The following is a 144,179-nucleotide window of genomic DNA, read 5'->3' as shown; positions in this document are numbered from 1 at the left end:
TCACCGCCAACCCCACCACCTGGAGCCAGAAACTTGTGTTAGTGGAATACACCTGCAACACCCTTCACTGGTCTCTCGCCCTTTGAGTGTTCCCTGGGCTATCAGACCACGCTCTCCCTGAGCAAGAGGAAGAATTCAGCAGACCCTCTGTCCAAATGTTTGTCCACTGCTGTCGCCGTACTTGGAAGGGAGCCCGGATCCCTCTTCTCAAGACCACCTCCAGATGTTTGCAAAAGGAGGACCACCAACGGACCCCGGCTCCCCGCTATAATCTAGGACAGAAGGTATGGCTTTCCTCTCCTCTGCCCCTCCGGGTGGAGTCCCGTAGACTTTCCTCCTGTTTTGTCGGCCCTTTCCCCATCTCTAAAATCCTAAAGTCCTTAGCCCCTCTGCTGTTTATCTTCTATTGCCCCGAATACACCGTATACATCCCACAGTTCATGTGTCTAGGATTAAACCTCTGCCTCATAAACCTTTGTCTAACAGTGAAATGCTTACTTATGGGCCCTTCCCAACAATCCAGAGAGAAATAAAATAGAGAAATAATGGAAAAGTGATATATGTAATAATACAAGTAATAAATAAATAATGAATAACAATAACTAGGCTATATACACATATACACATACCGAGTCGATGTGCAGGGATACAAGGTAATTGAGGTAGATACAGTGTCTTCAGAAAGTATTCACACCCCTTGACTTTTTTTCACATTTTTTGTGTTACAGCCTGAATTTAAATGGGATTCAATTGTGATTTGACTTCCTAATTTCTGTACCGACACATACAATTATATGTAAGGTCCCACAGTAGAGCAGTGAATTTCAAACCATTCAACCACTATGACCAGGGAGGTTTTTCAATGCCTCGCAAAGAAGAGCACCTAGTGGTAGATGGGTAGAGAAACAAAACACGTACATTGAATATCCCTTTGAGCATGATGAAGTTATTAATTACACTTTGGGTGGTGTATCAATACACCCAGTCACTACAAAGATACAAGCGTCCATCCTAACTCAGTTGCGGAAAGCAAGGAATCCGCTCAGGGATTTCACCATGAGGCCACTGGTGACTTTAAACAGTTAAATGGTTGAATGGCTGTGAAAGGAGAAAACTGAGGATGGATCAACATTGTAGTTACTCCTGTTACAGGTTTTGTTTTTTCCATTTATGTTTTGAGGTTGGATTTTAGCAAGTAGGGCGCACCGATTGGTGTCACCTCGTTAGTCAGTATGTGTTACACCTTTGCTGGCTTGTGCATCTGGTAAGTGGGAAAGTGTTTAACCTATGCTGGCCCAGTGCTGCAGTTGACTTGATAGATGTGGAGGTTGAACACCTTTAGATGTCTTGAGAGAGGTGGAGGGTTAACACCTTTGGTTTGTTCCACCTTTTTGGTTTGCTTCCTGTCTTTAAGTTTGGTGTGGGTTTTTCTTTTGTTTACCTCTTCTTGGTTAAATTTAGTGGCTGCTCATAGTGGGTGTCTTTTAGGTCCCAGTTGTTGTTTTAGGTCCACTTGCAGTGGACACCCCCATTAGTGTCTTTCAGAACCCCTCCTAAAACCCCACCTATTTCATTTTGGTTGTTGTCCGTGACTCTTTGTTAGTTCCCCCTTCTGTTTGAGTTACACATTTTGGTTTTCTTGCTGGGGAACACAACACTTCGCAATACTAACCTAATTGACAAAGTGAAAAGAAGAAAGCCTGTACAGAAGAATATTCCAAAACATGCATCTTGTTTATAACAAGGCACTAAAGGAATATGTGGCACATTTCTTTTTTACTTTTGGTGCCCATTACAAAGTGTTATGTTTAGTCCAAATCCAACACATTACTTTGTACCACTGACCATATTTTCAAGCATTGTGGTGGCTGCATCATGTTATGGGTATACTTGTAATTGTTAAGAACTGTGGAGTTTTTCAGGATGAAAAAAATTACGTGGCTTCCCGAGTGGCGCAGTGTCATTACAGTCTGGTTCGATCCCAGGCTGTGTCATAACAGGCCGTGACCAGGAGTCCCATAGAGTGGCACACAACTGGCCCAACATCGTCCAGGTTATGGAAGGGTTTGATCGGTGGGGCTTTACTTGACTCTTCGTGCTCTATCGACTCTTTGTGGTGGGCAGGGCACCTGCAGGCTGACTTCGGTCATCAGTTGAATGGTGTTTCCTCCGACACATTGGTGCAGCTGACTTCTGGGTTTAACGAGCAGGTGTTAAGAAGCACAGATTGGCAGGTCATGTATTGGAGGACACATGACTCAACCTTCGCATCTCCCGAGCCCTTTGAGCGATGAAACAAGATCGCAATCAAACTTTTGGGAGAAAAAGGGAGCAAAATGTAAATAATAAAGAAACGGAATGGAGTGCAGGGGCAGGACGGGGAGCAGGTAGCTGACTAGTGGTGGCTATTCAGCAATCATAGTGCATTCTGGGTAGAAAACATAGTCAGCAGAATACAAGCAGAGTCCTCCTGACAAAGCAGATACTGACTGTGCAGTTGTCCAGAGCCAAGAGTCGGTGTGGATAGTTCAGATGAAATATCTTAAGGAAAGGCAAACTGGTTATGAGGATTCTAACCTCTGGTTAGAGTGGATTCAATATACGGCCAGATCAATAGCTAAAGAAGAATGCTATGTTTTGTGCCACAGCAAACCTCAGTTGACAACCATCCCTTTTTGTCACGCCCTGGCCTTAGTATTTTGTGTTTTCTTTATTATTTTGGTCAGGCCAGTGTGTGACATGGGTGATTTATGTGTCCTGTCTTGTCTAGGGGTTTATTAGATTTATGGGGTTGTGTTTAGTAGAGTTGTCTAGGAAAGTCTATGGTTGCCTAGAGTGGTTCTCAATCAGAGGCAGGTGTTTATCATGGTCTCTGATTGGGAACCATATTTAGGCAGCCATATTATTTGGGTATTTCGTGGGTGATTGTTCCTGTCTCTGTGTTTTGCACAAGTTAGGACTGTTTTCGGGTTTTCCACATTTTCTTGTTTTGTATAAGTATATTGTTCACGTTATCATCTTTATTAAAGATGTTTATAAATAACCACGCTGCGTTTTGGTCCATCTCTCCTTCACCAGAAAACCATAACACTTTTCCATTAAATGGAATGAATTCACCTAAGGGAATGGCCTGTATGGTAAAGCTATTCATGGAAGCAGGAAAGCCAGATAATAACAGTTGTATGGATTTGCACTATTTATATCCACATGTTCCTCTGAAATCTAAGCCTCCTCCTTTCACAGTGGCAAGGGGAGACTGTTTACTGTTTGATTCAGTATAGTACTTCTGGGAAATATGTGGGGGAAATCAGTACCTGCAATAGGACAGATAATGTTACTTCTGATGCGACAAATGAGTGATTTGGCAGGCTGGTTGAGATCTGGGGATTTCGGTAAGATAAGGAGGCCCAGGGCTCACATCTGGTGGTGGTTGTGTGGGGGAAGGATGTTATGGCCGAGTATTACTGGCTAATTGGACAGGGGTATGTGTACTGGTTCTTTTGAGAATGCCTTTCATACTCATTCAACACCATGACATGATGTTGACTAAACGGGAGAAAAGAAGTACTCCGACTGGGTCTTTTGATGATGGGGTTTGTATTAATAACATTGTGGTTCCACGGGGGCAGATGAGATCAAAGCTATAAATTAGATCCTGGCAGGATTAGAGTCAAGTATTATTTTGGTGGTCCACTCTCAATGAGAATGTGGATTGGATCTATTATATCGATTAAAAATCCACAGCGCTTCACCATTTATATCAGAGATGTTATGAATGGCGTGGCAGAATAGAATAGTCTTGGATATATTTGCTGGCTGAAAAGGGTGGGAGTGTATGGAGGTAGTTTGGACACCGATGACACAGCATGGATCAGTGACCAAGGCCTTGGCTGGTTTACACACCCTAGCTCACGAGTTGGCAGTGAACTCAGGGGGGAATACTTCTCTGACTAATTGGGTTGACAGTGTGTTTGGAAGATGGAAAAATGTTATGATTACTGTGTTATGGGCTACCTTCACCTGTGTGACTGTGGTAGTTTTGTGCAGATGTGTTTTGATTGTGTGTATGAAAGTTATCATTTCCAAGACTCTGGAGAAATCGATGACACTTCAGATGGTGATATATGGACCAATCCTAAGCTCTGACCAGTGGAATACAAAATACATGGCTCCGGACGTAATAGAAGAATCCGGATCCTTTCACTTGCGAGGAGACCATATTTGATGTTTCGGGAATTTAGATGTTTTCTTGTTTCAATGTATAGACTGTTTTTTTCATGAAGATTGCCACAGAAAATCCTGATAAGTACAGTTAAGATTCTGATGTAGGTTAGAACAGTCATTGAAGTTGATTGTGTGTACATACATGTATTGGGTTGTCTTATTCTTAGTATATAATTGAAGTTTCCTTTTAGTGTTTAATGATGGTATGAATTGTTTAGTCATTTTTAGGGTGGATTGCTAGAATTATTATGAATAAATGAATAAACAATATCCCCATTTCAAATAGAACTGTAACTAAGTAAACTTATACTCTGTTTTATTATATCTGATTAACAATATGAGTTCATAAGAAGGGATTGTGTGACAGGGACAAGGAGTAATGAACACCATTCCAACTAGGAAGAAAGAAATGGTTTGTGGATTAAGTAAACAGATAAGGTAGTTAACCTATGGTTGAACCAACAAAACTGAGCTCTGGGGTGTTTTAGATAAGGCAGTGAGTGCATTCTTAGGTTTTCTGTTAATTAGAACTGTCAGCTAAGTGGTGATCGATAATGTTGAGGGGTCAAAAGTTAATTCATTTATGTTGTGTGACCTGGGAGTGTGTTAGTAAGTTAGAATGAACTTTTAACCTCACTTTGTCCCGGTCGAGAGGAGGGGATTCTGTTAAGCAATAAAATGACGTCATGTTATTGTATATAAACTGTTGCTCGTGGTAATGTGGTAGCGCGCTCCGAGAATAAATTATGTTACCTATCATTGAAATGGCTGGTCTCCGTCTATTTTATGCAAACAAAAATCTTACAAATTCTCATAAAATAGATTAAGGGTTTTCAATTATTGAAAACACATTGGCATAATTAAATTACAGTAACAGATGAGGTCAATATCCTTCCAGGATACCTGGGACAGGTCAATTAGAAAGGCCTGCTCGCAGAAGTGTTTTAGGGAGTGTTTGACAGTGATGAGGGGTGGTCATTTGACCGCAGACCCATAGCGGATGCAGGCAATGAGGCAGTGATCACTGAGATCCTGATTGAAAACAGAAGAGGTGTATTTGGAGGGCAAGTTGGTCAGGATAATATCTATGAGGGTGCCCATGTTTACAGATTTAAAGTTGTACCTGGTGGTTTCCTTGATAATTTGTGTGAGATTGAGGGCATCTATTTGTAAGTCGCTCTGGATAAGAGCGTCTGCTAAATGACTTAAATGTAATGTAAATGTAATCTATCTTAGATTGTAGGACTGCTGGGGTGTTAAGCATATCCCTGTTTAGGTCACCTAATAGAACAAACTCTGAAGATAGATGGGGAGCAATCAATTCACATATGGTGTCCAGGGCGCAGCTGGGATCTGGGGGGTGGGGTCTATAACAGGCGGCAACAGTGAGAGACTTATTTCTGGAGAGATTCGTTTTTTTAATTAGACGCTCGAACTGTTTGGGCATAGACCTGGAAAGTATGACAGAACTTTGCAAGCTATCTCTGTAGTAGATTGCAACTCCCCCCCCTTTGGCAGTTCTATCTTGACGGAAAATGTTGTAGTTGGTTATGGAAATCTCTGAATTTTTGGTGGCCTACCTAAGCCAGGATTCAGACACGGCAAGGACATCAGGATTAGCGGAGTGTGCTAAAGCAGTGAGTAAATCAAGGGAGGAGGCTTCTGATGTTAACATGCATGAAACCAAGGCTTTTTGATTACAGAAGTCAACCAATGAAAGTGCCTGGGGACACACAGGGCCTGGGTTAGCCTCCACATCACCCGAGGAACAGAGAAGTAGTAGGATGAGGGTATAGCTAAAGGCTAGCAAAACTGGTCGTCTAGTGCATTGGGAACAGAGAAAAAAATGGAGCAGATTTCTGGTATAGTAGAATAGATTCAGGGCATAATGTACAGGGGTATGGTGGGGTGTGGGTACAGTGGAGGTAAGCCTAGGCACTGAGTGATGATAAGAGAGGTTGCAGACAACACTGCTACTCCTACTGCTCTCTCTTCGTCCGCCCACGTGTTCTCGCACACCCCGAGAGCGTCTGGTCAGCGGGGTGGTGGCACCGGGATCCTCATCTCTCCCAAGTGGTCATTCTCTCTTTCTCCCCTTACCCATCTGTCTATCGCCTCCTTTGAATTCCATGCTGTCACAGTTACTAGCCCTTTCAAGCTTAACATCCTTATCATTTATCGCCCTCCAGGTTCCCTCGGAGAGTTCATCAATGAGCTTGATGCCTTGATAAGCTCCTTTCCTGAGGACGGCTCACCTCTCACAGTTCTGGGCGACTTTAACCTCCCCACGTCTACCTTTGACTCTTTCCTCTCTGCCTCCTTCTTTCCACTCCTCTCCTCTTTTGACCTCACCCTCTCACCTTCCCCCTACTCACAAGGCAGGCAATACGCTCGACCTCATCTTTACTAGATGCTGTTCTTCCACTAACCTCACTGCAACTCCCCTCCAAGTCTCCGACCACTGCCTTGTATCCTTTTCCCTCTCGCTCTCATCCAACACCTCCCACACTGCCCCTACTCGGATGGTATCGCGCCGTCCCAACCTTCGCTCTCTCTCCCCCGCTACTCTCTCCTCTTCCATCCTATCATCTCTTCCCTCCGCTCAAACCTTCTCCCACCTATCTCCTGATTCTGCCTCCTCAACCCTCCTCTCCTCCCTCTCTGCATCCCTTGACTCTCTATGTCCCCTATCCTCCAGGCCGGCTCGGTCCTCCCCTCCCGCTCCGTGGCTCGATGACTCATTGCGAGCTCACAGAACAGGGCTCCGGGCAGCCGAGCGGAAATGGAGGAAAACTCGCCTCCCTGCGGACCTGGCATCCTTTCACTCCCTCCTCTCTACATTTTCCTCCTCTGTCTCTGCTGCTAAAGCCACTTTCTACCACGCTAAATTCCAAGCATCTGCCTCTAACCCTAGGAAGCTCTTTGCCACCTTCTCCTCCCTCCTGAATCCTCCGCCCCCTCCCCCCCCCTCCTCCCTCTCTGCAGATGACTTCGTCAACCATTTTGAAAAGAAGGTCGACGACATCCGATCCTCGTTTGCTAAGTCAAACGACACCGCTGGTTCTGCTCACACTGCCCTACCCTGTGCTCTGACCTCTTTCTCCCCTCTCTCTCCAGATGAAATCTCGCGTCTTGTGACGGCCGGCCGCCCAACAACCTGCCCGCTTGACCCTATCCCCTCCTCTCTTCTCCAGACCATTTCCGGAGACCTTCTCCCTTACCTCACCTCGCTCATCAACTCATCCCTGACCGTTGGCTACGTCCCTTCCGTCTTCAAGAGAGCGAGAGTTGCACCCCTTCTGAAAAAACCTACACTCGATCCCTCCGATGTCAACAATTACAGACCAGTATCCCTTCTTTCTTTTCTCTCCAAAACTCTTGAACGTGCCGTCCTTGGCCAGCTCTCCCGCTATCTCTCTCTGAATGACCTTCTTGATCCAAATCAGTCAGGTTTCAAGTAAGTCGCTCTGGATAAGAGCGTCTGCTAAATGACTTAAATGTAAATGTAAATGTAGTCATTCAACTGAGACTGCTCTCCTCTGTATCACGGAGGCGCTCCGCACTGCTAAAGCTAACTCTCTCTCCTCTGCTCTCATCCTTCTAGATCTATCGGCTGCCTTCGATACTGTGAACCATCAGATCCTCCTCTCCACCCTCTCCGAGTTGGGCATCTCCGGCGCGGCCCACGCTTGGATTGCGTCCTACCTGACAGGTCGCTCCTACCAGGTGGCGTGGCGAGAATCTGTCTCCTCACCACGCGCTCTCACCACTGGTGTCCCCCAGGGCTCTGTTCTTGGCCCTCTCCTATTCTCGCTATACACCAAGTCACTTGGCTCTGTCATAACCTCACATGGTCTCTCTTATCATTGCTATGCAGACGACACACAATTAATCTTCTCCTTTCCCCCTTCTGATGACCAGGTGGCGAATCGCATCTCTGCATGTCTGGCAGACATATCAGTGTGGATGACGGATCACCACCTCAAGCTGAACCTCGGCAAGACGGAGCTGCTCTTCCTCCCGGGGAAGGACTGCCCGTTCCATGATCTCGCCATCACGGTCGACAACTCCATTGTGTCCTCCTCCCAGAGCGCCAAGAACCTTGGCGTGATCCTGGACAACACCCTGTCGTTCTCAACTAACATCAAGGCGGTGGCCCGTTCCTGTAGGTTCATGCTCTACAACATCCGCAGAGTACGACCCTGCCTCACACAGGAAGCGGCGCAGGTCCTAATCCAGGCACTTGTCATCTCCCGTCTGGATTACTGCAACTCGCTGTTGGCTGGGCTCCCTGCCTGTGCCATTAAACCCCTTCAACTCATCCAGAACGCCGCAGCCCGTCTGGTGTTCAACCTTCCCAAGTTCTCTCACGTCACCCCGCTCCTCCGTTCTCTCCACTGGCTTCCAGTTGAAGCTCGCATCCGCTACAAGACCATGGTGCTTGCCTACGGAGCTGTGAGGGGAACGGCACCTCAGTACCTCCAGGCTCTGATCAGGCCCTACACCCAAACAAGGGCACTGCGTTCATCCACCTCTGGCCTGCTCGCCTCCCTACCACTGAGGAAGTACAGCTCCCGCTCAGCCCAGTCAAAACTGTTCGCTGCCCTGGCCCCCCAATGGTGGAACAAACTCCCTCACGACGCCAGGACAGCGGAGTCAATCACCACCTTCCGGAGACACCTGAAACCCCACCTCTTTAAGGAATACCTAGGATAGGTTAAGTAATCCCTCTCACCCCACCCCCCCTAAGTTTTAGATGCACTATTGTTAAGTGACTGTCCCACTGGATGTCATAAGGTGAATGCACCAATTTGTAAGTCGCTCTGGATAAGAGCGTCTGCTAAATGACTTAAATGTAAATGTAAATGTAAATGCATCTCTGGACACACTGATTATACTGGGTGAGGTCACCGCATGTGTGGGAGGTGGGACAAAGGAGGTATCTACGGCATGTACAGTGGGACTAGGGGCTCCGCGGTAAACTAAAACAATGATAACTATCCAAAACAACAGTATACAAGGCATGTTAACATTTGAGAGAGACATAAAGTGAGGTATTAAGATATCACAGGTGTTGATTGGGAGAGCTAGCTAAGTCAACAAGCCTTGATGACAGCTTTGCACACTCTTTGCATTCTCTCAACCAGCTTCATGAGGTAGTCACCTGGAATGCATTTCAATTAACCTGTTACTCCTACCCCCTACTTTTTCGAACATTTTGTTTAAAAATCGTGCAACATTTCAGCGCCCTGCTACTCATGCCAGGAATATAGTATATGCATATGATTATTATGTGTGGATAGAAAACGCTCAGACGTTTATAAAACTGGTTAAATCACGGCTGTGTCTATAACAGAACGTGCGTTTCATCGAAAAGTGCAGGAAAATCTGATCACTGAAAATTGGAAAATATATCAATGCGCCACTTGCATGTATTGTCTATGGGAAAGCAAATTACCTGGAGCCGAGATTGCAATTCCTACAGCTTCCACACAATGTCAACACTCTTGTCATTTGCCTAGGCTTTGTTTCTTGGTCAAACGAAGAAGAGACAGCCAATTTCTTCAGGTCTCGAACCGGATATTTTGGTTGAGATTTACCCGGACATTATTTCCAGACGTACCCCTATAGAATATACATCGCCTTGTGATCAATTTGGTCGCTTATTAACGTTTACTAATACCTAAAGTTGCATTACAAAAGTATTTCGAAGTGTTGTGTGAAAGTTTATTGTCAAATTTTTTAATTTAAAAAAATGACGTTACGTTATAAGACGCTATTTTTTTCAGTTTATCACACAGTCTTCATAGATCGATATCTAGGCTATATATGGACCGATTTAATCGAAAAAAAGACCCAATAGTGATTATGGGACATCTAGGAGTGCCAACAAAGAAGATGGTCAAAGGTAATGAATGTTTTATATTTTATTTGTGCGGTTTGTGTAGCGCCGACTATGCTAATTATTTTGTTTACGTCCCCTGCGGGTCTTTTGGGGTGTTACATGCTATCAGATAATAGCTTCTCATGCTTTCGCCGAAAAGCATTTTAAAAATCTGACTTGTTGCCTGGATTCACAACGAGTGTAGCTTTAATTCAATACCCTGCATGTGTATTTTACTGAACGTTTGAGTTTTAACTAGTACTATTAGCATTTAGCGTAGCGCATTTGCATTTCCAGATGTCTAGATGGGACGCCTGCGTGTCAGGTAGGAGCAAGAGGTTAAAAGGTGTGCCTTGTTAAAAGTCTTTCCTTCTTAAAGCGCTTGAGCCAATCAGTTGTGTTGTGACAAGGAAGGGGTGGTATACAGAAGATAGCCCTATTTGGTAAAAGAATAAGTACATATAATGGCAAGAACAGCTCAAATAAGCAAAGAGAAATGACAGTCCATCACGCTACCATCCCATTTCGACAATTTCGGTTGAAATTGCAGAGCACCAAATTCAAATTAAATTACTCATGTCATATCATGACATCACAAGTGCAATACATCAAAATAAAGCTTAACCAGTTGAAGCTAGGGGGGCGCTATTTCATTATTGGATAAAAAACGTGCCCGTTTTAAGCGCAATATTTTGTCACAAAAAGATGCTCGACTATGCATATAATTGCCAGCTGTGGAAAGAAAACACTCTGACGTTTTCAAAACTGCAAAGATATTATCTGTGGGTGCCCCAGAACTGATCTTACAGGCGAAACCAAGATGCAACCTCAAACAGGAAATGAGCAGGATTTTTGAGGCTCTGTTTTCCATTGTCTCCTTATATGGCTGTTTTTTGTGAAAATGTTGCCTGCTAATGCTAACGCTAAATGCTAAATGCTAACGCTAAATGCTAAATGCTGGTTTGCTATGGTTGAGAAGCATATTTTTGAAAATCTGAGATGACAGTGTTGTTAACAAAAGGCTAAGCTTGAGAGCTAGCATATTGATTTCATTTCATTTGCGGTTTTCATGAATAGTTAACGTTACGTTATGGTAATGGGCTTGAGGCTGTAGTCATGATCCCGGATCCGGGTTGGCTCGACGCAAGAAGTTCCAGCAGCCGTGTCAGATTTCAAAAAGGCTTTACGGTGGAAGCAAACCATGCGATTATCTGAGGACAACGCCCTGCACACGAATGCATAACAAATCATTTTCAACCATAAACTTATCCAAACAAGTCAATCAACATTTATAATCAAACAATAGGTACCCTAATACATAAATAAATGCTAAAATTTAAGACGGAGAATCGTTATTGTCTTTACCGGAGAAAAATACCAAAGAACACGATCTCATTCACATGCTTGGAAACACTTCAGCCAAAATGGGAGCCACCTAGAAAAACTACCATTTCTGGCAAGTTTTTCCAAAAACCAGCCTAAAACTCTTTCTAAAGACTGTTGACATCTAGTGGAAGCCCTAGGAACTGCAATGGGGCATGATGTCGCCATATTATAAAAGTGCCAGCCATTGAAATCAGTGGTCGGATGATTTTTTTTTGGGGGGGGTGGTTTGTCCTCAGGGTTTTGCCTGCCATTTCAGTTCTGTTATACTCACAGACATTATGTTAACAGTTTTAGAAACATTAGAGGGTGTTCTATCCATATCTATCAATTAAATGCATATCCTAGCTTCTGGGCCTGAGTAGCAGGCAGTTTACTTTGGGCATGCTTTTCATCCGGACGTCAAAATACCGCCTCCTATCACAAATCATTTAAAACATGAAGGTCTTCAAGTGCAGTCGCAAAAACCATCAAGCACTATGATGAAACTGGATCGCATGAGAACTGCCACAGGACAGGAAGACTCAGATTTACCTCTGCTGCAGAGGATAAGTTCATTAGAGTTACCAGCCTCAGAAATTGCAGCTCAATAAATGCTTCACAGAGTTTGTTACAGACAAATCTCAACATCAAGTGTTTAGAGGAGACTGTGTGAATCAGGCAATTCACTGTCGAATTACGAAGAAACCACTACTAATTGACACCAATAATAAGAAGAGACTTGCTTAGGCAAAGAAACACAAGCAATGGGTATTAGACCAGTGGAAATCTGTCCTTTTGTCTGATGAGACCAAATTTGAGATTTTTGGTTCCAACTGCGGTGTCTTTGTGAGACGCAGCGTAGGTGAACGGATGACTTCCGCATGTGTGGTTCCCACGGTGAAGTATGGAGGAGGTGGATGGTGTGGGGTGCTTTGCTGGTGACACTGTCTGTAATTTATTTACAATTCAAGGCACACTTAACCAGCATGGCTACCAGAGCAAATCAAATCAAATTTTATTTGTCACATACACATGGTTAGCCGATGTTAATGCCAGTGTAACGAAATGCTTGTATTTTGCAACCAAATGACATCCTATCTGGTTTACTCTAAGTGGGGGTATCATTTGTTTTTCAACAGAACAATGACCCAACACACCTTCAGGCTGTGTAAGGGCTATTTAACCAAGAAGGAGTGTAATGGAATGCTGCATCAGATGACCTGAACTGCACAATCACCTGACCTCAACCCAATTGAGCTGCTTTGGGATGAGTTGGACTGCAAAGTGAAGGAAAAGCAGCCAACAAGTGCTCAGCATATGTGGGAACTCCTTCAAGACTGTTGGAAAGCATTTCAGGTGAAGCTGGTTGAGAGAATGCCAAGAATCTAAAATAAAAAATGTTTTGATGTGTTTAACACTTTTTTTGGTTAATACATGATTCCAAATGTGTTATTTCATGGTTTTATTTCTTCACTATTATTCTACAATGTAGAAAATAGTTTTTTTTAAATAAGAAAAACCCTTGAATGAGTAGGTGTCCAAACGTTTTACTGTGACTGTATACTGTATATTTAGTTAAATATTTAGCTTGTGTGTGTGTGTGTGTGTGTGTGTGTGTGTGTGTGTGTGTGTGTGTGTGTGTGTGTGTGTGTGTGTGTGTGTGTGTGTGTGTGTGTGTGTGTGTGTGTGTGTGTGTGTGTGTGTGCTTGTGTGTGTGTGTGTGTGTGCTTGTGTGTGTGTGCTTGTGTGTGTTTGCTTGTGTGTGTTTGCTTGTGTGTGTGTGTGTGTGTGTGTGTGTGTGTGTGTGTGTGTGTGTGTGTGTGTGTGTGTGTGTGTGTGTGTGTGTGTGTGTGTGTGTGTGTGTGTGTGTGTGTGTGTGTGTGTGTGTGTGTGTGTGTGTGTGTGTGTGTGTGTGTGTGTGTGTAGCAGTCTTGTACTGCACCAACAGGAATGGGGTGTTGGAAAGGTGAATTGTGAAAGGCAGGGGTCATTCCCCCATGCCCTCCTCCTCTCATCCTCCTCTTCTCATCCCCCTCTCCCCTATGCCCTACTCTTCTCCTCTTCACACCCCCTCTCCCCATTGTCCTCCTCTTCTCCTCTTCACACCCCCTCTCCCCTATGTCCTCCTCTTCTCCTCTTCACACCCCCTCTCCCCTATGTCCTCCTCTTCTCACCCCCTCTCCCCTATGTCCTCCTCTTCTCCTCTGCACACCCCCTCTCCGCTATGTCCTCCTCTTCTCCTCTTCTCACCCCCTCTCCCCTGTCCTCCTCTTCTCCTCTGCACACCCCCTCTCCCGTATGTTCTCCTCTGCACACCCCCTCTCCCCTATGTCCACCTCTTCTCCTCTTCTCACCCCCTCTCCCCTATGCCCTCCTCTTCTCCTCTTCTCACCCCCTCTCCCATATGTCCTCCTCTTCTCCCCTTCACACCCCCTCTCCCCTATGTCCTCCTCTTCTCCTCTTCACGCCCCCTCTCCCCTATGTCCTCCTCTTCTCCACTTCTCAACCCCTCTCCCCTATGTCCACCTCTTCTCCCCTTCACACCCCCTCTCCCCATTGTCCTCCTCTTCTCCTCTTCACACCCCCTCTCCCCTATGTCCTCCTCTTCTCCTCATCACACCCCCTCTCCCCTATGTCCTCCTCTTCTCACCCCCTCTCCCCTATGTCCTCCTCTTCTCCTCTGCACACCCCCTCTCCACTATGTCCTCCTCTTCTCCTCTTCTCACCCCCTCTCCCCTGTCCTCCTCTTCTCCTCTGCACACCCCCTCTCCCCTATGTCCTCCTCTTCTCCTCTGCACACCCCCTCTCCCCTATGTCCACCTATTCTCTTCTCACCCCCTCTCCCCTATGCCCTCCTCTTCTCCTCCTCTCACCCCCTCTCCCCTATGTCCTCCTCTTCTCCTCTTCACACCCCTCTCCCCTATGTCCTCCTCTTCTCACCCCCTCTCCCTTATGTCCTCCTCTTCTCCTCTGCACACCCCCTCTCACGTATGTCCTCCTCTTCTCCTCTGCACACCCCCTCTCCCCTATGTCCTCCTCTTCTCCTCTGCACACCCCCTCTCCCCTATGTCCTCCTCTTATCCTCTGCACACCCCCTCTCCCCTATGTCCTCCTCTTCTCCTCTGCACAACCCCTCTCCCCTATGTCCTCCTCTTCTCCTCTTCTCACCCCCTCTCCCCTATCTCCTCCTCTTCTCCTCTTCACACCCCCTCTCCCCTATGCCCTCCCCTTCACACCCCCTCTCCCCTATGTCCTCCTCTTCTCACCCCCTCTCCCCTATGTCCTCCTCTTCTCCTCTTCACACACACTCTCCCCTATGTCCTCCTCTTCTCCTCTTCTCACCCCCTCTCCTCTATGTCCTCCTCTTTTCACCCCCTCTCCCCTATGTCCTCCTCTTCTCCTCTTCACACCCACCCCTCTCCCCTATGTCCTCCTCTTCACACCCCTCTCCCCTATGTCCTCCTCTTCTCCTCTTCTCATCCCCCTCTACCCTATGTCCTCCTCTCTTCTCCTCTTCACACCCACCCCCTCTCCCCTATGTCCTCCTCTTCTCCTCTTCACACCCACCCCCTCTCCCCTATTTCCTCCTCTTCTCCTCTGCACACCCCCTCTCCCCTATGTCCTCCTCTTCTCCTCTTCTCATCCCCCTCTCCCCTATACCCTCATCTTCTACAGACTGTGTATGACTGGCTTTACTGCCTCTGTGCTCTCCCAGTCTGACAAGTGGTAGACTGGAGGGATGGATAGAGAAATAAAGTGTGATGGTATTCAACCTAATATAACCTGTCAATAGTCATAAAGTTGTAAAGTCACTCGAGGAGCTTGTATTGCACATCTTGTGAAGTTCATTTCCATGATAGTTAATGATCTCCATGTTCCTCTTCACCTGCCTTACTGCTTGTCAGTGGCCTCACTGGGGCTAGGGTTGGAGCTCCACGCCTCTCTGGGTACAGAGAGGGGGAGTGCACCCCAGCTGGAGGTGCTGCTCCTGGGGGAGATCTGAAGAGGAGACCTGGGTCTTTCACAGCTGGGACCAGGCCCACAGAGAAATGGTTGTTATGGAAACAGCTATCCTCCCTTTAGATTTCCCAAAACGTGGGGTCTCTATGTTTTGATGTGACCCCTGATACACTCAGACACACACTCTAAGTTCTGGCTTTCTGCCATGCATTTTCTTGCCATTTCACATGGTCTCCCACTGTAGGCCCTCATGTGTGTTGGTGTGTGATGTAATCGTTTGTGTCTTTTTCTGGAGATAGTATTCTCTAGAGGCGTAAGGACCTTTTGAGTTTAGAAAATGAGGCCAATGGGGACGTGTGTGTACTCTCCATGTGTCAATCTGTGTGTGTTTTCTGTCTGAGTGTGTGAATGAGTTTCATTTAATTTTAAAAGCTGTTTCCGGGGGGGACTGAGAGTGTGTTCACCCCCCCTGTTCAGTCCATAGCTGCCTAGGCAGATGTAAACATCAAGTCACCACTGCTCTTATACAGTCGGATCCAAGGTGACCAGAAGATCAGTGAAGAGGAACCATGGAGCCAAGAGGTAAGAAACCTCTTCAATACTCTCTCTTCAAAACTGTGTAGTGAGTGAATGAGCGAGTAAATTAGTGATTTCTTTGGCTCTGATAAATACTTGTATGCTTACCAAGCATCTGTATGCAAGAGGCTCCCGAGTGGCGCAGCAGTCTAAGATGCTGAATCTCAGTGCTAGAGGCGTCACTACAGACACTGGTTTGTTTCCAGGCTGTATTATAATCAGCTGTGATTGGGAGTCCCATAGGGCAGCAGACAATTGGCCCAGCATCGCTTGGGTTAGGGTTTGGCCAGGGTAGGTCATCATTGTAAATAAGAATTTGTTCTTGACTAGTTAAATAGCATAATAAAAATACATTTACTAAAGGCTGATCTTTATGAGAAATATGCATGATTATCGTTCGGTCATTCCAAACACTTTCACAAATCAGAATAAGTCATTCATCCATGTTTACCGAACGTCAAATTCAAAGCTATTTTATAACGTCACATTTTAAAGAGTTTCAGTTTAAGTTTAAGTTTAGGCATTCACTCCAAAATCTAGAATGAACTCTGAATGGTTAAAGGTAAAAGATTAAATGTTGGGGATAGGCTTAAAACCATTCAAACAAAACAAATGCTTACACCCATCCACCATCCCCATCCACAACACTTTAGCAAATCTGAAAACTATTTGAAAGTCACAGCGCTCACTGTTGCCCCTAGTGGTCGGTTTCCACCTCATCTCCCAACGTCCTCAGACATGGATGGATGTCGAACACTGACTTGTATCACGGGTGACTTGGCTGCATATTCCACAGGCATTTAGCAACTTTGAGGATTTGTGGGATGTGTTTTAGCATGGTTTAACCCTCTAGGGTCAATCTAAGTAACATCATTTTTAAAAAATCCCCTTTAAAAAATCTGTCAGTTTAAGATAGAGATATCAGTTTTTGCATCGGATGAATCTTAATCCACCGCATCTGGCGATGTTGAACTTCTGCATCTGAGGTGAAAGGTTGCAGAGCTAGAGCAGTGAGACATCTGAGGTGAAAGGTTGCAGAGCTAGAGCAGTGAGACATGAGACATCTGAGGTGAAAGGTTGCAGAGCTAGAACAGTGAGACATCTGAGGTGAAAGGTTGCAGAGCTAGAACAGTGAGACATCTGCAGTGAAAGGTTGCAGAGCTAGAACAGTGAGACATGAGACATCTGAGGTGAAAGGTTGCAGAGCTAGAGCAGTGAGACATGAGACATCTGAGGTGAAAGGTTGCAGAGCTAGAGCAGTGAGACATGAGACATCTGAGGTGAAAGGTTGCAGAGCTAGAGCAGTGAGACATGAGACATCTGCAGTGAAAGGTTGCAGAGCCAGAGCAGTGAGACATGAGACATCTGACGTGAAAGGTGGCAGAGCCAGAGCAGTGAGACATCTGAGATAAAAGGTGGCAGAGCCAGAGCAGTGAGACATCTGAGGTGAAAGGTGGCAGAGCCAGAGCAGTGAGACATCTGAGGTGAAAGGTGGCAGAGCCAGAGCAGTGAGACATCTGAGATAAAAGGTGGCAGAGCCAGAGCAGTGAGACATCTGAGGTGAAAGGTGGCAGAGCCAGAGCAGTGAGACATCTGCGGTGAAAGGTGGCAGAGCCAGAGCAGTGAGACATCTGAGATAAAAGGTGGCAGAGCCAGAGCAGTGAGACATCTGCGATGTTTGTCAGATGAGGAGACATCCAGAATATCGGTCTTCTCACGAAAATGTCTGTAGCGTTCAAACAGTTTGACCTAAAAAACTCTTATGACCACTGTATGGAAAGGGGAGACTCTCATTTTGCTCTATGACCCCCACAATTGTCACATGACTTGTCTAAAGGTAACCGGTACTGATTTTAAAAACTGAATGGAAGTATGAAAGTAGTTTTGTGCCTACCCAAAAAAAGGTTGAATATGTGTAAAAAAAATGTTTTAAATATATTTCCTGAGCTTTCTTATTGTCACGCCCTGATCTGTTTCACCTGTCCTCGTTATTGTCTCCACCCCCTCCAGGTGTTGCTTGTTTTCCCCAGTGTATTTATCCCTGTGTTTCCTGTCTCACTGCACCAGTGTATTTATCCCTGTGTTTCCTGTCTCACTGCACCAGTGTATTTATCCCTGTGTTTCCTGTCTCTCTGCACCAGTGTATTTATCCCTGTGTTTCCTGTCTCTCTGCGCCAGTGTATTTATCCCTGTGTTTCCTGTCTCTCTGCACCAGTGTATTTATCCCTGTGTTTCCTGTCTCTCTCTGCCAGTGTATTTATCCCTGTGTTTCCTGTCTCCCTGTACCAGTGTATTTATCCCTGTGTTTCCTGTCTCACTGCACCAGTGTATTTATCCCTGTGTTTCCTGTCTCTCTGCGCCAGTGTATTTATCCCTGTGTTTCCTGTCTCTCTCTGCCAGTGTATTTATCCCTGTGTTTCCTGTCTCTCTCTGCCAGTGTATTTATCCCTGTGTTTCCTGTCTCTCTGCGCCAGTGTATTTATCCCTGTGTTTCCTGTCTCTCTGTACCAGTGTATTTATCCCTGTGTTTCCTGTCTCTCTCTGCCAGTGTATTTATCCCTGTGTTTCCTGTCTCTGCACCAGTGTATTTATCCCTGTGTTTCCTGTCTCTCTGCGCCAGTGTATTTATCCCTGTGTTTCCCGTCTCTGCACCAGTGTATTTATCCCTGTGTTTCCTGTCTCTCTCTGCCAGTGTATTTATCCCTGTGTTTCCTGTCTCTCTGTACCAGTGTATTTATCCCTGTGTTTCCTGTCTCTCTCTGCCAGTGTATTTATCCCTGTGTTTCCTGTCTCTCTGCGCCAGTGTATTTATCCCTGTGTTTCCTGTCTCTCTGCACCAGTGTATTTATCCCTGTGTTTCCTGTCTCTCTGCACCAGTGTATTTATCCCTGTGTTTCCTGTCTCTCTGCACCAGTGTATTTATCCCTGTGTTTCCTGTCTCTCTCTGCCAGTGTATTGATCCCTGTGTTTCCTGTCTCCCTGTACCAGTGTATTTATCCCTGTGTTTCCAGTCTCTCTGGGCCAGTTTCTCCTGCTTTTTGCATTCTCCTTTTTCTAGTCCTCCTGGTTTTGACCCTTGCCTGGTTCCGGACTTTGTACCCGCCTGCCTGACCATTCTGACTGCCTTGACCACTAGCCTGTCTGCCACTCTGTACCCACCTGCCTGACCATTTTGCCTGCCTTGACCACTAATCTGTCTGCCACTCTGTACCCACCTGCCTGACCATTCTGCCTGCCTTGACCACTAGCCTGTCTGCCACTCTGTACCCACCTGCCTGACCATTTTGCCTGCCTTGACCACGAGCCTGTCTGCCACTCTGTACCCGCCGGCCTGACCATTTTGCCTGCCTTGACCACCAGCCTGTCTGCCACTCTGTACCCACCTGCCTGACCATTTTGCCTGCCTTGACCACGAGCCTGTCTGCCACTCTGTACCCGCCGGCCTGACCATTCTGCCTGCCTTGACCACGAGCCTGTCTGCCACTCTGTACCCGCCGGCCTGACCATTCTGCCTGCCTTGACCACTAGCCTGTCTGCCACTCTGTACCCACCTGCCTGACCATTCTGCCTGCCTTGACCACGAGCCTGTCTGCCACTCTGTACCCACCTGCCTGACCATTCTGCCTGCCTTGACCACTAGCCTGTCTGCCACTCTGTACCCACCTGCCTGACCATTTTGCCTGCCTTGACCACGAGCCTGTCTGCCACTCTGTACCCACCTGCCTGACCATTCTGCCTGCCTTGACCACGAGCCTGTCTGCCACTCTGTACCCGCCTGCCTGACCATTCTGCCTGCCTTGACCACGAGCCTGTCTGCCACTCTGTACCCACCTGCCTGACCATTCTGCCTGCCTTGACCACGAGCCTGTCTGCCACTCTGTACCCACCTGCCTGACCATTCTGCCTGCCTTGACCACTAGCCTGTCTGCCACTCTGTACCCACCTGCCTGACCATTTTGCCTGCCTTGCCTTGCCACTCTGTACCTGCCACCTGCCTGCCTTGACCACAAGCCTGTCTGCCACTCTGTACCCACCTGCCTGACCATTCTGCCTGCCTTGACCACGAGCCTGTCTGCCACTCTGTACCCACCTGCCTGACCATTCTGCCTGCCTTGACCACGAGCCTGTCTGCCACTCTGTACCCGCCTGCCTGACCATTCTGCCTGCCTTGACCACCAGCCTGTCTGCCACTTTGTACCTCCAGGACTCTGATCTGGTTTTGACCTTTTTGCCTGTCCACAACCATTCTCTTGTCTACCCCTTTGGAATAATAATGGTCAGACTCCAACCATCTGCTTCATGTGTCTGCATCAGGGTCTCACCTTGTGTCATGATACTTATATCTCCTAGATATAGAACACTTCAAAACCTTGTTTGTAATTATTTTTTTGCCATTTATGGATGTGTTATTCAATGCGTTTCTCTGGATTATAGTGGTGAAGGCCAAAATAAATCATTTTTGTATATACTTTTTTTTACACCTAAAGGGTTCTTCAAATTCCAAATCAAACAGCTAAATGATCCGCACTAGGACCGTCTTAAAACGATTCAATATGTTAGTTTACAACCCCCTCACAACGTCTAAGACTTAACAATGAATTGTGTTTAGGGAGGACCGTGTGTGTGTGTGATGTGTTCTGATGTGTTATATCATGCAGCCTCAGGTCAGGTGGTGTCGTCCTGCAGGCTGTTTCCTGCTCTACTGATGGCGGCATGGATCGTTGGCTGCATGGTGGTAGTCTATTTTGTCTTCGCCTAGGTACGGTGTGTTTGTGTGTGAGAACACATTTTACAGTATGGATATAATGAAGTTGAGTATGAACACCTGCCCTCTCTCCCAACAGAAGAGACGTCTAGTCCTTGTGCTTCATGTTGGAACTCACCTCCTGACGAGAGGAAGCTGAACAGAAGAAAGCAAAGCACCAAGAAAACTGTGTTTTTCTGTCTTAGCAATTATGTACGTTGTGCATGTCTGTAAATAATAGGCAGAATCTACCGGCACGCCCAAATGACTCTTAGGCCTAGATTCAATCAGATCACGCGTTTGATCATGTTTGATCATGTTTTGTGCGTTGGAGTTGTCAAAACGGTGAGCGGCTGCTCTTGTGATCATTGTCATGAAGCCACACCCGCCCCACTCACGGTGGAAGTTCAGAACAAGACTGTGTAGGTTATATAGAACTAATGAAGCTCGAATAGAAAACCATGATTTCTATCAGCATAATGGAGGTGCAGATTACATCACACATTCCAGTGTTCCAATTTGTTAATTTGGCTTATCAACGCAACTCCTTGCAGCCAATGGCATGGTCCCTCTTCAGGTACAATGATGGGAGTCGCTCAGGGATTTGACAGCTCTAACACAGTTCCACATCAGACACCGCCGGCTAGCGTGGATCTGATATAATCTAGTCTTTATGTCAGTGTCAATGTGTGATCTTATACTGCCTTCCTATCTGTGACTCATACATGACATTTCATAAAGGATTTGTCTGTACTCAATCTGTACATAGAGATGGATGTTTATCTACTATAACAAACTGACCAAACCACAAAAAATAAATAAATGTGCACATACATGCTATTCAATCATTGCATCCACACTGCTCTCGCACGTCAATGAGCATCTGCGTAACCAGGCACTAACATGGAACTTGGTTCTATTTGTGATGCTTGACGCGCTGCAAATCCCACCTCTCCCATCTCCTCATTGGTTTTTAGGAGCATATACAGTTGAAGTCAGAAGTTTACATACACTGAGGTTGGAGTCATTGAACCTCGTTTTTCAACCCCTCCACGAAATTCATGTTAACAAACTATAGTTTTGGCTAGTCGGTTAGGCCATCTATTTTGTGCATGACACAAGTAATTTGTTCAACAATCAGATTATTTCACATAATTCACTGTATCACAATTCCAGTGGGTCAGAAGTTTACATACACTAAGTTGACTGAGGCTTGGAAACAGCTTGGAACATTCCAGAAAACGATGTCATGGCTTTAGAAGCTTCTGATAGGCTATTTGACATCATTTGAGTCAATTGGAGGTGTACCTGTGGATGTATTTTTAAGGCTCACCTTCAAACTCAGTGTAGCTTCGCTTGACATTGTGGGAAAATCGAAAGAAATCAGCCAAGACCTCAGAAAAAAATTGTAGACCACCACAAATCTGTTTCATCCTTGGGAGCAATTTCCAAACATCTGAAGATACCATAAACAATCCCAGAACAACAGCAAAGGACCTTGTGAAGATGCTGGAGGAAACAGGTACAAAGTATCTATATCCACAGTAAAACGAGTCTTATATCAACATAACCTGAAAGGCCACTCAGCAAGGAAGAAGCCACTGCTCCAAAACTGCCATAAAAAAGCCAGACTAAGGTTTGCAACTGCACATGGGGACAAAGATCAAACTTTTTGGACAAATGTCCTCTGGTCTGATCAAACAAAAATACAACTATTTGGCCATAATGACCATCATTATGGTTGGAGGAAAAAGGACAATGACCCCAAGCATACTTCCAAAGTTGTGTCAAAATGGCTTAAGGACAACAAAATCATGGTATTGGAGTGGCCATCACAAAGCCCTGACCTCAATCCCATAGACAATTTGTGGGTAGAACTGAAAAAGCATGTGCGAGCAAGGAGGTCTACAATCCTGACTCAGTTACACCAGCTCTGTCAGGAGGAATTGGCCAAAATTCACCCAACTTATTGTGGGACGCTTGTGGAAGGCTACAAGAAACGTTTGACCCAAGTAAAACAATTTAAAGGCAATGCTGCCAAATGCTAATTGAGTGTATGTAAACTTCTGACCCACTGGGGATGTGTTGAAAGAAAAGCTGAAATAAATCATTTTCTCTACTATTATTCTGACATTTCACATTCTTAAAATAAAGTGGTGATCCTAATTGACCTAAGACAGGGAATTTTTACTAGGATTAAATATCAGGAACTGTGAATCTGAGTGTAAATGTATTTGGATAAGGTACAGTGGGGAGAACAAGTATTTGATACACTGCTGATTTTCCTACTTACAAAGCATGTAGAGGTCTGTAATGTGTGGACAGGTGTCTTTTACACAGGTAACGAGTTCAAACAGGTGCAGTTAATACAGGTAATGAGTGGAGAACAGGAGGGCTTCTTAAAGAAAAACTAACAGGTCTGTGAGAGCCGGAATTCTTACTGGTTGGTAGGTGATCAAATACTTATGTCATGTAATAACATGAAAATTAATTACTTAAAAATCATACAATGTGATTTTCTGAATTTTTGTTTTAAATTCCGTCTCTCACAGTTGAAGTGTACCTATGATAACAATTACAGACCTCTACAGGCTTTGTAAGTAGGAAAACCTGCAAAATCTGCAGTGTATCAAATACTTGTTCTCCCCACTGTATTTGTACTGTAAACTTCCAACTTCAACTGTACCCACGTGGGTGATTGAAAGATTGACTGAGGTTCACACTCCAGTCCAGTTGATAGCAGTAATGCACCTTAAATTTAGTTGTCAACTGCCATGTAAAGTCCAAAGAAGAAAATGCCTGAAGGAGGAGAGATTAATTGAAATGTACTCGGTTTACCCATTTATCTGTGGATTAATTGTCGAAGTAGAGGACCTTGTGCATTTAAGGTAAAATAACAACCCAATGTTTATATCCCAGGACAAATTAGCTAGCAACAGCAAGCTAACTAGCTTAATTGACATAAATGTTTCATGCTTTTTGACCTGTCCCCAATTTAGTATAGTTGGTTCCGAGTTCGTTTTGATATTTCAATTGTGTCTGTTGTGGGAGGAGCCATGACGCACACTGACGCATGGACACACCCGGTCTAGTCTGCATGTAAGGCTGTGATGCCATACAGGAAAACAACCCTTCTGGACCAGATGCCTGTGACCCTAAATGACCTACTGTCTTGTGAAATGCTCAGTGTGAGCAGCTGTGGTGATGTAATGTCCTTGAGTGTTGATGAACTCACCCTGGTTCAGCTGTGGTGATGTACTGTCCTTGAGTATTGATGAACTCACCCTGGTTCAGCTGTGGTGATGTACTGTCCTTGAGTGTTGATGAACTCACCCTGGTTCAGCTGTGGTGATGTACTGTGCTTGAGTGTTGATGAACTCACCCTGGTTCCGCTGTGGTGATGTACTGTGCTTGAGTGTTGATGAACTCACCCTGGTTCAGCTGTGGTGATGTACTGTCCTTGAGTGGAGATGAACCTTCAGCTATCCATTATCAGTCTCTCTTGTTACATGATGTGCTAAAAGTATCGGTTCTGTAACTGTGTGTGTGTGTGTCTGTGTGTGTGTGTCACACAGTAATACCTATCAAAAACATCAGATGTGATGATGTGGTTGCCATGGTTACCTCCCCCCCCCCCATAAGTGAGAGTGCGAACACTTCTCATGAAGGAGGTTGAGGAGGAAGAGGGAAGAGAAGAATGAACGTTGATGTCTGGCCTTTAAAAGCACCAGCAAAAAATATTGTAATCAGATTACAGATACTTTGGGAAAAAAATAGATGATTACTTATTGGATTACTTTTAAATTCAGAAAGGATGTTTGTGGGAAAAAAACTAATGTGACACCTTTCTGTTATCCCATTAATGAATCATAACCAATGGGTCAGGTCAGGGCCCCTGGGCACGTGCCCTTTGTGCCTGGTCGGTAATTTGGCCATGATTACTACAAGTTTACATAGCTGGCCATTACACTATTTTACCAACAAACAAAAAACATTTGCAGACATGGGTTAATTGAGTGTCTGTGAGTGACTGACATAACAAGAGGAAAACTACCGAGGGACAACCACATTGACAACCACATTGACAACCACATTTGAAACTAAACCTTGTGAATTATGTTATTCTAACTCTCAACAGTAAGTTGAAATCCTGACTGAGTTCCTAAATTTGAATACATTTGGCCGTGGTTCTAAGTGAGCGCTTATGTCACTTGTGCCTCGGGTCGGCCCTGAGTACACCAAATGTTATGGTGTAATAAAATGACTTCCAGGTGCAGGGCATTAGGGCTCAACACCCACAATGAATTTCATCTGTTCATTCATGTGTTTTTTTTACCTTGGATTCTAATTTGTTTTGTTTTTTACACACAGGAATGCGCGCGTCGTTGGGAAAATAGGTGTGTATAAATGCCTCGGGCCAAAGCTGTTCCTTCCAAACACAATGTACGTGTGGTCATAAACACCGTGTTGGTGTTAGGCACCTCGATAGAGGTTAAGTGTACTGTTCCTCCCTGTAACCAGGGTGGAAAGTACCCCGGAGTGCTGATCAAGAATCAGATGAGATCATCACTTAAAGTAATGTTAACTACACTGACTCAAGAACATAAACTGATGCCAGGTCTGCCGGGTGTTCTACGGTCTGTTTCCATAAAGAATCTTGGCTGGATCTTTCGTCCCCCATTAATAGGTATTACCAACTCACTTCTCAAACAGTCGTGAGATAACACTGCGTTTGAATCAGCATAGATTTGAAACCCTCGGGGGAATTTAGGAAGTGGCAACAGTCTTCAGATGTGTTATGACTGTAAGTCGCTTTGGATAAAAGCGTCTGCTAAATGGCATATATTATTAGAATAAGAGGGACTATGAAACGCAGTGTTGCTTACAGTGATATTCTGCAAAAACAATCTGCAGAGGCAAAATGAGGGTTAAAACAAGAAAAAAGCTTTAACAAGTTAATTCCTGATCCAATGGTTAGAAGGCATTGTGGATCTTGGATAGGCTTACTAGTTGCACTAAAACTCAATTCTCTCACATACTGTTCATTTAAACTTTACTCTGCATGCAGTAATATAACTAGCCACATGGCGTCACTGTTTTGCCTAGTTAGACCAAGAGCAAAGCTTTTTGTTCTGTGTTAGGCAACAGGCCAGGATTCAATAAAAGGCTCGTTATAGAGCAGGCTACTATATTAGGCTTTTAAAATGAATTTATACTTTAGCTGACGGTAGTGTTTACCGTGGATGCGATCTCTGCAAACATCAGAGAAAATGTCTTTAAAAGGCGTATTGTAGGCTGTCTAGTGCACTGCTCTACAATGTGTCTTGGACTGAATCCATGTCAGTAATTTAACATGGGGTTTGTAATAATTCCCGGGGGGATATGTCACCATGGTGGAGTGTCTGTGACCTGCAGTATTCTACTGTCTGTTGTCATGGTTACCATAGCGTCAACGACACAGCACCCAGCCATATTGGCCACAGATGTCCGTTTTCAGTCACATACATAATAATAATATAATATATGCCATTTAGCAGACGCTTTTATCCAAAGCGACTTACAGTCATGTGTGCATACATTCTACTAATGGGTGGTCCCGGGAATCGAACCCACTACCCTGGCGTTACAAGCGCCATGCTCTACCAACTGAGCTACAGAAGGACCACATACATTGTCAATGATCTGTGTCTACAGTAAGAAACATGACATCGTTACGTGACGAATGACACAAATGTGCCGAGAGATTGTCCCCCAGTTAATTTCTTACTTTGATCAATGCTGGAAATCATCATAACAGTCGGATGGCTCCTCCTGGCTACAATCCCTCCTCGTCTGATTCCAAAGTGCTGTGCGTCTGTCAGTGTGATCACAGTGTTTACCTCACAGTAATGGTTGAGATCATGGCCCTCTCCACCTCTTCTGACATCTGTTCCTACAGCCTGTCTGTCTGTCTGTCAGTGTGATCACAGTGTTTACCTCACAGTAATGGTTGAGATCATGGCCCTCTCCACAGTCTCTCCACCTCTTCTGACATCTGTTCCTACAGCCTGTCTGTCTGTCTGTCAGTGTGATCACAGTGTTTACCACACAGTAATGGTTGAGATCATGGCCCTCTCCACAGTCTCTCTCCCTCTTCTGACATCTGTTCCTACAGCCTGTCTGTCTGTCAGTCAGTGTGATCACAGTGTTTACCACACAGTAATGGTTGAGATCATGGCCCTCTCCACAGTCTCTCCACCTCTTCTGACATCTGTTCCTACAGCCTGTCTGTCTGTGCTGCAAACGGCACCTTTCTCTCATTAGTCATTTGAACCCTTCTGGTCCACTATAAATGAGAGGACGTCCCCCCCCCCCACTTCCTGTGAAGACAGCATCCCCAGCTGAAAGACAGACTGCCCAGTGAGAGGCCCAGTGTCCTGCTGCGAGACCTTAATTTAGACCAAGGTTACGCTAGGTGATTATGCTTGGCCTTACATAATACTTAGTGCACTTCAACGTAGGAATGCACACTTCAACGTAAGTAGGTTCTCCACAACAAGTGTAGAGTAAAGTGTCTCTTTCCAAGCAAATTGGTACTCCAAAATAAGTGTACACTTCACTGTGGGCTCTACTCCAAAGAGTAAATATTCCTGCTGAAGTTAACACAAACTTCACACCCAACAGTAAATGTTCACCACCTCCCACGCAGTAAAAACATGTCAGTGTGTGCCTGGGCCAGTATGCGCGTGTGTGTGCGTGCGTGCGTGCGTGCGTGCGTGTGTGCGTGTGTGTGTGTGTGTGTGTGTGTGTGTGTGTGTGTGTGTGTGTGTGTGTGTGTGTGTGTGTGTGTGTGTGTGTGTGTGTGTGTGTGTGTGTGTGTGTGTGTGTGTGTGTGTGCCTGCATCAGTTCCCTCTCCCATCCCAGTGTGATGTCTAAAACACCAGGAGCTGTCACATGACGTCTGCCAGGGCATTCCAAACATTCTGTGAGCAAACACCAACACACAGACCACAGTACCACTCTGAGGGCTATCAGAGGCTACAGCATCAACACACAGACCACAGTACCACTCTGAGGGCCATCTAGAGGCTACAGCATCAACACACAGACCACAGTACCACTCTGAGGGGCATCTAGAGGCTACAGGGGAAACACACAGACCACAGCACCACTCTGAGGAGCATCTAGAGGCTACAGGGGAAACACACAGACCACAGCACCACTCTGAGGGGCATCTAGAGGCTACAGGGGAAACACACAGACCACAGCACCACTCTGAGGGGCATCTAGAGGCTACAGGGGAAACACACAGACCACAGCACCACTCTGAGGGGCATCTAGAGGCTACAGGGGAAACACACAGACCACAGCACCACTCTGAGGGGCATCTAGAGGCTACAGGGGAAACACACAGACCACAGCACCACTCTGAGGGGCATCTAGAGGCTACAGGGGAAACACACAGACCACAGCACCACTCTGAGGGGCATCTAGAGGCTACAGGGGAAACACACAGACCACAGCACCACTCTGAGGGGCATCTAGAGGCTACAGGACCAACACACAGACCACAGCACCACTCTGAGGGGCATCTAGAGGCTACAGGGGAAACACACAGACCACAGCACCACTCTGAGGGGCATCTAGAGGCTACAGGGGAAACACACAGACCACAGCACCACACTGAGGGGCATCTAGAGGCTACAGGGGAAACACACAGACCACAGCACCACTCTGAGGGGCATCTAGAGGCTACAGGGGAAACACACAGACCACAGCACCACTCTGAGGGCCATCTAGAGGCTACAGGACCAACACACAGACCACAGTACCCACTGAGGGCCATCTAGAGGCTACAGGGGAAACACACAGACCACAGTACCACTCTGAGGGGCATCTAGAGGCTACAGGACCAACACACAGACCACAGTACCCACTGAGGGCCATCTAGAGGCTACAGGACCAACACACAGACCACAGCACCACTCTGAGGGGCATCTAGAGGCTACAGGGGAAACACACAGACCACAGCACCACTCTGAGGGCCATCTAGAGGCTACAGGACCAACACACAGACCACAGCACCACTCTGAGGGGCATCTAGAGGCTACAGGGGAAACACACAGACCACAGCACCACTCTGAGGGGCATCTAGAGGCTACAGGACCAACACACAGACCACAGTACCCACTGAGGGCCATCTAGAGGCTACAGGACCAACACACAGACCACAGTACCCACTGAGGGCCATCTAGAGGCTACAGGACCAACACACAGACCACAGTACCCACTGAGGGCCATCTAGAGGCTACAGGACCAACACACAGACCACAGTACCCACTGAGGGCCATCTAGAGGCTACAGGACCAACACACAGACCACAGTACCCACTGAGGGCCATCTAGAGGCTACAGGGGAAAGACATCAAAACAACCACCACTGGTGAGGAACACACATTGGCTGGAATGATGAGGAGAAGAGGGAGGGTATGGGCAAGGGGGCATAGAAACATGAGGTAGGTCACCTCCCAACTCTGCCCTTTGGAAGAATTTGGAAGAAGGTGGAGGCAGGGGAGATATGGACATTGTGACATTGTATCAGTGACTGGAAAGTTACCAACCTTCATGGTTGAACCTGCTGCTTGACCACCTGTCTTCCTCTCGTCCCCTAAACTGGACATTACACTGGTCATCTATTTCATTGACTACAGTGCTGACCACAGGGCTGACCACAGGGCTGACCACAGGGCTGACTACAGGGCTGACCACAAGGCTGACCACATGGCTGACCACATGGCTGACCACAGGGCTGACCACAGGGCTGACTACAGGGCTGACCACAGGGCTGACCACAGGGCTGACTACAGGGCTGACTACAGGGCTGACCACAGGGCTGACCACAGGGCTGACCACAGGGCTGACCACAGTGCTGACCACATGGCTGACTACAGTGCTGACCACATGGCTGACTACAGTGCTGACTACAGGGCTGACTACAGTGCTGACCACAGGGCTGACTACAGGGCTAAACAAATGGCTGACCACAGGGCTGACCACAGGGCTGACCAAATGGCTGACCACACAGAGCTGACTACAGTGCTGACCACAGGGCTGACCACAGTGCTGACCACATGGCTAACCACAGGGCTGACCACAGAGCTGACTACAGTGCTGACCACAGGGCTGACCACAGGGCTGACCACATGGCTAACCACAGGGCTGACTACAGTGCTGACTACAGTGCTGACCACAGGGCTGACCACAGGGCTGACCACAGGGCTGACTACAGTGCTGACCACAGGGCTGACTACAGTGCTGACCACAGGGCTGACTACAGTGCTGACTACAGTGCTGACCACAGGGCTGACCACAGGGCTGACCACAGGGCTGACTACAGTGCTGACTACAGTGCTGACCACAGGGCTGACTACAGTGCAGTACATGTTAGACACTGTGATGGCACCTCTCTCACTCCCTCTGTTCAGTCCAGTGTAAAATCCCTTGAATACTACCTCTGAATACTACCTCTGAATACTACCCCTGAATACTACCCCTGAATACTACCCCTGAATACTACCCCTGAATACTACCCTGAATACTACCCCTGAATACTACCTCTGAATACTACCTCTGAATACTACCCCTGAATACTACCTCTGAATACTACCTCTGAATACTATCTCTGAATACTACCCCTGAATACTACCTCTGAATACTACCTCTGAATACTACCTCTGAATACTACCCCTGAATACTACCCCTGAATACTACCACTGAATACTACCACTGAATACTACCCCTGAATACTACCACTGAATGGGCCTATTATTATCAAGTTGTACAGGTCTTGGTGCCTTGAAATTGTCAAACTCAACACTGAGATGCAACCATGAAAAGGGACTGTGACTATGTCTACCAGCCCCCACCAAACTACTCTGACTTGGTCACAGTGACCCAGCAAGCCAAATGGCAGGCAGGTTACCGGGAACATGCTGAGGTGTTGTAATGCTAGCTGTGACGCTAGGTAGCGTAGCCACTAATAGCACTGAAGGTGTGAGTGGGAATGGTGTGGAAACACTGCTGCTGCTACCATAGGGTAGTGGGTGGTGTTAACCTACAGCAAGCTGTCAAGCAGTGAGAGAGAGAGAGAGAGAGAGAGAGAGAGAGAGAGAGAGAGAGAGAGAGAGAGAGAGAGAGAGAGAGAGAGAGCTACACACACATATATACATACATACACACACACAAAAGAGAGAGAGAGACAGAAATAAAGAGTGAGAGATACAGAAAGGGACGTGGAGATGGCAGGCATAACAAGGCATTTATTGGCACAGTTTTGACAGCCAGCAGAAAGAGAATGAAATATGAACCTCCAGCCTTCCTTCACACCCAGGTCAGCAATCAGTGAAATTCAGCATATCTCTACATGTCTCGACCTCAGTCCCTGCATCACTCCCTCCCTCTCTTTACGCTACTATATTTTTCTCTTTGCATTTCTCCCTTTATCTACCTCTTTTCATGCATCTCTCTCCCTCCCTCCTCTCAGTAAGCCTCTCTCTCCCTCCTTTCAGTAAGCCTCTCTCTCCCTCCTCTCAGTAAGCCTCTCTCTCCCCCTCTCCTCTCAGTTAGCCTCTCTCTCTCCCTCCCTCCTCTCAGTAAACCTCGCTCTCCCCTTCTCCTCTCAGTAAGCCTCGCTCTCCCCCTCTCCTCTCAGTAAGCCTCGCTCTCCCCCCTCCTCTCAGTAAGCCTCTTCTCTCTCCCTCCTCTCAGTAAGCCTCTTCTCTCTCCCTCCTCTCAGTAAGCCTCTTCTCTCTCCCTCCTCTCAGTAAGCCTCTCTCTCTCCCTTTCAGTAAGCCTCTCTCTCTCTCTTTCAGTAAGACTCTCTCTCACCCTCCCAGTAAGACTCTTTCTCTCCCTCTCAGTAAGCCTCTCTCTCTCCCTCTCAGTAAGCCTCTCTCTCTCCCTTTCAGTAAGCCTCTCTCTCTCCCTCTCTGTAAGCATCTCTCTCTCCCTCTCAGTAAGCCTCTCTCTCTCCCTCTCAGTAAGCCTCGCTCTCCCCCTCTCAGTAAGCCTCGCTCTCCCCCTCTCCTCTCAGTAAGCCTCGCTCTCCCCCTCTCCTCTCAGTAAGCCTCGCTCTACCCCTCTCCTCTCAGTAAGCCTCGCTCTCCCCCTCTCCTCTCAGTAAGCCTCGATCTCCTCTCCCCTCTCCTCTCAGTAAGCCTCGCTCTCCCCCTCTCCTCTCAGTAAGCCTCGCTCTCCCCCTCTCCTCTCAGTAAGCCTCGCTCTCCTCCTCTCCTCTCAGTAAGCCTCGCTCTCCCCCTCTCCTCTCAGTAAGCCTCGCTCTCCCCCTCTCCTCTCAGTAAGCCTCGCTCTCCCCCCCTCCTCTCAGTAAGCCTCTCTCTCTCCCTCTCAGTAAGCCTCTCTCTCTCCCTCTCAGTAAGCCTCTTCTCTCTCCCTCCTCTCAGTAAGCTTCTTCTCTCTCCCTCCTCTCAGTAAGCCTTTTCTTCTCCCTCCTCCCAGTAAGCCTCTTTTCTCTCCATCCTCTCAGTAAGCCTCTTCTCTCTCCCTCCTCTCAGTAAGCCGCTTCTCTCTCCCTCCTATCAGTAAGCCTCTCTTTCTCCCTCTCAGTAAGCCTCTCTCTCTCCCTCTCAGTAAGCCTCTTCTCTCTCCCTCCTCTCAGTAAGCCTCTCTCTCTCCCTCTCAGTAAGCCTCTTCTCTCTCCCTCCTCTCAGTAAGCCGCTTCTCTCTCCCTCCTATCAGTAAGCCTCTCTTTCTCCCTCTCAGTAAGCCTCTCTCTCTCCCTCTCAGTAAGCCTCTTCTCTCTCCCTCCTCTCAGTAAGCCTCTCTCTCTCCCTCCTCTCAGTAAGCCTCTCTTTCTCCCTCTCAGTAAGCCTCTCTCTCTCCCTCTCAGTAAGCCTCTCTCTCTCCCTCTCTGTAAGCCTCTCTCTCCAACTCAGTAAGCCTCTCTCTCTCCCTCTCAGTAAGCTTCTCTCTCTCCTCTCATGAAGCCTCGCTCTCCCCCCTCTCCTCTCAGTAAGCCTCTCCTCTCTCCCCTCTCCTCTCAGTAAGCCTCGCTCTCCCCCCCTCCTCTCAGTAAGCCTCTCTCTCTCCCTCTCAGTAAGCCTCTCTCTCTCCCTCTCAGTAAGCCTCGCTCTCCCACTCTCCTCTCAGTAAGCATCGCTCTCCCCCTCTCCTCTCAGTAACCCTCGCTCTCCCCCTCTCCTCTCAGTAAGCCTCGCTCTCCCTCTCTCCTATCAGTAATCCTCTTCTCTCTCCCTCCTCTCAGTAAGCCTCTTCTCTCTCCCTCCTCTCAGTAAGCCCCTTCCCTCTCCCTCCTCTCAGTAATCCTCTGCTCTCTCCCTCCTCTCAGTAAGCCTCTTCTCTCAGTAAGCCTCTTCTCCTCCTCTCAGTAAGCCTCTTCTCTCTCCCTCCTCTCAGTAAGCCTCTTCTCTCTCCCTCCTCTCAGTAAGCCTCTTCTCTCTCCCTCCTCTCAGTAAGCCTTCTTCTCTCTCCCTCCTCTCAGTAAGCCTTTTCTTTCTCCTCCTCCCAGTAAGCCTCTTTTCTCTCCATCCTCTCAGTAAGCCTCTTCTCTCTCCCTCCTCTCAGTAAGCCTCTTCTCTCTCCCTCCTCTCAGTAAGCCTCTCTCTCTCCCTCCTCTCAGTAAGCCTCTCTCTCTCCCTTTCAGTAAGCCTCTCTCTCTCTCCCTTTCAGTAAGCCTCTCTTTCTCCCTCTCAGTAAGCCTCTCTCTCTCCCTCTCAGTAAGCCTCTCTCTCTCCCTCTCTGTAAGCCTCTCTCTCTCCAACTCAGTAAGCCTCTCTCTCTCCCTCTCAGTAAGCTTCTCTCTCTCCTCTCAGTAAGCCTCGCTCTCCCCCTCTCCTCTCAGTAAGCCTCGCTCTCCCCTCCTCCTCTCAGTAAGCCTCGCTCTCCCCTCTCCTCTCAGTAAGCCTCGCTCTCCCCTCTCCTCTCAGTAAGCCTCGCTCTCCTCCTCTCCTCTCAGTAAGCCTCGCTCTCCCCCTCTCCTCTCAGTAAGCCTCCTCTCTCCCTCTCTCCTCTCAGTAAGCCTCGCTCTCCCCCTCCTCTCAGTAAGCCTCTCTCTCCCTCTCAGTAAGCCTCTCTCTCCCTCTCAGTAAGCCTCTTCTCTCTCCCTCCTCTCAGTAAGCTTCTTCTCTCTCCCTCCTCTCAGTAAGCCTTTTCTTTCTCCCTCCTCCCAGTAAGCCTCTTTTCTCTCCATCCTCTCAGTAAGCCTCTTCTCTCTCCCTCCTCTCAGTAAGCCGCTTCTCTCTCCCTCCTATCAGTAAGCCTCTTCTCTCTCCCTCCTCTCAGTAAGCCTCTCTCTCTCCCTCCTCTCAGTAAGCCTCTCTTTCTCCCTCTCAGTAAGCCTCTCTCTCTCCCTCTCAGTAAGCCTCTCTCTCTCCCTCTCTGTAAGCCTCTCTCTCCAACTCAGTAAGCCTCTCTCTCTCCCTCTCAGTAAGCTTCTCTCTCTCCTCTCAGTAAGCCTCGCTCTCCCCCTCTCCTCTCAGTAAGCCTCGCTCTCCCCCTCTCCTCTCAGTAAGCCTCGCTCTCCCCCCCTCCTCTCAGTAAGCCTCTCTCTCTCCCTCTCAGTAAGCCTCTCTCTCTCCCTCTCAGTAAGCCTCTCTCTCTCCTCTCAGTAAGCCTCGCTCTCCACACTCTCCTCTCAGTAAGCATCGCTCTCCCCCTCTCCTCTCAGTAACCCTCGCTCTCCCCCTCTCCTCTCAGTAAGCCTCGCTCTCCCTCTCTCCTATCAGTAATCCTCTTCTCTCTCCCTCCTCTCAGTAAGCCTCTTCTCTCTCCCTCCTCTCAGTAAGCCCCTTCCCTCTCCCTCCTCTCAGTAATCCTCTGCTCTCTCCCTCCTCTCAGTAAGCCTCTTCTCTCTCCCTCCTCTCAGTAAGCCTCTTCTCTCTCCCTCCTCTCAGTAAGCCTCTTCTCTCTCCCTCCTCTCAGTAAGCTTCTTCTCTCTCCCTCCTCTCAGTAAGCCTTTTCTTTCTCCCTCCTCCCAGTAAGCCTCTTTTCTCTCCATCCTCTCAGTAAGCCTCTTCTCTCTCCCTCCTCTCAGTAAGCCTCTTCTCTCTCCCTCCTCTCAGTAAGCCTCTCTCTCTCCCTCCTCTCAGTAAGCCTCTCTCTCTCCCTTTCAGTAAGCCTCTCTCTCTCTCCCTTTCAGTAAGCCTCTCTTTCTCCCTCTCAGTAAGCCTCTCTCTCTCCCTCTCAGTAAGCCTCTCTCTCTCCCTCTCTGTAAGCCTCTCTCTCTCCAACTCAGTAAGCCTCTCTCTCTCCCTCTCAGTAAGCTTCTCTCTCTCCTCTCAGTAAGCCTCGCTCTCCCCCTCTCCTCTCAGTAAGCCTCGCTCTCCCCCTCCTCTCAGTAAGCCTCTTTTCTCTCCATCCTCTCAGTAAGCCTCTTCTCTCTCCCTCCTCTCAGTAAGCCTCTTCTCTCTCCCTCCTCTCAGTAAGCCTCTTCTCTCTCCCTCCTCTCAGTAAGCCTCTCTCTCTCCCTCCTCTCAGTAAGCCTCTCTCTCTCCCTTTCAGTAAGCCTCTCTCTCTCTCCCTTTCAGTAAGCCTCTCTTTCTCCCTCTCAGTAAGCCTCTCTCTCTCCCTCTCTGTAAGCCTCTCTCTCTCCCTCTCTGTAAGCCTCTCTCTCCAACTCAGTAAGCCTCTCTCTCTCCCTCTCAGTAAGCTTCTCTCTCTCCTCTCAGTAAGCCTCGCTCTCCCCCTCTCCTCTCAGTAAGCCTCGCTCTCCCCCTCTCCTCTCAGTAAGCCTCGCTCTATGCCCCTCTCCTCTCAGTAAGCCTCGCTCTCCACACTCTCCTCTCAGTAAGCATCGCTCTCCCCTCTCCTCTCAGTAACCCTCGCTCTCCCCCTCTCCTCTCAGTAAGCCTCGCTCTCCCTCTCTCCTATCAGTAATCCTCTTCTCTCTCCCTCCTCTCAGTAAGCCTCTTCCTCTCTCCCTCCTCTCAGTAAGCCCCTTCCCTCTCCCTCCTCTCAGTAATCCTCTGCTCTCTCCCTCCTCTCAGTAAGCCTCTTCTCTCTCCCTCCTCTCAGTAAGCCTCTTCTCTCTCCCTCCTCTCAGTAAGCCTCTTCTCTCTCCCTCCTCTCAGTAAGCTTATTCTCTCTCCCTCCTCTCAGTAAGCCTTTTCTTTCTCCCTCCTCCCAGTAAGCCTCTTTTCTCTCCATCCTCTCAGTAAGCCTCTTCTCTCTCCCTCCTCTCAGTAAGCCTCTTCTCTCTCCCTCCTCTCAGTAAGCCGCTTCTCTCTCCCTCCTATCAGTAAGCCTCTTCTCTCTCCCTCCTCTCAGTAAGCCTCTCTCTCTCCCTCCTCTCAGTAAGCCTCTCTCTCTCCCTTTCAGTAAGCCTCTCTCTCTCTCCCTTTCAGTAAGCCTCTCTTTCTCCCTCTCAGTAAGCCTCTCTCTCTCCCTCTCAGTAAGCCTCTCTCTCTCCCTCTCTGTAAGCCTCTCTCTCCAACTCAGTAAGCCTCTCTCTCTCCCTCTCAGTAAGCTTCTCTCTCTCCTCTCAGTAAGCCTCGCTCTCCCCTCTCCTCTCAGTAAGCCTCGCTCTCCCCCTCTCCTCTCAGTAAGCCTCGCTCACCCCTCTCCTCTCAGTAAGCCTCGCTCTCCCCCTCTCCTCTCAGTAAGCCTCGCTCTCCCCCTCTCCTCTCAGTAAGCCTCGCTCTCCCCCTCTCCTCTCAGTAAGCCTCGCTCTCCTCTTCTCCTCTCAGTAAGCCTCTCTCTCCCCCTCTCCTCTCAGTAAGCCTCGCTCTCCCCTCTCCTCTCAGTAAGCCTCGCTCTCCCCCCTCCTCTCAGTAAGCCTCTCTCTCTTCCTCTCAGTAAGCCTCTCTCTCTCCCTCTCAGTAAGCCTCTCTCTCTCCCTCTCAGTAAGCCTCACTCTCCACACTCTCCTCTCAGTAAGCCTCGCTCTCCCCCTCTCCTCTCAGTAAGCCTCGCTCTCCCTCTCTCCTATCAGTAATCCTCTTCTCTCTCCCTCCTCTCAGTAAGCCTCTTCTCTCTCCCTCCTCTCAGTAAGCCCCTTCCCTCTCCCTCCTCTCAGTAATCCTCTGCTCTCTCCCTCCTCTCAGTAAGCCTCTTCTCTCTCCCTCCTCTGTAAGCTTCTTCTCTCTCCCTCCTCTCAGTAAGCCTATTTTCTCGCCCTCCTCTCAGTAAGCCTCCTCTCTCTCTCCTCTCAGTAATCCTTTTCTCTCTCCCTCCTCTCAGTAAGCCTCTTCTCTCTCCCTCCTCTCAGTAAGTCTCTTCTCTCTCCCTCCTCTCAGTAAGCCTCTTCTCTCTCCCTCCTCTCAGTAAGCCTCTTCTCTCTCCCTCCTCTCAGTAAGCCTCTCTCCCTCCTCTCAGTAAGCCCTTCTGCCTCCTCTCAGTAAGTCTCTCTCCCTCCTCTCAGTAAGCCTCTCTCCCTCCTCTCCGTAAGCCTCTCTCCCTCCTCTCCGTAAGCCTCTCTCCGTAAGCCTCTCTCCCTCCTCTCCGTAAGCCTCTCTCCCTCCTCTCCGTAAGCCTCTCTCCCTCCTCTCAGTATGCCGCTCTCCCTCCTCTCAGTAAGCCGCTCTCCCTCCTCTCAGTAAGCCGCTCTCCCTCCTCTCAGTATGCCGCTCTCCCTCCTCTCAGTAAGCCTCGCTCTCCCTCTCAGTAAGCCTCGCTCTCCCTCTCAGTAAGCCTCTCTCTCTCCCTCTCAGTAAGCCTCTCTCTCCCTCTCAGTAAGCCTCTCTCTCTCTCCCTCTCAGTAAGCCTCTCTCTCTCCCTTTAAGTAAGCCTCTCTCTCTCCCTTTCAGTAAGACTCTCTCTTTCCCTCTCAGTAAGCCTCTCTCTCTCCCTCTCAGTAAGCCTCTCTCTCCCTCTCAGTAAGCCTCTCTCTCTCCTCTCAGTAAGCCTCGCTCTACCCCTCTACTCTCAGTAAGCCTCGCTCTCCCCCTCTCCTCTCAGTAAGCCTCGCTCTCCACACTCTCCTCTCAGTAAGCCTCTCTCCCTCCTCTCCGTAAGCCTCTCTCCCTCCTCTCAGTATGCCGCTCTCCCTCCTCTCAGTAAGCCGCTCTCCCTCCTCTCAGTATGCCGCTCTCCCTCCTCTCAGTAAGCCGCTCTCCCTCCTCTCAGTATGCCGCTCTCCCTCCTCTCAGTAAGCCTCGCTCTCCCTCTCAGTAAGCCTCGCTCTCCCTCTCAGTAAGCCTCGCTCTCTCCCTCTCAGTAAGCCTCGCTCTCCCTCTCAGTAAGCCTCGCTCTCCCCTCAGTAAGCCTCTCTCTCTCTCCCTCTCAGTAAGCCTCTCTCTCTCCCTTTAAGTAAGCCTCTCTCTCTCCCTTTCAGTAAGACTCTCTCTTTCCCTCTCAGTAAGCCTCTCTCTCTCCCTCTCAGTAAGCCTCTCTCTCCCTCTCAGTAAGCCTCTCTCTCTCCTCTCAGTAAGCCTCGCTCTACCCCTCTACTCTCAGTAAGCCTCGCTCTCCCCCTCTCCTCTCAGTAAGCCTCGCTCTCCACACTCTCCTCTCAGTAAGCCTCTCTCTCTCCCCCTCTCTCCTCTCAGTAAGCCTCGCTCTCCCTCTTAGTATGCCTCTCGCTCTCCCACTCAGTAATCCTCTCTCTCTCCCTCTCAGTAAGCCTCTCTCTCTCCCTCTCAGTAAGCCTCTCTCTCTCCCTCTCAGTAAGCCTCTCTCTCTCCCTCTCAGTAAGCCTCTCTCTCTCCCTCTCAGTAAGCCTCTCTCTCTCCCTCTCAGTAAGCCTATTTTCTCGCCCTCCTCTCAGTAAGCCTCCACACTCTCTCCTCTCAGTAATCCTCTTCCTCTCTCCCTCCTCTCAGTAAGCCTCTTCTCTCTCCCTCCTCTCAGTAAGCCCCTTCCCTCTCCCTCCTCTCAGTAATCCTCTGCTCTCTCCCTCCTCTCAGTAAGCCTCTTCTCTCTCTCTCTCAGTAAGCCTCGCTCTCCCTCTCAGTAAGCCTCTCTCTCTCCCTCTCAGTGAGCCTCTCTCTCTCCCTCTCAGTGAGCCTCTCTCTCTCCCTTTCAGTAAGCCTCTCTCTCTCCCTTTCAGTAAGCCTCTCTCTCCGACTCAGTAATCCTCTCTCTCTCCCTCTCAGTAAGCCTCTCCCTCTCCCTCTCAGTAAGCCTCTCTCTCTCCCTCTCAGTAAGCCTCTCTCTCCCTCTCAGTAAGCCTCTTTCTCTCCTCTCAGTAAGCCTCGCTCTCCCCCTCTCCTCTCAATAAGCCTCGCTCTACCCCTCTCCTCTCAGTAAGCCTCTCTCTCCCCCTCTCCTCTCAGTAAGCCTCGCTCTCCACACTCTCCTCTCAGTAAGCCTCTCTCTCTCCCTCTCAGTAAGCCTCTCTCTCTCCCTCTCAGTAAGCCTCTCTCTCTCCCTCTCAGTAAGCCTCTCTCTCTCCCTCTCAGTAAGCCTCTCTCTCTCCCTCTCAGTAAGCCTCTCTCTCTCCCTCTCAGTAAGCCTCGCTCTCTCCCTCTCAGTAAGCCTCGATCTCTCCCTCTCAGTAAGCCTCGATCTCTCCCTCTCAGTAAGCCTCTCTCTCCCGCTCAGTAAGCTTCTCTCTCTCCCGCTCAGTAAGCCTCTCTCAGTAAGAGTCTCTCTCAGTAAGCCTCCTTCTCAGTAAGCCTCTCTCTCAGTAAGCCTCTCTCTCTCCCTCTCAGTAAGCCTCTCTCTCTCGCCCTCTCTCCTCTCAGTAAGCCTCTCTCTCCCTCTCAGTAAGCCTCGCTCTCCCTCTCAGTAAGCCTCGCTCTCCCTCTCAGTAAGCCTCGCTCTCCCTCTCAGTAAGCCTCGCTCTACCTCTCAGTATGCCTCGCTCTACCCCTCAGTATGCCTCTCGCTCTCCCTCTCAGTAAGCCTCGCTCTCCCTCTCAGTAATCCTCTCTCTCCCCCTCTCAGTAAGCCTCTCTCTCTCCCTCACAGTAAGACTTTCTCGCTCTCCCTCTCAGTAATCCTCTCTCTCCCTCCTCTCCGTAAGCCGCTCTCCCTCCTCTCAGTAAGCCGCTCTCCCTCCTCTCAGTAAGCCGCTCTCCCTCCTCTCAGTATGCCGCTCTCCCTCCTCTCAGTAAGCCTCGCTCTCCCTCTCAGTAAGCCTCTCTCTCCCTCTCAGTAAGCCTCGCTCTCCCTCTCAGTAAGCCTCTCTCTCTCTCCCTCTCAGTAAGCCTCTCTCTCTCTCCCTCTCAGTAAGCCTCTCTCTCTCTCCCTCTCAGTAAGCCTCTCTCTCTCCCTTTAAGTAAGCCTCTCTCTCTCCCTTTCAGTAAGACTCTCTCTTTCCCTCTCAGTAAGCCTCTCTCTCCCTCCTCTCAGTAAGCCTCTCTCCCTCCTCTCAGTAAGCCTCTCTCCCTCCTCTCAGTAAGCCTCGCTCTAACCTCTCTCCTCTCAGTAAGCCTCGCTCTCCCCCTCTCCTCTCAGTAAGCCTCGCTCTCCACACTCTCCTCTCAGTAAGCCTCTCTCTCTCCCCTTCTCTCCTCTCAGTAAGCCTCGCTCTCCCTCTCAGTATGCCTCTCGCTCTCCCTCTCAGTAAGCCTCGCTCTCCCTCTCAGTAATCCTCTCTCTCTCCCTCTCTCCCTCTCAGTAAGCCTCTCTCTCTCCCTCTCAGTAAGCCTCTCTCTCTCCCTCTCAGTAAGCCTCTCTCTCTCCCTCTCAGTAAGACTCTTCTCTCTCCCTCCTCTCAGTAAGCTTCTTCTCTCTCCCTCCTCTCAGTACGCCTATTTTCTCGCCCTCCTCTCAGTAAGCCTCCACTCTCTCTCCTCTCAGTAATCCTCTTCTCTCTCCCTCCTCTCAGTACGTCTCTTCTCTCTCCCTCCTCTCAGTAAGCCTCTTCTCTCTCCCTCCTCTCAGTAAGCCTCTCTCCCTCCTCTCAGTAAGCCTCTCTCTCTCCCTCTCAGTGAGCCTCTCTCTCTCCTCTCAGTAAGCCTCTCTCCCTCCTCTCAGTAAGCCTCTCTCTCTCCCTTTCAGTAAGACTCTCTCTCTCCCTCTCAGTAAGCCTCTCTCTCTCCCTCTCAGTAAGCCTCTCTCTCTCCCTCTCAGTAAGCCTCTTCTCTCTCCCTCCTCTCAGTAAGCCTCTTCTCTCTCCCTCCACTCAGTAAGCCTCTTCTCTCTCCCTCCTCTCAGTAAGCCCTTCTCCCTCCTCCCAGTAAGCCTCTCTCCCTCCTCTCAGTAAGCCTCTCTCCCTCCTCTCAGTAAGCCTCTCTCCCTCCTCTCAGTAAGCCTCTCTCCCTCCTCTCAGTAAGCCTCTCTCCCTCCTCTCAGTAAGCCTCTCTCCCTCCTCTCAGTAAGCCGCTCTCCCACCTCTCAGTAAGCCGCTCTCCCTCCTCTCAGTAAGCCGCTCTCCCTCCTCTCAGTAAGCCTCGCTCTCCCTCTCAGTGAGCCTCGCTCTCCCTCTCAGTGAGCCTCTCTCTCTCCCTCTCAGTAAGCCTCTCTCTCTCCCTTTCAGTAAGCCTCGCTCTCTCCCTCTCAGTAAGCCTCGCTCTCTCCCTCTCAGTAATGCTCCCTCTCTCCCTCTCAGTAATGCTCCCTCTCTCCCTCTCAGTAATGCTCCCTCTCTCCCTCTCAGTAAGCCTCTCTCTCTCTCTCTCTCCCCTCAGTAAGCCTCTCTCTCTCTCCCTCCCTCTCTCCCTCTCAGTAAGCCTCTCTCTCTCCCTCTCAGTAAGCCTCTCTCTCTCCCTCTCATGTGTCAGTATCTCTCTCTGCAGGCTGTCTCCTGAGTGCCAACAAATGTGCCTCTAATTAGGTGCAGGACAGTGTGGGGTATATTTAACATGTCCCCGGGGCGGCCATTAAGATACCGCAGATACTCTCTCCACCAACCAGGCTCAGGGGAGGGAGGGCGCGTTCCTCTGCCCAGGTGTTGCTGACGCATGCCAGATCTTACCACGCCTGGATAGGTATTGTAACTGCAGCTAACCACAACCAGAAAGTTACAGCAATCTGTCAGTCAATGACATGTCATGCAACCATTGGTTGATGTGTGCCACGTCTGAGCAGGGGACATGACCCAGGTCCATCAACGTAGCCAAAACACCCTGAAAAACACTCACCTAGTGTCAATGGGGAACAACTTGAGTTGTGGAGACACACCGTCATTGTGTTATTTCTTACATTGGTACCCCAGGTCATCTTAGGTTTCATTACATACAGTCGAGAAGAACTACTGAACATAAGAGCAGCGTCAACTCACCATCAGTATGACCAAGAATATGACTTTCGCGAAGCGGACCCTGTGTTCTGCCTTTCACCCAGGACAACGGAATGGATCCCAGCCGGCGACCCCAAAAAAACGACTTCGAAAAAGGGGAAAACGAAGCGGTCTTCTGGTCAGACTCCAGAGTCGGGCACATCGTGCATCACTCCCTAGCATTCTCCTCGCCAATGTCCAGTCTCTTGACAACAAGGTTGATGAAATGCGAGCAAGGGTAGCATTCCAGAGGGACATCAGAGACTGTAACGTTCTTTGCTTCACGGAAACATGGCTCACTGGAAAGACGCTATCGGAGACGGTGCAGCCAGCTGGTTTCTCCACGCATCGCTCCGACAGAAACAAACATATTTCTGGTAAGAAGAGGGGCGGGGGCGTATGCTTTATGGGTAACGTGACGTGGCCAAAACAACATACAGGAACTCAAGTCCTTCTGTTCACCTGATTAAGAATTCCTCACAATCAAATGTAGACCGCATTATCTACCAAGTAAATTCTCTTCGATTATAATCACAGCCGTATATATTCCCCCCCCAAGCAGACACATCGATGGCTCTGAACTAACTTTATTTGACTCTTTGCAAACTGGAATCCATATATCCGGAGGCTGCATTCATTGTAGCTGGGGATTTTAACAAGGCTAATCTGAAAACATCAGCATATTGATTGCGCAACCAGGGCTGGAAAAACCTTGGATCATTGCTATTCCAACTTCCACATATAAGACCCTGCCCCGCCCTCCTTTCGGAAAAGCTGACCACGACTTCATTTTGTTGATCCCTGCCTACAGACAGAAACTAAAACAAGAAGCTCCCGCGCTGAGGTCTGTTCAACGCTGGTCCGACCAATCTGACTCCACACTCCAAGAATGCTTCCATCACGTGGACTGGGATATGTTCCGTATTGCGTCAGACGACAACATTGATGAATACGCTGATTCGGTGTGCGAGTTCATTAGAACGTGTGTTGAAGATGTCGTTCCCATAGCAACGATTAAAACATTCCCAAACCAGAAACCGTGGATTGATGGCAGCATTCGCGTGAAACTGAAAGCGCGAACCACTGCTTTTAATCAGGGCAAGGTGACTGGAAACATGACCGAATACAAACAGTGTAACTATTCCCTCCACAAGGCAATCAAACAAGCTAAGCGTCAGTATAGAGACAAAGTAGAATCTCAATTCAACGGCTCAGACACAAGAGGCATTTAGCAGGGTCTACAGTCAATCACGGATTACAAAAAGAAAACCAGCACCGTCACGGACAAGGATGTCTTGCTCCCAGGCAGACTAAATAACTTTTTTGCCCGCTTTGAGGACAATACAGTGCCACTGACACTGCCCGCAACTAAAACATGCGGACTCTCCTTCACTGCAGCCGAGGTGAGTAAGACATTTAAACGTGTCAACCCTCGCAAGGCTGCAGGCCCAGACGGCATCCCCAGCCGCGCCCTCAGAGCATGCGCAGACCAGCTGGCTGGTGTGTTTACGGACATATTCAATCAATCCCTATACCAGTCTGTTGTTCCCACATGCTTCAAGAGGGCCACCATTGTTCCTGTTCCCAAGAAAGCAAAGGTAACTGAGCTAAACGACTACCGCCCCGTAGCACTCACTTCCGTCATCATGAAGTCAAGGACCATATTACCTCCACCCTACCTGACACCCTAGACCCACTCCAATTTGCTTACCGCCCAAATGCAATCTCAACCACACTGTACACTGCCCTAACCCATCTGGACAAGAGGAATACCTATGTGAGAATGCTGTTCATCGACTACAGCTCGGCATTTAACACCATAGTGCCCTCCAAGCTCGTCATCAAGCTCGAGACCCTGGGCCTCGACCCCGCCCTGTGCAACTGGGTACTGGACTTCCTGACGGGCCGCCCCCAGGTGGTGAGGGTAGGCAACAACATTTCCACCCCGCTGATCCTCAACACTGGGGCCCCACAAGGGTGCGTTCTGAGCCCTCTCCTGTACTCCCTGTTCACCCACGACTGCGTGGCCACGTACGCCTCAAACTCAATCATCAAGTTTGCGGACGACACAACAGTGGTAGGCTTGATTACCAACAACGACGAGATGGCCTACAGAGAGGAGGTGAGGGCCATCGGAGTGTGGTGTCAGGAAAATAACCTCACACTCAACGTCAACAAAACTAAGGAGATGATTGTGGACTTCAGGAAACAGCAGAGGGAACACCCCCTATCCACATCGATGGAACAGTAGCGGAGAGAGTAGTAAGTTTTAAGTTCCTCGGCGTACACATCACAGACAAACTGAATTGGTCCACCCACACAGACAGCATCGTGAAGAAGGCGCAGCAGCGCCTCTTCAACCTCAGGAGGCTGAAGAAATTCGGCTTGTCACCAAAAGCACTCACAAACTTCTACAGATGCACAATCGAGAGCATCCTGTCGGGCTGTATCACCGCCTTGTACGGCAACTGCTCCGCCCACAACCGTAAGGCTCTCCAGAGGGTAGTGAGGTCTGCACAACGCATCACCGGGGGCAAACTACCTGCCCTCCAGGACACCTACACCACCCGATGTCACAGGAAGGCCATAAAGATCATCAAGGACATCAACCACCCGAGCCACTGCCTGTTCACCCCGCTATCATCCAGAAGGCGAGGTCAGTACGGGTGCATCAAAGCTGGGACCGAGAGACTGAAAAACAGCTTCTATATCAAGGCCATCAGACTGTTAAACAGCCACCACTAACATTGAGTGGCTGCTGCCAACACACTGACTCAACTCCAGCCACTTTAATAATGGGAATTGATGGGAAATGATGTAAAATATATCACTAGCCACTTTAAACAATGCTACCTAATATAATGTTACATACCCTACATTATTCATCTCATATGTATACGTATATACTGTACTCTATATCATCGACTGCATCCTTATGTAATACATGTATCACTAGCCACTTTAACTATGCCACTTTGTTTACATACTCATCTCATATGTATATACTGCACTCAATACCATCTACTGTATCTTGCCTATGCCGCTCTGTACCATCACTCATTCATATATCTTTATGTACATATTCTTTATCCCCTTACACTTGTGTCTATAAGGTAGTAGTTTTGGAATTGTTAGCTAGATTACTTGTTGGTTATTACTGCATTGTCGGAACTAGAAGCACAAGCATTTTGCTACACTCGCACTAACATCTGCATGTGACAAATAACATTTGATTTGATTTGATTACTCTCCCTGAGACTTAAATGATCAACTTATGTCACATTCAAACCAAAACCAATGACTTAGGTCAATGGTATAACACATCACTCTTATTGTGACTGTTGGCAAAATGGGATGGTATAACACGTCACTCTTATTGTAACTGTTGGCAAAATGGGATGGTATATCACTCTTATTGTGACTGTTGGCAAAATGGGATGGTATAACACGTCACTCTTATTGTAACTGTTGGCAAAATGGGATGGTATAACAAAACTGTTGGCAAAATGGGATGGTATAACACGTCGCTCTTATTGTGACTGTTGGCAAAATGGGATGGTATAACACGTCGCTCTTATTGTGACTGTTGGCAAAATGGGATGGTATAACACGTCGCTCTTATTGTGACTGTTGGCAAAATGGGATGGTATAACACGTCACTCTTATTGTGACTGTTGGCAAAATGGGATGGTATAACACGTCGCTCTTATTGTGACTGTTGGCAAAATGGGATGGTATAACACGTCACTCTTATTGTGACTGTTGGCAAAATGGGATGGTATAACACGTCACTCTTATTGTGACTGTTGGCAAAATGGGATGGTATAACAGTTTGTGTGTTCAGTTGAGGAATGACTTCTTGAAGTCACAGTCCTGCTGGATTCTGTTTGTCCCTTCCTGACATGTTTGGTTCCTGAACTAAATGTCACTGATTGGCTAAGGGCTCTGTACACACACCTGGTTTGCCAGCTCAAAACCAACCAGAAGAGGTGGATGAGAGCCAGCCCGCCCCAGGGAAGGAAGAAGTAGCTCTGCTTTAAATCATGTAGGACCTCCTCAACCAAACACATGAGGTAGAAGCACATTGACATGTAGAAAAGAGCATTGTTGGATCTCACAGAGCTGGGTTGTCTCAGCAATTAGGAAAAAGCCCAGGAAAACTGTTGCCTGGCTGCACACATCCATCCACTGGTTGTCATCTCAGATAGACCCTGGAGGCACAATGACACACCCTCTCCCTCCATATCTCTAGCATGTACTCTACCTACACAAAGAATATGTCTGAAACATACCACATTCTCTTTAAGGATTTGTTTTATTACAAAGTATGTAAATACAGGCAACTGAGGTATATCCGTCTATCCTTCTACAGGTGAGATGGTTGTGTGTATATGTGTAGGAGGGAAAACATACACACAGAAAACATGGCAACATAAACAGGTGGCATTTTTGAGAAATGATCCTCCTTTCCCCTTACATAGAGGATCTAAAAGGATAGTGTGTTTCAAAACCAGGACTTACCAAACACCTTAACAGGCACAAATATTACATCTGCTTCTCCCAGAAAGGAATAAAAGAGAAAAACTTAACACTTAGTTACTTCTGTACCTTAAACACACTGTGATAATGCTGAACATCAACAAGGACAACATGTTTTGTTTCCCGTGTTTGTGTGTGAAAACAATTATAAAGAGCAGGAGAAAGAAGAGGTTATTTGTGGCACATTTTTAAGTCAAGAAAATATTTCAGACTTAAAAATCTTTGGCGTAAACTGTGTGTGTGGGGGGGGGGGGTCCAGCTACAAACCTGACTTCCTCAGCCCCCCCCACACACACACACACAAAACAGCAGTAGCACCATGGTTCATGCAAGGCTTCATCAGTTTGTTGAAAAATGTAGTGGTTACATCCGGATAAAAAAAAACACACTTAAAAAAGGCAAAAATCACACACATACTGAACACCAGAGGAGGCTGGTGGAAGTACCTATAAGAGGACGGGCTCATTGTAACGGTATTCAAAGAAACAGAGTGAAACGTGCTGGTTCCATTTGTTTGGTACCATTCCATTGGTTCCATTTGTTTGGTACCATTCAGTTGGTTCCATTTGTTTGGTACCATTCCATTGGTTCCATTTGTTTGGTACCATTCCGTTGGTTCCATTTGTTTGGTACCATTCCATTGGTTCCATTTGTTTGGTACCATTCCGTTGGTTCCATTTGTTTGGTACCATTCCGTTGGTTCCATTTGTTTGGTACCATTCCGTTGGTTCCATTTGTTTGGTACCATTCCGTTGGTTCCATTTGTTTGGTACCATTCCGTTGGTTCCATTTGTTTGGTACCATTCCGTTGGTTCCATTTGTTTGGTACCATTCCATTGGTTCCATTTGTTTGGTACCATTCCATTGGTTCCATTTGTTTGGTACCATTCCGTTGGTTCCATTTGTTTGGTACCATTCCGTTGGTTCCATTTGTTTGGTACCATTCCGTTGGTTCCATTTGTTTGGTACCATTCCATTGGTTCCATTTGTTTGGTACCATTCCGTTGGTTCCATTTGTTTGGTACCATTCCATTGGTTCCATTCCAGCCACTGTAATGAGACCGTCCTGCTAAAACTCCTCCCACCAGCCTCCTCTGCTGGACAGAGCAGTTTGAATCAAGGTCACATTCTTGCTGTAAAATAAAAATAGCAATATGTTTGATGTATGTGATTTCCTGACCAGCTAAGTCGCCCAACTGTTTCCAAGGCAACAACGGAAGTGTTTCGTGCTTATAGACATAGTTGGCATCCATTTAGAGACATTAACATATACAGAAAAAACATGAAATTATTGTTATACTCATTGGTGTATATTCAGTAAAATAAAATGTGGTTTTCTTAAATATACAATCAAATAGAATCCCCCCCCCCAAGTGTGACTACTGATTACTGTCAATGTATATTCATCTATAATGTATTGATTATACAGTATATTTTTGGTTTATATTGAGGCCCACCTCATAGTGTAAAACAAATAGCATGTTGGACAAACAGAGCTGCAGTTTAGAATAAGTGGATATTTGTCTGTTGTTCAAGATGCTCACATTAGTCTCACATTTTGTATACAACAACAACAAATAATTGTCATGATTGAAATGCAACGGGGGAAAAAGTAGAATTGAAAAGTACATTGTCAAACACAAAAAAAAAAGATTGAATTGACGTGACTGTATCCCGTGGAAAGCAGTGACCCTGCTGATCTGGTGAAGAGTCTGGGAGCTGGCTATGAACAGCACTCTGTAGTCCATTGAATCTGTTTGTTCTGTACAGTCAGTGTAGCAGTCCTGGTCCACCCTGCAGGGAACATAGAACATACCCCTGTTCCAGACTAGTGCTCTAACAGTCAGGTGGAAAAGTGAGGTGGTTAGGAAGGGAAAGAGGACACAAGCCCACCTCTCACCCCCTACCAGCCTCAGGGTAGGCTAGTGTCAAGACTACAGTATCACCAGACTCGGCAGATACTGTCAGGCACCATGGAGCTGTTCTTGGGACAGTTGAAGGCCTTGGCAAACTCGGGGAAGTTCTGGAGGGACCCCAGGACCCTGAACAGGAAACAGGAAATGGACATCAGTGGCCAGAATGACAAGGCAACCCCCACACCTGGTGTCCCAGGTCTAAATCACACTAAGGTAAACCAGAGAAATAAGGTAAACCATAGACACGGAGGGCCACAAAGAGTTAATATGAGGAGAGCTGGGGTTAGTGGAAGAGGAAGTGATACAGGAGAGGAATGAGAGATCGTACCTGAACTTCCCTGGACTGTGTACATCTACTTTGATGGAGTTGACAGCTTGTTGTGGCCGATGTGTTCCACACCACACCTGGAGGAAGAGACAGGAGTGTGATAGGGAGTGACATCCATTATTCCCCTTATACATCCATCCATCCCCTTATCCATCCATCCATGCACTTATCCATCCATCCATCAATGCACTTATCCATCCATCCATGCACTTATCCATCCATCCATGCACTTATCCATCCATGCATGCACTTATCCATCCATGCATGCACTTATCCATCCATGCATGCACTTATCCATCCATCCATGCACTTATCCATCCATCCATGCACTTATCCATCCATCCATGCACTTATCCATCCATCCATGCACTTATCCATCCATCCATGCACTTATCCATCCATCCATGCACTTATCCGTCCATGCATGCACTTATCCATCCATGCATGCACTTATCCATCCATGCATGCACTTATCCATCCATGCATGCACTTATCCATCCATCCATGCACTTATCCATCCATCCATCCATCCATGCATGCACTTATCCATCCATCCATGAACTTATCCATCCATGCACTTATCCATCCATCCATCCATCCATCCATCCATGCATGCACTTATCCATCCATCCATGCACTTATCCATCCATCCATCCATGTACTTATCCATCCATCCAGTCTGACCTGAGCAAAGTTGAGAAAGAAGAGTTGTTGATGGTTGAGGTTTATTCCAGGCAGGAGAGGCTCATTCCCATTCTTCTCCACATAGTTCAGGTAGGCCTGAAAGCATAACACCACCACTTACATCCTCTCTCTGGCCAGAAATCATTCCATCCTCTCTCTGGCCAGAAATCATTCCATCCTCTCTCTGGCCTGAAATCATTCCATCCTCTCTCTGGCCTGAAATCATTCCATCCTCTCTCTGGCCTGAAATCATTCCATCCCCTTTCTGGACTGAAATCATTCCATCCTCTTTATGGACTGAAATCATTCCATCCTCTTTATGGACTGAAATCATTCCATCCTCTTTCTGGACTGAAATCATTCCATCCTCTTTCTGGACTGAAATCATTCCATCCTCTTTCTGGACTGAAATCATTCCATCCTCTCTCTGGACTGAAATCATTCCATCCTCTCTCTGGACTGAAATCATTCCATCCTCTCTCTGGACTGAAATCATTCCATCCTCTTTCTTGACTGAAATCATTCCATCCTCTTTATGGACTGAAATCATTCCATCCTCTTTCTGGACTGAAATCATTCCATCCTCTCTCTGGACTGAAATCATTCCATCCTCTTTATGGACTGAAATCATTCCATCCTCTTTATGGACTGAAATCATTCCATCCTCTTTCTGGACTGAAATCATTCCATCCTCTCTCTGGCCTGAAATCATTACAACACAACTTCCATCTGAGTATATAACAGAGACTTATTGTACACTCATCTTCTCTGAGCTTCCGCACATACAGTATTACTGGGTACAATAGACCTGAAATCAACAACGCCACTTTGCCTTCAGGAAAGACACGTAGGTACTTTATTATCCTTTACAGTTTCTCAGTCACTTTGGTGCATTTTTCCACATCATCCCTAACATGTGCAAAATAATAAGTGCATTTCTCAGAACAATTTGTACAAATTGCAATATACAATAGATATGTTTCTAAAGCTAGTCAGTCACTAAAAATCCTTAGTATATCTCTCAAAAGTAAATATTCATGCCAATGATCATGTCAGTGTCATCAGAATGATAAGTCATTGAGTCATTGTTCACGAACAAGGTCGTCAAAATGTTTAGGCATGTTGTCAATGTAACTGTGTACTTTGACAGTATTACCATAGGGAGTTTTTCCTAGCCACCGTGCTTCTACACCTGCATTGCTTGCTGTTTGGGGTTTTAGGCTGGGTTTCTGTACAGCACTTTGAGATATCAGCTGATGTACGAAGGGCTATATAAATACATTTGATTTGATTTAAACTTAGGCTACAGTTTGGATGACAGCTGCTGTATTGAAAATGCACAAGGCTGCACTTTTATGGCATATATCAATTTTAACAGTGCTATTTACTTATTACTGTATGTGGGTTATTGATTGAAAGAGACTGGACAACCCAAGAGGCACAAAGGAAAAAAAACTAAATTAGAAAGAAACACCGGAAACCACCTCTAAGGCACAACTTTGCCCGTAGCACTGTTGTGCTGTCTCTACACATCCAGACGTTCCTGTCTGTCAACCAACATATTCTCATCCACATCACACCGGATATTTTCCCTTCCAATGCAACGTGGAAAGAATCTTTTGGACCCTTCGACCCGCCTCAGCCATTGTAAGGCCATGATTGACAACATGGTCTACAATAGTGGCCCTTATGTCATCAGATATGCGCCTAAATCAAATCAAATGTATTTATAAAGCCCTTCGTACATCAGCTGATATCTCAAAGTGCTGTACAGAAACCCAGCCTAAAACCCCAAACAGCAAGCAATGCAGATGTAGAAGCACGGTGGCTAGGAAAAACTCCCTAGAAAGGCCAAAACCTAGGAAGAAACCTAGAGAGGAACCAGGCTATGTGGGGTGGCCAGTCCTCTTCTGGCTGTGCCAGGTGGAGATTAGAAACCTAGAGAGGAACCAGGCTATGTGGGGTGGCCAGTCCTCTTCTGGCTGTGCTGGGTGGAGAGGAACCAGGCTATGTGGGGTGGCCAGTCCTCTTCTGGCTGTGCCGGGTGGAGCCTATGTCCTCTTCTGCCTCTTCCTCTGTTTTGCCTTCCACCACGCATCCTTGCTCCTCTTCTTCCTCCTCCTCTTGGCTGTTGACCCTGTTCATTTCCTGGTCCATCCATTATTGGAAAATTTGTGTTTTTGGTCTGTCTATATATGCTTGCCAATTGATTCTTCATGAGATGCACCTTTGAGAAATTTAGACAACTGGTTGATTGTTGGTTGAACTAACACTTTACATTCCTTTGTGAGTGAGGGTCAATTTCACCTACACGATTCATCAATTTACGTTTTTGTACAAAAGGTCAAATAGAAATGTGTAAAACTATGCTTGACAGTTTATGACAAATAGTTCAACAATTTTGCATGTAATGGCTTATGCAAGGAACTAATGCCTAGATGTTTTGAGGGGTAAGACTATTCAACAGAGAACCATCTACTACATTTTGATCAACATGACATGAGCAATGTGTAAAATGTGTTATAATGTGTAAAAAAGCTGACACTTGTACATTATCAATTGTAATTTGCTCAAAAGGAATACGAAATTGCTTTAATGATGTGCACAAGTGACTAGATGATTTGGAATTTGTACAAGTAGTTTCAAGAATTGCACTTTTGATCTAAGAAATGCACCAAAGCGACTGAGAAAAACTGTAATACTTTACAAATAAATTACCTTCAGAAAGCATTCACACTCAACTTACTGCAAAGTTTGTTGTGTTGCAAAGTGGGATTAAAATAGTTTTTTTTTGTCAACGATCTACACAAAATACCCTGTGAAGTCAAAGTGGAAGACAAATTCTAACAAAAAAAAGAGAGAGGGGGCACCGTCTTACACCTGATGGTGAAACTCAAGTCAAACCGCATCAGCTTCATGCACAAATTCATGTTGTTCCTATGACCAGCGAAAGTGAAATATTCCTAGATGTAAAAATAGACAACGAGTTGCTAATAATAATATAAACGCTAGGGCAATCGATACACTTGTTTACTCATTCAGTGCAGCTGCAGTGGAAGTAGGGAGAAGCACATTTGATGTTTTATAATAGTGTTGAATAAAAACTGTTGACAGTGCGCATCTATCGTAAAGTAAAATCTAATAAACTATCTTAAAGTATTAAAGTCCAATAAAGTACCTGTCTACCTAATGTAAAGTATTAAAGGCTATTGAAGTACCTGTCTACCTAATGTAAAGTATTAAAGGCTATTGAAGTACCTGTCTACCTAATGTAAAGTATTAAAGGCTATTGAAGTACCTGTCTACCTAATGTAAAGTATTAAAGGCTATTGAAGTACCCGTCTACCAAATGTAAAGTATTAAAGGCTAAAGGCTCTACCAAATTGTATTAAAGGCTATTGAAGTACCCGTCTACCAAATGTAAAGTATTAAAGGCTATTGAAGTACCCGTCTACCTAATGTAAAGTATTAAAGGCTATTTAAGTACCCGTCTACCTAATGTAAAGTATTAAAGGCTATTGAAGTACCCGTCTACCTAATGTAAAGTATTAAAGGCTATTGAAGTACCCGTCTACCTAATGTAAAGTATTAAAGGCTATTGAAGTACCCGTCTACCTAATGTAAAGTATTAAAGGCTATTGAAGTACCCGTCTACCTAATGGAAAGTATTAAAGGCTATTGAAGTACCAGTCTATCTAATGGAAAGTATTAAAGGCTATTGAAGTACCAGTCTACCAAATGTAAAGTATTAAAGGCTATTGAAGTACCCGTCTACCTAATATAAAGTATTAAAGGCTATTGAAGTACCCGTCTACCTAATGTAAAGTATTAAAGGCTATTGAAGTACCCGTCTACCTAATGTAAAGTATTAAAGGCTTTGAAGTACCCGTCTACCTAATGTAAATTATTAAAGGCTATTGAAGTACCTGTCTACCTAATGTAAAGTATTAAAGGCTATTGAAGTACCCGTCTATCTAATGTAAAGTATTACAGGCTATTGAAGTACCTGTCTATCTAATGTAAAGTATTAAAGGCTATTGAAGTACCTGTCTATCTAATGTAAAGTATTACAGGCTATTGAAGTACCTGTCTATCTAATGTAAAGTATTACAGGCTATTGAAGTACCTGTCTATCTAATGTAAAGTATTACAGGTTATTGAAGTACCTGTCTATCTAATGTAAAGTATTACAGGCTATTGAAGTACCTGTCTATCTAATGTAAAGTATTAAAGGCTATTGAAGTACCGGTCTATCTAATGTAAAGTATTACAGGCTATTGAAGTACCTGTCTATCTAATGTAAAGTATTAAAGGCTATTGAAGTACCTATCTACGGTGCCTTCAGAAAGTATTCAAACTCCTTGATTTGTTTTCCACAGATTGTGTTTGTTCCCCTTGTGTAAAATCTTTGTCTTTCTGCATTCCTACCTGGTACGACTGGCGAATCCCGCCGTTGTCTGCAATGTTCTCTCCCAGAGTGTTATTTCCATTGAGCTGCTTACAGAAAACAAAAACATCAAGATCAATACAGTCTGAAACATTTGTTGTTGTTTTGGCTCTGTACTCCAACACTTTGTTGTTGTTTTGGCTCTGTACTCCAACACTTTGTTGTTGTTTTGGCCCTGTACTCCAACACTTTGTTGTTGTTTTGGCCCTGTACTCCAACACTTTGTTGTTGTTTTGGCCCTGTACTCCAACACTTTGTTGTTGTTTTTGTACTCCAACACTTTGTTGTTGTTTTGGCCCTGTACTCCAACACTTTGTTGTTGTTTTGGCTCTGTACTCCAACACTTTGTTGTTGTTTTGGCCCTGTACTCCAACACTTTGTTGTTGTTTTGGCTCTGTACTCCAACACTTTGTTGTTGTTTTGGCCCTGTACTCCAACACTTTGTTGTTGTTTTGGCCCTGTACTCCAACACTTTGTTGTTGTTTTGGCCCTGTACTCCAACACTTTGTTGTTGTTTTGGCTCTGTACTCCAACACTTTGTTGTTGTTTTGGCCCTGTACACCAACACTTTGTTGTTGTTTTGGCCCTGTACTCCAACACTTTGGATTTTAAATGATATAATGATTAAATGCAGACTGTCAACTTTAATTTGAGGCTATTTTCATCCATAAATCGTGTAAACCGTTACAGAACGTGCTGTAATTTTTTACATAGTTCTCCCATTTTAGGGGAGCAGGACAAAAGTAGACACCCAAAACTCATACCCCAATTGTTTGGGAGAGTATCAAATCAAACTTTGTCACATGTGCTGAATACAACAAGTGAAATGTTTTACTTACAAGCCGTTAACCAACAGTGTAGACCTCACAGTGAAATGCTTTACTTACAAGCCCTTAACCAACAGTGTAGACCTCACAGTGAGATGTTTTACTTACAAGCCCTTAACCAACAGTGTAGACCTCACAGTGAAATGCTTTACTTACAAGCCCTTAACCAACAATGCAGTTCATGAAGTAGAGTTAAGACAATTTTTACTAAATAATCTAAAGTTAAAAAGTAACACGCAATAAAATAACAATAACGAGGCTACATAACATTGACATTAACATTAACATTGATATAGCATTAATAATAACATTGATATAGCATTAATAATAACATTGATATAGCATTAATAATAACATTGATATAGCATTAATAATAACATTGATATAACATTAATAATAACATTGATATAGCATTAATAATAACATTGATATAACATTAATAACATTGATATAACATTAATAACATTGACTCAGTACCCCTGCACATTGACTCAGTACCCCTGCACATTGACTCAGTACCCCTGCACATTGACTCAGTACCCCTGCACATTGACTCAGTACCCCTGCACATTGACTCAGTACCCCTGCACATTGACTCAGTACCCCTGCACATTGACTCAGTACCCCTGCACATTGACTCAGTACCCCTGCACATTGACTCAGTACCCCTGCACATTGACTCAGTACCCCTGCACATTGACTCAGTACCCCTGCACATTGACTCAGTACCCCTGCACATTGACTCAGTACCCCTGCACATTAACTCGGTGCTCCCGCACATTGACTCACATTGACTCGGTACCCCCGCACATTGACTCGGTACCGGTACCCTCTGTATATAGCCTCGTTATTGTTATTTTATTGCGTGTTACTTTTTAACTTTAGATTATTTAGTAAAAATTGTCTTAACTCTACTTCATGAACTGCATTGTTGGTTAAGGGCTTGTAAGTAAAGCATTTCACTGTGAGGTCTACACTGTTGGTTAAGGGCTTGTAAGTAAAGCATTTCACTGTGAGGTCTACACTGTTGGTTAAGGGCTTGTAAGTAAAGCATTTCACTGTGAGGTCTACACTGTTGGTTAAGGGCTTGTAAGTAAAGCATTTCACTGTGAGGTCTACACTGTTGGTTAAGGGCTTGTAAGTAAAGCATTTCACTGTGAGGTCTACACTGTTGGTTAAGGGCTTGTAAGTAAAGCATTTCACTGTGAGGTCTACACTGTTGGTTAAGGGCTTGTAAGTAAACCATTTCACTGTGAGGTCTACACTGTTGGTTAAGGGCTTGTAAGTAAAGCATTTCACTGTGAGGTCTACACTGTTGGTTAAGGGCTTGTAAGTAAAACATTTCACTGTGAGGTCTACACTGTTGGTTAAGGGCTTGTAAGTAAAGCATTTCACTGTGAGGTCTACACTGTTGGTTAAGGGCTTGTAAGTAAAGCATTTCACTGTGAGGTCTACACTGTTGGTTAAGGGCTTGTAAGTAAAGCATTTCATGGTACGGTTGTATTCGGCGCATGTGGCAAATAGAATTTGATGTGAATCCATTTCCTGGGAAAGAGAGGAGAAAACAGATGCAGAGAAAAGGGACAGGAGAGGACAACATACATTCTGTCCGTTGGCCAGGTCCCAGGAGAAGCTTCCATACTGGTCCACAATACACTTGGACAGATTCACAAAGTTCTGGGTGGAGCTTGGCGTCCACCATTCCTTCAGGTCACCATCTTTATCGTAGTTACGACCTGGCAACCGGACAAACTGTTACGGACAGCTGACCAGCTAGTCCACATGTCATGAAACGACACTTTCAAATTGGACTGTCATTTCTTATGAAGCTAAATTGTACGTGCAAATTGTATGTAAATTGTATGAAGCTAAATTGTATGTCTCTTACCGTTGTCATCGAACCCGTGAGTGATCTCATGTCCAATCACCATGCCGATACCTCCAAAATTCAGAGACTTGGTCTGGCCTTTACCGAAGAACGGAGGCTGGAGGATGCCTGCTGGAAACACTGAGAACATAGGAGGAGAGAGAGAGAGAAAGGAACTCGCATATCAGAAATGATGTGAGGAGACAGTAGAGGTGACGGGAGGAGACAGTGGAGATGACATGACAGTAGAAATGATGGGAGGAGCCGGTAGAAGTGATGTGACAGTAGAGGAGACGGGTGGAGACAGTAGAGGTGATGGGAGGAGACAGTAGAGGTGATGTGACAGTAGAGGAGACAGGAGGAGACAGTTGAGGTGACAGAGATGGGAGAGACAGTAGAGGTGACAGTAGAGGTGATGGGAGGAGGCAGTAGAAGTGACATGACAGTAGAAATTATGGGAGGAGCCGGTAGAGGTGATGTGACAGTAGAGGAGACGGGAGGAGACAGTAGAGGTGATGGGACAGTAGAGGTGACAGAAATGGGAGAGACAGTAGAGGTGACAGTAGAGGTGATGGGAGGAGGCAGTAGAGGTGATGTGACAGTAGAGGTGATGGGAGGAGAAGGTAGAGGTGATGGGAGACAGTAGAGGTGAAGTGACAGTAGAGGTGAAGTGACAGTAGAGGTGATGGGAGGAGACCGAGGTGATGTGACAGTAGAGGTGATGGGAGGAGAATGTAGAGGTGATGGGAGACAGTAGAGGTGAAGTGACAGTAGAGTTGAAGTGACAGTAGAGTTGATGGGAGGAGAATGTAGAGGTGATGGGAGACAGTAGAGGTGAAGTGACAGTAGAGATGAAGTGACAGTAGAGTTGATGGGAGGAGAAGGTAGAGGTGATGGGAGACAGTAGAGGTGAAGTGACAGTAGAGTTTAAGTGACAGTAGAGGTGACGGGAGGAGACAGTAGAGGTGACATTAGAGGCGACGGGAGAAGACGGTAGAGGTGACGGGAGGCGGTAGAGGCGACGGGAGGAGACTGTAGAGGAGACAGTAGAGGTGATGTGACAGAAGTGATGGGAGGAGACAGTAGAGGCGACGGGAGGAGACGGTAGAGGTGACGGGAGGAGACGGTAGAGGTGACGGGAGGAGATGGTAGAGGCGACGGGAGGATACGGTAGAGGCGACGGGAGGAGACGGTAGAGGCGACGGGAGGAGACGGTAGAGGCGACGGTAGAGGCGACGGTGGAGACGGTAGAGGCGACGGGAGGAGACGGTAGAGGCGACGGGAGGAGACGGTAGAGGAGACGGGAGGAGACGTAGAGGAGACGGGAGGAGACGGGAGAGGCGACGGGAGGAGACGGTAGAGGAGACGGGAGGAGACGGTAGAGGAGACGGGACATGACGGTAGAGGAGACGGGACATGACGGTAGAGGCGACGGGAGGAGACGGTAGAGGCGACGGGAGGACACGGTAGAGGCGACGGGAGGAGACGGTAGAGGCGACGGGAGCAGACGGTAGAGGAGACGGGAGGAGACGGTAGAGGAGACGGTAGAGGAGACGGGAGGTGACGGGAGGAGACGGTAGAGGCGACGGGAGGAGACGGTAGAGGCGACGGAAGATGACGGTAGAGGCGATGGGAGATGACGGTAGAGGCGATGGGAGATGACAGTAGAGGCGATGGGAGATGACAGTAGAGGCGATGGGAGATGACAGTAGAGGCGACGGGAGATGACAGTAGAGGCGACGGGAGGAGAGAGTAGAGGGGACGGGAGGAGACAGTAGAGGGGACGGGAGGAGACAGTAGAGGTGATGTGACAGAAGTGATGGGAGGAGACAGTAGAGGCGACGGGAGGAGACGGGAGGAGACGGTAGAGGAGACAGGAGGAGACGGTAGAGGAGACAGGAGGAGACGGTAGAGGCGACGGGAGGAGACGGTAGAGGAGACGGGAGGAGACGGCAGGAGACGGTGGAGGTGACGGGAGGAGACGGTAGAGGCGACGGAAGATGACGGTAGAGGCGATGGGAGATGACAGTAGAGGCGATGGGAGATGACAGTAGAGGCGACGGGAGAGACAGTAGAGGCGACGGGAGGAGACAGTAGAGGCGACGGGAGGAGACAGTAGAGGCGACGGGAGAAGAGAGTAGAGGGGACGGGAGGAGACAGTAGAGGTGATGTGACAGAAGTGATGGGAGGAGACAGTAGAGGCGACGGGAGGAGACGGTAGAGGTGACGGGAGGAGACGGGAGGAGACGGTAGAGGAGACAGGAGGAGACGGTAGAGGCGACGGGAGGAGAGGCGACGGGAGGAGACGGTAGAGGAGACAGGAGGAGACGGTAGAGGCAACGGAAGATGACGGTAGAGGCGATGGGAGATGACAGTAGAGGCGATGGGAGATGACGGTAGAGGCGATGGGAGGAGACGGCAGGAGACGGTGGAGGAGACGGGAGGCGACGGTAGAGGCGACAGAAGATGACGGTAGAGGCGATGGGAGATGACAGTAGAGGCGATGGGAGATGATGGTAGAGGCGATGGGAGGAGACGGCAGGAGACGGTGGAGGAGACGGGAGGCGACGGTAGAGGCGACGGGAGGAGACGGTAGAGATGACGGGAGATGACGGTAGAGGCGATGGGAGATGACAGTAGAGGCGACTGCAGGAGACAGTAGAGGCGACGGGAGAAGAGAGTAGAGGGGACGGGAGGAGACAGTAGAGGAGATGTGACAGAAGTGATGGGAGGAGACAGTAGAGGCGACGGGAGGAGGCAGTAGAGGAGACAGTAGAGGTGAGGGGAGGAAACGGTAGAGGTGACGGGAGGAGACGGTAGAGAGAGACGGGAGGAGACGGTAGAGGGGACGGGAGGAGACGGTAGAGGAGACTGGACATGACGGTAGAGGCGACGGTAGAGGCGAAGGAAGATGACGGTAGAGGCGATGGGAGATGACAGTAGAGGCGACGGGAGGAGACAGTAGAGGCGACGGGAGGAGACAGTAGAGGCGACGGGAGGAGACAGTAGAGGCGACGGGAGAAGAGAGTAGAGGGGACGGGAGGAGACAGTAGAGGAGACAGTAGAGGTGAGGGGAGGAAACGGTAGAGGGGACGGGAGGAGACAGTAGAGGTGATGTGACAGAAGTGATGGGAGGAGACAGTAGAGGCGACGGGAGGAGACGGTAGAGGTGACGGGAGGAGACGGGAGGAGACGGTAGAGGAGACAGGAGGAGACGGTAGAGGCAACGGTAGAGGCGACGGGAGGAGACGGTAGAGATGACGGGAGAAGAGAGTAGAGGGGACGGGAGGAGACAGTAGAGGGGATGGGAGATGACAGTAGATGCGATGGGAGATGACAGTAGAGGCGACTGGAGGAGACAGTAGAGGCGACGGGAGAAGAGAGTAGAGGGGACGGGAGGAGACAGTAGAGGAGACAGTAGAGGTGAGGGGAGGAAACGGTAGAGGTGACGGAAGGAGACTGTAGAGAGAGACGGGAGGAGACGGTAGAGGAGACGGGAGGAGACGGTAGAGGAGACGGGACATGACGGTAGAGGCGACGGGAGGAGACGGTAGAGGAGACGGGAGGAGACGGTAGAGGCGACGGGAGGAGACGGTAGAGGCGACGGGAGGAGACGGTAGAGGAGACGGGAGGAGACGGTAGAGGAGACGGGAGGAGACGGTAGAGGAGACGGGAGGAGACGGTAGAGGAGAAGGGAGGAGACGGTAGAGGAGAAGGGAAGAGACGGTAGAGGAGACGGTAGAGGAGACGGGAGGAGACGGTAGAGGAGACGGCAGGAGACGGTAGAGGCGACGGGAGGCGACGGGAGGAGACGGGAGGAGACGGTAGAGGAGACGGGAGGAGACGGTAGAGGAGACGGGAGGAGACGGTAGAGGAGACTGGAGGAGACGGTAGAGGAGACTGGAGGAGACGGTAGAGGCGAGGGGAGGAGACGGTAGAGGCGAGGGGAGGAGACGGTAGAGGCGACGGGAGGAGACGGTAGAGGCGACGGGAGATGACGGTAGAGGAGACGGTAGAGATGAGGGGAGGAAACGGTAGAGGTGACGGGAGGAGACTGTAGAGAGAGACGGGAGGAGACGGTAGAGGTGACGGGAGATGACAGTAGAGGTGACGGGAGATGACAGTAGAGGTGACGGGAGATGACAGTAGAGGTGACGGGAGATGACAGTAGAGGTGACGGGAGATGACAGTAGAGGTGACGGTAGATGACAGTAGAGGTGACAGAGGTGACGGGAGATGACAGAGGTGACGGGAGATGACAGAGGTGACGGGAGATGACAGTAGAGGTGATGGTAGAGAGGACTCTTACCTATTTGGTTTTTGCTTGAAGAGTAGAAAGCATTGACAATGGCTGCTCCCGTTACCCATCTGGTGATGGGAAGATGTTTAACATGAATTATTAACTCTTCCATGAATTTTCAAACAGAAGTTAATAACTACTCTAATCTTAGCGCCGTGGCTGCTATTTTAGCCAGTGCTGACAATGGGTTTTGGAAAGGGAGGATCTTACTCTTCTTTGTTGACTTTGACCCGTAGCTTCCTCAGACGTTTCTTCTGTACGTAGTTCAGGTTCTGAAGGATGTTCTGAAAGTACTCCTCTGCACTGTAGCTCAACTAACACCAACACACAAACACATTGCTGTCAATGGCAAATATGATAGTTTGAACCCTGTGTCCACTGTATCACATCCACTGATGAAATGCATTATGATCTTTCAACACTCACATTTCTATACTCGTTATTCAGGTAGGTGTCATTCTTGATGTTGTTGGAGTAGCCAATCCGCTCTCGGATAGCTTGTGCCTATAGAGGATTGGAGAGTTTGAGGGTGATAATGACACAGAGTAGAAGAGACAGACTGGTAATACAGAGACAGACGGGTAATACAGAGACAGATAGAAGAGAGACAGACGGGTAATACAGAGACAGATAGAAGAGAGACAGACGGGTAATACAGAGACAGACAGGTAATACAGAGACAGGTAGAAGAGAGACAGACGGGTAATACGGAGACAGGTAGAAGAGAGACAGACGGGTAATACAGAGACAGACGGGTAATACAGAGACAGACGGGTAATACAGAGACAGACAGGTAATACAGAGACAGACGGATAATACAGAGACAGACAGGTAATACAGAGACAGACGGGTAATACAGAGACAGACGGGTAATACAGAGACAGACGGGTAATACAGAGACAGGTGGGTAATACAGAGACAGATAGAAGAGAGACAGACGGGTAATACAGAGACAGACAGGTAATACAGAGACAGGTGAAAAGATCCGCTCGAGGTCAACAGGTGGAAATCATCGGCAGGTGAGTCTCACCTTCTCCTCAGCAGCCTTCTTGGTCTCGACATCCATCCATCTTAGGTGGTCTAAGTTACTGATGAACACCTCGCGGATCACAGAGATCATCTCTTCCATCTAACACACACACACACAGACACACACACACAGATCAGCATGTACTGATAATTTAACCAGTGGATCTCAGACCAGGTTCCTCTGAAACAGAACGTGATAGATGTCTCCTTACAGAATGTTAGAGAAAGAAATGCTTTAGAGTGAGCATTGAAATGTTATGGTTGTCATTGTGAGTTTAAAATAGCTGGGTATGTATGAGGGGGCTGACTGGACGTTTGATTGCTAATATAAGTGTTTGGATTATGATTTGTTTAAGAGTAAACTCAATGGTATGAGACCTTATTGTGTCAGCCAACAGGTGATCAGAACAGGCTTATGCATGTAAAACACACACACACACACACACACACACACACACACACACACACACACACACACACACACACACACACACACACACACACACACACACACACAGCGAATCATTCGGACATACAGGACAGTTAAGAGACAGAAGAGGGGAAATAGGCAGTGTGGCACACATTTAAAAAGGGCAGCCATGCAATACACACACAGGTGGTATTTAAAACACACACTCATGTGACATGCCACATGTGGCCAGTTGCTCCAGGTGTTACAGTGGCCAGTTGCTCCAGGTGTTACAGTGGCCAGGGGCTCCAGTTGTTACAGTGGGCAGGGGCTCCAGGTGTTACAGTGGGCAGGGGCTCCAGGTGTTACAGTGGACAGGGGCTCCAGGTGTTACAGTGGACAGGGGCTCCAGGTGTTACAGTGGACAGGGGCTCCAGGTCTTAGTGGCTCCAAGTCTTAGTGGCCAGGGGCTCCAGGTGTTACAGTGGGCAGGGGCTCCAGGTGTTACAGTGGGCAGGGGCTCCAGGTGTTACAGTGGGCAGGGGCTCCAGGTCTTAGTGGCTCCAAGTCTTAGTGGCCAGGGGCTCCAGGTGTTACAGTGGGCAGGGGCTCCAGGTGTTACAGTGGACAGGGGCTCCAGGTGTTACAGTGGACAGGGGCTCCAGGTGTTAGTGGCTCCAGTCTTAGTGGCCAGTGGCTCCAGGTGTTAAGTCTGGCTCCAGGTGTTACCAGGGGCTCCAGGTGTTACAGTGGACAGTGGCTCCAGGTGTTACAGTGGACAGTGGCTCCAGGTGTTACAGTGGACAGTGGCTCCAGGTGTTACAGTGGACAGGGCTCCAGGTGTGTTAGGGCTCCAGGTGGACAGGGGCTCCAGGTGTTACAGTGGACAGGGGCTCCAAGTCAGTGGCTCCAGGTCTTAGTGGACAGGGGCTCCAGCAGGGGCTCCAGGTGTTACCAGATGTTACAGTGGGCAGGGGCTCCAGGTGTTACAGTCCAGGTGAGTGGGCAGGGGCTCCAGGTGTTACAGTGGTTACAGTGGGCAGGGGCTCCAAGTCTTAGTGGCTCCAGGTCTTACAGTGGACAGGGGCTCCAGGTGTTACAGTGGGCAGGGGCTCCAGGTGTTACAGTGGACAGTGGCTCCAGGTGTTACAGTGGGCAGGGGCTCCAGGTGTTAGTGGGCAGGGGCTCCAGGTGGACAGGGGTGGGCAGGGGCTCCCAGGTGTTACAGCAGGGACAGTGGGGGGCTCCAGGTGTTACAGTGGACAGGGGCTCCAGGTGTGGGCAGGGGCTCCAGGTCAGTGGACAGGGGCTCCAGGTGTAGTGGCTCCAGTGGGCCAGGGGCTCCAGGTGTTACAGTGGACAGGGGCTCCAGGTGTTACAGTGGACAGGGGCTCCAGGTGTTACAGTGGACAGGGGCTCCAGGTGTTACAGTGGACAGGGGCTCCAGGTGTTACAGTGGACAGGGGCTCCAGGTTACAGTTCCACAGTGGAACAGGGGCTCCAGGTGTTACAGTGGGCAGGGGCTCCAGGTGTTACAGTGGACAGGGGCTCCACAGTCTTACAGTGGCTCCAGGTGTTACAGTGAACAGGGGCTCCAGGTGTTTGAACAGGGGCTCCAGTTACAGGGCAGGGGCTCCAGGTGTACAGTACAGTGGTGGGCAGGGGCTCCAGGTGTTACAGTGGACAGGGGCTCCAGGTGTTACAGTACAGGGGCTCCAGGTGTTACAGTGGCTCCAGGTGTTACAGTGGACAGTGGCTCCAGGTGTTACAGTGGACAGTGGCTCCAGGTGTTACAGTGGACAGTGGCTCCAGGTGTTACAGTGGACAGTGGCTCCAGATGTTACAGTGGGCAGGGGCTCCAGGTGTTACAGTGGACAGGGGCTCCAGGTGTAACAGTGGACAGGGGCTCCAAGTCTTAGTGTCTCCAGGTCTTAGTGGACAGGGGCTCCAGGTGTTAGTGGGCAGGGGCTCCAGGTGTTACAGTGGACAGTGGCTCCAGGTGTTACAGTGGGCAGTGGCTCCAGGTGTTACAGCGGGCAGTGGCTCCAGGTGTTACAGCGGACAGGGGCTCCAGGTGTTACAGTGGGCAGGGGCTCCAGGTGTTACAGTGGGCAGGGGCTCCAGGTGTTACAGTGGGCAGGGGCTCCAGGTGTTACAGTGGCCAGTTGCTCCAGGTGTTACAGTGGCCAGTTGCTCCAGGTGTTACAGTGGCCAGGGGCTCCAGGTGTAACAGTGGACAGGGGCTCCAAGTCTTAGTGTCTCCAGGTCTTAGTGGACAGTGGCTCCAGGTGTTACAGCGGGCAGGGGCTCCAGGTGTTACAGCGGACAGGGGCTCCAGGTGTTACAGTGGACAGGGGCTCCAGGTGTTACAGTGGACAGGGGCTCCAGGTGTTACAGTGGACAGGGGCTCCAGGTGTTACAGTGGACAGGGGCTCCAGGTGTTACAGTGGACAGGGGCTCCAGGTGTTACAGTGGACAGGGGCTCCAGGTGTTACAGTGGACAGGGGCTCCAGGTGTTACAGTGGACAGGGGCTCCAGGTGTTACAGTGGACAGTGGCTCCAGGTGTTACAGTGGACAGTGGCTCCAGGTGTTACAGTGGACGGGCTCCAGGTGTTACAGTGGACAGGGGCTCCAGGTGTAACAGTGGACAGGGGCTCCAAGTCTTAGTGGCTCCAGGTCTTAGTGGCCAGGGGCTCCAGATGTTACAGTGGGCAGGGGCTCCAGGTGTTACAGTGGACAGGGGCTCCAGGTGTAACAGTGGACAGGGGCTCCAAGTCTTAGTGTCTCCAGGTCTTAGTGGACAGGGGCTCCAGGTGTTAGTGGGCAGGGGCTCCAGGTGTTACAGTGGACAGTGGCTCCAGGTGTTACAGCGGGCAGTGGCTCCAGGTGTTACAGCGGACAGGGGCTCCAGGTGTTACAGTGGACAGGGGCTCCAGGTGTTACAGTGGACAGGGGCTCCAGGTGTTACAGTGGACAGGGGCTCCAGGTGTTACAGTGGACAGGGGCTCCAGGTGTTACAGTGGACAGGGGCTCCAGGTGTTACAGTGGACAGGGGCTCCAGGTGTTACAGTGGACAGGGGCTCCAGGTGTTACAGTGGACAGGGGCTCCAGGTGTTACAGTGGACAGGGGCTCCAGGTGTTACAGTGAACAGGGGCTCCAGGTGTTACAGTGAACAGGGGCTCCAGGTGTTACAGTGGGCAGTGGCTCCAGGTGTTACAGTGGACAGTGGCTCCAAGTCTTAGTGGCTCCAGGTCTTCATGGCCAGGGGCTCCAGGTGTTACAGTGGGCAGGGGCTCCAGGTGTTACAGTGGACAGAGGCTCCGGGTGTTACAGTGGACAGTGGCTCCAGGTGTTACAGTGGACAGTGGCTCCAGGTGTTACAGTGGACAGTGGCTCCAGGTGTTACAGTGGACGGGCTCCAGGTGTTACAGTGGACAGTGGCTCCAGATGTTACAGTGGGCAGGGGCTCCAGGTGTTACAGTGGACAGGGGCTCCAGGTGTAACAGTGGACAGGGGCTCCAAGTCTTAGTGTCTCCAGGTCTTAGTGGACAGGGGCTCCAGGTGTTAGTGGGCAGGGGCTCCAGGTGTTACAGTGGACAGTGGCTCCAGGTGTTACAGTGGGCAGTGGCTCCAGGTGTTACAGCGGGCAGTGGCTCCAGGTGTTACAGCGGACAGGGGCTCCAGGTGTTACAGTGGGCAGGGGCTCCAGGTGTTACAGTGGGCAGGGGCTCCAGGTGTTACAGTGGGCAGGGGCTCCAGGTGTTACAGTGGCCAGTTGCTCCAGGTGTTACAGTGGCCAGTTGCTCCAGGTGTTACAGTGGCCAGGGGCTCCAGGTGTAACAGTGGACAGGGGCTCCAAGTCTTAGTGTCTCCAGGTCTTAGTGGACAGTGGCTCCAGGTGTTACAGCGGGCAGGGGCTCCAGGTGTTACAGCGGACAGGGGCTCCAGGTGTTACAGCGGACAGGGGCTCCAGGTGTTACAGTGGACAGGGGCTCCAGGTGTTACAGTGGACAGGGGCTCCAGGTGTTACAGTGGACAGGGGCTCCAGGTGTTACAGTGGACAGGGGCTCCAGGTGTTACAGTGGACAGGGGCTCCAGGTGTTACAGTGGACAGGGGCTCCAGGTGTTACAGTGGACAGGGGCTCCAGGTGTTACAGTGGACAGGGGCTCCAGGTGTTACAGTGAACAGGGGCTCCAGGTGTTACAGTGGGCAGTGGCTCCAGGTGTTACAGTGGACAGTGGCTCCAAGTCTTAGTGGCTCCAGGTCTTCATGGCCAGGGGCTCCAGGTGTTACAGTGGGCAGGGGCTCCAGGTGTTACAGTGGACAGAGGCTCCGGGTGTTACAGTGGACAGTGGCTCCAGGTGTTACAGTGGACAGTGGCTCCAGGTGTTACAGTGGACGGGCTCCAGGTGTTACAGTGGACAGTGGCTCCAGATGTTACAGTGGGCAGGGGCTCCAGGTGTTACAGTGGACAGGGGCTCCAGGTGTAACAGTGGACAGGGGCTCCAAGTCTTAGTGTCTCCAGGTCTTAGTGGACAGGGGCTCCAGGTGTTAGTGGGCAGGGGCTCCAGGTGTTACAGTGACTCCAGGTGTTACAGTGGACAGTGACTCCAGGTGTTACAGTGGGCAGTGGCTCCAGGTGTTACAGCGGGCAGTGGCTCCAGGTGTTACAGCGGGCAGTGGCTCCAGGTGTTACAGCGGACAGGGGCTCCAGGTGTTACAGTAGGCAGGGGCTCCAGGTGTTACAGTGGGCAGGGGCTCCAGGTGTTACAGTGGCCAGTTGCTCCAGGTGTTACAGTGGCCAGGGACTCCAGGTGTTACAGTGGGCAGGGGCTCCAGGTGTTACAGTGGACAGGGGCTCCAGGTGTTACAGTGGACAGGGACTCCAGGTCTTAGTGGCTCCAAGTCTTAGTGGCCAGGGGCTCCAGGTGTTACAGTGGGCAGGGGCTCCAGGTGTTACAGTGGGCAGGGGCTCCAGCTGTTACAGTGGGCAGGGGCTCCAGGTCTTAGTGGCTCCAAGTCTTAGTGGCCAGGGGCTCCAGGTGTTACATTGGACAGGGGTTCCAGGTGTTACAGTGGACAGGGGCTCCAGGTCTTAGTGGCTCCAAGTCTTAGTGGCCAGGGGCTCCAGGTGTTACAGTGGGCAGGGGCTCCAGGTGTTACAGTGGGCAGGGGCTCCAGGTGTTACAGTGGACAGGGGCTCCAGGTGTTACAGTGGACAGTGGCTCCAGGTGTTACAGTGGACAGTGGCTCCAGGTGTTACAGTGGACAGTGGCTCCAAGTCTTAGTGGCTCCAGGTCTTCATGGCCAGGGGCTCCAGGTGTTACAGTGGGCAGGGGCTCCAGGTGTTACAGTGGACAGGGGCTCCAGGTGTAACAGTGGACAGGGGCTCCAAGTCTTAGTGTCTCCAGGTCTTAGTGGACAGGGGCTCCAGGTGTTAGTGGGCAGGGGCTCCAGGTGTTACAGTGGGCAGGGGCTCCAGGTGTTACAGTGGGCAGGGGCTCCAGGTGTTACAGTGGACAGAGGCTCCAGGTGTTACAGTGGACAGTGGCTCCAGGTGTTACAGTGGACAGTGGCTCCAGGTGTTACAGTGGACGGGCTCCAGGTGTTACAGTACAACAGGGGCTCCAGGTGTAACAGTGGACAGGGGCTCCAAGTCTTAGTGGCTCCAGGTCTTAGTGGCCAGGGGCTCCAGATGTTACAGTGGGCAGGGGCTCCAGGTGTTACAGTGGACAGGGGCTCCAGGTGTAACAGTGGACAGGGGCTCCAAGTCTTAGTGTCTCCAGGTCTTAGTGGACAGGGGCTCCAGGTGTTAGTGGGCAGGGGCTCCAGGTGTTACAGTGGGCAGTGGCTCCAGGTGTTACAGTGGGCAGGGGCTCCAGGTGTTACAGCGGGCAGTGGCTCCAGGTGTTACAGCGGACAGGGGCTCCAGGTGTTACAGTGGACAGGGGCTCCAGGTGTTACAGTGGGCAGGGGCTCCAGGTGTTACAGTGGACAGGGGCTCCAGGTGTTACAGTGGGCAGTGGCTCCAGGTGTTACAGTGGCTCCAGGTGTTACAGTGGACAGGGGCTCCAGGTGTTACAGTGGGCAGTGGATCCAGGTGTTACAGTGACTCCAGGTGTTACAGTGGACAGGGGCTCCAGGTGTTACAGTGGACAGCGACTCCAGGTGTTACAGTGGACAGCGGCTCCAGGTGTTACAGTGGACAGGGGCTCCAGGTGTTACAGTGGACAGGGGCTCCAGGTGTTACAGTGGACAGGGGCTCCAGGTGTTACAGTGGACAGGGGCTCCAGGTGTTACAGTGGACAGGGGCTCCAGGTGTTACAGTGGACAGGGGCTCCAGGTGTTACAGTGGACAGGGGCTCCAGGTGTTACAGTGGACAGGGGCTCCAGGTGTTACAGTGGACAGGGGCTCCAGGTGTTACAGTGGACAGGGGCTCCAGGTGTTACAGTGGACAGGGGCTCCAGGTGTTACAGTGGACAGGGGCTCCAGGTGTTACAGTGGACAGGGGCTCCAGGTGTTACAGTGGGCAGGGGCTCCAGGTGTTACAGTGGCTCCAGGTGTTACAGTGGACAGTGGCTCCATGTGTTATAGTGGACAGTGGCTCAAGGTGTGACAGTGGACAGTGGCTCCAGGTGTTACAGTGGGCAGTGGCTCCAGGTGTTACAGTGAGCAGTGGCTCCAGGTGTTACAGTGGGCAGTGGCTCCAGGTGTTAGTGGCTCCAGGTGTTACAGTGACTCCAGTTGTTACAGTGGACAGTGGGCAGTGGCTCCAGGTGTTACAGTGGACAGGGGCTCCAGGTGTTACAGTGGGCAGTGGCTCCAGGTGTTACAGTGACTCCAGGTGTTACAGTGGACAGTGGCTCCAGGTGTTACAGTGGACAGGGGCTCCAGGTGTTACAGTGGACAGGGGCTCCAGGTGTTACAGTGGACAGGGGCTCCAGGTGTTACAGTGGACAGGGGCTCCAGGTGTTACAGTGGACATTGGCTCCAGGTGTTACAGTGGGCAGTGGCTCCAGGTGTTACAGTGGGCAGTGGCTCCAGGTGTTACAGTGGCTCCAGGTGTTACAGTGGGCAGGGGCTCCAGGTGTTACAGTGACTCCAGGTGTTACAGTGGACAGTGGCTCCAGGTGTTACAGTGGACAGTGGCTCCAGGTGTTACAGTGGACAGTGGCTCCAGGTGTTACAGTGGACAGCGGCTCCAGGTGTTACAGTGGACAGCGGCTCCAGGTGTTACAGTGGACAGCGGCTCCAGGTGTTACAGTGGACAGTGGACAGGGGCTCCAGGTGTTACAGTGGACAGGGGCTCCAGGTGTTACAAGGTGTGCCGTCCTTGGCCAGCTCTCCCGCTATCTCTCTCTGAATGACCTTCTTGATCCAAATCAGTCAGGTTTCAAGACTAGTCATTCAACTGAGACTGCTCTCCTCTGTATCACGGAGGCGCTCCGCACTGCTAAAGCTAACTCTCTCTCCTCTGCTCTCATCCTTCTAGATCTATCGGCTGCCTTCGATACTGTGAACCATCAGATCCTCCTCTCCACCCTCTCCGAGTTGGGCATCTCCGGCGCGGCCCACGCTTGGATTGCGTCCTACCTGACAGGTCGCTCCTACCAGGTGGCGTGGCGAGAATCTGTCTCCTCACCACGCGCTCTCACCACTGGTGTCCCCCAGGGCTCTGTTCTTGGCCCTCTCCTATTCTCGCTATACACCAAGTCACTTGGCTCTGTCATAACCTCACATGGTCTCTCTTATCATTGCTATGCAGACGACACACAATTAATCTTCTCCTTTCCCCCTTCTGATGACCAGGTGGCGAATCGCATCTCTGCATGTCTGGCAGACATATCAGTGTGGATGACGGATCACCACCTCAAGCTGAACCTCTGCAAGACGGAGCTGCTCTTCCTCCCGGGGAAGGACTGCCCGTTCCATGATCTCGCCATCACGGTTGACAACTCCATTGTGTCCTCCTCCCAGAGCGCCAAGAACCTTGGCGTGATCCTGGACAACACCCTGTCGTTCTCAACTAACATCAAGGCGGTGGCCCGTTCCTGTAGGTTCATGCTCTACAACATCCGCAGAGTACGACCCTGCCTCACACAGGAAGCGGCTCAGGTCCTAATCCAGGCACTTGTCATCTCCCGTCTGGATTACTGCAACTCGCTGTTGGCTGGGCTCCCTGCCTGTGCCATTAAACCCTTCAACTCATCCAGAATGCCGCAGCCCGTCTGGTGTTCAACCTTCCCAAGTTCTCTCACGTCACCCCGCTCCTCCGTTCTCTCCACTGGCTTCCAGTTGAAGCTCGCATCCGCTACAAAACCATGGTGCTTGCCTACGGAGCTGTGAGGGGAACGGCACCTCAGTACCTCCAGGCTCTGATAAGGCCCTACACCCAAACAAGGGCACTGCGTTCATCCACCTCTGGCCTGCTCGCCTCCCTACCACTGAGGAAGTACAGCTCCCGCTCAGCCCAGTCAAAACTGTTCGCTGCCCTGGCCCCCCAATGGTGGAACAAACTCCCTCACGACGCCAGGACAGCGGAGTCAATCACCACCTTCCGGAGACACCTGAAACCCCACCTCTTTAAGGAATACCTAGGATAGGTTAAGTAATCCCTCTCACCCCACCCCCCCTAAGTTTTAGATGCTCTATTGTTAAGTGACTGTCCCACTGGATGTCATAAGGTGAATGCACCAATTTGTAAGTCGCTCTGGATAAGAGCGTCTGCTAAATGACTTAAATGTAAATGTAAATGTTACAATGGACAGGGGCTCCAGGTGTTACAGTGGGCAGGGGCTCCAGGTGTTACAGTGGGCAGGGGCTCCAGGTGTTACAGTGGACATTGGCTCCAGGTGTTACAGTGGGCAGTGGCTCCAGGTGTTACAGTGGCTCCAGGTGTTACAGTGGACAGGGGCTCCAGGTGTTACAGTGGGCAGTGGCTCCAGGTGTTACAGTGACTCCAGGTGTTACAGTGGACAGTGGCTCCAGGTGTTACAGTGGACAGCGGCTCCAGGTGTTACAGTGGACAGCGGCTCCAGGTGTTACAGTGGACAGCGGCTCCAGGTGTTACAGTGGACAGCGGCTCCAGGTGTTACAGTGGACAGGGACTCCAAGTCTTAGTGGCTCCAGGTGTTACAGTGGACAGTGGCTCCAGGTGTTACAGTGGACAGGGGCTCCAGGTGTTACAGTGGACAGGGGCTCCAAGTCTTAGTGGCTCCAGGTGTTACAGTGGACAGTGGCTCCAGGTGTTACAGTGGGCAGGGGCTCCAGGTGTTACAGTGGGCAGGGGCTCCAGGTGTTACAGTGGGCAGGGGCTCCAGGTGTTAGTGGACATTGGCTCCAGGTGTTACAGTGGGCAGTGGCTCCAGGTGTTACAGTGGCTCCAGGTGTTACAGTGGACAGGGGCTCCAGGTGTTACAGTGGGCAGTGGCTCCAGGTGTTAGTGACTCCAGGTGTTACAGTGGCCAGGGGCTCCAGGTGTTACAGTGGGCAGGGGCTCCAGGTGTAACAGTGGACAGGGGCTCCAAGTCTTAGTGGCTCCAGGTGTTACAGTGGACAGTGGCTCCAGGTGTTACAGTGGGCAGGGGCTCCAGGTGTTACAGTGGGCAGGGGCTCCAAGTCTTAGTGGCTCCAGGTCTTAGTGGCCAGGGGCTCCAGGTGTTACAGTGGACAGCGGCTCCAGGTGTGACAGTGGACAGTGGCTCCAGGTGTGAAAGTGGACAGTGGCTCCAGGTGTTACAGTGGACAGGGGCTCCAGGTGTTACAGTGGACAGGGGCTCCAGGTGTTACAGTGGACAGGGGCTCCGGGTGTTACAGTGGACAGGGGCTCCGGGTGTTACAGTGGACAGGGGCTCCATGTGTTACAGTGGGCAGTGGCTCCGGGTGTTACAGTGTACAGTGGCTCCGGGTGTTACAGTGGACAGTGGCTCCAGGTGTTACAGCGGGCAGTGGCTCCAGGTGTTACAGCGGGCAGTGGCTCCAGGTGTTACAGTGGGCAGTGGCTCCAGGTGTTACAGTGGACAGTGGCTCCAGGTGTTACAGTGGACAGTGGCTCCAGGTGTTACAGTGGACAGTGGCTCCAGGTGTTACAGTGGACAGTGGCTCCAGGTGTTACAGTGGACAGTGGCTCCAGGTGTTACAGTGGACAGTGGCTCCAGGTGTTACAGTGGGCAGTGGCTCCAGGTGTTACAGTGACTCCAGGTGTTACAGTGGACAGTGGCTCCAGGTGTTACAGTGGACAGCGGCTCCAGGTGTTACAGTGGACAGCGGCTCCAGGTGTTACAGTGGACAGCGGCTCCAGGTGTTACAGTGGACAGCGGCTCCAGGTGTTACAGTGGACAGGGACTCCAAGTCTTAGTGGCTCCAGGTGTTACAGTGGACAGTGGCTCCAGGTGTTACAGTGGGCAGGGGCTCCAGGTGTTACAGTGGGCAGGGGCTCCAGGTGTTACAGTGGGCAGGGGCTCCAGGTGTTACAGTGGGCAGGGGCTCCAGGTGTTACAGTGGGCAGGGGCTCCAGGTGTTAGTGGACATTGGCTCCAGGTGTTACAGTGGGCAGTGGCTCCAGGTGTTACAGTGGCTCCAGGTGTTACAGTGGACAGGGGCTCCAGGTGTTACAGTGGGCAGTGGCTCCAGGTGTTACAGTGACTCCAGGTGTTACAGTGGCCAGGGGCTCCAGGTGTTACAGTGGGCAGGGGCTCCAGGTGTAACAGTGGACAGGGGCTCCAAGTCTTAGTGGCTCCAGGTGTTACAGTGGACAGTGGCTCCAGGTGTTACAGTGGGCAGGGGCTCCAGGTGTTACAGTGGGCAGGGGCTCCAAGTCTTAGTGGCTCCAGGTCTTAGTGGCCAGGGGCTCCAGGTGTTACAGTGGACAGCGGCTCCAGGTGTGACAGTGGACAGTGGCTCCAGGTGTGACAGTGGACAGTGGCTCCAGGTGTTACAGTGGACAGTGGCTCCAGGTGTTACAGTGGACAGGGGCTCCAGGTGTTACAGTGGACAGGGGCTCCAGGTGTTACAGTGGACAGGGGTCGGGTGTTACAGTGGCAGTCAGGGGCTCCGGTGTTACAGTGGACAGGGGCTCCATGTGTTACAGTGGGCAGTGGCTCCAGGTGTTACAGTGGACAGTGGCTCCAGGTGTTACAGTGGACAGGGGCTCAGGTGTTACAGTGGACAGGGGGTGGTCCAGGTGTTACAGTGGACAGTGGCTCCAGGTGTTACAGTGGGCAGGGGCTCCAGGTGTTACAGTGGGCAGGGGCTCCAGGTGTTACAGTGGGCAGGGGCTCCAGGTGTTAGTGGACATTGGCTCCAGGTGTTACAGTGGGCAGTGGCTCCAGGTGTTACAGTGGCTCCAGGTGTTACAGTGGACAGGGGCTCCAGGTGTTACAGTGGGCAGTGGCTCCAGGTGTTAGTGACTCCAGGTGTTACAGTGGCCAGGGGCTCCAGGTGTTACAGTGGGCAGGGGCTCCAGGTGTAACAGTGGACAGGGGCTCCAAGTCTTAGTGGCTCCAGGTGTTACAGTGGACAGTGGCTCCAGGTGTTACAGTGGGCAGGGGCTCCAGGTGTTACAGTGGGCAGGGGCTCCAAGTCTTAGTGGCTCCAGGTCTTAGTGGCCAGGGGCTCCAGGTGTTACAGTGGACAGCGGCTCCAGGTGTGACAGTGGACAGTGGCTCCAGGTGTGAAAGTGGACAGTGGCTCCAGGTGTTACAGTGGACAGGGGCTCCAGGTGTTACAGTGGACAGGGGCTCCAGGTGTTACAGTGGACAGGGGCTCCGGGTGTTACAGTGGACAGGGGCTCCGGGTGTTACAGTGGACAGGGGCTCCATGTGTTACAGTGGGCAGTGGCTCCGGGTGTTACAGTGTACAGGTGTTACAGTGGACAGTGGCTCCAGGTGTTACAGCGGGCAGTGGCTCCAGGTGTTACAGCGGGCAGTGGCTCCAGGTGTTTGGGCAGTGGCTCCAGGTGTTACAGTGGACAGTGGCTCCAGGTGTTACAGTGGACAGTGGCTCCAGGTGTTACAGTGGACAGTGGCTCCAGGTGTTACAGTGGACAGTGGCTCCAGGTGTTACAGTGGACAGTGGCTCCAGGTGTTACAGTGGACAGTGGCTCCAGGTGTTACAGTGGGCAGTGGCTCCAGGTGTTACAGTGACTCCAGGTGTTACAGTGGACAGTGGCTCCAGGTGTTACAGTGGACAGCGGCTCCAGGTGTTACAGTGGACAGCGGCTCCAGGTGTTACAGTGGACAGCGGCTCCAGGTGTTACAGTGGACAGCGGCTCCAGGTGTTACAGTGGACAGGGACTCCAAGTCTTAGTGGCTCCAGGTGTTACAGTGGACAGTGGCTCCAGGTGCTGGGCAGGGGCTCCAGGTGTTACAGTGGGCAGGGGCTCCAGGTGTTACAGTGGGCAGGGGCTCCAGGTGTTACAGTGGGCAGGGGCTCCAGGTGTTAGTGGACATTGGCTCCAGGTGTTACAGTGGGCAGTGGCTCCAGGTGTTACAGTGGCTCCAGGTGTTACAGTGGACAGGGGCTCCAGGTGTTACAGTGGGCAGTGGCTCCAGGTGTTACAGTGACTCCAGGTGTTACAGTGGCCAGGGGCTCCAGGTGTTACAGTGGGCAGGGGCTCCAGGTGTAACAGTGGACAGGGGCTCCAAGTCTTAGTGGCTCCAGGTGTTACAGTGGACAGTGGCTCCAGGTGTTACAGTGGGCAGGGGCTCCAGGTGTTACAGTGGGCAGGGGCTCCAAGTCTTAGTGGCTCCAGGTCTTAGTGGCCAGGGGCTCCAGGTGTTACAGTGGACAGCGGCTCCAGGTGTGACAGTGGACAGTGGCTCCAGGTGTGACAGTGGACAGTGGCTCCAGGTGTTACAGTGGACAGTGGCTCCAGGTGTTACAGTGGACAGGGGCTCCAGGTGTTACAGTGGACAGGGGCTCCAGGTGTTACAGTGGACAGGGGCTCCAGGTGTTACAGTGGACAGGGGCTCTGGGTGTTACAGTGGACAGGGGCTCCGGGTGTTACAGTGGACAGTGGCTCCGGGTGTTACAGTGGACAGTGGCTCCAGGTGTTACAGTGGACAGTGGCTCCAGGTGTTACAGCGGACAGTGGCTCCAGGTGTTACAGCGGACAGTGGCTCCAGGTGTTACAGCGGGCAGTGGCTCCAGGTGTTACAGTGGACAGTGGCTCCAGGTGTTACAGTGGACAGTGGCTCCAGGTGTTACAGTGGACAGTGGCTCCAGGTGTTACAGTGGACAGTGGCTCCAGGTGTTACAGTGGACAGTGGCTCCAGGTGTTACAGTGGACAGTGGCTCCAGGTGTTACAGTGGACAGTGGCTCCAGGTGTTACAGTGGACAGTGTCTCCAGGTGTTACAGGGGATCCAGGCATTAGTGGGCAGTGTGTGAGGAGCTCAGCACCAGAAGAGATGAGTAATATCCACTGCTCAGCACACACACACACACACACAAAGATTCACTACCCCACTGCTGCTGTGTCGTAAAACATACAGGGCTGGGGTACACACACACACACACTCCCCCCACCCCCTCGTTAACCTCACCAGTTCTTTGCTCTCCCCAGAGAAGGCCTCCTCTACGTACAGCCTTCCAACAGCGTTGTCCATATTGTTGTTGACGTAGATGGCACACTGCCGCCACACCGCCGCCTCCGACGTGGTACCGTACAACGCCTGCAGGGGGACAACGCAGCATGGCTCACACTGATGACATCACACACACAGAGAGATAGTGAGATGTAGGAAGAGAAGACGGCATAGAGATAAAGGCGGGAGGGGAGAGTAAAAGGAGGAGATGGCGTGTCTGTACCTTGCGGAAGGCTTTCCTGGTGTCTCTGTACTGTCTGCTCAAACCCACCACCATGTTCATGACAAAACGCCACACCATGTAATTCTGCAGGTCTCTGGAAACAACAACATGGATGTACTACACCAGCAACTAGCTACAATGCACTGGACTAGAATGTTTGAATAACTGATGCTTATCATCAATTTACAATTCTGTGTATTTTTCAACGTTCTCACCTCAGTGTAATTGGCTAGGACAAGGCTGAGTCAATATGCTCACCTGAGTGTAATTGGCTATGACAAGGCTGAGTCAATGTGCTCACCTCTTGGTGTACTTGGCCAGAACAGGGTTGAGCCGTCTGAAGTAGTTAGGTGCGTAGTTGATAACATTCTCTGTGTCAGGCACAGTGATGCCGACCGTCCCCATGATTTTCCTGGTGAAGTAACTCCAGTCAAACACCTGAGAGGAGGGGGTTCATCATCAGACATAGTTAACAGAGCAGAAAACTCACGCATAGCACGCACACACAGTCTCTTACTTCTGTGTCGACCTCCAGGCTGAAGTTAGCATTGAGAACACCCAGCTCCATGTTGTTGTAGAGGAGAACTGGGTTGTTACGGTCCTCTGGAGTATCAGTGGCCTGTTGATAAACCGTATGTTAATCAACAACAGGCATTGTTGGACACATCATAAAGGCCCGTCTGTCAATGAACACACAGCAGTGTTGGTCCAGACACCTCCAACAAACAGCATTTTGAGGCCAAGGGGTGTAAATAAAAATTCTGGTTCTATTGTAAAAACCTGTTGATCTGTTACAAATCTGTTTAGAAAGAGCACATGGGCTCAGGGCTTGGGTACCAACTGGTAAGAACCAGCAGCACCTGGTTACCACACCAACTGGTAAGAACCAGCAGCACCTGGTTACCACACCAACTGGTAAGAACCAGCAGCACCTGGTTACCACACCAACTGGTAAGAACCAGCAGCACCTGGGTACCACACCAACTGGTAAGAACCAGCAGCACCTGGTTACCACACCAACTGGTAAGAACCAGCAGCACCTGGTTACCACACCAACTGGTAAGAACCAGCAGCACCTGGTTACCACACCAACTGGTAAGAACCAGCAGCACCTGGGTACCACACCAACTGGTAAGAACCAGCAGCACATGGTTACCACACCAACTGGTAAGAACCAGCAGCACCTGGTTACCACACCAACTGGTAAGAACCAGCAGCACCTGGTTACCACACCAACTGGTAAGAACCAGCAGCACCTGGGTACCACACCAACTGGTAAGAACCAGCAGCACCTGGTTACCACACCAACTGGTAAGAACCAACAGCACCTGGTTACCACACCAACTGGTAAGAACCAGCAGCACCTGGTTACCACACCAACTGGTAAGAACCAGCAGCACCTGGTTACCACACCAACTGGTAAGAACCAGCAGCACCTGGTTACCACACCAACTGGTAAGAACCAGCAGCACCTGGTTACCACACCAACTGGTAAGAACCAGCAGCACCTGGGTACCACACCAACTGGTAAGAACCAGCAGCACCTGGTTACCACACCAACTAGTAAGAACCAACAGCACCTGGGTACCACACCAACTGGTAAGAACCAGCAGCACCTGGTTACCACACCAACTAGTAAGAACCAACAGCACCTGGGTACCACACCAACTGGTAAGAACCAACAGCACCTGGTTACCACACCAACTGGTAAGAACCAGCAGCACCTGGGTACCACACCAACTGGTAAGAACCAGAGCTGTAAAACATATATTGGTTCAGAACTTGTGAAAGAGCACAGTTTGATGTATGTATGTATGTATGTATGTATGTATGTATGTATGTATGTATGTATGTATGTATGTATGTATGTATGTATGTATGTATGTATGTATGCATATATGTACAGTTGAAGTCTGAAGTTTACATACACCTTATCCAAATACATTTAAACTCAGTTTTTCACAATTTCTGACATTTAATCATAGTAAACATTCCCTGTCTTAGGTCAGTTAGGATCACCACTTTATTTTAAGAATGTGAAATGTCAGATAAATAGTAGAGAGTATGATTTATTTCAGCTTTTATTTATTTCATCACATTCCCAGTGGGTCAGAAGTTTACATAAACTCAATTAGTATTTGGTAGCATTGCCTAAAATTGTTTTACTTGGGTCAAACGTTTCTTGTAGCCTTCCACAAGCGTCCCACAATAAGTTGGGTGAATTTTGGCCAATTCCTCCTGACAGAGCTGGTGTAACTGAGTCAGGTTTGTAGGCCTCCTTGCTCGCACATGCTGTTTCAGTTCTGCCCACAAATTTTCTATAGGATTGAGGTCAGGGCTTTGTGATGGCCACTCCAATAACTTGACTTTGTTGTCCTTAAGCCATTTTGACACAAATTTGAAAGTATGCTTGGGGTCATTGTCCATTTGGAAGACCCTTTGCGAACCAACCTTTAACTTCCTGACTGATGTCTTGAGATGTTGCTTCAATATATTCCATCTATTTTGTGAAGTGCACCAGCCACTCCTGTAGCCCCTCCTCCACACCGTGCTTCATGGTTGGGATGGTGTTCTGCGGCTTGCAAAGAATACCCCCTTCTCCTCCAAACATAACGATGGTCATTATGGCCAAACAGTTCTATTTTTGTTTCATCAGACCAGAGTGTTTATACTTGCGTACTATTGTTTTTACAGATGAATGTGGTACCTACAGGCATTTGGAAATTGCTCCCAAGGACGAACCAGACTTGTGGAGGTCAACATTTTTTTTCTGAAGTCTGGGCTGACTTCTTTTGATTTTCCCATGATGTCAAGCAAAGAGGCACTGAGCTTGAAGGTAGGCCTTGAAATACATCCACAGGTACACCTCCAATTAACTCAAATGATGTCAATTAGCCTATCAGAAGCTTCTAAAGCCATGACATCGTTTTCTGGAATTTTCCAAGCTGTTTAAAGGCACAGTCAACTTAGTGTATGTAAACTTCTGTCCCACTGAATTATAAGTGAAATAATCTGTCTAAACATTTTTTGTAAAAATTACTTGTGTCATGCACAAAGTAGATGTCCTAACCGACTTACCAGAAATATAGTTTGTTAACAAGAAATGTGTGGAGTGGTAGGAAAACAAGTTTTAATGACTCCAACCTCAGTGTATGTAAACTTCCGACTTCAACTGTATACCACAGGTCAAAAGTTTTAGAGCACCTGCTCATTCAATGGTTTTTCTTTATTTGTACTATTTTCTACATTGTAGAATAATAGTGAAGACATCAAAACTATGAAATAACACATATGGGAAACATGTAGTAACCAAAAAAAGTATTCTTTAAATCAAGTTTTCAGCTGTGCTAACATGATTGCAAAAGCGTTTTCAAATTATCAATTAGCTTGTTGCTGATAATGGGCCTCTGTAGATAGTCTTTATTTTTTATTTTTTTAAATCAGCCGTTTCCAGCTATAATAGTCATGTACAACATTAACAATGTCTACACTATATTTCTGATCAATGATGATGAATTTAATTGACAAAAAAAGTGCTTTTCTTTCAAAAACAAGGAAATGTCTAAGTGACACCAAACTTCTGAATGGTAGTATATATACTATAAATCAGCTGTGTTTGTCAGGGTTAGAAAAAGGTACCAGACCTCTGAATGGTAGTATATATATATACTATAAATCAGCTGTGTTTGCCAGGGTTAGAAAAAGGTGACACCAAATCAGGCCCTCGAGGACTGGAGTTTCCCGCCCCCTGATCTAGAGGACCACCATTATCTCTCACTCATCTTCACAGTCATTTGTTACAACACAACAGCAGCTCATAAGTAAAGCAGGTGTTTCCTAGAACAGCGGAGTGGAACTTACATTGGCGATGTCCTTCTCCAGCTCAATGACCCTGGTGACCTCATCTCTGATCTGGGTCTCGTTGACCACCAGGCTGCGGTCGGTGCGGATAAGCTTGGCTAAGTCTATCATGAACTGTTTGTATGCTCTACATGGCTGGGAGGACACACACAGAAACACGCCTTGTAGTATCAACAGAAAGGAAAAGCAGTCATAAGTAGTTGGGTAGCTAAAGAAGAATGAGAGATACTGTATTCACATCACCGTAACTATAATGAGAGATACTGTATTCACATCACTGTAACTACAGAGACACTGTATTCACATCACTGTAACCACAGAGACACTGTATTCACATCACTGTAACCACAGAGACACTGTATTCACATCACTGTAACCACAGAGACACTGTATTCACATCACTGTAACCACAGAGACACTGTATTCACATCACTGTAACCACAGAGATACTGTATTCACATCACTGTAACCACAGAGATACTGTATTCACATCACTGTAACCACAGAGACACTGTATTCACATCACTGTAACCACAGAGATACTGTATTCACATCACTGTAACCACAGAGATACTGTATTCACATCACTGTAACCACAGAGACACTGTATTCACATCACTGTAACCACAGAGATACTGTATTCACATCACTGTAACCACAGATATACTGTATTCACATCACTGTAACTACAGAGATACTGTATTCACATCACTGTAACTACAATGAGAGATACTGTATTCACATCACTGTAACTACAATGAGAGATACTGTATTCACATCACTGTAACTACAATGAGAGATACTGTATTCACATCACTGTAACTATAATGAGAGATACTGTATTCACATCACTGTAACTACAATGAGAGATACTGTATTCACATCACTGTAACTATAATGAGAGATACTGTATTCACATCACTGTAACTATAATGAGAGATACTGTATTCACAACACTGTAACTATAATGAGAGATACTGTATTCACATCACTGTAACTACAGAGATACTGTATTCACAACACTAACTATAATGAGAGATACTGTATTCACATCACTGTAACTATGATGACAGATACTGATCTTATCCTAAACTGATGCTGAGGGCTTGGAGTCTATGCTGATGTGGGTCGTTGTGTGTTCTGGGTGGATGGACCAGTGATCAGAACAACAGGAAACCCAGACATACCTGTACAGAGAACTCCTTTCCGCCACAACTCCAGACAGAGAAATAATGTGTGTATGTGCTTAGCGGGTAGATGCCTACCTCTGCATAGGACCCAGTACAGCTATAGTGATCTCTGGATAAGAGGCCAAGGCTGGTTTGCTGGTCAAACTGGCAAAAGAGAGAGAAAGAGAGAGAAAGAGAGAGAAAGAGAGAGAAAGAGAGAGAAAGAGAGAAAATGCTTTTTTTTATCAGGACACAAGCAGCCAACAGCAGGAGAAAGCCAATACACTCACTAAACACTAAACACCCAGACCATACAGCCTATCCATACTACTCATTAGGTCAGAAACTGCATGGTTAATAGTTGGTATGACTGTTAAACAGAACAGGATACATTCAGGAGAGCAGTGGCTCATTCGTAGACATATAATAGGCCATTCCCACAGGGCGGCGCACAATTGGCCAAGCGTCGTCCCTCGTAGGTTTTGGCCGGTGTAGACAGTCATTGGCCAAGCGTCGTCCCTTAGGGTTTCGTAGGTTTTGGCCGGTGTAGACAGTCATTGGCCAAGCGTCGTCCCTCTTAGGTTTTGGCCGGTGTAGACAGTCATTGGCCAAGCGTCGTCCCTCTTAGGTTTTGGCCGGTGTAGACAGTCACAGTCAGGGTTTGGCGGTGTAGACAGTCATTGGCCAAGCGTCGTCCCTCTTAGGGTTTGGCGTAGACAGTCATTCCCTCTTAGGGTTTGGCCGGTGTAGACAGTCATTGGCCAAGCGTCGTCCCTCTTAGGTTTTGGCCGGTGTAGACAGTCATTAGGGTTTGGCCGGTGTAGACAGTCATTGGCCAAGCGTCCCTCTTAGGGTTTGGCCCTCTTAGGGTTTGGCCGGTGTAGACAGTCATTGGCCAGCGCCGTCCCTCTTAGGTTTGGCGGTGTAGACAGTCCCTCGTAGGTTTTGGCCGGTGTAGACAGTCATTGGCCAAGCGTCGTCCCTCTTAGGGTTTGGCCGGTGTAGACAGTCATTGGCCTTAGGGTTTGGCCGGTGTAGACAGTCATTGGCCAAGCGTCGTCCCTCTTAGGGTTTGGCCGGTGTAGACAGTCATTGGCCAAGCGTCGTCCCTCTTAGGGTTTGGCCGGTGTAGACAGTCATTGGCCAAGCGTCGTCCCTCTTAGGGTTTGGCCGGTGTAGACAGGCAGTCATTGGCCAAGCGTCGTCCCTCTTAGGGTTTGGCCGGTGTAGACAGTAGGCAGTCTTAGGGTTTGGCCGGTGTAGACAGTCGTCGTCCCTCTTAGGGTTTGGCCGGTGTAGACAGGTCTTAGGGTTTGGCCGTCCCTCTTAGGGTTTGGCCGGTGTAGGCAGTCATTGGCCAAGCGTCGTCCCTCTTAGGTTTTGGCCGGTGTAGGCAGTCATTGGCCAAGCGTCGTCCCTCTTAGGTTTTGGCCGGTGTAGGCAGTCATTGGCCAAGCGTCGTCCCTCTTAGGGTTTGGCCGGTGTAGGCAGTCATTAGGTCCCTTTAGGTTTTGGCCGGTGTAGGCAGTCATTGGTCCCCGTAGGTTTTGGCCGGTGTAGGCAGTCGTCCCTCTTAGGGTTTGGCCGGTGTAGGCAGTCATTGGCCAAGCGTCGTCCCTCTTAGGGTTTGGCCGGTGTAGGCAGTCATTGGCCAAGCGTCGTCCCTCGTAGGTTTTGGCCGGTGTAGACAGTCATTGTAAAATAAGAATTTGTTCTTAAATCAACTTGTTAAACACATCTAAATAACAATGCCTGGTAAATACATGCAGACGGATCTGTGTGCGTTTCTGTAAAAACAGAGGTTGTGTGACCAATGAGAGCACGTACTGCTAATGTAGGAGGTTCAGAGAATTTAGTGTGTGAATAGCTCACACTGTTAGATTTAAGGTATACAAAAGATTTAGTAGTTTGAGCAAATAGGTACACTAAATCCCTACCCAAGAGGGCGCAGGTGACGGAGTATAGGCGTCTCTCTGCATGTGACGGAGTACAGGCGTCTCTCTGCGCATGTGACGGAGTACAGGTGTCTCTGTGCATGTGACGGAGTACAGGTGTCTCTGTGCATGTGACGGAGTACAGGCGTCTCTGCGCATGTGACGGAGTACAGGCGTCTCTCTGCGCATGTGACGGAGTACAGGTGTCTCTCTGCGCATGTGACGGAGTACAGGCGTCTCTGTGCATGTGACGGAGTACAGGCGTCTCTCTGTGCATGTGACGGAGTACAGGCGTCTCTGTGCATGTGACGGAGAGGCGTCTCTCTGCGCACAGGTAGGCGTCTCTGTGCATGTGACGGAGTACAGGTGTCTCTGTGCATGTGACGGAGTACAGGCGTCTCTGCGCATGTGACGGAGTATAGGCGTCTCTCTGTGCATGTGACGGAGTACAGGTGTCTCTGTGCATGTGACGGAGTACAGGCGTCTCTCTGTGCATGTGACGGAGTATAGGTGTCTCTGTGCATGTGACGGAGTGCGCACAGGCGTCTCTCTGTGCATGTGAGGCGTCTCTGGCATGTAGGCGTCTCTCTGCGCATGTGACGGAGTATAGGCTGTGCATGTCTCTGCTGTGCATGTGACGGAGTATAGGCGTCTCTCTGCGCATGTGACGGAGTATAGGCGTCTCTGTGCATGTGACGGAGTCAGGTGTCTCTGTGCATGTGACGGAGTATAGGCGTCTCTGTGCATGTGACGGAGTACAGGCGTCTCTGTGCATGTGACGGAGTACAGGCGTCTCTGCGCATGTGACGGAGTAGGCGTGTCTCTGCGCATGTGACTATAGGCGTCTCTGTGCGCATGTGACGGAGTACAGGTGTCTCTGCGCATGTGACGGAGTACAGGCGTCTCTGTGCATGTGACGGAGTATAGGTGTCTCTGTGCATGTGACGGAGTACAGGTGTCTCTGTGCATGTGACGGAGTACAGGTGTCTCTGTGCATGTGACGGGGTACAGGTGTCTCTGTGCATGTGACGGAGTACAGGTGTCTCTGCATGTGACGAGAGGCGTGTCTCTGTGCACGGAGTACAGGTCTCTGTGCATGTGACGGAGTACAGGTGTCTCTGTGCATGTGACGGAGTACAGGTGTCTCTGTGCATGTGACGGAGTACAGGTGTCTCTGTGCATGTGACGGAGTACAGGTGTCTCTGTGCATGTGACGTGTGTCTGTGCGCATGTGACGGAGTACAGGTGTCTCTGTGCATGTGACGGAGTACAGGCGTCTCTGTGCATGTGACGGAGTACAGGCGTCTCTCTGTCTCTGCATGTGACGGAGTAGGTGTCTCTGTGCATGTGGTGTCTCTGTGCATGTGACGGAGTATAGGCGTCTCTGTGCATGTGACGGAGTACAGGTGTCTCTGTGCATGTGACGGAGTATAGGCGTCTCTCTGTGCATGTGACGGAGTACAGGTGTCTCTGTGCATGTGACGGAGTATAGGCGTCTCTCTGCGCATGTGACGGAGTATAGGCGTCTCTCTGTGCATGTGACGGAGTACAGGTGTCTCTGTGCATGTGACGGAGTATAGGCGTCTCTCTGTGCATGTGACGGAGTACAGGTGTCTCTGTGCATGTGACGGAGTATAGGCGTCTCTCTGCGCATGTGACGGAGTATAGGCGTCTCTCTGTGCATGTGACGGAGTACAGGTGTCTCTCTGTGCATGTGACGGAGTATAGGCGTCTCTGTGCATGTGACTGTGCATGTGACGGAGTACAGGTGTCTCTGTGCATGTGACGGAGTATAGGCGTCTCTGCGCATGTGACGGAGTATAGGCGTCTCTCTGCGCATGTGACGGAGTACAGGTGTCTCTGTGCATGTGACGGAGTACAGGCGTCTCTCTGTGCATGTGACGGAGTACAGGTGTCTCTGTGCATGTGACGGAGTATAGGCGTCTCTGTGCATGTGACGGAGTACAGGCGTCTCTCTGTGCATGTGACGGAGTACAGGCGTCTCTGTGCATGTGACGGAGTACAGGTGTCTCTGTGCATGTGACGGAGTATAGGCGTCTCTGTGCATGTGACGGAGTACAGGTGTCTCTGTGCATGTGACGGAGTATAGGCGTCTCTGCGCATGTGACGGAGTATAGGCGTCTCTCTGTGCATGTGACGGAGTACAGGTGTCTCTGTGCATGTGACGGAGTATAGGCGTCTCTCTGTGCATGTGACGGAGTACAGGCGTCTCTGTGCATGTGACGGAGTATAGGCGTGTCTCTGCGCATGTGACGGAGTATAGGCGTCTCTCTGTGCATGTGACGGAGTAGGCGTCTCTCTGTGCATGTGACGGAGTACAGGCGTCTCTCTGCATGTGACAGGCGTCTCTGTGCATGTGACGGAGTACAGGTGTCTCTGTGCATGTGACGGAGTATAGGCGTCTCTGTGCATGTGACGGAGTACAGGTGTCTCTGTGCATGTGACGGGTGTCTCTGCGCATGTGACGGAGTATAGGCGTCTCTCTGCGCATGTGACGGAGTACAGGCGTCTCTCTGTGCATGTGACGGAGTATAGGTGTCTCTGTGCATGTGACGGAGTATAGGTGTCTCTCTGTGCATGTGACGGAGTACAGGTGTCTCTCTGTGCATGTGATGGAGTACAGGTGTCTCTGTGCATGTGACGGAGTACAGGTGTCTCTGTGCATGTGACGGAGTACAGGTGTCTCTGTGCATGTGACGGAGTACAGGTGTCTCTCTGTGCATGTGATGGAGTACAGGTGTCTCTCTGTGCATGTGACGGAGTACAGGTGTCTCTGTGCATGTGACGGAGTACAGGTGTCTCTGTGCATGTGACGGAGTACAGGTGTCTCTGTGCATGTGACGGAGTACAGGTGTCTCTGTGCATGTGACGGAGTACAGGTGTCTCTGTGCATGTGACGGAGTACAGGTGTCTCTCTGTGCATGTGACGGAGTACAGGTGTCTCTCTGTGCATGTGACAGAGTACAGGTGTCTCTCTGTGCATGTGACGGAGTACAGGTGTCTCTATGCATGTGACGGAGTACAGGTGTCTCTGTGCATGTGACGGAGTACAGGTGTCTCTCTGTGCATGTGACGGAGTACAGGTGTCTCTGTGCATGTGACTGCCACCTACATGAATGATGTGTGAATTGGAGTCTTTGTCATCAGTGCCGATAAAAAAATTAACCAAGACATGAGTTCCGTATTTTTCATTTAGTCTGGCAATGGCATCCTCCAACCTCCATGTGTCACCTAAGTAGGAGAGGAGAGAGGAGGAGAGGAGAGAGGAGGAGAGGAGAGAGGAGGAGAGGAGAGAGGAGAGAGGAGGAGAGGACAGAGGACGATTGAATTGGATTGGATTGTGGATAGGTAAACAAAAATGTGTGTAGGAAACAGTGCTAGAAGAGCAGTGTAGTTTACCATAGACACTCTCCCAGTGGTCGGTTGCTATTGGCCACTCAAATACATTAGGGAGCATGTCTAGTAAAGGAGCTCCGCCCCTTTTCTCAATCTGACCTTCAGAGGTGGGAGAAAAGAAACACAGGAAGTGGCCAAGGTTAACTCACAGTTTAAAAAAAGGTAGACAACTCATTTGACTGAAATGTCTGAACTTAAAATGTCATTGACCCCAACAAAACAGACCAACAGACTCACTCTCATTGGTGCAGGATCTGTAGAGGGTCTTGGCTTTAGTGAGGGCACTGGCCTCCCCCTCCACGCTTTTCTCCAAAACATCTATAATGAGGGGGGGGATCAGTTCAGCTAGGAGTGTTGTGAGAAACATGGAGAATAGAATCTGTGTTTTGGAGGACAATACAATCCCACCACAGAGAGACCGCAACAGGTCTCTCCAGACCAGACAGAACTCAGCCAGAGCCCAGGCCAAGGAGCCGTCTGTCTGCTCTCAGCCAGAGCCCAGGCCAAGGAGCCGTCTGTCTGCTCTCAGCCAGAGCCCAGGCCAAGGAGCCGTCTGTCTGCTCTCAGCCAGAGCCCAGGCCAAGGAGCCGTCTGTCTGCTCTCAGCCAGAGCCCAGGCCAAGGAGCCGTCTGTCTGCTCTCAGCCAGAGCCCAGGCCAAGGAGCCGTCTGTCTGCTCTCAGCCAGAGCCCAGGCCAAGGAGCCGTCTGTGTGCTCTCAGCCAGAGCCCAGGCCAAGGAGCCGTCTGTGTGCTCTCAGCCAGAGCCCAGGCCAGAGCCCAGGAGCCGTCTGTGTGCTCTCAGCCAGAGCCCAGGCCAAGGAGCCGTCTGTGTGCTCTCAGCCAGAGCCCAGGCCAAGGAGCCGTCTGTCTGCTCTCAGCCAGAGCCCAGGCCAAGGAGCCGTCTGTCTGCTCTCAGCCAGAGCCCAGGCCAAGGAGCCGTCTGTCTGCTCTCAGCCAGAGCCCAGGCCAAGGAGCCGTCTGTCTGCTCTCAGCCAGAGCCCAGGCCAAGGAGCCGTCTGTCTGCTCTCAGCCAGAGCCCAGGCCAAGGAGCCGTCTGTCTGCTCTCAGCCAGAGCCCAGGCCAAGGAGCCGTCTGTCTGCTCTCAGCCAGAGCCCAGGCCAAGGAGCCGTCTGTCTGCTCTCAGCCAGAGCCCAGGCCAAGGAGCCGTCTGTCTGCTCTCAGCCAGAGCCCAGGCCAAGGAGCCGTCTGTCTGCTCTCAGCCAGAGCCCAGGCCAAGGAGCCGTCTGTCTGCTCTCAGCCAGAGCCCAGGCCAAGGAGCCGTCTGTCTGCTCTCAGCCAGAGCCCAGGCCAAGGAGCCGTCTGTCTGCTCTCAGCCAGAGCCCAGGCCAAGGAGCCGTCTGTCTGCTCTCAGCCAGAACCCAGGCCAAGGAGCCGTCTGTCTGCTCTCAGCCAGAGCCCAGGCCAAGGAGCCGTCTGTCTGCTCTCAGCCAGAGCCAGGGCCAAGGAGCCGCCTGTCTGCTCTCAGCCAGAGCCAGGGCCAAGGAGCCGCCTGTCTGCTCTCAGCCAGAGCCAGGGCCAAGGAGCCGTCTGTCTGCTCTCAGCCAGACCCCAGGCCAAGGAGCCGTCTGTCTGCTCTCAGCCAGAGCCCAGGCCAAGGAGCCGTCTGTCTGCTCTCAGCCAGACCCCAGGCCAAGGAGCCGTCTGTCTGCTCTCAGCCAGAGCCCAGGCCAAGGAGCCGTCTGTCTGCTGGCACCGCTGCTTTTCACCACATAACAAACATTGAGAAACGTCACAGAACAAAGAACAAGCAGGGTAAAAAAAACAATGCTTTAAAATCGGAGGTCCTTCCCACATGCACTAGCAGTGGTAATAGTAGGAAGAAACAGAGTTAGGACAAAGAATGTTCTTTTATTTTTCTCGCTACCTTTTTGCATCACCCACTGTGTTTCTACCTTTCATGTCCCCACCCCCCCCCCTTTCATTCTGACAGTAAAAGCTCTCTGCCCCCCTCCCCTCTTCATTCTGACAGTAAAAGCTCTCTGCCCCCCCTCCCCCTCTTCATTCTGACAGTAAAAGCTCTCTGCCCCCCCCTCTTCACCCTTACAGTAACAGCTCTCTGCCCTCTCTTTTTTCATTTGTACAGTAACAGCTCTCTGCCCTCTCTTTTTTCATTTGTACAGTAACAGCTCTCTGCCCTCTCTTTTTTCATTTGTACAGTAACAGCTCTCTGCCCCCCCCCTCTTCACCCTTACAGTAACAGCTCTCTGCCCTCTCTTTTTTCATTTGTACAGTAACAGCTTTCATCTCAATCTTCCTCTTTCCCTCTTCCCATCACCCCCTCTTCTGGTTAGGGCAGAACCCCTGCTGTCTCATTGCCTAGTGTGCACACTATTTATCTGCTCATTTAATCTTAATGAAGCCCTGGGTTAGGAACCCTTCATAGGGAGCTTCCTGCCAAAGGGCACAGATCATGTGTGTATGATTGGATTAACAACTGACTGTGTGTGTGTGTGTGTGTGTGTGTGTGTGTGTGTGTACACACACATATGGATTAAAGACCACATGATGCTCGTGAGGCTCACACACACACTTAAATAATGTGACCTTATCTGGCACCAACATCAGGGCCCATCCTGATAAAAAGGAACTAAACAGGAAGTGTTTAGTTTAGTGTCTCCACAGAGCAAATCCTCCATGTATATGTTCTACAGACCCAGGAAACAACTGCAGTATTGCTGACAAGCTGAACATGGAGCACCGATTTGTTGGACTTGACTTCTGACTTGGTGCCCTTTGACCCTCTGTACCGTCGTAAGATGTCTGACTTACATTCTGTCTAACCAACATGCGGTAAAGAGGTCAATCGAACTCAACCTAAACAATTGAAGTGCCATGGTAATGCGTGGGCAAAGATCCCAAATCTTTTAATTGCCCCCCAGCAAAAGGTGCCTATATATGCATGATATTGTTTACAATGTGTATTTCATACTATATGAGAGGTTCAAATCTGAGTATAATGCTTGTATGGATGTCAAACCCGAATACATATTCACGTCATTGTCACCAATCTACTGCATTACAGTTAAAAACAACAGACTACCACCACTTGAGAAAGGAACAACTTCTAAAATTTTATGTAGAGAAAAACTGCCATCTGTCTCCAAATGGGACTTTCCAACCACATAGTGGGCCTGTAACAATACAAATCAATCAGCACAGATTCTGCAACTAGCCACTGGCCTTCTAGGCAGAGTCGCAAAGAAAAAGCCACATCTCAGACTGGCCAATAAAAAGAAAAGATTAAGATGTGGAAAAAGAACACAGACAATGGAACTCTGGACAGAGGAACTGCCTAGAAGGCCAGCATCCCGGAGTCGCCTCTTCACTGTTGACGTTGAGACTGGACAGAGGAACTCTGCCTAGAAGGCCAGCATCCCGGAGTCGCCTCTTCACTGTTGACGTTGAGACTGGACAGAGGAACTCTGCCTAGAAGGCCAGCATCCCGGAGTCGCCTCTTCACTGTTGACGTTGAGACTGGACAGAGGAACTCTGCCTAGAAGGCCAGCATCCCGGAGTCGCCTCTTCACTGTTGACGTTGAGACTGGACAGAGGAACTCTGCCTAGAAGGCCAGCATCCCGGAGTCGCCTCTTCACTGTTGACGTTGAGACTGGACAGAGGAACTCTGCCTAGAAGGCCAGCATCCCGGAGTCGCCTCTTCACTGTTGACGTTGAGACTGGACAGAGGAACTCTGCCTAGAAGGCCAGCATCCCGGAGTCGCCTCTTCACTGTTGACGTTGAGACTGGACAGAGGAACTCTGCCTAGAAGGCCAGCATCCCGGAGTCGCCTCTTCACTGTTGACGTTGAGACTGGACAGAGGAACTCTGCCTAGAAGGCCAGCATCCCGGAGTCGCCTCTTCACTGTTGACGTTGAGACTGGACAGAGGAACTCTGCCTAGAAGGCCAGCATCCCGGAGTCGCCTCTTCACTGTTGACGTTGAGACTGGACAGAGGAACTCTTGCCTAGAAGGCCAGCATCCCGGAGTCGCCTTCACTGTTGACGTTGAGACAGGTGTTTTGCGGGTACTATTTAATGAAGCTGCCGGTTGAGGACTTGTGAGGGGTCTGTTTCTCAAACTAGACACTCTAATGTACTTGTCCTCTTGCTCAGTTGTGCACCGGGGCCTCCCACTCCTCTTTTTATTCTGTTTAGAGCCAGTCTGCGCTGTTCTGTGAAGGGAGTAGTACACAGAGTTGTATGAGATCTTCAGTTTCTTGGCAATTTCTCACATGGAATAGCCTTCATTTCTCAGAACAAGAATAGACTGACGAGTTTCAGAAGAAAGGTTTGTTTCTGGCCATTTTAAGCCTGTAATTGAACCGACAAATGCTGATGCTCCAGATACTCAAGAAGTCTAAAGAAGGACAGTTTTATTATTTCTTTAAATCAGAACAGTTTTCAGCTGTGCTAACATAATTGCAAATGGGTTTTCTAATGATCAATTAGCCTTTTAAAATGCTAAACTTGGATTAGCTAACACAACGTGCCATTGGAACACAGGAGTGATGGTTGCTGATGACTGGGCCTCTGTACGCCTATGTAGATATTCCATTAAAAAAATGTTTTTTTTTTTGCCGTTTCCAGCTACAGTAGTCATTAACAATGTCTACACTGTATTTCTGAGCAATTTGATGTTATTTTAAAGTGGACAAAAATGTTCCTTTTCATTAAAAAAACAACATTTCAAAGTGACCCCAAACTTTTGAACGGTGGTATAGATCACCACTGTATACATGAATCAAGGCAAATCTGGTTCCTGTTTCAGTTATTTCTTTGGTCATGTTCGCATGGGTCAAAAAGTCTGGTTGACGAGAGCCTCCCACAATGCAGGTGAGGGCTGCAGGATGAAGTTGGTGAAGAGCAATTGCAGAAACTTGCAGTTGACTGCAGTCAAAAGTGAATGACCTTTGATTTATTTTTATAAAGTTCATGCAATCGCCATGTTTTTAAACATTGTGATGTCACTGACAGCTCATTGGGCCCTTCCCACAGAGATAACAACCATGTCACCTCCCATCTTTTTAAACATCGTGATGTCACTGACAGCTCATTGGGCCCTTCCCACAGAGATAACAACCATGTCACCTCCCATCTTTTTAAACATTGTGATGTCACTGACAGCTCATTGGGCCCTTCCCACAGAGATAACAACCATGTCACCTCCCATGTTTTTATACATTGTGATGTCACTGACAGCTCATTGGGCCCTTCCCACAGAGATAACAACCATGTCACCTCCCATCTTTTTAAACATTGTGATGTCACTGACAGCTCATTGGGCCCTTCCCACAGAGATAACAACCATGTCACCTCCCATCTTTTTAAACATTGTGATGTCACTGACAGCTCATTGGGCCCTTCCCACAGAGATAACAACCATGTCACCTCCCATTTCCTCACTTCCCTTTCTCTAAAGTTCACCCCCATATTTCTACATCAATCTCTTTTGGACTTGAACCAGTCTCTCTCTCTCCCTCCCTCCCTCCTTCCTATTTCCCCCTCCCCCTCCGGCACAAACAAGGTACAATTAAAAAGCTCACGGTCAACTGGGCAAATTATTTCAGAGTATGCCATACCTGAAACAAAGAGAGAGGTGGAAAACCGTCCTACCCACACACTGCTGTGGTTAAGAGCCAAGAGTAGTGCCTCATTAAGCCCGTCAAAACAGTTTGTGCATATATTAATGACAAGAGGTTGTTGTTTTAGTTCATTTTGGTGTGATTTTTCCCCCCCGGCTGTTCGTACACACAATGGTTTTAAAAGTTAAGATTAAGGCCTCTCGTTGTTTAAACAGAAGTGTTCTTTCAGCTCAGATTTACTCAAGAGTGTGCGACAGCAGATGATTAGACCATCAGGAACAATGACAAAACACAACCTTATTCCGGCCCTTCTTATCTTTTCATACAGTTTGTTCCTGTGAATTTTGTCCTAACCTTGACTGTTATTAGCAGACAATTGTCTACCCGTCTGGTACCAGGGTGAGCTTTTCTTCTGTCAGTATTGTTCTGGTGATAATGACGTCTGATAGAGAAAGTGTGGAGACTGATTACTGTAATTCAAATCACTGTAATTCAAATCAGAGACAAAACTGAGAATCAAATAGACACTTTTTTTTGGCAAATCAGGCTTTGGCAGTGGACAATCATGCCCATTCGACTCAGACAAATTAGGATCCCCCAAGAGTACTCTACCTCTGATCTACAGTACGCTTTAAAAAGCCATACAAGTTAATCACAGATACTTGAGACGTCAAAAGATGGAAAGGAGGAGAAGAGGTGGAGAGCATAACAGAGGGAGGCAGATGAGAAGAGGATAACAGAGGGAGGCAGATGAGAAGAGGAGAAGAGCATAACAGAGGGAGGCAGATGAGAAGAGCATAACAGAGGGAGGCAGATGAGAAGCGGAGAAGAGCATAACAGAGGGAGGCAGATGAGAAGAGGAGAAGAGCATAACAGAGGGAGGGAGATGAGAAGAGGAGAAGAGCATAACAGAGGTAGGCAGATGAGAAGAGGAGAATTGCATAACAGAGGGAGGCAGATGAGAAGAGCATAACAGAGGGAGGCAGATGAGAAGAGGAGGAGAGCATAACAGAGGGAGGCAGATGAGAAGAGGTGGAGAGCATAACAGAGGGAGGCAGATGAGAAGAGGTGGAGAGCATAACAGAGGGAGGCAGATGAGAAGAGGAGAAGAGCATAACAGAGGGAGGCAGATGAGAAGAGGAGGAGAGCATAAGAGGGAGGCAGATGAGAAGAAGTGGAGAACATAACAGAGGGAGGCAGATGAGAAGAGGTGGAGAGCATAACAGAGGGAGGCAGGTGAAGAGGTGGAGAGCATAACAGAGGGAGGCAGATGAGAAGAGGGCAATAAAGTGGAACAGGAAGACAGTAAGGTGAGAGTCTCATATTTCCACCCATCTGTATACACCTGTCTACCATTATTCCAGACTAATTTTTGATGAAGAAAATAATTTTCTACACTGTAGGAGGATCTTTAAAAGAGGGTAACCCCCTCTGCCATTAAACCACTGTTCACCGGAGTTAAATAAGAATGTGCTTAACTTTTTATTTATTTATTTATTTCACCTTTATTTAACCAGGTAGGCAAGTTGAGAGCAAGTTCTCATTTACAATTGCGGCCTGGCCAAGATAAAGCAAAGCAGTTCGACAGATACAACGACACAGAGTTACACATGGAGTAAAACAAACATACAGTCAATAATACAGTATAAACAAGTGAGCAAATGAGGTGAGAAGGGAGGTAAAGGCAAAAAAGGCCACGGTGGCAAAGTAAATACAATATAGCAAGTAAAACACTGGAATGGTAGTTTTGCAATGGAAGAATGTGCAAAGTAGAAATAAAAATAATGGGGTGCAAAGGAGCTAAATAAATAAATTAATTAAATACAGTTGGGAAAGAGGTAGTTGTTTGGGCTAAATTATAGGTGGGCTATGTACAGGTGCAGTAATCTGTGAGCTGCTCTGACAGTTGGTGCTTAAAGCTAGTGAGGGAGATAAGTGTTTCCAGTTTCAGAGATTTTTGTAGTTCGTTCCAGTCATTGGCAGCAGAGAACTGGAAGGAGAGGCGGCCAAAGAAATAATTGGTTTTGGGGGTGACTAGATATACCTGCTGGAGCGTGTGCTACAGGTGGGAGATGCTATGGTGACCAGCAAGCTGAGATAAGGGGGGACATTACCTAGCAGGGTCTTGTAGAAGACATGGAGCCAGTGGGTTTGGCGAAGAGTATGAAGTGAGGGCCAGCCAACGAGAGCGAACAGGTCGCAATGGTGGGTAGTATATGGGGCTTTGGTGACAAAACGGATTGCACTGTGATAGACTGCATCCAATTTGTTGAGTAGGGTATTGGAGGCTATTTTGTAAATGACATCGCCAAAGTCGAGGATTGGTAGGATGGTCAGTTTTACAAGGGTATGTTTGGCAGCATGAGTAAAGGATGCTTTGTTGCGAAATAGGAAGCCAATTCTAGATTTAACTTTGGATTGGAGATGTTTGATATGGGTCTGGAAGGAGAGTTTACAGTCTAACCAGACACCTAAGTATTTGTAGCTGTCCACGTATTCTAAGTCAGAGCCGTCCAGAGTAGTGATGTTGGACAGGCGGGTAGGTGCAGGTAGCGATCGGTTGAAGAGCATGCATTTAGTGTTACTTGTATTTAAGAGCAATTGGAGGCCACGGAAGGAGAGTTGTATGGCATTGAGGCTTGCCTGGAGGGTTGTTAACACAGTGTCCAAAGAAGGGGCGGAAGTATACAGAATGGTGTCGTCTGCGTAGAGGTGGATCAGAGACTCACCAGCAGCAAGAGCGACCTCATTGATGTAGACAGAGAAGAGAGTCGGTCCAAGAATTGAACCCTGTGGCACCCCCTTAGAGACTGCCAGAGGTCCGGACAGCAGACCCTCCGATTTGACACACTGAACTCTATCAGAGAAGTAGTTGGTGAACCAGGCGAGGCAATCATTTGAGAAACCCAGGCTGTCGAGTCTGCCGGTGAGGATGTGGTGATTGACAGAGTCGAAAGCCTTGGCCAGATCAATGAATACGGCTGCACAGTAATGTTTCTTATCGATGGCGGTTAAGATATCGTTTAGGACCTTGAGCGTGGCTGAGGTGCACCCATGACCAGCTCTGAAACCAGATTGCGTAGCAGAGAAGGTATGGTGAGATTTGAAATGGTCGGTAATCTGTTTGTTGACTTGGCTTTCGAAGACCTTAGAAAGGCATGGTACAATAGATGTAGGTCTGTAGCAGTTTGGGTCAAGAGTGTCCCCCCCTTTGAAGAGGGGGATGACCGCAGCTGCTTTCCAATCTTTGGGAATCTCAGACGACACGAAAGAGAGGTTGAACAGGCTAGTAATAGGGGTGGCAACAATTTCGGCAGATAATTTTAGAAAGAAAGGGTCCAGATTGTCTAGTCCGGCTGATTTGTAGGGGTCCAGATTTTGCAGCTCTTTCAGAAAATCAGCTGAATGGATTTGGGAGAAGGAGAAATGGGGAAGGCTTGGGTGAGTTGCTGTTGGGGGTACAGTGCTGTTGACCGGGGTAGGAGTAGCCAGGTGGAAAGCATGGCCAGCCGTAGAAAAATGCTTATTGAAATTCTCAATTATGGTGGATTTATCAGTGGTGACAGTGTTTCCTATCTTCAGTGCAGTGGGCAGCTGGGAGGAGGTGTTCCTATTCTCCATGGACTTTACAGTGTCCCAGAACTTTTTTGAGTTAGTGTTGCAGGAAGCAAATTTCTGCTTGAAAAAGATAGCCTTGGTTTTTCCTACTGCCTGTGTATAATGGTTTCTAGCTTCCCTGAACAGGTGCATATCACGGGGGCTGTTCGATGCTAATGCAGAACGCCATAGGATGTTTTTGTGTTGGTTAAAGGCAGTCAGGTCTGGGGAGAACCAAGGGCTATATCTGTTCCTGGTTCTAAATTTCTTGAATGGGGCATGTTTATTTAAGATGGTTAGGAAGGCATTTAAAAAAATATCCAGGCATCCTCTACTGACGGGATGAGATCAATATCCTTCCAGGATACCCTGGCCAGGTCGATTGGAAGGGCCTGCTCGCTGAAGTGTTTCAGGGAGCGTTTTACAGTGATGAGTGGAGGTCGTTTGACCGCTGACCCATTACGGATGCAGGCAATGAGGCATTGATCGCTGAGCTCTTGGTTGAAGACAGCAGAGGTGTATTTAGAGGAGAGGTTGGTTAGGATGATATCTATGAGGGTGCCCGTGTTTAAGGCTTTGGGGAGGTACCTGCTAGGTTTATTGTTAATTTGTGTGAGATTGAGGGCATCAAGTTTAGATTGTAGGATGGCTGGGGTGTTAAGCATGTTCCAGTTTCGGTCGCCTAGCAGCACGAGCTCTGAAGTTAGATGGGGGCAATCAGTTCACATATGGTGTCCAGAGCACAGCTGGGGGCAGAGGGTGGTCTATAGCAGGCGGCAACGGTGAGAGACTTGTTTTTAGAGAGGTGGATTTTTAAAAGTAGAAGTTCAAATTGTTTGGGTACAGACCTGGATAGTAGGACAAAACTCTGCAGGCTATCTTTGCAGTAGATTGCAACACCGCCCCCTTTGGCAGTTCTATCTTGTCTGAAAACGTTGTAGTTTGGAATTCAAATTTCTGAATTTTTGGTGGTCTTCCGAAGCCAGGATTCAGACACAGCTAGAACATCCGGGTTGGCAGAGTGTGCTAAAGCAGTGAATAGAACAGACTTAGGGAGGTGGCTTCTAATGTTAACATGCATGAAACCAAAGCTATTACAGTTACAGAAGTCTTCAAAAGAGAGCGCCTAGGGAATAGGAGTGGAGCTAGGCACTGCAGGGCCTGGATTCACCTCTACATCTCAGGATGGTAAGTTGGTGGTTGAAGATATCCCTCTAGTGGTGTGGGGGCTGTGCTTTGGCAAAGTGGGTGAGGTTATATCCTTCCTGTTTGGCCCTGTCCGGGGGTGTCCTCGGATGGGGCCACAGTGTCTCCTGACCCCTCCTGTCTCAGCCTCCAGTATTTATGCTGCAGTAGTTTGTGTCGGGGGGCTAGGGTCAGTTTGTTATATCTGGAGTACTTCTCCTGTCCTATTCGGTGTCCTGTGTGAATCTAAGTGTGCGTTCTCTAATTCTCTCCTTCTTTCTTTCTCTCTCTCTCGGAGGACCTGAGCTCTAGGACCATGCCCCAGGACTACCTGACATGATGACTCCTTGCTGTCCCCAGTCCACCTGGCCATGCTGCTGCTCCAGTTTCAACTGTTCTGCCTTACTATTATTTCACCATGCTGGTCATTTATGAACATTTGAACATCTTGGCCATGTTCTGTTATCTCCACCCGGCACAGCCAGAAGAGGACTGGCCACCCCACATAGCCTGGTTCCTCTCTAGGTTTCTTCCTAGGTTTTGGCCTTTCTAGGGAGTTTTTCCTAGCCACCGTGCTTCTACACCTGCATTGCTTGCTGTTTGGGGTTTTAGGCTGGGTTTCTGTACAGCACTTTGAGATATCAGCTGATGTACGAAGGGCTATATAAATAAATAAAATAAAAATTAAAAAATAAAAAAATTGATTTGAACATAGGAGGAGTAGAATAAGGGTGCGGCTAAAAGCAATAAGAATTGGTCGTCTAGAACATCTGGAACGGAGAGTAAAAGGAGGTTTCTGGGGGCGATAAAATAGCATCAAGGTATAATGTACAGACAAAGGTATAGTAGGATGTGAATACAGTGGAGGTAAATCTAGGTATTGAGTGATTAAGAGAGAGATATTGTCTCTAGAAACATCATTGAAACCAGGAGATGTCATTGCATGTGTGGGTGGTGGAACTAATAGGTTGGATAAGGTATAGTGAGCAGGACTAGAGGCTCTACAGTGAAATAAGCCAATAAACACTAACCAGAACAGCAATGGACAAGACATATCGACATTAAGGAGAGGCATGCTTAGTCGAGTGATCAAAAGGGTCCAGTGAGTGGAGAGGTTGGTTGGGGGTCACGGTGATTTAGACAGCTCGCCAGGCCATAGGTAGCAAGCTAGCATAGGATGGAGGTCTGTTGTTAGCCACCTCTTGCGTTCTGTCAGTAGATTAGTGGGGTTCCGTGTGGTAGAGGGGATTAATCCAAATCACACAACAACAACAAAAATAAAAACAATAGATATAGTTTTAGAGGCCCAAGAAGAAAACATAATAATAATAAATAAATTGTCCGATTGTCTATTCAGATAGCAGCCGGTAAGACAGCTAACGGTTAGCAGGCCGCAGATGGGCGTTCAGGTAACGTCGCGACGGAGGAGCCAGCCGGATCTCCTTCGGGTAGATAACATCGGCAGTCCAGTTGTGAAGGCCCGGTGGGGCTCCGCGTAGGCAGTAAAACGGGTCCGGATAGGTAACTGCAGCCCAGGAGTGATTGATGGAACTCAGGAGTGATTGACGGAGCTGGCTAGCTCCAGAATAATTGATGTTTGCTCCGGAATCGACGAAAGCCGATAGTCACACGGATAGCAGCTAGCTAGCTGTGAGATCCGGGTATGAATGTCCAGAGAGCAGGGACATGGAGAGAAAAATTGGTCCGGTATGTTCTGTTTCGAGCCGCGCTGTGCCGTACAAAACTGGCGATAGATTTTCGAGCTAAAGTATAGCTGATGACCACAAACCGTGGTTAGCTGAATACTAACGATTTGCCAGTAAAGAAGCTAACTAGCTTCTGAACATACTGACTTGCCTCGTTAAATAATGACTACACTCACGTCTGTAGCCATGAAGTGCATTGAAAGGCTGGTCATGGCTCACATCAACACCCTTATCCCAGAAAACCTATACCCACTCCAATTTGCATACTGTCCCAACAGATGATGTGATCTGTATTGCACTCCACACTGCCCTTGCACACCTGGACAAAAGGAACACCTACAGTTGAAGTCGGAAGTGTACATACACCTTAGCCATATTACATTTAAACTCAGTTTTTCACAATTCCTGATATTTAATCCTAGTAAAAATGCCCCGCCTGAAGTCAGTTATGACCACCACTTTATTTCCACAATGTGAAATGTCAGAATAATAACAGAGCGAATTATTTATTTCAGCTTTTATTTCCTTCATCACATACCCAGTGCGTGAGAAGTTTACATACACTCAATTAGTATTTGGTAGCATTGCCTTAAATTGCTCAACTTGGGTCAAACGTTTTGGGTAGCCTTCCACAAGCTTCCCAAAATAAGCTGGGTGAATGTTGGCCCATTCCTCCTGACAGAGCTGGTGTAACTGAGTCAGGTTTGTAGGCCTCCTTGCTCACATGCACTTTTCAGTTATACCCACAAATTTTCTATAGGATTGGGATCAGGGCTTTGTGATGGCCACTCCACACAACTTTGGAAGTATGCTTGGGGTCATTGTCCATTTGGAAGACCAATTTGTGACCAAGCTTTAACTTCGTGACTGATGTCTTGAGTTGTTGCTTCAATATATCCACATAATTTTCCATCCTCATGACGCCTTCTATTTTGTGAAGTGCACCAATTCCTCCTGCAGCAAAGCATCCCCACAAAATGATGCTGCCACCCACGTGCTTTACGGTTGGGATGGTGTTCTTCGGCTTGCAAGCCTCCCCCTTTTTCCTCCAAACATAACAATGGTCATTATGGCCAAACAGTTCTATTTTTGTTTCATCAGATCAGAGGACAAAAAGTATGATCTTTGTCCCCATGTGCAGCTGCAAACCGTAGTCTGGCTTTTTTATGGAGGTTATGGAGCAGTGGCTTGCTCCTTGCGGAGCAGTCTCATGTTATGTTGATATAGGACTTGTTTTACTGTGGATATTGATACTTTTGTACCCGTTTCCTCCAGCATCTTCACAAGGTCCATTGCTGTTGTTCTGGGATTGATTTGCACTTTTGCACCAATGTACGTTCATCTCGAGGAGACAGAAAGCGTCTCCTTTCTGAGCAGTATGACTGCTGCGTGGTCTCATGGTGTTTATACTTGCGTACTATTGTTTGTACAGATGAATGTGGTACCCTCAGGCATTTGGAAATTGCTCCGAAGGATGAAGCAGACTTGTAGAGGTATACAATCTATTTTCTGAGTTCTGGGCTGATTTCTTTTGATTTTCCCACGATGTCAAGCAAAGAGGCACTCAGTTTGAAGGTAGGCCTTGAAATACATCCACAGGTACACCAATAGACTAAAATGATGTAATTTAGACTATCAGAAGATTCTAAAGCCATGACATAATTTTCTGGAATTTTCCAAGCTGTTTCCAAGCCACAGTCAACTTAGTGTATGTAAACTTATGACCCACTGGAATTGTGATACACTGAATTATAAGTGAAATAATCTGTCTATAAACAATTGTTGAAAAAATGACTTGTGTCATGCAAAGTAGATGTCCTAAAACTATAGTTTGTTAACAAGAAATTTGTGGAGTAGTTGAAAAACGAGTTTTAATGACTCCAACCTAAGTGCATGTAAACTTCAGACTTCAACTGTATGTGAGAATGCTGTTCATTGACTACAGCTCAGCGTTCAACACCATAGTGCCCTCAAAGCTTATCACTAAGCTAAGGACCCTGGGACTAAACACCTCCATCTGCAACTGGATCCTGGACTTCCTGACGGACCGCCCCCAAGTGGTAAGGATAGGTAACAACACATCCGCCATGCTGATCCTCAACACGGGGACCCCTCAGGGGTGCGTGCTCAATCCTCTCCTGTACTCCTTGTTCACTCATGACTGCATGGCCAGGCACAACACCAACACCATCAATAAGTTTGCCGAAGACTCAACAGTGGTAGGCGACAATGATGAGACCGCCTATAGGGAGGAGGTCAGAGACCTGGCCGTGTGGTGCCAGGATAACAACCTCTCCCTCAATGTGATCCAGATAAAAAGGAGATGATTGTGGACTGCAGGAAGAGGACCAAGCACGCCCCCATTCTCATCGACAGAGCTGTAGTGGAACAGATTGAGAGCTTCAAGTTCCTTGGCATCCACATCACCAACAAACTATCATGGTCCAAACAAACCAAGACAGTTGTGAAGAGGGCACGATAACGCCTATTCAGGATATTAGGCATGGTTCCTCAGATTCTCAAAAAGGTCTACAGCTGCACCATCGAGAGCATCCTAGCTGGTTGCATCACTGGCTGGTATGGCAACTGCTCAGAAGCCGACCACAAAGTGCTACAGAGGGTAGTGAAAAATGATCAAAGATTCCAGCCACTCTGGTCATAGACTGTTCACTCTGCTACCGCACGGCAAGCGGTACTTGAGCGCCAAGTTGAGTTACAAAAGGCTCCTTAACAGCTTCCATCTCCAAACCATTAGACTACTAAACAGTTCATCGAGTGGCTACTCAGACTATTTGCATCGTCCCCCTTTTTTAACGCTGCTGCTACTCGCTGTTTATTCCCTATGCAGTCATTTTAGACCTACATTGACCTCGACTAACCTGTAACTCCGCACATGTTTACATTTAGTAGACAATCTTATCCAGAGAGACTTAAGAGGAGCAATTGTGGTTAAGTGCCTTGCTCAAGGGCACACCAGATGTTTGGGCTTGGGATTCGAACCAGTGACCTTTAAGTTACCGACCCAACACTCTTAACCATTAGGCTACCGACTCACTGCTTCTTTATTATATTAATTGTGCTACTCATTTTCTTACTTTAGTTTATTATCCTTTTTTTTGCTAATATTGTCTTCAAAAATAACATTAAATATTCATTGTTGGTTAAGGGCTAGGAAGTAAGCATTTCACGGTGTTGTGAAAAAAAAAAGTCCTCTCGCTGTCAACTAAGTTTATTTTTGTATGAACATGACAAGATTCAACAACTGAGACATAAACGGAGCAAGTTCCACAGACATGTGACTAACAGAAGTTGAATAACATGTCCCTGAACAAAGGGGGGAGTCAAAAATCAAAAGTAACAGTCAGTATCTGGTGTGGCCACCAGCTGCATTAAGTACTGCAGTGTATCTCCTCCTCATGGACTGCAACAGATTTGCCAGTTCTTGCTATGAGATGTTAACCCACTCTTCCACTAAGGCACGTGGAAGTTCACGGACATTTCTGGGGGGGGGGGGGATGACCCTTAACCCTCACCCTCCGATCCAACAGGTCCCAGACATGCTCATTGGGATTGCTCTTCACTGGCCATGGCAGAACAATGACATTTCTGTCTTGCAGGAAATCATGCACAGAATAAGCAGTACGGCCGGTGGCATTGTCATGCTGGAGGGTCATGTTAAGATGAGCCTGTAGGAAGGGTATCACAGTCTTCCCTGTAATGCACAGTATTGAGATTGCCTGCAATGACAAGTTCAGTCCGATGATGCGGTGACACACCACCCCAGACCATGACGGACCCTCCACCTCGATCCCGCTCCAGAGTACAGGCCTTGGTGTAACACTCATTCCTTCGACGATAAACGCGAATCCGACCATCACCCTTGGTGAGACAAAACCGCGACTCGTCAGCGAAGAGCACTTTTGCCAGTCCTGTCTGGTCCAGCGATGGTGGGTTTGTGCCCATAGGCGACGTTGTTGCCGGTGATGTCTGGTGAGGACTTGCCTTAACACAGGCCTGCAAGTCCTCAGTCCAGCCTCTTTCAGCCTATTGCGGACAGTCTGAGGACTGATGGAGGGATTGTGCGTTCCTGGTGTAACTCGGGTAGTTGTTGTTGCCATCCTGTACCTGTCCCGCAGGTGTGATGTTCGGATGTACCAATTCTGTGCAGGTGTTGTTACACGTGGTCTACCACTGCGAGGACGATCAGCTGTCCCTCCTGTAGCGCTGTTTTAGGTGTCTCAAAGTACAGACATTGCAATTTATTGCCCTGGCCACATCTGCAGGCCTCATGCCTCCTTCCAGCATGCCTAAGGCACGTTCACGCAGATGAGCAGGGACCCTGGGAATCTTTCCTTCTTTCTTTCTAAAGGCCTCTTTAGTGTCCTAAGTTTTCACAACTGTGACCTTAATTGCCTACCGTCTGTAAGCTGTTAGTGTCTTAACGACCGTTCCAGAAGTGCATGTTTATTAATTGTTTATGGTTCATTGAACAGGCATGGGAAACAGTGTTTAAACCCTTTACAATGAAGACGAAGTTATTTTGATTTTTACGACTTATCTTTGAAAGACAGGGTCCTGAAAAAGGGACGTTTCTTTTTTGCCGAGTTTACAATTTGACTTGGCACACGTGCAGGGACATACATTTATCCAATGTAATCAGACAGACCGCCGAGCCCCCACCACCACCACCCAATCCTTCAGGTGTAAGGGAAGCATTCCTGTCAATCTACTGTCAAGATGGTGCTAACCAGATGGTGTTAACGCCTCCAACTATTCTAAGGTTGGGATTTCATCAGATCAGATGACACTTTGTCCTCTATGCACTTATATATAAAAATATATATATACTATGCACATATATATAAAAATATATATATACAAATATAAATATATATATATATATATATATATTCATGCGTTGGCAGTAAATGCTGCAGATAGATGACACCATTAACCACAGTGACTATTCCTAGAGCCCCTGTTTTTCCCTGAAGGACAAGCTGCTGTAACCCCAGCAAATCTTTCAACCACACAAACCCCAGCCACCACCCCTACACCCAGCCCCCTCTCACTCCTACCTCCCTGACCAACAGATCCACACCCAGCCCCCTCTCACTCCTACCTCCTTGACCAACAGATCCACACCCATCCCCCTCTCACTCCTACCTCCCTGACCAACAGATCCACACCCAGCCCCCTCTCACTCCTACCTCCCTGACCAACAGATCCACACCCAGCCCCCTCTCACTCCTACCTCCCTGACCAACAGATCCACACCCAGCCCTCTCTCACTCCTACCTCCCTGACCAACAGATCCACACCCAGCCCCCTCTCACTCCTACCTCCCTGACCAACAGATCCACTCCCAGTCCTCACACCTCCCTGGAAAACTCACTGAATCCAAACTGTGCCATGCTACAAGACTTTCAAACCTTTGAGGACCACCTCCAGTTCGTCTTGTAGGATGTCAAAGGTGCTGTATCGGGAGCTGGTCTCTGGGATGATGTTCTTCTTCAACCAGCCTCCACAGGCGTACTGGTAGAAGTTGTCACACGGGTCCACATTGGCATCCATGTTCTCTATCAGACGAGACGCTGCACACAGACAAATACAGCTCATATTCTACCTATGTATGTATGTATGTATGTATGTATGTATGTATGTATGTATGTATGTATGTATGTATGTATGTATGTATGTATGTATGTATGTATGTATGTATGTATGTATGTATGTATGTATGTATGTATGTATGTATGTATGTATGTATGTATGTATGTATGTATGTATGTATGTATGTATGTATGCATGTATGTATGTATGTATGTATGTATGTATGTATGTATGCATGTATGTATGTATGTATGTACGTACGTATGCATGTATGTATATTTACCTGCCTGAGTGCAGTCCGCCGTGGTGCAGACACCATCTAAAAAGGGAGAAAAAATATATATAAACCAAACAAGTTTATTCATTACTTAAAAGGATAATTGTTTTTTTACAATCAGATCTCTATTTTTGATGTAATGGCATGTTATAGAAGCATCCAAACAGCTTTTTTTGTGATTTCACTTGGTTTTCAAGAGACTCGAGCGATACCTCTGTCCATTCTAGCAGCAGGCTACACGGAGAATGGAACTGCTGGATAGTGGAAAGCTTAGGTCGCACAAACAGGAATATAATGCTGCGGATAAAGTTCAGAATGATAATTTCATGTGTATAACATCTTAAGGTCTGCATCACTATACTGAGAGCGTTTCCGTTTCTAAAAGGACGGGGTGTTTATATGTTCTCCCCCGTACTGCACGGAAATGGGAGAAAGAAAAAAAAATTAAGTGTCCGGACACCTCTATAACATGAGACTTACATCAATAACAGAGATTTGGTTGTTTAAAAAACTAAAATTTTAAAAAAAGTATACTTTAAGCTCTCTAAATGTATATTACATCTAGATAAATTGTAGATGGATCACACTGTCACAAACCTCACGGTACTACAGGAAGTAGATGCACACGGTCACAAACCTCACGGTACTACAGGAAGTAGATGCACACGGTCACAAACCTCACGGTACTACAGGAAGTAGATGCACACGGTCACAAACCTCACGGTACTACAGGAAGTAGATGCACACGGTCACAAACCTCACGGTACTACAGGAAGTAGATGCACACGATCACAAACCTCACGGTACTACAGGAAGTAGATGCACACGATCACAAACCTCACGGTACTACAGGAAGTAGATGCACACTGTCACAAACCTCACGGTACTACAGGAAGTAGATGCACACGGTCACAAACCTCACGGTACTACAGGAAGTAGATGCACACGGTCACAAACCTCACGGTACTACAGGAAGTAGATGCACACGGTCACAAACCTCACGGTACTACAGGAAGTAGATGCACACGGTCACAAACCTCACGGTACTACAGGAAGTTGATGCACACGGTCACAAACCTCACAGTACTACAGGAAGTAGATGCACACGGTCACAAACCTCACGGTACTACAGGAAGTAGATGCACATCTAAGTGAACGGAACTGAATGAACAATGTTTGACTTGGTTAAATGGCTGAATGAACATTTGGCTCCTGAGAGCGCTTCATGGTTTATTTGTAATGAATGTTTGGCATAATCTACATATAATCCTTGTTGATCCCCCCTTCTAGGAAATAACCAGGAGGGAAATCATGAACAGTGCTTTGGTTTCCTGTGCTGTAATGAAGGGATTACAATAGAACAGGGATCTTGGTGAACGTTTTGGTTTTTGCACCACCCAGCTGATTCAAATACCCAACTCATTATCAGGCTTTGGTCATTTGAGTCAGCGGTGTAGTGCCAGGGGGAAAACAACATCGCTCCTTTTCTCTGCTAATACGCTAATGTGGATAGTGATGTTCAATAAAAAAAAAGTAACAGTTAAGTAGATGTTTTAAACATGAATGCAATGGTGGATGGGCTCCAAATCAGACTTGGGAAAATAATTAATTACTCTTTCAGGCTGTTCTCTGTCAAACTCATTAGCTGCGTTTACACAGGCAGCCCAATACTGATTTTTTTTCTCACTAATTGGTCTTTGACCAATCTGATCAGCTCTGAAAAAGATCTGATGTGGAAAAATCTGCAGTGATTGGTCAAAAGACCAATAAGTGTAAAAAAGAATAATGAAATCTGAATTGGGCTGCCTGTGTGTTAGCGCTATCGACTCCTAGGGACGTCCCTAGCCTTAACCCAATGCAAACGCTGCAGTTTTGGGTCAGCCTTCTGTGGCTAATTTCACTTTTGATTATCACAAAATGACCACCCCACACACACTGTACTGTCCTCCTCGGGCTGTGTTCAACCGTAATTAGACAGACAGCTAAACTCCATTCAAAAACAATGTCAAGAGTCAGGATTAGGCTCTCTAGACCTCCGGTATTTAATGAAATGGTGTGAAACTTCAAAGAATACAGAATAATACAATGAACATATAGTTCAGACATTACCCATGGTGCAACATAACGTATAGTGGAATGCTAAGGTAAAAGCTGTATCCAATAAGCATATTGAAATGAACAATGTTCTAAATTCAAACACTGCCCAAATAGACCTGTATGCTTGCGTAAGGCATGAAGAGATCACATAGACCTGTATGCTTGCGTAAGGCATGAAGAGATCACATAGACCTGTATGCTTGCGTAAGGCATGAAGAGATCACATAGACATGTATGCTTGCGTAAGGCATGAAGAGATCACATAGACCTGTATGCTTGCGTAAGGCATGAAGAGATCACATAGACCTGTATGCTTGCGTAAGGCATGAAGAGATCACATAGACCTGTATGCTTGCGTAAGGCGTGAAGAGATCACATAGACCTGTATGCTTGCGTAAGGCATGAAGAGATCACATAGACCTGTATGCTTGCGTAAGGCATGAAGAGATCACATAGACCTGTATGCTTGCGTAAGGCATGAAGAGATCACATAGACCTGTATGCTTGCGTAAGGCATGAAGAGATCACATAGACCTGTATGCTTGCGTAAGGCATGAAGAGATCACATAGACCTGTATGCTTGCGTAAGGCATGAAGAGATCACATAGACCTGTATGCTTGCGTAAGGCATGAAGAGATCACATAGACCTGTATGCTTGCGTAAGGCGTGAAGAGATCACATAGACCTGTATGCTTGCGTAAGGCATGAAGAGATCACATAGACCTGTATGCTTGCGTAAGGCGTGAAGAGATCACATAGACCTGTATGCTTGCGTAAGGCATGAAGAGATCACATAGACCTGTATGCTTGCGTAAGGCATGAAGAGATCACATAGACCTGTATGCTTGCGTAAGGCATGAAGAGATCACATAGACCTGTATGCTTGCGTAAGGCGTGAAGAGATCACATAGACCTGTATGCTTGCGTAAGGCGTGAAGAGATCACATAGACCTGTATGCTTGCGTAAGGCATGAAGAGATCACATAGACCTGTATGCTTGCGTAAGGCATGAAGAAATCACATTTAGCAAGTGATTCTATCTGCCAGATCGTCCCGCTGTGGCTATGCAAAGTTACAGCACAATTACATAGGTTTTTTTTCTAATGTCCCTTGTCTGTTATAAAGGTTGACTTAAAATTACATTTGAACTCATTCTGCCGATTGTTTGTGGGGTTTGTCCTTCAGTGGGTTGAAATTTGAGACAAAATATCCACAGGAAAGCATAATTAAACCTACTTCAAAACTCAGGTCTCTGTGTGGCAATGAAGATTTGTTTGCTCGTGCACAAGACAATGATACACGCAGGCGATACATACCACCCGCAGTCTTGCAGGCGATGCATACCACCCGCAGGCGTTTACATGGTTTTGAGCATGTGTCAGGTCATAGAAATGTCAACTCCAGTTCCTCGCTCTAAGTTTGGTAAATAATACTTTCCTGTGGACATTTCGTTTCAAATTTTAACCAACTGAAGGACCAACTGCACAGACAACCGGTAGAGTAGGTTCAAAATGTAATTATATTCAACATTCTGTCTTGAAAAAGGAAACTTTCCACAGTTTTGCAGTGCTTTGTTATTTCAGACTGAATCCCAAGAACTGGTATCACAGTCCGATTTATTAGGCAAGCTGCTACTCAGCAAAACAACTGACATAAAACCCAAACAACAACATCCTCTGTAGAAAATAACTTCTGATATAGCAAGATGAACATACAGACAACGTGTTAGACTTACAGACAATGCTTTGGCAGGCAGACACAACAAGGATGGCTAGAGATACCCCGGAGTACATGTTCCTGTGATGAAATGTGGTCACCTGATCCCAATGGAACACAGAAGAAAGTACCATAGAATGCATGCAGTTAACGAGGTGTAGTAGAACAAACATTCAGCAGGTGGCGCTAGAAATCGCACCATAATGGAGGCAGAACACACACAGTGACGCACACAGAGCGGCGCGGCGACTCTCGTGGTAAACTAGCTCCCTGTTCGCATCCTGCCTGCTGTGACTGTTTACAAAATGGATCCACTATAGTTGGCTGGGCAGGATTTCTGGACTATTATCATAACCAATAAACCCGAAGCACGTTTTGGGGCTCGTTCAGTGGCTTTTTACCATATTTTCCCTGGCTTTTGGCCAGGTGGGACGCTAGCATCCCACATATCCCAGAGAGGTTAAGCAAAAAATGCAGAGCGCCAAATTAAAATAATTTACTATAAAAATCAAACTTTCATGAAATCACACATGTAAGACAGCAAATTAAAGCTACACATGTTGTGAATCCAGCCAACATGTCAGATTTCAAAAAGGCTTTTCGGCAAAAGCAAACGATGCTATTATCTGAGGGTAGCACCATAGTAGACGAAGAGTGAACATATTTCAACCCTGCAGGCGAGACACAAAACACAGAAAAAAATATATAAATCATGCCTTACCTTTGACAAGCTTCTTTTGTTGGTACTCCAATATGTCCCATAAACATTACAAATGGTCCTTTTGTTTGATTAACTCCGTCGATATATATCCAAAATGTCCATTTATTTGGCGCGTTTGATCCAGAAAAACACCGGTTCCAACTTACGCAACGTGAATACAAAATATCTCAAAAGTTACCTGTAAACTTTCCCAAAACACTTCAAACAACTTTTGTAATACATTTTTTAAAAGAATATATATTCGATAAAATTGGAGACGGGATGATCTGTGTTCAATACAGGAAGAAAACAAACTGACGCTACCTTTCTGGTCACGCCACGCGCCTCTAACAAACAGTACACTTGAAGTGACCCTCGTTTTGAACAGGGCTACTTCTTCATTCCACAAAGGAAAAACCTCAACCATTTTCTAAAGACTCGTGACATCCAGTGGAAGCGGTAGGAACTGCAAGAAGGTCCCTTAGAAATCTGGATTCCCAATGAAAACCAATTGAAAAGAGTGCCCTCAATAACAACAAAAAATCTGAATGGTTTGTCCTCGGGGTTTCGCCTGCTACATAAGTTGTGTTATACTTACAGACATGATTCAAACAGTTTTAGAAACTTCAGAGTGTTTTCTATCCAAATCTACTAATAATATGCATATCTTGTCTTCTGGGGATGAGTAGCAGGCAGTTGAATTTGAGCATGCATTTCATCCGAACGTTAAAAAAATACTGCCCCCTGTCACCAAGAAGTTAAAAAAGGGCAACACCAATGCCTACCATGGGTGGCTGGTGGCACATTAATTGGGGAGGATGGGCACCTAGTATTACTATATGCCATTTAGCAGATGCTTTTATCCAAAGCGCCTTATGGACTGCATCCATTTTAAGTATGGTTAGTCCCAGGAATTGAACCCACTATCCTGACGTTGCAAAATCCGTGCTCTACCATCACCACGCTGTTGGTATGAAGTTCTTACTGTGGAAGGCAGTGTTTGGTTTTCACCAGATATAATGGGACCCATGTCCTCCAAAAAGTTGACTCAAGTTTGCCAAAAAGCACCTTGAAGCTCCTGGATGGTCGTCAAAACTCTTGGAAGAATGTTCTATGGACAGATCAGTCAAAGTATAACTTTTAGGACGAAATTAGTCCCATTATGCCTGGCCGAAACCAAACACTGCATTCCACAGTAAGAACCTTATACCAACAGTCAAACATGGTGGTGGTAGTGTGATGGTTTGGGGTCAGCATGGTGGTCGTAGTGTGATGGTTTGGGGTCAGCATGGTGGAGGTAGTGTGATGGTTTGGGGTCAGCATGGTGGTGGTAGTGTGATGGTTTGGGGTCAGCATGGTGGAGGTAGTGTGATGGTTTGGGGTCAGCATGGTGGTGGTAGTGTGATGGTTTGGGGTCAGCATGGTGGAGGTAGTGTGATGGTTTTGGATGCTTTTCTGCCTCAGGACCTGGACAACTTGCCTTAATAAAAGGAACCATGAATTCTCGTCTGCAACAGAGAATTCTATAGGAGAATATCAGGCCATCTGTCTGTGAGCTGAAGCGCAGCAAGACAATAATCCAAAACACTAAATCAAGTCTACATGAAAATGACAAAAAAGCAACACATTTGATGTTTTGGAATGGCCTAGTCAAAGTCCAGACCTAATCCCAATGGAGATGTTGAAGGTTTAGAATGGCCTAGTCAAAGTCCAGACCTAATCCCAATGGAGATGTTGAAGGTTTAGAATGGCCTAGTCAAAGTCCAGACCTAATCCCAATGGAGATGTTGAAGGTTTAGAATGGCCTAGTCAAAGTCCAGACCTAATCCCAATGGAGATGTTGAAGGTTTAGAATGGCCTAGTCAAAGTCCAGACCTAATCCCAATGGAGATGTTGAAGGTTTAGAATGGCCTAGTCAAAGTCCAGACCTAATCCCAATGGAGATGTTGAAGGTTTAGAATGGCCTAGTCAAAGTCCAGACCTAATCCCAATGGAGATGTTGAAGGTTTAGAATGGCCTAGTCAAAGTCCAGACCTAATCCCAATGGAGATGTTGAAGGTTTAGAATGGCCTAGTCAAAGTCCAGACCTAATCCCAATGGAGATGTTGAAGGTTTAGAATGGCCTAGTCAAAGTCCAGACCTAATCCCAATGGAGATGTTGAAGGTTTAGAATGGCCTAGTCAAAGTCCAGACCTAATCCCAATGGAGATGTTGAAGGTTTAGAATGGCCTAGTCAAAGTCCAGACCTAATCCCAATTGAGATGTTGTGGCAGGACTTGAAACGAGCAGTTCATGCTTGAAAAACAAAACGTAAAAGTTCTGCATGGAAAAGTGGGCAAAAGTTCCTCCACAGCGACATGAGAGACTGATCAACAGCTACAGAAAGTGTTGGTTGGAGTTCCTCCACAGCGACATGAGAGACTGATCAACAGCTACAGGAAGTGTTTGGTTGGAGTCATTTTCAGCTAAAGGCACAACCAAGTCATTGAGCGTAAGGGGGAGAAAAGAAGAAGAAGATCCCAGGGGCATTGGGTGTTGCATAACTTTGTTTATGAAATATGTATGTCATTGTTGTGATATTTGTTCACTCAGGTTCTCTTTATCTAATATTACGTTCTGTGTTGAAGATCTGATAACATTCTGTATCAAAAATAAGCAAAAATAGAAAAAATTAGACAGTGGGAAAATACTTTTTCACAGCATCTACCTCTGTGCCACATGTGGTTTACTGTGGAGTCCATAATTTATCAGCCCTGTACAGCATCCACCTCTGTGCCACATGTGGTTTACTGTGGAGTCCATACTTTATCAGCCCTGTACAGCATCTACCTCTGTGCCACATGTGGTTTACTGTGGAGTCCATACTTTATCAGCCCTGTACAGCATCTACCTCTGTGCCACATGTGGTTTACTGTGGAGTCCATACTTTCAACTCGGCCCCACGCCACTATTATACAGAGAGATAATCTTTCATTCCTCCATACTAACAGACATGGTACACAGTGTTTTGTTTGTGGTAACTAGTTCATGAAAAGTCCTGCAATTTCAGAAGGATAAAATAAAAAGGGTTTCAAAATGATGACATTGTTGACCCATTGGCACTTTCATGGTTAACTAGAACCCTGTTGAAATCATTTATTTTCATAAAACATAACTCCAATTTATAGCCCAGTGTCAAAACACCAAATTCATAATCAATTACATTTACATTTACATTTAAGTCATTTAGCAGACGCTCTTATCCAGAGCGACTTATACTGAAATAGGTTGTTATAATTTGAAAACGTGACATAAAAATGGACTACACATTCAGTTGTCTCACTTGTGTTCAGACGACTACCTGTCAGATACTGAAATAGGCTGCTACTCTTTTAAAAACAGACAAACCACAAAGAGCTTGGGTATACTAAATATATACACACTACACCACCTGTAGTGGTCGTCTACTTCTGGGACTATTTTTACAGCATATGGTCAATACGAAAAAAGAAACGCAACACTTTTGAGACGTGAAAATGTCAACAAATCATCTCTCCACTGGTAGTTCAAAATAGGGACAGGTGTTGGCTCTCATTTGACTGATAGCTTGACTGGTAAATACGACTATTTGTTTGTGGCCAACTACTTTTATAATGAGCTGATGTTCCCTTTTGCCATTTGGGTTTGAAAATGACAACAGCGCTACCATGGAGAGTCGCATATGGAAAATCAACGATACTTAACCAAAGATATGATATTTGTTTAAAAGAAAACAATTTAGGGTCATCGTGGGGACAATAACGGTTTACATTAATATCACCACTGAAGTAAAACATTGAAATAAAAAAGGATGTGTAATTACCACTCAGTTTTGTGGTGAAAATGAGAGCTTGCAAAATATATTCTGAACAAAAATAAACATAACATGTAAAGTGTTGGTCCCATGTTTCATGAGCTGAAATAAAATATCCCCAAAATGTTCCATACTGCACAAAAAACGTATTTCTCTCAGATTTTGTTTACATCCCAGTTAGTCAGCATTTCTCCTTTGCTAAGATAATCCATCCACCCGACAGGTGTGACCTATCAAAAAGATGATTAAACAGCATAATCATTACACAGGTGCACCTTGTGCTGGGGATAATAAAATGTGCAGTGGTCACAACGCATTGGCACAGATGCCTTAAGTTGAGGGAGTGTGCAATTGACATGCTGACTGCAGGAATGTCCACCAGAGCTGTTGCCAGAAAATGTCATGTTAAATTCTCTACCATAAATTGCCTCCAACGTCGTTTTAGAGAATTTGGCAGTACGTGTCCAAATCGGCCTCACAAACGCAGACCACGTGTAAACACGCGAGCGCAGGACCTCCATATCAGTACTGAGGATTATTTCGCTCTTCAATAAAGCCCTTTTGCGGGGGAAAACAAAGTCTGATTGCTCCCTAGTGGGTGGGCCTGGCTGCCAAGAAGGTGGACCTATGCCCTCTGTGCACCCCTGCCCAGTCATGTGAAATCCGTAGATGGGGGCCTAAAATGTACTTCAATTGACTGATTTTCTTGTGAACTGTAAACGCAGTAAAATCTTTGAAATTGTTGCATTTATATTTTTGTTCAGTATAATAAATAGAAAAATGTCCACATTAGAGAAATTAGCGCAATATATATAATAATTTTATATAGCAATTAATAACAATAAATATAACAACAAAGTTAATGGACAGCTACAATTTTCTTCCAGAGACATTTAGGACAACTAAGATGGTAACCTATGAAACTAAGATGGTAACCTATAAAACTAAGATGGTAACCTATGAAACTAAGATGGTAACCTATGAAACTAAGATGGTAACCTATGAAACTAAGATGGTAACCTATGAAACTAAGATGGTAACCTATGAAACTAAGATGGTAACCTATGAAACTAAGATGGTAACCTATGAAACTAAGATGGTAACCTATGAAACTAAGATGGTAGCCTATGAAACTAAGATGGTAACCTATGAAACTAAGATGGTAACCTATGAAACTAAGATGGTAACCTATGAAACTAAGATGGTAACCTATGAAACTAAGATGGTAACCTATGAAACTAAGATGGTAACCTATGAAACTAAGATGGTAGCCTATGAAACTAAGATGGTAACCTATGAAACTAAGATGGTAGCCTATGAAACTAAGATGGTAACCTATGAAACTAAGATGGTAACCTATGAAACTAAGATGGTAGCCTATGATTAAAAATGTAAGCTATTTCATCTAACATATCCAGGAATTGCTGATTTATATTGATGTGTAACCTGTCAAAATAGGATCCAGAATTATCCAAATTTGTTTTTTGCTCTTCAGAGAATTTGTCTTTGTGCATATTGGCCTGTAGGCTATATTATACACTACCTGAGAGAGTGGCAACTCAAAACAATTAGCTAGATTGTTATATAGCCACGATGGCTAATTGATTAATCTAGATCAGTAAAATGTAGGCTTATGTCCACAAAGACTTTCCAACAATAGTCCTAGGTTACCTACTCACTGCAAAATGGCATGCTCTGCCCCACTCTGCGGATGCATCAAAACCACACTAGGCTACAGCCTACTCCGGTTGTGAAGTGGCACTCACAGAAAGCTCTCTGTAACTAGAACAGCAGTAGTTGCTTTGAAAACTGTATTTTTCCCCACAATTGCATTTGAGCAAAAGGTCATACGCTTGTTTCTTCTCATAATGCATCTCTCCCTCCTCTGTGAGCACAATGGGGAGAGGGAGTGAGAGTGGCTCACTCACACAGCAGCTGACAGATAAACAGTGACAAGGCTGATACTTTCATAGCAGGCCTCATCAACGCTCCACATACTTTCACTGGTGTTGACCAAATCATGGTTTTAAATCTACAGGAACGTTATGACCAAATCATGGTTTTAAATCTACAGGAACGTTATGAAGCAAAATAACAGAAAATTCCCGACATACTTCAGTCAGTAATTTTGGGTTAATCTGAGACTTGTCAGAACCTGGCTAGGGGATGCAGGGGGGAAAGTGAGAGAGACAACAAATTCAAAGACAGCCTATTTCTCTGTCCTCAAGGGGAGAGAGAGACAAATAACTAGACTGTTGTTTACTACTAAACTCCACACTAGTGTTGTTTTACATTTCATAAAGCAGTTTCTTAATCAGGCAAAGCTAAAGAGCAGGCTGGTGACTGGTGGTTTCAGACGAGCCTGCCTGTCAACACTCATTGCTTGCTCACCAGCTGATGTATGCTGCATGTGCCAGGTGTGGAGCGTCTTTTCCACTGCTAGAGAACAGAACCCATCGCTGTTGCGCACACACAGTGCTAATATTCTGCTTATCATTGTAGCCTATCCAGTCCAAGTGCAAATAGTCACGAGAAGGAGGTCTGAGTCGCCAATGGTCAAGAAGGATGACCTGGCCTCCACAATCACCTGACCTCAACCCAATTGAGATGGTTCGGGATAAGTTAGACCGCAGAATGAAGGAAAAGCAGCCAACAAGTGCTTAGTATATGTGGGAACTCCTTCAAGACTGTTGGAAAATAATTCCAGGTGCAGCTGGTTGAGAGAATGCCAAGACTGCGCAAAGCTGTCATCAAGGCAAAAGGTGGCTCCTTTGAAGAATCTAAAAATATATTTTGAGTTGTTGAACACTTTCTTGGTTACTACATGATTCCATGTGTTATTTCATAGTTTTGATGTCTTCACTGTTATTATACAATATAGAAAAGAGTAAAAAATAAAAACCCTTGAATAAATAGGTGTCCAAACTTTTGACTGGTACTGTATATAATAATAATATATATATATATAAATATATAATAATATATAAATATATAATAATATATAAATATATATATAATAATATATAAATATATATATAATATATAAATATGTAATAATATATATATATATATATATATATATATATATATATATATATAATATATATAATAATATATAAATATGTAATCATATATATAATAATATATTAAATAATATATACATATATATATAATAATATATAAATATATGATAATATATATAATAATATATAAATATATATATATAATAATATATTAAATAATATATACATATATATATATAATATATAAATATATAATAATATATATAATAATATATAAATATATAATTATATATATAATAATATATAAATATATAATAATATATAAATATATGATAATATATATAATAATATATAAATATATATATATAATATATAAATATATAATAATATATTAATATATATATAATAATATATAAATATATAATAATATATATAATAATATATAAATATATATATAATAATATATAAATATGTAATCATATATATAATAATATATTAAATAATATATACATATATATATAATAATATATAAATATATATATATATATATATATATATATATATAAATATATATATATATAAAATAAACAATATCGACTTGTCTGTAAAAAATAGTAACCTGCACTACTATGTCGATGATACTCTTGCTATTGCCCCCACTATTGACTAGGCTCTTTTTGAACTACAGCCTGCCTTCATTGTATTACAGAAAAACTTGACCTGAAATTAGCATTGAATGCAGGTAAAACTAAGTATATGTTGTTCTCTAGAGCGCATAAAAATAACTTTGATGATTTAAACATATGTACTTCGGGTGTTGATCGTGTCAGTGCTTACAAATATCTGGATAGATGCAGATGCGGTCTCTTAAAAAGCATACTGACCACGGTCCGGCACCTCTACGTTTTGGACTGCTTTGCTCCGGTGTTGTGCCGAAGATAGCGCACTGTGACTTATTGCAAGCTACATTTTGAGTATTAATCCCTGTGTTCTCTACTAGAAAGCTGGTTGGCCCTCTTTGATGTCACGTAGGTTGATACAGTGCTACGTTTTCATTCATAGAGCCCTTTTACAAAAAGTCCCACTGTTCGTAATGTCTTTACTAAACTTGAGACATACGAGTCACCACCCATGGTCTCAGGGATGGTTACCTCTGGAAATTAGTTTTCAGGTTTTAGGTTCTCTTGCACCTTATTTGCACCTTATTTGTGGAATAATCTTCAACATGTTCTTAAATGTGATGTTCTGGTGCCTCTAGGTCAATTCAGACAGCTGATTGAGGACGTTACAACTGACGAGTGTGATGTTCTGGTGTCTCTAGGACTGTGTTTTTCTTTCTGCTTGTATTTATATTGATGTGTGTATGTTCTGTCAGTTCTGTAGTTCAGAGCTCATCTGTAAAATAGACCTTAGTCTCAGTATGACTCCCTGATAAAATAAAAGGTTAAATAAATAGTAGTCAGATAGTAGTTGAACTCTACTGAAGGAAACAGTACTGCTGGTCAGACAGTAGAACTCTACTGAAGGAAACAGTACTGCTGGTCAGACAGTAGAACTCTACTGAAGGAAACAGTACTGCTGGTCAGACAGTAGAACTCTACTGAAGGAAACAGTACTGCTGGTCAGACAGTAGAACTCTACTGAAGGAAACAGTACTGCTGGTCAGACAGTAGAACTCTACTGAAGGAAACAGTACTGCTGGTCAGACAGTTGAACTCTACTGAAGGAAACAGTACTGCTGGTCAGACAGTTGAACTCTACTGAAAGAAACAGTACTGCTGGTCAGACAGTTGAACTCTACTGAAGGAAACAGTACTGCTGGTCAGACAGTAGAACTCTACTGAAGGAAACAGTACTGCTGGTCAGACAGTAGAACTCTACTGAAGGAAACAGTACTGCTGGTCAGACAGTAGAACTCTACTGAAGGAAACAGTACAGCTGGTCAGACAGTAGAACTCTACTGAAGGAAACAGTACTGCTGGTCAGACAGTAGAACTCTACTGAAGGAAACAGTACTGCTGGTCAGACAGTAGAACTCCACTGAAGGAAACAGTACTGCTGGTCAGACAGTTGAACTCTACTGAAGGAAACAGTACTGCTGGTCAGACAGTAGAACTCTACTGAAGGAAACAGTACTGCTGGTCAGACAGCAGAACTCTACTGAAGGAAACAGTACTGCTGGTCAGACAGTAGAACTCTACTGAAGGAAACAGTACTGCTGGTCAGACAGTAGAACTCTACTGAAGGAAACAGTACTGCTGGTCAGACAGTAGAACTCTACTGAAGGAAACAGTACTGCTGGTCAGACAGTTGAACTCTACTGAAGGAAACAGTACTGCTGGTCAGACAGTAGAACTCTACTGAAGGAAACAGTACTGCTGGTCAGACAGTAGAACTCTACTGAAGGAAACAGTACTGCTGGTCAGACAGTAGAACTCTACTGAAGGAAACAGTACTGCTGGTCAGACAGTAGAACTCTACTGAAGGAAACAGTACTGCTGGTCAGACAGTAGAACTCTACTGAAGGAAACAGTACTGCTTGTCAGATAGTAGAACACTATGACTGCTGGGATATCTTAATCCCTCTATCTGAAAACAAGAAAGTGGTGCCTTTCAGAACCAATCAGTTATCTCTCACTATCAATCATTACTCACCAACATCACCTGTTGCACACGGTCACATTCGGTCACATTTGGAATAAGCTTAGACAGTCACGTACTGCCCATGTTAAGTTATCCATTGTCATGGATTAGTAAACACGACATCTACGTGTCTGTAACTAAACCAGTGTGAACATTAACTTCTATTTTATTCCCAAAGCCCCATTCATAGCTCCTATCACACAGTGTTAATTGGCCTGTAAAGGACGAGGAAGGCTCCATCTCCAATGGCCATAAGCTCAACAAGCTTCACATTTATTTACATGTTATTGAACCTTTAACTAGGCAAGTCAGTTCAGATCAAATTCTTATTTACAATGTCTACCCCGGCCAAACCCTAACGACGCTGGGCCAATTGGGCGCCGCCCTATGGGACTCCCAATCACGGTCGGTTGTGATACATTCCGGAATCTAACCAGCTTCTGTAGTGACGTCTCTAGCACTGGGTTTCAGTATTCAGGCCACTACAGGCCATCCCTAGCAACCTGTTGAAAACCCTGCACCTTAGTGGGTTTCAGTATTCAGGCCACTACAGGCCATCCCTAGCAACCTGTTGAAAACCCTGTACCTTAGTGGGTTTCAGTATTCAGGCCACTACAGGCCATCCCTAGCAACCTGTTGAAAACCCTGCACCTTAGTGGGTTTAAGTATTCAGGCCACTATAGGCCATCCCTAGCAACCTGTTGAAAACCCTGCACCTTAGTGGGTTTCAGTATTCAGGCCACTACAGGCCATCCCTAGCAACCTGTTGAAAACCCTGTACCTTAGTGGGTTTCAGTATTCAGGCCACTACAGGCCATCCCTAGCAACCTGTTGAAAACCCTGCACCTTAGTGGGTTTAAGTATTCAGGCCACTATAGGCCATCCCTAGCAACCTGTTGAAAACCCTGCACCTTAGTGGGTTTCAGTATTCAGGCCACTACAGGCCATCCCTAGCAACCTGTTGAAAACCCTGCACCTTAGTGGGTTTAGGTATTCAGGCCACTATAGGCCATCCCTAGCAACCTGTTGAAAACCCTGCACATTAGTGGGTTTCAGTATTCAGGCCACTATAGGCCATCCCTAGCAACCTGTTGAAAACCCTGCATCTTAGTGGGTTTCAGTATTCAGGCCACTACAGGCCATCCCTAGCAACCTGTTGAAAACCCTGCATCTTAATGGGTTTCAGTATTCAGGCCACTACAGGCCATCCCTAGCAACCTGTTGAAAACCCTGCATCTTAGTGGGTTTCAGTATTCAGGCCACTATAGGCCATCCCTAGCAACCTGTTGAAAACCCTGCATCTTAGTGGGTTTCAGTATTCAGGCCACTACAGGCCATCCCTAGCAACCTGTTGAAAACCCTGCATCTTAGTGGGTTTCAGTATTCAGGCCACTATAGGCCATCCCTAGCAACCTGTTGAAAACCCTGCACCTTAGTGGGTTTCAGTATTCAGGCCACTACAGGCCATCCCTAGCAACCTGTTGAAACCCTGCATCTTAGTGGGTTTCAGTATTCAGGCCACTACAGGCCATCCCTAGCAACCTGTTGAAACCCTGCATCTTAGTGGGTTTCAGTATTCAGGCCACTATAGGCTTTAACGCTCCCCTTGAGCTGACAAACTTTAAAGGGGGTAATCTGCAGTTTGAACAATAACAATGCCGACTACCTGCTACAGTGTTTCGGCAAAAAGCTGTGGGACCACTTTCAAATGTATTGACAGGTCTATGGATGCAAGGCCTGACCATCCATGATATCAAAATGATAGTATTAACCATGTTTTAAGGGAAAGGTGGATACAACTGAATGCATTCATATGAAATGTGTCTTCTGCATTTAACCCAACCCCTCTGAATCAGAGAGGTGTGTCTTCCTCATTTAACCCAACCCCTCTGAATCAGAGAGGTGTGTCTTCCTCATTTAACCCAACCCCTCTGAATCAGAGAGGTGTGTCTTCTGCATTTAACCCAACCCCTCTGAATTAGAGAGGTGTGTCTTCTGCATTTAATCCAACCCCTCTGAATCAGAGAGGTGTGTCTTCTGCATTTAACCCAACCCCTCTGAATCAGAGAGGTGTGTCTTCTGCATTTAACCCAACCCCTCTGAATTAGAGAGGTGTGTCTTCTGCATTTAACCCAACCCCTCTGAATTAGAGAGGTGTGTCTTCTGCATTTAACCCAACCCCTCTGAATCAGAGAGGTGTGTCTTCTGCATTTAACCCAACCCCTCTGAATCAGAGAGGTGTGTCTTCTGCATTTAACCCAACCCCTCTGAATCAGAGAGGTGCCCCCGGGGGGCTGCCATAATCATCATCCACGTCATCGCCTGGGGAACAGTGGGTTAACTACCTTGTTCAGAACAACAGATTTTTACCTTGTCAGCTTGGGGATTTGACCCAGCAACCTTTCGGTTACAGGGCTCTAACCACTAGGCTACCTGCCGCCAGGCTATCCGATGTTTGTTTACAACTTAAATGTTTACAAACATAGGATCAAAACAATCTTATATTTTGTGTTCTAAATGGGGTACAACAGTTGACCTAGGCTAACAAAAGTTATATTCTTCAAGAATCAAAATGAGTAACGTTAGATATCATTAATATAAAAGTTAAAATTGCAATGCATATTGCCCCTCCGAAGTCTAAAAGCCACATATTAAAATGTGCCATGACATTTGACGTAACAGTATGTTTTAGGGTCGTCACTGACAGAAAGTACGCTGTACAAGCGCACAAGATTGCAACCATATGAATAGTAAACAGATCATTTTGTCAATAGCACATCTGTTGAGATGGCTAAATGCTCTTTACATAAACGCTTTAACGACATTTGATTTGACTGTCTAACTGATTCATAGATTCATTGCTTGCTTTGCTTGATTGATTGATAGACAGTGATTGTTCTATGAGTTCCTCCACTCACCACTGTCAGTCCTCTGTGTGGCAAAGAGGACGATGAGGGCCAATATGACGATGAAGAGGAGGGAGACGATGGTGAGCAGGCCGATCTCCAGAGCGGTCCAGCGGGGCTTCTTAGCCGACTTTGGGGGGACGGTCTCCACCATGCTGAACACTCCTTCAGCTGCTGGCTGTAACAACTCACCTGAGGGGAGACAAGGAAGGCTTTAAATCTGAAATAAATATAAACCAAGTAAACATGATATCTCATAGAAAGATGTGGCAACAACTCAGCTGTAAAAATAAAATGTCAACCCCCCAACACCACGATAAAGGTCACCCCCCCGCCCCAACACCACGATAAAGGTCACCCCCCCGCCCCAACACCACGATAAAGGTCACCCCCCCGCCCCAACACCACGATAAAGGTCACCCCCCCGCCCCAACACCACGATAAAGGTCCCCCCCCCCCCAACACCACGATAAAGGTCACCCCCAACACCACGATAAAGGTCCCCCCCCCCCCAACACCACGATAAAGATAAAGGTCACCCCCCAACACCACGATAAAGGTCACCCCCCAACACCACGATAAAGGTCACCCCCCCAACACCACGATAAAGGTCCCCCCCAACACCACGATAAAGGTCACCCCCCCCCCCCAACACCACGATAAAGGTCCCCCCCCCCAACACCACGATAAAGGTCACACCCCCCAACACCACGATAAAGGTCCCCCCCAACACCACGATAAAGGTCACCCCCCCAACACCACGATAAACCAACACCACGATAAAGGTCACCCCCCAACACCACGATAAAGGTCACCCCCCCAACACCACGATAAAGGTCACCCCCCAACACCACGATAAAGGTCCCCCCCAACACCACGATAAAGGTCACCCCCCCCCCAACACCACGATAAAGGTCACCCCCCCCAACACCACGATAAAGGTCCCCCCCCCCCAACACCACGATAAAGGTCCCCCCAACACCACGATAAAGGTCCCCCCCAACACCACGATAAAGGTCCCCCCCAACACCACCCCCCAACACCACGATAAAGGTCCCCCCCCAACACCACGATAAAGGTCCCCCCAACACCACGATAAAGGTCCCCCCCAACACCACGATAAAGGTCCCCCCAACACCACGATAAAGGTCCCCCCCAACACCACGATAAAGGTCCCCCCAACACCACGATAAAGGTCCCCCCAACCCCCCCCAACACACCACGATAAAGGTCCCCCCCAACAAAGGTCCCCCCCAACACCACGATAAAGGTCCCCCCCAACACCCCCCCCCCAACACCACGATAAAGGTCCCCCCCCCAACACCACGATAAAGGTCCCCCCCAACACCACGATAAAGGTCCCCCCCAACACCACGATAAAGGTCCCCCCCCCAACACCCGACGATAAAGGTCCCCCCCAACACCACGATAAAGGTCCCCCCCCCCCAACACCACGATAAAGGTCCCCCCCCCAACACCACGATAAAGGCCCCCCAACACCACGATAAAGGTCCCCCCCCCCCCCAACACCACGATAAAGGTCCCCCCAACACCACGATAAAGGTCCCCCCCAACACCACGATAAAGGTCCCCCCCCCAACACCACGATAAAGTCCCCCCCAACACCACGATAAAGGTCCCCCCCCCCCAACACCACGATAAAGGTCCCCCCCAACACCCGATAAAGGTCCCCCCCAACACCACGATAAAGGTCCCCCCCCCAACACCACGATAAAGGTCCCCCCAACACCACGATAAAGGTCCCCCCAACACCACGATAAAGGTCCCCCCCCCAACACCACGATAAAGGTCCCCCCCCAACACCACGATAAAGGTCCCCCCCCCCAACACCACGATAAAGGTCCCCCCAACACCATAAAGGTCCCCCCCCCCAACACCACGATAAAGGTCCCCCCAACACCCCCAACACACCACGATAAAGGTCCCCCCCGCCCCAACACCACGATAAAGGTCACCCCCCCCCCCAACACCACGATAAAGGTCACCCCCCCCCAACACCACGATAAAGGCCCCCCCAACACCACGATAAAGGTCCCCCCAACACCACGATAAAGGTCACCCCCCCCCCAACACCACGATAAAGGTCCCCAACACCACGATAAAGGTCCCCCCCCCCAACACCACGATAAAGGTCCCCCCCAACACCACGATAAAGGTCACCCCCCGCCCCAACACCACGATAAAGGTCCCCCCAACACCACGATAAAGGTCACCCCCCCCCCCCAACACCACGATAAAGGTCCCCCCCAACACCACGATAAAGGTCCCCCCCCCGCCCCAACACCACGATAAAGGTCCCCCCCAACACCACGATAAAGGTCACCCCCCCCCCAACACCACGATAAAGGTCCCCCCCCAACACCACGATAAAGGTCACCCCCCCAACACCACGATAAAGGTCCCCCCAACACCACGATAAAGGTCACCCCCCCCAACACCACGATAAAGTCCCCCCCCCCCAACACCACGATAAAGGTCCCCCCCCCGATAAAGGTCCCCAACACCACGATAAAGGTCCCCCCCAACACCACGATAAAGGTCCCCCCCAACACCACGATAAAGGTCCCCCCAACACCACGATAAAGGTCCCCCCCCCCCAACACCACGATAAAGGTCCCCCCAACACCACGATAAAGGTCCCCCCAACACCACGATAAAGGTCCCCCCCCAACACCACGATAAAGGTCCCCCCAACACCACGATAAAGGTCCCCCCAACACCACGATAAAGGTCCCCCCCAACACCACGATAAAGGTCCCCCCAACACCACGATAAAGGTCCCCCCCCCAACACCACGATAAAGGTCCCCCCCCCAACACCACGATAAAGGTCCCCAACACCACGATAAAGGTCCCCCCCAACACCACGATAAAGGTCCCCCCCCAACACCACGATAAAGGTCCCCCCAACACCACGATAAAGGTCCCCCCGATAAAGGCCCCCCCAACACCACGATAAAGGTCACCCCCCCCCAACACCACGATAAAGGTCACCCCCGCCCCAACACCACGATAAAGGCCCCCCCAACACCACGATAAAGGTCACCCCCAAAGGTCACCCCCCAACACCACGATAAAGGCCCCCCCCAACACCACGATAAAGGTCCCCCCCCCGCCCCAACACCACGATAAAGGTCACCCCCCCCCAACACCACGATAAAGGTCACCCCCCCCCCAACACCACGATAAAGGTCACCCCCGCCCCAACACCACGATAAAGGTCACCCCCGCCCCAACACCACGATAAAGGTCCCCCCCAACACCACGATAAAGGTCCCCCCCCCCAACACCACGATAAAGGTCACCACCCCCAACACCACGATAAAGGTCACCCCCCCAACACCACGATAAAGGTCACCCCCCCAACACCACGATAAAGGTCACCCCCCCAACACCACGATAAAGGTCACCCGCCCCCAACACCACGATAAAAGTCCCCCCAACACCACGATAAAGGTCACCACCCCCAACACCACGATAAAGGTCCCCCCCAACACCACGATAAAGGTCACCCCCCCCAACACCACGATAAAGGTCACCCGCCCCCAACACCACGATAAAGCCCCCCAACACCACAATAAAGCACCCCCCAACACCACGATTAAGGTCCCCCCAACACCACGATAAAGGTCACCCCCCCCCAACACCACGATAAAGGTCAGCCCCCCTCCCCAACACCACGATAAAGGTCACCCCCCAACACCACGATAAAGCCCCCCCAACACCACGATAAAGGTCCCCCCAACACCACGATTAAGGTCCCCCCAACACCACGATAAAGGTCACCCCCCCAACACCACGATAAAGGTCACCCCCCCAACACCACGATAAAGCCCCCCTCCCCAACACCACGATAAAGGTCCCCCCAACACCACGATAAATGTCACCCCCCTCCCCAACCCCACGATAAAGGTCAACTCCCCTCCCCAATACCACGATAAAGGTCAACGCCGCTGCCCCCCCAAGATGAAGATCAACCGTCCAGTCCCCACCCCAACACCCTGATTTTTAATTTAACTTGGCAAGTCAGTTTAGAACAAATTCCAATTTAGAATGATGGCCTGCCAAAAGGTCTCCTGATGGGACGGGGCCTGGGATTATAAATAAAAAAATGTATACAATATAAATATAGGACAAAACACACATCACAACGAGACACACGACACGACATAAAGAGAGAATAATGGACAACCCTCCCCAACACCACGATAAAGAGAGAGAAGTGGAAGGGAAAAGATGAAGAGAAAGAGAGATGAATAGAGAGAGAATGAGAGAGAAAAAAAGAGAGATAAGTAGCTCAATTCTAAGAGAAAGACGGTAAGGGAGAGGCGGGGGGGGGATCACACAGTAAGGTGCAAACCTTACAAAAGCACACAAAATGGTCCAGATGAATATACTGTATATATATACTACACTACCTTGTAATGTGCAGCAGAGAGAATACAAGACTCCAGAACCAGCAAAGACCAGCTCTGCCTCTCACCAGGTTATAGTTAAACTCCTCAGCAAAGACCAGCTCTGCCTCTCACCAGGTTATAGTTCAACTCCTCAGCAAAGACCAGCTCTGCCTCTCACCAGGTTATAGTTAAACTCCTCAGCAAAGACCAGCTCTGCCTCTCACCAGGTTATAGTTAAACTCCTCAGCAAAGACCAGCTCTGCCTCTCACCAGGTTATAGTTCAACTCCTCAGCAAAGACCAGCTCTGCCTCTCACCAGGTTATAGTTCAAGTCCTCAGCAAAGACCAGCTCTGCCTCTCACCAGGTTATAGTTAAACTCCTCAGCAAAGACCAGCTCTGCCTCTCACCAGGTTATAGTTCAACTCCTCAGCAAAGATCAGCTCTGCCTCTCACCAGGTTATAGTTCAACTCCTCAGCAAAGATCAGCTCTGCCTCTCACCAGGTTATAGTTCAACTCCTCAGCAAAGATCAGCTCTGCCTCTCACCAGGTTATAGTTAAACTCCTCAGCAAAGATCAGCTCTGCCTCTCACCAGGTTATAGTTCAACTCCTCAGCAAATATCAGCTCTGCCTCTCACCAGGTTATAGTTCAACTCCCCAGCAAAGATCAGCTCGGCCTCTCACCAGGTTATAGTTCAACTCCTCAGCAAAGATCAGCTCTGCCTCTCACCAGGTTATAGTTCAACTCCTCAGCAAAGATCAGCTCTGCCTCTCACCAGGTTATAGTTCAACTCCTCAGCAAAGATCAGCTCTGCCTCTCACCAGGTTATAGTTCAACTCCTCAGCAAAGATCAGCTCTGCCTCTCACCAGGTTATAGTTCAACTCCTCAGCAAAGATCAGCTCTGCCTCTCACCAGGTTATAGTTCAACTCCCCAGCAAAGATCAGCTCTGCCTCTCACCAGGTTATAGTTCAACTCCTCAGCAAAAATCAGCTCTGCCTCTCACCAGGTTATAGTTCAACTCCTCAGCAAAGTGAATGTAGCAGGTAGTAAACTCTTCCTTAACAGACAATTAATCATTGATCCCCACTTGTCACACACACACACACACACACACACACACACACACACACACACACACACACACACACACACACACACACACACACACACACACACACACACACACACACACACACACACACACACACACACACACACACACACACACGCACACACACACACACACACACAAGCTGGTTCAGTGACCTGAGTCTGCAGAAGGGAGGCTCCTGCTGTTAGCTGGCTGAGATGAGAGCACCCATCCAGGGGACAACGTCTCTCTGCCTCCCTTTTCAACCACATCAACACAACACACAGGTGCCTGATGTCTACTTGGAGTACGGCTTTCGAACGGCTGAATCCATTACTGTTCTACAACTGGAACCTGGGTCTATTAGACACCGAATGTCAGGCGCATTAGCAGGGCAGATAACTGACCCTTTACAACAAGGGAGCCGAGAAGCCCAGACACTCTGCTTTAGCTGTAACTAATTCAGATGCTAACTGTGCCATCTCCTCGGGCGTCATGTGAAAACTTATGCATTCATTCCTATTCCATCCTCCCAGTTGGCTCCAGTTCAATGATTGACTGCCAGGAGTGGCATGTCAATGCAGTTATATATTACCTGGAAGAAATGCATTCCATAGGCTGAGAATACACAGACCAGACAGACAGATCGACAGAGAAATATGGAGGGATGTGGGTCACTGGGTATTCTGAAAAGAGAAGTGGTAGAGAGAACGAGAGAGAGAGAGAGAGAGAGAGAGAGAGAGAGAGAGAGAGAGAGAGCAGAGAGAGAGAGAGAGAGAGAGAGAGAGAGGAGAGAGAGAGAGAGAGAGAGTAATGAGAGAGAGAGAGAGAGAGAGAGAGAGGTAATGTGAGGCAGGGGTAGAGAGAGAGAGAGAGAGAGAGAGAGAGAGAGAGAGAGAGAGAGAGAGAGAGAGAGAGAGAGAGAGAGAGAGAGAGAGAGGGGCAATGTGAGGCGGGGGTAGAGAGAGAGGGAGAGAGAGAGAGGCAATGTGAGGAGAGGGAGAGAGAGAGAGAGAGTTAGAGAGAGAGAGAGAGAGAGAGAGAGAGAGAGAGAGAGAGAGAGAGAGAGAGAGAGAGAGAGAGAGAGAGAGAGAGAGAGAGAGAGAGAGGCAATGTGAGGCGGGGGTAGAGAGAGAGAGGGAGAGAGAGAGAGGCAATGTGAGGCAGGGGTAGAGAGAGAGAGAGAGAGAGAGAGAGAGAGAGAGAGAGAGAGAGAGAGAGAGAGAGAGAGAGAGAGAGAGAGAGAGAGAGAGGCAATGTGAGGCAGGGGTAGAGAGAGAGAGGGAGAGAGAGAGAGGCAATGTGAGGCAGGAGTAGAGAGAGAGAGGGAGAGAGAGAGAGGCAATGTGAGGCAGGGGTAGAGAGAGAGAGGCAGAGAAAGAGGCAAGGAAGATCAGCATTATGTTTGACCTACTAATCAGAGCTTACTGTTACTCTAGCCTGCATACTGCACAGCACATAAAACTGTTTCAACACACACACACACACACACACACACACACACACACACACACACACACACACACACACACACACACACACACACACACACACACACACACACACACACACACACACACACACACACACACACACACACACACACACACACACACACACACACACACAGGAAGGGATTACATTTGGTGACGACAGCAGCCATGTGTGCTTTCACAATGTCACACCACGAGGTGTATGTTGAGAGGGGGGGGTAGGGGTCTCGATATGGGGGGTGCTCCATGAGTGTGTGTGTGTGTGTGTGTGTGTGTGTGTGTGTGTGTGTGTGTGTGTGTGTGTGTGTGTGTGTGTGTGTGTGTGTGTGTGTGTGTGTGTGTGTGTGTGTGTGTGTGAGAGCCATAATCCTGCCAGGCACGTCAAGTCTAAGCACTAGGATAGAATGACTTCTGACATATGCAAGAGAGGTGGGGGGAAAGAGGGAGAGATGTTAGAAGAGAGATGGCATTTAGCATGTAGGAGTGAGACAGTGGGGCCTCCTGCTATAGGAGTGAGACAGTGGGGCCTCCTGCTGTAGGAGTGAGACAGTGGGGCCTCCTGCTGTAGGAGTGAGACAGTGGGGCCTCCTGCTGTAGGAGTGAGACAGTGGGGCCTCCTGCTGTAGGAGTGAGACAGTGGGGCCTCCTGCTGTAGGAGTGAGACAGTGGGGCCTCCTGCAATAGGAGTGAGACAGTGGGGCCTCCTGCAATAGGAGTGAGACAGTGGGGCCTCCTGCAATAGGAGTGAGACAGTGGGGCCTCCTGCTGTAGGAGTGAGACAGTGGGGCCTCCTGCTATAGGAGTGAGACAGTGGGGCCTCCTGCAATAGGAGTGAGACAGTGGGGCCTCCTGCTATAGGAGTGAGACAGTGGGGCCTCCTGCTGGAGGAGTGAGACAGTGGGGCCTCCTGCTGTAGGAGTGAGACAGTGGGGCCTCCTGCAATAGGAGTGAGACAGTGGGGCCTCCTGCTGGAGGAGTGAGACAGTGGGGCCTCCTGCTGTAGGAGTGAGACAGTGGGGCCTCCTGCTGTAGGAGTGAGACAGTGGGGCCTCCTGCTGTAGGAGTGAGACAGTGGGGCCTCCTGCTGTAGGAGTGAGACAGTGGGGCCTCCTGCTGTAGGAGTGAGACAGTGGGGCCTCCTGCTGTAGGAGTGAGACAGTGGGGCATCCTGCAATAGGAGTGAGACAGTGGGGCCTCCTGCTGTAGGAGTGAGACAGTGGGGCCTCCTGCAATAGGAGTGAGACAGTGGGGCATCCTGCAATAGGAGTGAGACAGTGGGGCCTCCTGCTGTAGGAGTGAGACAGTGGGGCCTCCTGCTGGAGGAGTGAGACAGTGGGGCCTCCTGCTGTAGGAGTGAGACAGTGGGGCCTCCTGCTATAGGAGTGAGACAGTGGGGCCTCCTGCTGTAGGAGTGAGACAGTGGGGCCTCCTGCTGGAGGAGTGAGACAGTGGGGCCTCCTGCTATAGGAGTGAGACAGTGGGGCCTCCTGCTGTAGGAGTGAGACAGTGGGGCCTCCTGCTGGAGGAGTGAGACAGTGGGGCCTCCTGCTATAGGAGTGAGACAGTGGGGCCTCCTGCTGGAGGAGTGAGACAGTGGGGCCTCCTGCTGTAGGAGTGAGACAGTGGGGCCTCCTGCTATAGGAGTGAGACAGTGGGGCCTCCTGCTATAGGAGTGAGACAGTGGGGCCTCCTGCTGTAGGAGTGAGACAGTGGGGCCTCCTGCTATAGGAGTGAGACAGTGGGGCCTCCTGCTATAGGAGTGAGACAGTGGGGCCTCCTGCAATAGGAGTGAGACAGTGGGGCCTCCTGCTATAGGAGTGAGACAGTAGGGCCTCCTGCTGGAGGAGTGAGACAGTGGGGCCTCCTGCTGTAGGAGTGAGACAGTGGGGCCTCCTGCTGTAGGAGTGAGACAGTGGGGCCTCCTGCTGTAGGATTGAGACAGTGGGGCCTCCTGCTGTAGGATTGAGACAGTGGGGCCTCCTGCTGGAGGAGTGAGACAGTGGGGCCTCCTGCTATAGGAGTGAGACAGTGGGGCCTCCTGCTATAGGAGTGAGACAGTGGGGCCTCCTGCTGGAGGAGTGAGACAGTGGGGCCTCCTGCTGTAGGAGTGAGACAGTGGGGCCTCCTGCTATAGGAGTGAGACAGTGGGGCCTCCTGCTGTAGGAGTGAGACAGTGGGGCCTCCTGCAATAGGAGTGAGACAGTGGGGCCTCCTGCTATAGGAGTGAGACAGTGGGGCCTCCTGCTGTAGGAGTGAGACAGTGGGGCCTCCTGCTATAGGAGTGAGACAGTGGGGCCTCCTGCTGGAGGAGTGAGACAGTGGGGCCTCCTGCTATAGGAGTGAGACAGTGGGGCCTCCTGCTGGAGGAGTGAGACAGTGGGGCCTCCTGCTGGAGGAGTGAGACAGTGGGGCCTCCTGCTGGAGGAGTGAGACAGTGGGGCCTCCTGCTGGAGGAGTGAGACAGTGGGGCCTCCTGCTGGAGGAGTGAGACAGTGGGGCCTCCTGCTGGAGGAGTGAGACAGTGGGGCCTCCTGCTGGAGGAGTGAGACAGTGGGGCCTCCTACTGGAGGAGTGAGACAGTGGGGCCTCCTACTGGAGGAGTGACTTATAGTCAGTACTTTTAGTAGGACTATGTCTTACACACAGAAGCATGCACGCACCACACACACACACTGTTTCGCACACACCTCTGTTTGTGTGTGACGCGTGGGGGCTCACAGGCTGTATTTATGATTGTTGTCTGTTACGCTGATGAATTTGAAGCATTGCAATGAGACCTCACAAACCCCTTGAAAATGAAAGTAATGTTTCACTATAACCACAAAACACACAGTATCTTAAGCATATTCCCTGAAGTTATGGCTCCAGGAAGACATTATTTACCATCAACATGTCCAGATGATTAAAAGTTTCAATTACTAAAATGAATCCTTTGAATAATGGCTAAACACTATAAAACCCATGTAGTCTGAACCCAACCCCTACAGGGAATCATTTCAATGGAGACGAACACATATGTCCATGACTGTCCCCAACACAACAATTCAAACGGTATTTTATATATAGAAATGACACAGCTGGAATGAAAATATGTTCACGTTATTTTTAAAGATCCATCACAAACACATTGTAGTCTGTGCGAAGCATGTCCGAAGGGGAAACTAGACCGATTAAAACATCTATTTGGTGAGCAAAAAATCTGTCTACAATTATGACATCAATAAACACATGATCGTATCTGGCGAGAGACACTGAATGACCATAAAGGGAAAGGAGCCGAATGCGCTTAGGCGACTGAGTTCATTTCCTAACTGTTGCACATCAAACAAGAGTAAAGAAAACTCCGTGGGAAGACATGATCAACCGATGAATGTCACTTGTCCCACACACACAAACCAAGCATCAAAAAGCAATATTTAGAATAGATTTGGCACGTGTAACCAACTTACCAGGTATCTCTGAAAATTTTCGATCGATGATATATATGGGCATTACATCAACCAATCAAACGTAAATCAAAGTCAATCAGATGCGCGGATGGAATACGACCTGGATATTGATATTGGTGAGAATGTAGGCTACCTGTTTAGATTAGTTTATTAGGATCCCCATTAGCTACTGCACGTGCAGCATCTCCTCTTCCTTTCTCGCTGCCTGTCTGTAGATTTCAAGAACAATCCGCCTCGCTCTTCCCTTGCAGGCAAAGAACGTGAACACAAGCTTATCTCTTCTACCTGTTAACTCCACTAACCTACAACACCTCCAAGCCAGAGTCCAATACAGTTGTATTTCTATTCTAGATCTATTGAACGGACGCTTCCGCGAGAAATGTAGAATAAATCAACGGAAAGTGAAATGAGCGGTGTGACCTGTCAGTGAAGTATCCCGGTGAAGTTCCCACTTAGCGGTTACCGATACGTTACCTCTCTTTAAGGCAGCGTTTAGAAGTGAGCCTGTCAACGAAGCTCGAGCTGCGAGTAGATGAGGAGCGCGCCACAAGTCGCTCCTAAATAGCTGGGGCGAGGGGATTGCGCCATGAGCGAATAGGCTGCCTGTACCTCAGGTCGGTCAGTCACTGATATGATGATGGTTACTCCTTCCATTATTCGTTGATCAAACTCCCCTTTCTCAATAACCTGCAAGTTGCAACGAACCTTGGTTCGGGGGTGGGAGGACGGGCTAAAATTGTGTTATGCAATGACCTTCAATGACTCGAACTTAGTCTATATCTACAACCATGTTTCCTATCCAGAGTTTTTATGTGAATAAAGTCACAAGGTATACACATTACAGCTGTGATGGAAACAGGTAGTTTCGGTACTATTTCGTAAATGGCAACAGATCCTTTTTTCGTTCGACATGGTGGGATCTTTTTTGGTTTGGTCAAATTAATTGTGCGAGAAATGGTTGTTCGTTCGACATGGTGGGATCTTTTTGGTTTGGTCAAATTAATTGTGCGAGAAATGGTGGTGGAAACGCCTTTAGGTGCAAGTATGGATATAATAACCATCAGATTGCGTAGGGCCCCGCAAATTACGCAATGGGCCCGCATCCCCCTCGCGTCAAAGCGGGTGTCAATGTTTACAACTTCGATGAGAGGACTGAGCAGAAATATGCTTCTGGTCAAGAAAGGAGAAAAAAACACAGTGAGAGTGAAGAGTGAATTGCGGGAACAGCAATCAAGTAAACGTATGTTCTCTACTGAAAGAGCTGCTTCCTGTGCTTGGCCCTCCTATATTAAACATAATAAAGGGCTCTCTATCCACCGGATGTGTACCAAACTCACTAAAAATGGCAGTAATAAAGCCTGTCTTGAAAAAGCCAAACCTAGACCCAGAAAATGTTTTAAAAATGATCGACCTATATTGAATCTCCCATTCCTCTCAAAAAATGTAGAAAAAGCTGTTGCGCAGCAGCTCACAACCTTCCTGAAGACAAACAATGTATATGAAACGCTTCAGTCTGGTTTTAGACCCCATCATAGCACTGAGACACTTGTGAAGGTGATAAATGACCTTTTAATGGCATCAGACCGAGGCTCTGGATCTGTCCTCGTGCTCCTAGACCTTAGTGCTGCTTTTGATACCATCGATCACCACATTCTTTTGGAGAGATTGGAAACCCAAATTGCTCTACAAGGACAAGTTCTGGCCTGGTTTAGATCTTATCTGTCAGAAAGATATCAGTTTGTCTCTGTGGATGGTTTGTCCTCTGACAGATCAACTGTACATTTTGGTGTTCCTCAAGGTTCCGTTTTGGGACCACTATTGTTTTCACTATATATTTTCCCTCTTGGTGATGTCATTCGGAAACATAATGTTAACTTTCACTGCTATGCGGATGACACACAGCTGTACATTTCAATGAAACATGGTGAAGCCCCAAAATTGCCCTCGCTGGAAGCCTGTGTTTCAGACATAAGGAAGTGGATGGCTGAAAATGTTCTACTTTTAAACACTGATAAAACAGAGATGTTTGTTCTAGGTCCCAAGAAACAAAGATATCTTCTGTTAAATATGACAATTAATCTTGATGGTTGTACAGTCGTCTCAAATAAAACTGTGAAGGACGTTGGCGTTACTCTGGACCCTGATGTCTCTTTTGACGAACATATCAAGACTGTTTCAAGGACAGCTTAGATTCCATCTACGTAACATTGCAAAAATCTGAAACTTTCTGTCCAAAAATGATACAGAAAAATTAGTCCATGCTTTTGTTACTTCTAGGTTAGACTTCTGCAATGACCTACTTTCCAGCTACCCGGATAAAGCACTAAATAAACTTCAGTTAGTGCTAAACACGGCTGCTAGAATCTTGACTAGAACCAAAAAGTTGATCATATTACTCCAGTGCTAGCCTTTCTACACTGGCTTCCTGTGAAGGCAAGGGCTGATTTCAAGATTCTACTGATAACCTACAAAGCATTACATGGGCTTGCTCCTACCTATCTCTCCAATTTGATCCTGACGTGGTCTTTCTGTCTGGATTGGCCCCCCCCTTGGGTTGTGTCGTGGCGGAGATCTTTGTGGGCTATACTCGGCCTTGTCTCAGGATGGTAAGTTGGTGGTTGAAGATATCCCTCTAGTGGTGTGGGGGCTGTGCTTTGGCAAAGTGGGTGGGGTTATATCGTGCCTGTTTGGCCCTGTCTGGGAGTATCGTCGAACGGGTCCACAGTGTCTCCTGACCCCTCCTGTCTCAGCCTCCAGTATTTATGCTGCAGTAGTTTATGTGTCGGGGGCTAGGGTCAGTCTGTTATATCTGGAGTATTTATCCTGTCTTATCCGGTGTCCTGTGTGAATTTAAGTATGCTCTCTCTCTCTCTCTCTCTTTTTTGTCTCTCTCTTTCTCTCTCTCTCTCTCTAGTCTGTCTGTCTTGCTAACCTAGCTGGCCAGTGCATCTCTTGGTCTGTCTGTGTCTTGCTTGCCAGGGCGGTGTTCTGTGACTTTGTTCTGACAAAGGTGAGAGTGAAATACAACTATTTATTACGTTTGATAAAAGCCAACGGGCAACAGTGTTTATAAACTGTAGCTCGGACAAGATAACCGTGTCGCTCGTGAACATGCTCATGAAATGAAACTGCCACTTTCCAGCATCAACCACTGTGGGGACCAGTCCAGACAATATATAGGCATGATGGCACTCCTCATAGGAGCACATAATTTTAAAACTAGACAATGATTATCTAGTCAATTCAATTCAATGGACTTTATTGACATGGGAAACATATGTTTACATTGCCAAAACAAGTAGATAATAAGATAAAGTGAAATAAACAGTAAACATTACACTCACAGAAGTACCAAAGGAATAAAAACATTAGAAATGTCATTGTGTATATATACAGCGTTGTAACAATGTGCAAATGGTTAAAGTACAAAAGGGAAAATAAATAGACGTAAATATGGGTTGTATTTACAATGGTGTTTGTTCTTCACTGGTTGCCCTTTTCTTATGGCAACAGGTCACAAATATTGCTGCTGTGATGGCACACTGTGGTATTTCACCCAGGAGATATGGGAGTTTATCAAAACCGGGTTTGTTTTCAAATTCTTTGTGGATCTGTGTAATCTGAGAGAAATATGTGTCTCTAGTATGGTCATTTGGCAGGAGGTCAGGAAGTGCAGCTCAGTTTCTACCTAATTTTGTGGGCAGTGTTCACATAGCCTATCTTCTCTTGAGAGCCATGTCTGCCTACGGCAGCCTTTCTCAATAGCAAGGCCATGCTCACTGACACTAAGTCTGTACACATTCAAAGCTTTCCTTAAGTTTGGGTCAGTCACAGTGGTCAGGTATTCTGCCACGGTGTACTCTCTGTTTAGGGCCAAATAACATTCTAGTTTGCTCAGTTTTTTTGTTAATTCGTTCCAATGTGTCAAGTAATTATCTTTTTGTTTTCTGTTGATTTGGTTGGGTCGATTGTATTGCTGTCCTGGGGCTCTGTGGGGTGTGTTTGTGAACAGAGCCCCAGGACCAGCTTGCTTAGAGGACTCTTCTCCAGGTTCATCTCTCTGTAGGTAATGGCTTTGTTATGGAAGGTTTGGGAATCGCTTCCTTTTAAGTGGTTGTGGAATTTAACGTCTCTTTTCTGGATTTTGATAATTAGCGGGTACCGGACAGATTCTGCTCCGCATGCATTATTTATTGTTTTACACAGAGGATATTTTTGCAGAATTATGCATGTAGAGTCTCAATTTGGTGTTTGTCTCATTTTGTGAATTCTCGGTTGGTGAGCGGACCCCAGACCTCACAACCTTAAAGGACAATGGGCTCAAGTATTTTTAGCCAGATCCTAATTTGAATGTCGAATTTTATGTTCCTTTTGATGGCATAGAATGCCCTTCTTGAATTTAAATGTTGATTAGCTGGACATGCTGGGTAATATGGATGTACATCTCTCAGTAAATAATAACCATCATGTATTCAGTCAAGCCATAGTATAAATAGTGTTTTATATTTGAAAATGTATTAAAAGGAAATCTGGGGAGCCAGTTTGAATGGGCCTGATGCAGAGGATCAAATGAATGATAGTATCGTTATCTATAATTTACATATGCTATGCTTAAGTTTGTCAGTAGAGGAGATGCTGGATCATCAGCCAGTACAAGCGCAGACTCAGTTGATCCACATCCAGCCTCAGCAGGTACTAACACAGACCAAGTACAGACGGCTTCAGCAAATACTAACACAGACCCAGTACTGGCAGCTTCAGCAGGTACTAACACAGACCCAATACAGCTGGCTTCAGCAAATACTAACACAGACCCAATACAGCTGTCTTCAGCAAATACTAACACAGACCCAATACAGCTGTCTTCAGCAAGTACTAACACAGATCCAATACAGCTGGCTTCAGCAAATACTAACACAGACCCAGTACTGGCAGCTTCAGCAAATACTAACACAGACCCAGTACTGGCAGCTTCAGCAAATACTAACACAGACCCAGTACTGGCAGCTTCAGCAGGTACTAACACATACCCAGTACAGCGGTCTTCAGCAAGTACTAACACAGACCCAGATGAAGTACAGGCAGCCTTAGCCAGTACTAGCACAACCAGAGATGTACAGCCAACATCAGATACAAGCAGCTCAGACCCTAATAGAACAGTTGCTGCTCAACCAAATGACCCAGGTGATTGATCCCCAGTCTTAACAGACTTTATAAGGACTGAGTGTGTTAGTGTGCAAAGGTTCATTCAAACCAGGACTGGATTTTTCTTACCCTAAAAACAAGTCAAGGAGAGGTTTCCATTCAGGCTTATTACAGAGACAGCTGTCAAATGGGGAAAAGATTACCAGGAGCTGGCTTTCATACTCATTCTAAAACAACGCTGTATATTGTTTTAGCTGTAAGCTCTGTTCTACAAAAGACTACAAAATAATAAAGGAAGGTGTGAATGACTGGTCAAATATCAACACCATTCTGAAACACCATGAGGGTAGTCCTGAACACCATGAGGGTAGTCCTGAACACACAAATATTATGTTTAAGTGGAGAGAACTTGGTCTGCGCCTAAGTCGGGGACAGACACTTGACCAGATGCAAATTACAATTTGGAGGCTGAAAGAAAGAGATGGTGGGATGTCCTTACACGTTTAATGAGTACCACCCAGTCTCTGGCTGAAAGAAACCTAGCATTCAGGGGTTCATCAGACAAACTCTTCCAACCAGATTATGAAAACTTCCTAAAAGAGGTTGAATTACTGGCAAAATTTGACCCCGTTATGGAAAATCATCTCAGCAAAAGTAAAGATGGAGAGACACATGCTCATTGCTTGGGAAGCGCGCACAGAATGAGCTGATACAGATTGTGAGTGAAGATATTCTGGAAGCAATAGTGACTCAAGTAAGAGACTCCAAGTACTTCTCCATTATCTTGGACTGGACACCTGACATTAGTCACCAGGAGCAAATGTCCATTATTCTGAGGAGCGTGGCTTTAAAGGGAAAGCCAGAGATCAAGGAGCACTTCCTCGGCTTTGTGAATGTTGAGGTTACAACAGGCCTGAATCTGTCCACTGTCATCTTAGATAAGCTGAACAAGCTGAAGATTCCATTTGAAGATTGCAGAGGGCAAGCTTATGATAATGGGACCAACATGAAGGGCAAGCACAAAGGAGTAAAGACAGACTACTGATAAAACATCCCAGAGCTTGTGTTCGCCTCATGTGGAGCACATACTTTAAACCTTCACATTGCAGATGCTGCCAAATCTTCAAAAGATGCAGTTGGGTTTTTGGGGATGTGAAAAAGCTCTTCACCTTCTTTTCAGCTGACACACAAAGTAGGAGTGTTTTGAAGAAACAATTTCAATTGTTTCAATTTCCTCCAGACAGTCCAGATAGACTTGTGTCCATGCTGATGCTGAAAATGCCCAGGCTGTAGAGGGAACCAAAGTTAAACACACAGATGTGTAGGTTTTATTTGACTATTTTTAAAGACATATACTGTAGCTGCAGCCATAGCCTATAGGCGTATGTTTACATTGTATAGACAAAGCTAATTGTATAATATTGTGAGGACTGGACTAATTACCAGGCAGCAGAGCCAATGCTCAGTGTTATATTTTATTATTGTATTTTTATATTTTATATTTTCTACAATTTCTTATTTATGTTCATGTTAATATTAACTTATCTTAAGATTCTTTCGAAAACATTCTATTCAATAAATATTGTTTGTTTATACCTCGTTCTGTTCTGTGTTGGTCTACTTGTTCTTAGACCGACAGATGGTAGGAGCACTGGGCTGACATGTGTGACTGTGTGACAATGGTAAATGGTTTGCATGGCTTACAGGTCAGGTAGGAGGGCCCCTTAGCAGAATTTTTCTTAGGGCCCCGGGGAGGTCAGGACCGGCTCCGATAACCATCATTATCAAAGTCAACTTGGAGTCACTTGATGACATGGTGTGTGGTCCACCATGTAGTTTATTAGGCTACAGATGAAATAAGTTATGATGAAGTTCACAGGGGGCTGAAAGTGCACGGTATGAGCTTGATGCTCCTTTCCAATAAATGTTGAAGGTCTTATTCTGGTGACATGATGATCGATGCTTGACTGCCGTTTAACAAATTAAAATATGATTTTCCATAATAATCTCGCCATGTAGACCACCCTACCCACACAGCCTACCAGCACTGTATCTGGCATGTAGACCACCCTACCCACACAGCCTACCAGCACTGTATCTGGCATGTAGACCACCCTACCCACACAGCCTACCAGCACTGTATCTGGCATGTAGACCACCCTACCCACACAGCCTACCAGCACTGTATCTGGCATGTAGACCACCCTACCCACACAGCCTACCAGCACTGTATCTGGCATGTAGACCACCCTACCCACACAGCCTACCAGCACTGTATCTGGCATGTAGACCACCCTACCCACACATCCTACCAGCACTGTATCTGGCATGTAGACCACCCTACCCACACATCCTACCAGCACTGTATCTGGCATGTAGACCACCCTACCCACACAGCCTACCAGCACTGTATCTGGCATGTAGACCACCCTACCCACACATCCTACCAGCACTGTATCTGGCATGTAGACCACCCTACCCACACAGCCTACCAGCACTGTATCTGGCATGTAGACCACCCTACCCACACAGCCTACCAGCACTGTATCTGGCATGTAGACCACCCTACCCACACAGCCTACCAGCACTGTATCTGGCATGTAGACCACCCTACCCACACAGCCTACCAGCACTGTATCTGGCATGTAGACCACCCTACCCACACAGCCTACCAGCACTGTATCTGGCATGTAGACCACCCTACCCACACAGCCTACCAGCACTGTATCTGGGAGCCGTTAGCTAGGGTTCACGTACCAAGACCAGAGTGGTGCAATGCTATTTAACTCAACATTTTTGGACAAAACTATAAGTAGAAACACATTGAACATTACATTTTTATTCGGTACATGAAAATTAAATGAAAAAGTGCACGTTGTGTGCTCTGACTTTTATCGGCAACAACCTTCTGGGGGAAACGTACCACTGGTGGAAAAATGTGTCTAATTTTCATTTTGCAGATGTTTGAATATGTTGCCAATATGTTGGATGGAAACCTAGTTTATGAAGGTGATATGTGGTTGTCTCACCTAGATATGGATGGAAACCTAGTTTATGAAGGTGATATGTGGTTGTCTCACCTAGATATGGATGGAAACCTAGTTTATGAAGGTGATAGCGTGGTTGTCCCACCTAGATATGGATGGAAACCTAGTTTATGAAGGTGATATGTGGTTGTCTCACCTAGATATGGATGGAAACCTAGTTTATGAAGGTGATATGTGGTTGTCTCACCTAGATATGGATGGAAACCTAGTTTATGAAGGTGATAGCGTGGTTGTCTCACCTAGATATCTATAAGCTCTGGATAAGAGCATCTGCTACTGTAAATAACTAACATGGAGATCTGTCTTTATAATGAAGGAATAGCTTACAAATGCAGACAATCATTTCAATTGAGGAATCACAAAGTGGTCACACTGGATACATAGCCCACTTTAAAACCACATTGCTGCACAATCTGCAAAGTGCTAGGGTACTATATATATTTTTATATTAGCAATGTAGGCTATTTTGCATTGCTCTTTGTGTTAGTGTGCCTCTAATTAGTGTGTTAGTGTGTTAGTGTGCCTCTAATTAATTTTGTTATTTAGCAGTCGCTCTTATCTAGAGCGATTTACAGATAACTAGGTGAGACAACCACATATTACCATCATAAACTAGGTTTCTATCCAACAGATAACTAGGTGAGACAACCACATATTACCGTCATAAACTAGGTTTCCATCCAATTGGCGACAGATGTTCATGTGAATATTCTACAATCTGCATAAAAGCAATATGAGCATTTTCCCACCAAAGATTGTGTTTCCATCAAATTGACTTGTTTTAGATAAAATGGCTGTGTGTGATGACGTAGTGCTGAAAACATTACCTTTTGAAGTTAAATTCCAATGTACCGGAAAATAAAGTTAAATTGGTAAAAGTTGTTGCATTATATACATAGGCACGAAGTACCAGTGCTGCAGTTACCACAGCAACCCCTGATGAATCACAATTCAAACATAATTCTTTTTTTTAATGTACCTTTATTAGTCCTGTATGGTCAGCAGAGTGGAAGTCCGTCATATCTTATTTAATCTGTAGCCTAATTTCAAATCAAATCAAAATGTATTTCCAAAGCCGATGTCACAAAGTGCTATAAACTGCATGCTTTCCCAACGAGTTGTAGTGGGAGGACCATACATCATGAGATCCCGTGACTCCAAGTTTACTTCAACATTATGGTTATTATTGTCATGCAGGTGAATGAGGACCCAAAAGCGACTTGGCGAAAACAGAGTTTTTAATCCAGTAAGATACTTAACAAAACAAAAGGCATAATAGCAGGTTGCCTCGGGAAGGCACTTGAACCTAGCAGACTCAGACACCTGCTCACCACGCAGCATCTGAGGGAAACACGACACGACAGGGCAAAACATAGACACAGCACGGTGAATATAGACAAGGATCCGACAGGGCAGGTACGGAAAACAAGGAGAGAAATAGGGACTCTAATCAGGGAAAAGGATCGGGAACAGGTGTGGGAAGACTAAATGATGATTAGGGGAATAGGAACAGCTGGGAGCAGGAACGGAACGATAGAGAGAAGAGAGAGCGAGAGAGTGAGAGAGGGAGGGGGAGAGAGAGGGATAGAAAGAGGGAAAGAACCTAATAAGACCAGCAGAGGGAAACGAATAGAAGGGGAAGCACCGGGACAAGACATGATAATTAATGACAAAACATGACAGTACCCCCCCACTCACCGAGCGCCTCCTGGCGCACTCGAGGAGGAACCCTGGCGGCAACGGAGGAAATCATCAATAAGCGAACGGTCCAGCACGTCCCGAGACGGAACCCAACTCCTCTCCTCAGGACCGTAACCCTCCCAATCCACTAAGTATTGGTGACCCCGTCCCCGAGAACGCATGTCCATGATCTTATGTACCTTGTAAATAGGTGCGCTCTCGACAAGGACGGGAGGGGGGAGGGAAGACGAACGGGGTGCGAAGAAAGGGCTTGACACAGGAGACATGGAAGACAGGATGGACGCGACGAAGATGTCGCGGAAGAAGCAGTCGCACAGCGACAGGATTGACGACCTGGGAGACACGGAACGGACCAATGAACCGCGGAGTCAACTTACGAGAAGCTGTCGTAAGAGGAAGGTTGCGAGTGGAAAGCCACACTCTCTGGCCGCAACAATACCTTGGACTCTTAATCCTGCGTTTATTGGCGGCTCTCACAGTCTGTGCCCTGTAACGGCAAAGTGCAGACCTCACCCTCCTCCAGGTGCGCTCACAACATTGGACAAACGCTTGAGCGGAGGGAACGCTGGACTCGGCAAGCTGGGATGAGAACAGAGGAGGCTGGTAACCCAGACTACTCTGAAACGGAGATAACCCGGTAGCAGACGAAGGAAGCGAGTTGTGAGCGTATTCTGCCCAGGGAGCTGTTCTGCCCAAGACGCAGGGTTTCTGAAAGAAAGGCTGCGTAGTATGCGACCAATCGTCTGATTGGCCCTCTCTGCTTGACCGTTAGACTGGGGATGAAACCCGGAAGAGAGACTGACGGACGCACCAATCAAACGACAGAACTCCCTCCAAAACTGTGACGTGAATTGCGGGCCTCTGTCTGAAACGGCGTCTAACGGGAGGCCATGAATTCTGAACACATTCTCGATAATGATTTGTGCCGTCTCCTTAGCGGAAGGAAGTTTAGCGAGGGGAATGAAATGTGCCGCCTTAGAGAACCTATCGACAACCGTAAGAATCACAGTCTTCCCCGCAGACAAAGGCAGACCGGTAATGAAGTCTAGGGCGATGTGAGACCATGGTCGAGAAGGAATGGGGAGCGGTCTGAGACGACCGGCAGGAGGAGAGTTACCCGACTTAGTCTGCGCGCAGTCCGAACAAGCAGCCACGAAACGGCGCGTGTCACGCTCCTGAGTCGGCCACCAAAAGCGCTGGCGAATAGACGCAAGAGTGCCTCGAACACCGGGATGACCAGCTAACTTGGCAGAGTGAGCCCACTGAAGAACAGCCAGACGAGTGGAAACAGGAACGAAAAGGAGGTTACTAGGACAAGCGCGCGGCGACGCAGTGTGCGTGAGTGCTTGCTTAACCTGTCTCTCAATTCCCCAGACTGTCAACCCGACAACACGCCCATAAGGAAGAATCCCCTCGGGATCAGTAGAAGCCACAGAAGAACTAAACAGACGGGATAAGGCATCAGGCTTGGTGTTCTTGCTACCCGGACGGTAAGAAATCACAAACTCGAAACGAGCGAAAAACAACGCCCAACGAGCTTGACGGGCATTAAGTCGTTTGGCAGAACGGATGTACTCAAGGTTCTTATGGTCTGTCCAAACGACAAAAGGAACGGTCGCCCCTCCAACCACTGTCGCCATTCGCCTAGGGCTAAGCGGATGGCGAGCAGTTCACGGTTACCCACATCATAGTTGCGCTCAGATGGCGACAGGCGATGAGAAAAATAAGCGCAAGGATGAACCTTATCGTCAGACTGGAAGCGCTGGGATAGAATGGCTCCCACGCCTACCTCTGAAGCGTCAACCTCGACAATGAATTGTCTAGTGACGTCAGGAGTAACGAGGATAGGAGCGGACGTAAAACGTTTTTTTAGAAGATCAAAAGCTCCCTGGGCGGAACCGGACCACTTAAAACACGTCTTGACAGAAGTAAGAGCTGTGAGAGGGGCAGCAACTTGACCGAAATTACGAATGAAACGCCGATAGAAATTAGCGAAACCTAAAAAGCGCTGCAACTCGACACGTGACCTTGGAACGGGCCAATCACTGACAGCTTGGACCTTAGCGGAATCCATCTGAATGCCTTCAGCGGAAATAACGGAACCGAGAAAAGTAACGGAGGAGACATGAAAAGAGCACTTCTCAGCCTTTACGTAGAGACAATTCTCTAAAAGGCGCTGTAGAACACGTCGAACGTGCTGAACATGAATCTCGAGTGACGGTGAAAAAATCAGGATATCGTCAAGATAGACAAAAACAAAGATGTTCAGCATGTCTCTCAGAAGATCATTAACTAATGCCTGAAAAACAGCTGGCGCATTGGCGAGACCAAACGGCAGAACCCGGTACTCAAAATGCCCTAACGGAGTGTTAAACGCCGTTTTCCACTCGTCCCCCTCTCTGATGCGCACGAGATGGTAAGCGTTACGAAGGTCCAACTTAGTAAAGCACCTGGCTCCCTGCAGAATCTCGAAGGCTGATGACATAAGGGGAAGCGGATAACGATTCTTAACCGTTATGTCATTCAGC

At 47.8% G+C, this 144,179-nt stretch overlaps 1 protein-coding gene and 1 long non-coding RNA gene across 8 annotated transcripts; one reads left to right on the top strand and one right to left on the bottom strand.

Moving 5' to 3' along the window:
• The first annotated feature begins 15,917 nt into the window (after window positions 1-15,917).
• On the top strand, window positions 15,918-21,578 carry LOC123993872. The gene is made up of 3 exons (XR_006831529.1): window positions 15,918-16,015; window positions 20,668-20,768; window positions 20,854-21,578. It is a non-coding gene; the product is annotated as an uncharacterized LOC123993872 (long non-coding RNA).
• Window positions 21,579-46,167: 24,589 nt separating this feature from the next.
• On the bottom strand, window positions 46,168-132,380 carry LOC123992502 (neprilysin-like). Of its 7 annotated transcripts, none has more exons than XM_046293693.1 (24): window positions 131,759-132,226; window positions 121,319-121,498; window positions 104,395-104,430; window positions 103,931-104,092; window positions 86,648-86,728; window positions 86,414-86,509; window positions 86,127-86,245; window positions 81,156-81,224; window positions 79,891-80,025; window positions 76,547-76,648; window positions 76,331-76,467; window positions 76,030-76,123; window positions 75,765-75,893; window positions 61,810-61,908; window positions 61,206-61,283; window positions 60,990-61,093; window positions 60,789-60,847; window positions 56,501-56,620; window positions 56,215-56,348; window positions 53,767-53,835; window positions 49,339-49,434; window positions 48,655-48,731; window positions 48,304-48,452; window positions 46,168-48,204 (listed from the first exon to the last, which is right to left on the bottom strand). In XM_046293693.1, exons 1-23 carry the CDS (start codon window positions 131,799-131,801, stop codon window positions 48,353-48,355), a joined length of 2,319 nt encoding a protein of 772 aa, XP_046149649.1. In that variant the 5' UTR covers window positions 131,802-132,226; the 3' UTR covers window positions 46,168-48,204; window positions 48,304-48,352. The 7 variants fall into 7 exon arrangements, with proteins under 7 accessions (XP_046149649.1, XP_046149653.1, XP_046149654.1 ...); XM_046293697.1 differs by having other exon boundaries at window positions 46,168-48,452; window positions 131,759-131,767; window positions 131,892-132,226; XM_046293698.1 differs by lacking the exon at window positions 131,759-132,226 and adding an exon at window positions 132,233-132,380 and having other exon boundaries at window positions 46,168-48,452.
• Window positions 132,381-144,179: the final 11,799 nt, after the last annotated feature.

This window comes from Oncorhynchus gorbuscha, linkage group LG13 (assembly GCF_021184085.1).
Source record: "Oncorhynchus gorbuscha isolate QuinsamMale2020 ecotype Even-year linkage group LG13, OgorEven_v1.0, whole genome shotgun sequence".
Taxonomy (NCBI): Eukaryota; Metazoa; Chordata; class Actinopteri; order Salmoniformes; family Salmonidae; genus Oncorhynchus; species Oncorhynchus gorbuscha.
The sequence above is the reverse complement of the archived record's forward strand: the minus strand, read 5'-3'. Positions and strand labels throughout refer to the sequence as shown.

What these genes read in the sequence shown, in the direction of transcription:
- LOC123992502 (XM_046293692.1), bottom strand. Translation starts at nt 131,801, where the DNA reads ATGCCCATATATATCATCGATCGAAAATTTTCAGAGATACCTG. An exon ending in GGATTCGCCAGTCGTACCAG is followed by an intron (nt 49,435 to 53,766) that starts GTAGGAATGCAG and finishes TTATGCTTTCAG; the next exon opens with GCCTACCTGAACTATGTGGA. An exon ending in TCTTTCTCAACTTTGCTCAG is followed by an intron (nt 48,732 to 49,338) that starts GTCAGACTGGAT and finishes CTCTTCCTCCAG; the next exon opens with GTGTGGTGTGGAACACATCG.